The 144,179-nt window shown below is 35.7% G+C and overlaps 2 long non-coding RNA genes across 3 annotated transcripts; one reads left to right on the top strand and one right to left on the bottom strand.

The window, feature by feature from the left end:
* Positions 1-45,076: 45,076 nt before the first annotated feature.
* LOC113963175 lies at positions 45,077-73,796 on the bottom strand. Of its 2 annotated transcripts, none has more exons than XR_003532674.1 (3): positions 73,592-73,796; positions 46,062-46,244; positions 45,077-45,614 (listed from the first exon to the last, which is right to left on the bottom strand). It is a non-coding gene; the product is annotated as an uncharacterized LOC113963175 (long non-coding RNA). The 2 variants fall into 2 exon arrangements; XR_003532672.1 differs by lacking the exon at positions 73,592-73,796 and adding an exon at positions 49,054-49,183.
* A 9,787-nt stretch (positions 73,797-83,583) lies between these two features.
* On the top strand, positions 83,584-121,025 carry LOC113963173. Its single transcript, XR_003532670.1, has 5 exons — positions 83,584-83,683; positions 84,483-84,539; positions 84,848-84,981; positions 114,525-114,639; positions 120,500-121,025. It is a non-coding gene; the product is annotated as an uncharacterized LOC113963173 (long non-coding RNA).
* The last annotated feature ends 23,154 nt before the right edge of the window (positions 121,026-144,179 follow it).

Here is a 144,179-nt window from a genome sequence, read left to right as displayed (position 1 = left end):
TTCTGTGTTGGAGTATCAGACGATAACACTATCAATAAGAGTATATGAACTTAAGGTTGTATTAAAAGTTTTAAAAGCAGTCCAGCTTAAGGAAATTTTCCTCAGGTTGCTCAGAGAATTGGCTTAAGCTGTGGAATCTTTAAGAGTTCCCTTGGAGTCCCTGTACGACAGGGGAGGTGCGATAAGACTGAAGCCTGAGCAAACCTAGTACCATTCATGAGAAAGATTTCTGGGATCATAGGCTAGTTAGATTAACTTCTGTTCCTAAAATAATGGCAGAACTAATGTTAACTTTCTGCCATTAATGATCAACCAAAACATATTCATAAGTCCCATTAAATTTAGAAAAGAAAGATGTTTTGTATACAGTACACTTAAGTATATTTGAACTACATATGATGATATTTTCTTCTGTTGCAATTGTGTGACATCATTATCAAGTGATTTGTCCACGTAATAGGAAAGGCCAAATTCAGGAAATAACTAGCAATGCTCAAAGTGGAAACATGTATCAGATTCACCGTAGCCTTCTGCAGGGGAAACAAAACCTAAAACCTCCCGTTCCCTTTATGATTCAGAAAAGTTGCCAGGTTAAACAACAAGACACAGGTCCTCACTGTATTTTTGATTGCCTGGTTCTGGTATTACTCAGTGTGGCATTTGTGATTAATTTCAGGATAAAAATAGGAAAGGACAAGTTGTAAGCACAGTGAGGGTCAGAATAACAATGTAAATGAATTTTTCTATTATCATGCTTCTAGAGGAACATAATACTTAGTGAATGTCCAATATATGGACAATTGTGTCTGGGCATAAGACTGTATGAGAAGTATATTTTTATGCATCCTGCTGATAAAGATTAATTTAGAACACTTCAATGTTTCATGCTGAAAAACACTGCCATTTCATGACTGTGTATCTTAAAACATTTTCTTTGGATCTTAATTTAGCTTAATTTAAAATACTTCACAGAAGCATCAGGCGATTCAGAAAATTTACCTAGAAAATTTGCAGTCACTTATAGTTACAAAAGGTTGCATCTATTCTTTTTAAGATTCCTACATCCAGGAACACATTCTCTACACATTCTTATTAAATATTTGCAAAATGCTTTAAATCAGAGTTCTGTAAAATATTTTTTCCTGTTAATACAAAAGCTGCTGTACATTACAAATGGAGACCAGATGCCAAAGTGGCACTTTCAAGCTAAATAAGTGTCAGTGTAAGACACTAAGTTTAGTCTTGTCTTTAAAGGAAAGGTTTTAAATTCTTACATATGCCCACTAAACAATATTTAGAAGCAGCCATTATTATGTTTATCCACCTCAATTTTTTTAATGACAGCAGGTAAAATGGTATTCCATCGGTCAACATTAAATGTTCAATCTTGTTTGGCTGAACAACACTTTTGGACAAAATATCTAATTGCAAGCTAGCAAATATTTGTCAGCACTTAAGTTTTTTTGAACTTAAACGCACATTCCTCAACAATTCCAATAGGAGTTTTAATGTTTGATCTGTTCTCATCTTTCATATGACAGTTAGTTATAGCCATCTCCTGTATGGTATAATAGTCTTTCCAAAATATATATGTGATCTCTCCATTCTTGTAAGGAAGAGACCTTTCTCTTTCAGATAACAGAATTACTTAGGATTTTCTCAAATGCAAGACATCCATCTGTCGGTTTCAGGACCTTTATCCCCAGACCCTTTCTACATCCCTTGGAGTTAAAAACAAAGCCTATACTCTTTTTCAAGTGTCTTGTCATAGAGGTCAAGGTAAGTGGCAGAAGAATATTTCTACTTATTATCTTTCATGAATTCTCTGGATTTTCTTCCTGCCTTCATTACTCAGAAGACTATTTTCATGCCATTGAGCCCTTTTACCATAGCTTAAAATCTCAACAGCTCCTCCTGAGACTGCTCCTGATGTAGTCTGTTACCACAGTTTCTTCTAATTGTCTTTGTCACACCAAGGATTGACAATTAGATTTTTCATTAACCTTTTCCAGGTTGCTGCCAGAAGGGTCATACGTGTCATCACAGTGTGCTTTCTGAGATTGTGTTTCTCTTCCCTGCTAGCCACTGTGAAAAATGACAGCTGGAATCAGTTACGCAAAAAGTTGTATGGAGTGAAAAGAGATCACTAAAACAAAAGATAGGAAAGCCTTTGAATCAAGAAGAATTCGAGGCACTAAACTTCAGAGAATTTTAGTCCTTTCCTGTTTCCTCCTTGCTGTGAAAAGGAAGTCGGAATATGCTCCTTCTCACGTGGACAAGTCACTACAGAATTTTCCTACTGAAAAAGGCCACATAACAGACTATGATATTAGAGATATTGAGGAAAAGTAATACTATGTCTCATTCCCAGTATTCTTTACCTGGTCATAGAGCAGTGGTAATCATAGTACCCCAATTTACTTTCCATACCAGATTCAGAAATCTGAGTGGATTCAATGAAGGTATAAAATGTGTAGAGTACAAATAATATGGATTTAAACCTATGTCTATTTTTTTTGGCCCTGTTTTTATATCTAGGGGATGTCTTAGCCCTGACTGTCCGAGAAGCAATGGAGTGGACATAAATGAACCTCCTATCCCTACTCCCATACTTCACAGATATTTCCCCTTACAGCTGAATTCCAGGTTAGATGCCATGACTGAAACACAGTTTTCCACTTCTGGTTGTTCAGTCAGCTCAGATATGGTTTGATCCCTAAAAATCTTATGATACACAGACAGGGAAGGAACCATTGATACAATATGAAAGATTATTGTCTCTGTCAAAGAAAGAGTTACATTTTAGCCCAAAATTTTCAAAGCTGTTCTGAAGCTCGGTGCCTACTGTATCTACTGCAATGAAGAGAACAGCTTTTCAGAAACAGAATGGATTTTCAGAATCACTGAACTCAGTGGGAAAACTGAGCATCTGCTCCTCTAATGATAATGTCACTGATTGCATGGCTTAAGTATAGTGCTGGCTCTAGGGTGTAACTCGTTTCCATTCCTAGAGTGGAAATTACTAGGTTTAGTGACTACAAAAACAGAGAAGAAAACCTCCTTTTGGGGAAAACAAGAAATTATCCTTGAGAATACTTCAAACTTCCATAGCATCTTGAACAAGTGGATAATAGTCTCTAACAATTCTCTTATAGTCTAATAGGTCTTCCTAACAACCTCATTTATCTGTTACAGGCTGAAAGTAATTCTAATTTTTGCACAGTTAACATTAGCAGTATAGCAAATATAACTGTGTTCTTGTGCATATTTATGAACATAATTTTCATTCTGGCTGTATTATTTGACAAATTTTTTATCAGAGGTTCAAGATTTTAAAAATGCTGAATGAAACCACCACAGCAATTTGTATTAACTCATGCTGTGATTTTCTGGTATCATTAAATCATGAAATGATTTTTGTAGATCTCTATGGTTTTCTTTTTTAAGAATGACAGAAACATTTAGAATAATGTTAATTAGGTTGTGTAGCTTTCCCTCACTAGATTCAGCTCCAGTCTGCACTGTATCATATAATAGACTATGACTTATGATACTACTTTGAGAAAATTATATTTGCTACTTTAAACTTGATGTCTCCATGTAATATGTTCTAAGATCTATCTGTCATAACAACATATTAGCTCAGAACCATGGCTGAAGCATAAATGTTTCTGCTGCTGGCTTCTCAGTATAAGATACATTGAATATACATTTCAAAAAATGAAACACATGATCAATGTTGTAATTTGAAATATATGCAGACTGTGAATACCACATTTACACACCACCGAACTTGAGCAGATTGCATTATTCAACACACTCTGAATGAAACTCATGATGCAGCCAACTCTTCTTGATACCCTGCAAAAACTCTTACATGCCAGCTTTCAAACCACCCAGTTAACTGTAGAGAAAGTGACTTTCAATATCCTAAAGTTTCACCTGATAGTAACCTGTGCATCATTTCAACTCACATTATCATTTAACCTTATAGCTTCATTACCTTGACCTAGCAGTGTTCAACAGTTTTAGCTTTTTTATTTTATTTTATTTTATTTTATTTTATTTGATCAGAATGACTGCCCTGTACTATTAGCTGAGTACTTTCTAAGTCTTTCAGTAATAAGAAACAAGATGTTGATCATTGGCAATATTCTTAGCTTCCTACTGACTCCTCAGATTCTATTAAAACACATACACATACGTTGATATGAAGAGGACAAAATGAAAAAAATAAAGTTACATGCAAGTTAAAAAATCCTAAAAAATCAAAACCAAACCAAAGCAGCACTAGTAATCCAAGCAGTTTTTTAGTCTGAATTGTTTCACTAAATTAATTTATCTTTTGAATACCCTTATAATTACAACCTCTCACCTCTCTTGGTTAGAAGCAGCAATCAGCTGGCACAGTATTTCATATGTAGTCCTAAAAAAATTGCTTCTTGATGTAAAATATAGAAGAAATTTTAGTTAAAGGAAATCTTATTACCTTGTCTTGGCCAGTGTGGTGAGTTAGCCTTGAATAAGTGCCAAACTCTCAACCAGCTGCTTGCTCACTCCCACTCCTCGGTGGGACAAGAAAACAGAATAATAAGAAGAGATTGCTTACTAACTACTTTCATGGACAAAATATACTTAGTTCGGGAAAAATTAATTTTTTCCCAATTAAAATAGATTGAGGTAGACATAAATGAAAATAATATTAAAACAATATCTGACCACCCCCTCCTCCAAAGCTCAGTTTCACTCCAGACTCTTATGCCTCTCCCCCAAATGAGTGGTATAGGGTCAGGTGGGTTGTAGTCAGTACACAGAAGTTTCTCTCTCCCGCTCCTTCCACCTTACACTTTTCACCTGCTCCCGTGGATGCCTCTCTTTCTCCTTCTTTTCTCACCTTCTCTCATAAGGTTTTTTGTCACTCTTTTGATTTATTTTTTTCTCCTTGTTGCAAATAAGTGTTTTAGGTTACTCAAAAAATGACCAGCAAAGGTATAAGGAAAACCACGTTTAATATTAAAGTGAAAACTCAACAAAGTTCATTTGCAAGGTTCACTGTACTACTTACCACACATTTAAAGTACAGAGAAAAATCAGACTGAAACCTAAAATCAATCAATCTAAAACTAAAGTCAACCTAAAAGGATCTACATGGAGGATGGGGACGGAAAAAGAGTAAGGATAGGAAAGGGTAAGGATAAAAGTGAATAAGGGAGAACCTCTGTTGAGTCATAAAGTTTAGAGTAGACCCCCTTGCCAAACTTCACCAACAGTTTAGGCCTAAAGGTTTTAGCAGCACTTAAACTTACCAGCACTTAATCAATTGCCTAATTTAGACAGTTTAACAAAAAATTCTATAGAATTTACCATAAGCACAACAGTAACTCACTTGTAGGCCTAACTTACAAATCTAACATACTTAAGAATCTAAGAGAACAACATTCATAGTATATTTGCTGTACCATATTCACTGTGACAAATTCCCCTTGAGTTTGGGGAATGCTGGATGCCTTTGCATCTTCTCAATAAGTGAAGAGCTGAGCTCAAGGAGTGGAGGTATCATCCCAGCTCCATCATCATTGTTTGGTGGCACTCCTCCAAGTAAAGTAAACTTGCGTGTTCTCTGCCTCTGGGAGACCCCACTCAGAGGGACATTGCTGGTCACAGCCTGCTGTGACCCACAAGGGCTCCAAGACTCCCACTTAGGACTGCCGTTTACAGAGTTGCAAGAGAGTGGCTTTAGTCAAAGTAATTTTCCAACCTCGGCACAATTGGGGTGGTAACATTCTTTGAAAGTTCAATTACAAAAATGTTGTTCCACTTGGGTTGTTATTAAGGCAAGAAAAATAAGTTTCCAAGGGTGTTAATGAAAAAACATATAAAAAATATATATGCATAATAAAAGCACATAAAGTATAATTTCCTGGGAGAAGACTGCGTTTCTGATAAGCTCAGGAGGAGCTTAGCCTGTGTGCTGTTCATCAAGGCCAAGGCCTAACAACTATTCCTGAGATCACAGTGCAGCCTTAGGGGGAGGAGGGCGTGTTGTACCAGCACACCCCCTGTACCCCCTCCAGCATTTTCTGCCCTTTCTTGAATAGAATTTTCCCCAGAGGTGCTGCCATGGTGGTTGCTGGGCTCAGTTGTGCCCTGTGGTGGGTCTGTTGGAACCAGTCATGGTGGAACCACCAGGTATGGGGCAGGTGTGGCTTCTCCTCATGGAGAAGCACCCCTGCAACACCCGGTGCCAGCATCTGGAGACCTGCACCTGGCACAGTCAGAAAATCCCCACTTCTTAAAAGCCCCTAACTCTTGAAAAAATGGTTTTGGAGTGGGATTGTGCACAGATAACAGTGTTTCTGTTCTGCATGTCCTCTGAATAGAGGTTATGCTTTATAAGCTATATTTTATGCCTTATAAGCTATATTTTATACCCTATAAGAAAATAAATGACAGGCAGATAAAATAATCAATAAACCCTTTTCTGTTTACTGTTGTAAAGTATCATGCTGGTACTTCTCATTTTATATCAAGAGCATTCTGATATTAATCTTTTGAAATAAACATGTATAATTTAACCACCTTTCCTATCTGCAGCAAAAATCTAATTATTTTTTATTTCACAGTAATGTCTTTCCATGAAGAATAGTATCTTTTTGGCCTGATAATACTCTTAATCTCCATTTTTCATAATAGCAAATGTTGAGAGCCTACTGACAAGTAGATGATGCAATTAAGGTTACATTTCTTTACTACTGTCTGTGGTTTTGTTCATAGTAGGCATGCACATTTTATGTCACTGAAGATTAAGTATTATAGTCTTTTCCAATGACATTTGTAGCTAAGCACCTTAATATTAAAGGTCAATGTCCCTTTAAGTGGATCAATAAGAAGTTGACAATATAATACATAATCATAGTTTCTTATCATAGCAGGTTTTGTACGGTTTGATTATGTTGTCTTCCTTTCTGATTCTTTCTGATTCTTCTCCTGTATAGTAAAGAGAGTAGAAAGCAAGAAGACTATTCGCAGAAGCACAATTAAGAATTGTGGTCATTGTGCTCCATAGAGTGTATACACTGGACTTTCCCAGATTCCAGAGGTATCTGGAACTGTAGAGACAAAATAAATGTATTTCGTTGAATCAGGCATTAAAAATTAGCATCATCAGAAATAAAGAAAGAGGAAATAAGAGAAGTTTTCATTGAGTATTACAATTTTTTTCTAACCATGAGGATACCGAAAGTCGTTGTGGAAACACTATCCTTGGAACTACTCAAAATAGGATTTAAAAAGGCCTTGAGAAATCTGATCTAATTTTAAAGTTAAATCTAACTTTGAAGTTGATCTTGGTTTGACAAGGGGATTGCACCAGAGATTCCTGCCAATATGAATTAATCTGTGAGACTATGATTTTAACAGATTATATCCTGAACATGGTTGTGTTACACAGTTATGTTACTACCATGTAACATAAGAAAAAAGTTGCATACTACCAAAAGCACTTGAATAGTTGTATAAGAAAAATCAAACAGCATAAGCAAAACAGTCCAAAAGCTTCATCTGAAAGCTTTACAGTAGAATGTTTCACTCTGTTGGTCTTATATCGTAGCAATAATAAAATAGTTTTCTAATGTTTTTCTACACCTTTAAATGTCTTCTTCAAAACAGAACATTATTTTGTGTTCATTCTTACTTCCTATGTAATTAAGGATTAAGCAGATGAGTTCAGCTAACCTGAAACTTTTTGTCTTTAGTCTGAGAAATAAAGTTTCTGATAATAACTAGTGCCTCTGTAGTGGGGTAAAATTTCTTGCGCATCATCTCTGGAAGTGCCTATTGTTCTATCAACCCAAAGAAGATCTGAACTGCTTAGTAAGATCATTACCTCAGGTCCAAAAATCTGTCTTGATTCTTCAGAGAATCACACAAACCTGCATTGTAATGAGGTTGCAGAGCACTGGACTCAAAGCCAAAATATAGAGGGTTGCAATCACAGGATCAAGATCTCATCAGAATGGGCGGGGCTGGCAAAAGCCAATCACTCTAAAAGCAATGTCTGCAAGAAGCCTAGGAAGGGGTTGAGGAAGTGGTAGGATCCATCACCTTGCAGGGTCAGGGCTTTGGCAGTGCAGGATTCCTGTCTGCCCAAGAAGCAAGTGGTCTGGAGTGGTGATACATACCTGGTTTAGAGGGAAACTGATCCCCCCTGGAAAAGACTTTCCTGTTGGTTCAAAAGCGGGGAAAGCTATGGTTTGGATTTTGTGAGACAGGCACTGTTTTACAGCTAGCTCGTAGAAGACAACATTCAACTCAAGATCTCTTTTTCAGAGAAACATAAATTATCCTGTAGAAAGATGGATTAATCTCAAAAATTATTGAGCAAACATGGATTGGCCACTACAGTGACAACAGTGAGAAACACAGTTAATCAACTGCTACCTTTAAATCACACCATCAAAATTACTTTTGCTGTGGATGTATAAGTGACAACTAATTTTGATAATTATTTCATCAAACTTTTTTCATTGGCTCTTAGGAATTGCATGAGTGCAAGAATGAAATGAAAGCAATGTAACTGCTGAAAGGCTTATAATGGTAGGAGAACAGAGCTTTACAGATTCAATGTTGCAGGGGAAACTGAAATTAGAATGGATGGTAGAAAGGAATGTGTAAGGATAGTGGTGTCCATCTAGTTTTCATTACTATAACCTATTTCAATGATAAAACTATATCCCATGAACAGGTCTCAGCCTCATTTTTACTGTCTGTTTTTTCCCTCCGCTACAGAAGGAAAACATTACCACTACTAAACCTCGCTCTATTTCAAGAATAGCAAATGAGTCAGATAACCTTCTTTCTTGTTTGCAGTTCTGTTTCTTTTTTTTTTTTTAATTGTGTGCTTTTAAAGGTCACAGAGAGCTTAATAATTTTTGGCTTAAAAACCCATGAAGAACTAGCATCTACAGTATACGCTAATCAAAATAAAGAGTATTTTTAGTATTTTTCAAAGAGGTAAGTTTATTTGACTCTGTTAGTCTCATTCAAGAAGCAGAAATTTAAAGCAATGTTTGTGTTGATTCTCAGTGGATAATTGCTTCCAATGCTCATTAAAGGTGCTCCTCTGCTGATCAGAGAGAGCCCTCAGGAACAATTTCAGAGTTCAGATCGGAGAAAAATATTAGGCACTGAGAGAGTAAGCACCCTCTTATTTTTGATTAAGACAATTTTCAAACATCTTGTACCAATAAAAGTGATATATATAAAAGAAGGAATGCATGAACTTGGCAACTACCAGCTGCTGTTTTAATTCTTTTATCAAGACTTCCAGCTGATTCTTTGAAAATGCTTAAAAAATAATAGGCCTTGTACCGATACATGGCCTCACAAAACACAGAATAGTGGTCTTGGGATGATAAGGACAACCCATAATATGATGGTGATACATATTACCAGCAAATTATATTGAGACATGGAAAGACAGTAACATGTCATAAATTCATTTTAACTTCAGATTAAATTCAAAAAGATAACTCCTTGCTAGTGCTGTTTCTTGGCATCTGTAATTCCCTGATGTGTAAGTGAATGAAGCATTTGTCAGGAGAAAAATTAATTTGACATCAAAAAGAATAATTTATAAGTGAACATAATAATTTTTCAGAACCACGAAGATGACTGATAATGTGTCATTTGTCATCCAATCTTCATTTAATCATGATTTTTTTAAATGTTATTCTCATACTTACATCCAGCCATAATCCATAATTTGTTGATTTCAAAAGTTAGATTTAGTCATTCAAATATTGCAGGGTTTGTTTTTACCACTTTTGAGTAATTTCATTTTGTGATTCCCAAGTTTCACTGACATACTCAAGAACCTTATATTCTTTCTGAATAGTCTGTGGTATTAATAGGCACAAAAATTTATCCACAAACCATGTCCCAGTTGTTAATATGTATCATGTGCTATCACTTTCAAAACTCTACTGCTGACAACTGAAAGATGTGTAGTGCTGCTCTGCCTTTGGTTTAAGGTTGCTTGTAAAAGAATTGAAAACTATTTGTACCAGAAGTTGTGAGATACAAAATAACGTGAGCCTGATGGTAAAAATATTCTAGTTAGTTTATGGTATTATTTTAGAGCTACAAGGTTTGCTTGACTGCTCCTTTTTCTAGTCTGTCAGAGTAGGCAAAACCAACTAGAAGTGTCTACAGGGATTTTTCTGCCACATCATTTTTCATGAATGATATTCTTCTGTCCTGTTATCTGTGGAGCCATCAACTAAAGATTTGAAAAAAAAATCAGGTAAAAATTCCTCACTTTGCAAGAGCTGCATTTTGAAATTAGTACAAAAAAATTATCAAACTATCACCTTTGCATTGCCAATCTGAATAACTTTGAAAATCAGCTAATGCTAACCACTTTTACTTTGCAATTTCCCTTTTTTTCTGTCTTTCAGTCCTTTTTCAGTATGACTTCAATTTTAAACAAAATTGGCAGATTAAATATGCTAACCATTCCTTTGGTGGAAACATCTTTTTTCTTTTCTGAAATAGTGAACAATTATAATATTATTTTAATCTCTTGGGCAACAGATAAAGACTTTTCTCTTTATCTTTAATTTAAAAGTAATTTCTGACTTTCTAGAGGTTCTCTCTTCCCTACTTTAGAAGAAATGTCTTCTCAGCATTTATTAAGATTTAAAGAGATTAACAAATCCAAAGATCCCAATAACAATTTCATTGTACAAAGATCCATAGCTACCCCAAATGCTTTCAGTTTAGAACTTCTCAGCTATAAAAACCGAGCAGTAGGAATGTATTACAATTTCAATATTCCCTGACAGTTCAATAATATTTAGAGTTAAGCATACTAGTATCCTTAATATTGCTATTTAACTTGTATTAAGCTTCTGGAGTTCTCATTTAAGTGAAGGAAAATAAATCACATGAATTTTTTTTTGCCAGATACGCAAGCCAATACTCAAAAATCACATTAACAAGAAAATGCTATTTACAGTAAAGATGAGGAAGTGTGTTCTATTGTCCAACAGACAGTTTTCACAAAAAATTAAATTGGAATGGCATTTTAGATACTTGATCTCCAGAGGTACCTTCTAACATTATCTAAATAACAATTAAAAATGCCACAGCTTTGGCTAATGGAGACTGCATACTAGCAAAACAGTGGCAGAAGCCACTGTGAAAATTTGGAGCAGGAGGAGGCAGGAGGGATAGGAAGAGGAAAGGGAGAGGAGAGGAGAGGAAAGGAAAGGAAGGGAATTGAGAAAATCACAGTTATCACATATTGTCGGTAACCTTGAATTCTGTGCAGACAAAGGTCTCAGCTGGAGAGCGATTACCAAAATCTAGCCTGAAATAACTGTGAATTACTCATCCTTTTGAAGGAAGAAAAAGGAGGGTGAGAAAGATTCAGAGCTGTTGTTTAAGGATTGTGGGGATTTCAGTCCTGATACTTAGCCCAGTAAGCCCTGCTTCTGGGAGTAAGCATTTAATCCATTTACAAAATTTGTTTCTGGATCCAAATTTATCTAGTGCATTAAATAGATAATCCTACCTTAGTCTGCCAAATTCTTTTCTGGCACTAAACAGAACAGCAAGTTCTGCTAGACATTTGTAAGTTAATATTTACCAAGATTTCAGAAAGGCTAGCCATTTAACCATTTTAAAAACATCTTCTGTCACTAAATTACATTTTATTTGGATGTCTAAAATCAGAAATGGTACTTATAATTATCATAAGTGTTAATGATGAACTCAGAGCTCTTTCTAGTTTTATATTGTTTTATTAATAACCTATTTTATTTAAGCAAGGATACTTGAAGGAGCAGGTAATATAAATTATATGATTTTCATGTGAACCACTAATAGGAAAAGGGCAATTATTTCTATGTTATAGAAAACAGTCTTGCTTTTCTTCATTAACAGTTTTATTTCTGACATATTAGATTTCTTTTTATTTGTTCTTAGTCTTAAAACGTATCAAATTTATGAGGTGTACAATGCAACTATGAAGCCTAAGAACATCCAGGAAGGTGATTTTTGGAATTGACAGTGAAAAGGATAACTACATATTAGGAAAAACCAAAAACAACACAAAGTGATAAGAAGTAGGCACAAATAAAAATCAGTATAATACTAGAAATATTTTCTCCTGTCTTTTGAAAATACGAGATAATAAAATGGATTTGTTTAAATAAATGTAACTTTCTACCCTGAGTTCACAATTGAGATTGTGAATTTGAGATTCAAGCATAGAAATTTAAAATACATATATAAGATCTCTATGCACATACACATTTGTTTCTTTGTAACCTTCCTCTTTTGCACAGATATCTACGTGTATTCCAAATCTTCTGATTGCATTCATCTCCAAATGCAAAGCACTGTACTGAAGCTAATGTGCTAAATTCTATAACCTGACATTTGAAAAAATCCCTTAAAATGTATCAGGATGTGTTTAGTTCAAGCACTGCTCAGTACCTTTTTATCCCAAGCTTTATTATCTTTTGTGGAACGTTCAGTTTATAGGAAGCTCCCACTTAGTGAATGTTTAAAGTTTAATTAGGTCGTTATAAAAAAAGTGTTTACTGTAACACATAATTTAAATATTTCTAGTCTTATGTTTTCAGAAGATTTCCGTAGGACAAACCAGGCAGGCAAGAAGACGAAAGAATCATTAATTAAAAAAAGTTAAGGAGGTGAGGAAGGCCCTACTCATTCATATTACCCTGTGTTATCCTCATCACCTAGAACATGTCATAGAGTTAAGTACATAATTAGTTGTGTCAGCTTGGCTGAGGAGAGGCAACATACACAGAAGCTTCATCTGGACTTGCTTACTATCTTTGTGTAGGCAGGCTGGACAACTGTAAGAAGGATAAGGAGAATAGAAGTAAAGAACTCACCAGGGCATGCTGAGGTAGGAAAACTAAATAGCTGGTATCCTAAGTTGATTGCCATCATTTCCAGAAGGAAGAAAGGGAAGGAAGGGAGGAAGAGAGGAAGGAAGGGAGGAAGGAAGGAAGGAAGGAAGAGAAATTACATGTGTCTCCAGTGTAAAACTGCAGTATGCAAACAACATGAAGCACCTTCTAAGGACTTTCCAGTGGTGTCCCCCAGGGGTCAGTGCTGGGCCCAGTCCTTTTTAACATCTTTATCGATGATTTAGATGAGGGGATGGGGACCCCTGGTGGCCTAGTGGTTAGCATGCAGGACTCTCACCTCTGCGACCCAGGTTCGAATCCAGCCAGTCCCCCGGGCAGATGGAGTCCGTTAGGCCTGTGAGGCCATCCATCTATGAGAAGGTCACTCTAAAAACAAACCTACGTCCTGAGGACTTCACTGCCATTGTCCAAGCTTGCTTGGCCCCGGCAGATGAACCTTAGGATTAAAGGGTGGGCTCAGTTCAGCGCAGGCTGTGTCTCACCTAAAAAATCCATTGCGCAGGCTGGAAAGGTAAAAGACCTTTCCCCAAATCTTCGTTCGCGAAGACTGGCCATTATTATTATTATTAGATGAGGGGATTGAGTCCATCATCAGCAAATTTGCAGATGACACCAAGTTGGGAGGGAGTGTCGACCTGCCGGAAGGCAGGAGGGCTCTGCAGAGGGATCTGGATAGACTGGAGAGATGGGCAAACTCCAATGAAATGAAGTTCAACAAGGCCAAGTGCTGGGTCCTGCACTTTGGCCACAACAACCCCCTGCAGCGCTACAGGCTGGGGACAGAGTGGCTGGAGAGCAGCCAGGCAGAAAGGGACTTGGGGGTGCTGATCGACAGGAGGCTGAACATGAGCCAGCAGTGTGCTCAGGTAGCCAAGAAGGCCAATGGCATCCTGGCCTGCATCAGGAACAGTGTGGCCAGCAGGAGCAGGGAAGTGATCCTTCCCCTGTACTCTGCATTGGTGAGGCCACACCTTGAGTATTGTGTTCAGCTCTGGGCCCCTCAGTTCAGGAAGGACATTGAGGTGCTGGAGCGGGTCCAGAAAAGAGCAACGAGGCTGGTGAAGGGACTTGAGCACAAGTCCTATGAGGAGAGGCTGAGGGAGCTGGGGTTGTTTAGTCTGGAGAAGAGAAGGCTTAGAGGCGACCTCATCACTCTCTTCAACTACCTGAAGGGAGGTTATAGCCAGGCGGGGGTTGGTCTCTTCTCCCGGGCAACCAACAATAGGACAAGGGGACATGGGCTCAAGCTCTGCCAGGGGAGGTTTAGGTTAGATGTTAGGAAAAAATTCTTTACAGAGAGGGTTATCAGGCATTGGAACGGCCTACCCAGAGAGGTGGTGGATTCACCATCCCTGGAGGTTTTTAAAAAGAGATTAGACGTGGCCCTTAGTGCCATGATATAGTAATTGGAGTTGGATCAGGGGTTGGACTTGATGATCTTGGAGGTCTCTTCCAACCCTACCTATTCTATGATTCTATGATTCTATGATTCTATGATTCTATGACTTGAGTGGTTGGAAGTATCTTTATTTCACCTGTAAATTGTTTCCCTCCACATTTTCCATCTTTTGTGCTACTAAAGTATAATGCACTTTATGAGTTTTGGGGCATTGCTGGTTTTTTTTGTTTGTTTGTTTTGAAGTTTGAGGGTTTTTTTACAGATATAAATTTCATATTTATTGCTTAATACAGTTGCCATTTTGAGAACAAGAAGTACTGTCAGTTTCAAGAGTCTGAAAAGGGAAAAAGTAATACTTTAATGGAAAAATCTACAGGTTGTCTGACAGCATAGGAAGAAATGTCATACTCTAAAAACGAGGCAGAATTGAGATCAATGTATCAGGTACAAAGACATAGGAAAGTCACACAAAAAAAATTGAAGGGTGGAAGGAGGGAGGAAAGGCAACAGAAATAACTTAACTAGAGAAGGATTCTAAAAGAAAAGTATATTTACAAGATGGGATCTGTTGCATAATGTAATTGCTGCCTCTGATTTCTGTGTGTAACAAAGGAAGAAAGACAACCTAGGAATGAATGCTGGTCCGTTGAGTAGCTGTCCAGACAGTTCATCTAACCTTAAAAATACATGATTAAACAATTATTCCCATGAAATATTAGGCTCCAGGGAAGAGTAAAGATAAGAACAATACAGTCCCATCCAAATTCTTCAAACCTCAGAAAATCCTGACAAGAAGAGAGGGATGAAATAGATTTTTCTATGCTGAAGACTATTTAGCAAAGCAAATTTCTAGTCCTAGGAGTTCTTTTGACTACTGTAGTCCAGAGACTCTGATTAAATGAGTCTTTTTTATTCTTAGACAAATTAATTACTTGTCTCATTACCATTGTAAAAATCCTTGAGGAAAAATAATGTTAACTCTCTTGATGCAGGGTTCCTTTCCAGAACAAATTACTTTTCACAGTGTTTGGGATAAACACTTGCTTTTTGAACAATAGTTGAAAAAATGCTTACCTCTTCAAGCAGTTAAACATGGTAAGAATTTGTTGTAACCAGGACTTTAATTCTTAAAACTTGTTTTGAAATGGATATCTGGAGGTGTCTAATTTCAGGCACAATGGAGATGCTGACAGTCCTTTTGAATATTTTTGTGATTATTGTGTTCTGCCCTCTATTTCTGCCTAGCCAATATTAGGCTGAGATTTCTGTTTTGGTAAAGAAAAGTGTTCAGTGTTGCATGAGGTATTTCTTTCTGTATTGACTGTACCATTAGAGTTAACATTAAAAAATTTAGTAGGTGAAAGTACTGTTGATGCCAATTTGTACCCCAAAGAAGGCGCAGAGAAACTGCACAGAGACAGAACTTTTAGTCTATAAACAGGAGGTGTTTATTTACGGCCGGGGAGCAGCCCAGGTCGCCCTGGACAAACTGCTCCACCCAAGCAACTCACAACTGAGCCTTTTATATACTTTTTGCCAAGCAATTGTATCACATATTATGAATATTCATTATATTGCAACATCTACTTTTAATATTCATAACAGGTGGACTTGAGGCGGAGTTAGAGGCGTGGTCTCCAATTTGGGGAGAATTTCAGGGGTCATTCCTGTTCTTCATCTCGTGAACTCAGTGTCCTTTTCATCATCGTCTTCATAAACTTTTGAACCTTCCCTAATTTGGGTAATTTCCTTATGCCTTTGGCAGGGATTTTCAGTATCTGGCAAGAGCACCTGATTCCTTGGCTCGTTTCTTTTCTTATCTCCCTTTGTTTCTCTTCTATATATCCTTTTCTGTGTATGCTAGCAGTTTTAGCTCTTTCTGTCCATGCTTTATGTTCTTTCATGTCAGAGCGTCCTGTATTCTAGTGAATTTATTATCTCCGCTGTTTCTTAATATTAAGTTCTCTATGTTTTTGCTTAAAGCCTGCATTTTGTATTTAACTCTCTAATTCTTGTATTGCTCTACTAAATTCGTTTTACCTGGCTTCACTGTGCTGGTGAATTAGGTTGTAAGCAATCCGATTTGCCATCTTCTGGTCCTTTTTAAAACAATTTAATTTGCATAAGATAGTGAGTCACTATACCAACAACCTCCTATTGTATTTATCCTAGCAGGGATGCTTTCACATGTCTCTAACCTCTCTGTACTCCACAGGAGACAATTTCTTTTTGTAATGGAAACTAAGCTTCTTCTACATTCTTTGTATGTTAAAGCAGAGTGAATTATGGGACTCCAGACTTTCTTGTCACCTAAATTAGATTTGAGATGGTCACAGGAGGTGACAGACAAATTTTGACAACCCAAAAAGAAGTTCTGAAGGTACAGTGAAAACTAATAATTTTAGCAGGAAAAGATGACAGCTGGCACAAATTGGTTGTCCTTGAAGATCAATAAACTGTTGAGTAAAATAAAGAATCCATTTTCACATAATGCAGTCTCTTGCAACTGTGTAGCTGGTACAAATCTACTGTTTGCACTAGAGCGACAGACCACCTGAAAAAAGTGGTAATTTTTTCTGGTAGAGTAAATGGACAAAGGGATAACTATCTTAAATATGAAGCCCTCTAAAAGCAGAGAAATATTAAACCTTTTCCACAGTTACCATGTGAGAGAAAGAGTGAGAGACAGATAGAAGACATATATAGATAATATGGGAGGCCCACCATCTGGAGGAATGTGAATAAATGAGGTTTTTTTACATCCCTTTTGAGATACATCAGACAGGTTAACACTGCTAATCCAATTTCTTAAACCAGGTTCTCTTCCAAGTCATTAATAATTTTTGAAATTTTGAATTTAACAACGTCTAAGAATTTCAATTGCCCACTCAATCACAAGCTGTAATAAAATTCAAGTAGATATTTCTTTAATAGTCAGAATACAGACATTAAGTAACAGAACAAAATAAGAATGAAAGAAAAAAGGCACAAAAAGAGAAAATATTATAAATTAGACTATGTAAAAATTAAAGGTAACCGAAAAAAAAATTCTGCTTTTACTTTATTGCATTTCTCCCCAAAGAAAATAGAACTATTTTTCTCTTATTAAAATGAGTTTAGTTCACTCAAACCAGATGTATCTATACTTTAGAAGTGTAATAAAGTCCGTACAAGGAAATAAGTATTTCCAATCAACTTATCATCAGAAAGAAAAGAGCAGGCAGACAGGAAGGAGTGAGTGGTGATTTCAGATAAAAGCTCAACTTCTCATCAGTCTTACTTTTGAAAAGTGGCTGTGGGCATATTTATGCCTATGGTTTATCTAAATGAAAATAAGGATTTTAAGCTAACTTCAGAGTATTTGTGTCAAATTTTATAAGCAAATTTATAGATTCATGGCTAGGCTTCGCGAACGAAGATTTGGGAAGGGCTCTACCCACGTTTCTTGCAAGTAAATTTATAGATTAGACCACTACTTTTTACTCTTTAAGGTCACTTATAGTGGTAAATATGGGTAGTACTGTACGAAAATTTTAAATATGAATAATTCTATCTGATATTTCTATGTATACCTTTTGTTATGTGGAGAAAAAATGTTCTAGAAATCAGTATTCTATTCCCTTTAACAGGCAAGCCTTCCTCCTGTTTAATTATGAACAAATAAAATGTTCCTGGACTGTTTCACAATATTCTCTGTATACTCTGATCTGCTGTAAATCTCCTGAGAAAAAGAAAAAGAAGGACTTAATGAAGTAGCCTCTGTATATGACATATGGAAAAAACAGCAAAGGAATATAGTGTACCCATAGCTGTAAATGTGCAATGAACAATACAATTCACGAATACAGCACAAAGTTTAATTGTGGTTTATTCTGTGAGAGTTGGAAGGAAAGAATTTACAGAAGAGAAAGTTTATTCCCTCCTATTTGTGTTCTATATTTGTGGTGGTCCCACCTGGCCAATGGCCAACAGCCAACACCAATACAGCTATTTATTCACTTCTCAACCACGGGACAGGGAAAAATTGGGGGAAGGCAAAAAGACCTGTAAATCAAGACAATGACAGTTTAACAGGGAAAGAAAATTATGCTAATGGAAGCAAAGGAGAAAGAGGAATTTGTTCACCACTTCTCATCAGCACTTAGATGTTTAACTCTTCCTAGAAGGCAGAGCCTCAGCAAAGGTAATGGTTGCTTGGGAAGCTAAATTCCATAACCAAAAGAGTCCCCTCTTCCTCCTCCTTTCCCTGAGATTTTAATTTTTTGTGGTATGGAATTTTCCTTTGTTCATTTTGGATCCGTTGTCCTGTGTTCCATCCCAGCTTCTTACCCATCCCCAGACATTTTGCTGTGGGGAAGGGTGGTGGGGTAGGTTAACCCCAGTAGACAGCTCAGCCACACACAGCTGATCCCCCTCAAGTGGGGTGGAGAAGAAAATAAGAAGGGTAAAAGCAAGAAAATTCTTGTGTTGAGATAAAGGTAGTTTGATAGGTACAGCAAAAGCTGTGCATGCAAGCAAAGCAAAGTAGGGAATTCATTTGCTACTTCTTATGGACAAACAGGTGTTCTGCCTGTCTAGGGAAGTGGGCGTTGTTTTATGTGATAGTTATTTGGGAAGACAAACACTATAGCTTCAAATGTCCTCCCCTTATTCCTTCCCCCAGCTTTTATTTCTGACCATGATGTCATACAAAACCCATACAAGGGGGCAGTGCAGAGAGAAAAGAGAAAATTACTTGATGTTTTGCAAACGCTGTTCAGAAATAATGAAAACATAGATGCATGATACTGCTTTAGTCACAAATATAAACCACAACACCATAAAGGCTGGTATGAAGAAAGTTAACTCCATTCCAACCTGGTGTAGTAAATTTTTTTATGTGAAATTTTAAGATATCACTTTATGGTGATCTGTTATTCTGCCATGAATGTGCTCCTTTCAAATTTTCTCTGTAGTTATTTATAAATCATGAAATCTACTCAATCATAGATACTAATGAAAGGTGGCAACGAGAGTGTGAGATGGAAAAGTATATCCTATTTATGGAAACCTTTGCACTCCTTCATACTTATCCAAGTGTCTTCAGTCAGAAGGAATTACTTTGTGCTCTTAACACTGCAATAACAGTTTCGGTCATGATTGTCCTAAATGATGAACAAAATCACAAAAAAGTCCACAACTGAAACTCGAAGGTTCAGTCAGGTGAATACAGGGATACAGGAGAAAAGATAAGGATGACACAAAACCAGAAGCAACGCATATGAACATAACACTTCTAAGGGGAAAGTAATTATTTCAAGAGGGAAGTTGCATATTGAGAAGCAGATCATGAAATGTAACTGCCAGCAACACCAGTTCAGCCAGTAACCAGAGGCCCTGAAGAAATTTTTCTAGGCAAGTCATTCTTTCTGTTCCTTTGAAAGCTGGAAGTTTAAGGAAGACATGCCACTAACCTGTCGAGCTACAATAAAAATACCATGTAGAACTTTACTGAACAGAAAGACTTTACCATACATTAGGTTTTACTGCATGCAGGTCAGTTTGGAGCATGAGTTCCCATCCCTGCAACATACTGTTGTCTGCTACTGAAGCACAAGATTCCAGATGAGACTACCTCCTAAAGACATGAGGACAACCAATCTGCTTCTCAAAAATAAAAGGGCATTCTGAAAAGTACATTGGATTTGTGTTTGCATGTGCTTGCTTTCTTTATTTTTTTGTCCTATGTCATGGCAATCATTTATAGAAATTATGAAGCTGCATAAGAATACCTGCTGAGCTTGAAATAGAAAAATGAGCATTTATTGGACTGAGATGTTTAAGTGCATGAAAGCCCAGTTCATGGTTCCTTGCCATCAACTTCCAGGAGAACATTCCATAATCATATTTCTCACTCTGAATGAGAAAATGTTTTATATTTTTAATGGTGATATGAAACAGGAGTTCCACATTTCACAGTTTAAAGTACTCATAAAACTCTAAATGATCAGGCAGCACTTACTTTTTCTTAAGTATCCCGCTGGTAGACTTTCAGTTCTGCCTCATCTTTGTCTGGCAGCCAGGCATGTAAAACTCAGAAAGGAAATTACATTTTTAAATACGTTAAGTCACTCACAATGGATACAAAGACCAACTTTCTGAGTAGTTTAATATCTCAGGTATTGTCAGATACTTTTGATTCCATTTCTTCATCAGAATGCAAAATTATGCTGAAGCAATACTGAAGCTTAACATGAAAAGAAACTAAAACAGATGAATAATAAAAGAAGTGTTTGAGGTTAGCATGATCCAGTATAAGAGGTGATCATGAAAGCCCATCAAAGAATTTGAACAACACAAGATCAACGAGGTTAAAGAATGAATGATCAGGAAGGGAATGGGTGGAAAGAATAGCAAAGACAGAGAGCCCAGTAAAACAAAATAGAATAAGATGATAGAATGTAGACAGAACAAAATACAAATAAGGGTTTAAATTAAAAACTTGGGACACTTAAATAAGCTTATTTTCAAATGGTAGCAGCTCTGATTTTCTTATCAAAAAAGTTCAACCCATTTAAGGTCACCATATAGAAGATGAAGAATTAAAAAAATCCCCAAACCCCCCAAATTCAGCATATCTGAGTCACTTCAAAGATCTTGACCTGCACACGTATCTAGTCTTTCATCAGCCAGCTATGCTATGTTATTAAACACCATACCGTAAATCTAAATATTGCATTAAACAGCAATCACCAACTAAAATTTGGGTTATTCTTTTGTTTATTTTCATGAGTTGAGAATGTTTCAACAAGATTCCTTTAAAACTGTTGTAATGGAAGGAACGGAATCTTCAAAAATATTGAGTATGTTACACAGAGAAATAATATTTGAATTCAAAACAAGAAAATAAAAGCAATATATAATTGTAGTGGTCAGTTATGATTAAGTGCAACTACAGTATTCAGGCTGAGGATTCAGAGAGGTTCAAGCATATTTTTTCAAGGACAAATTCATCTATCTTGTCCTTCCTTAACTTATATCTTAAAAGCTAATTTTTATTTTTACCTATTTATTTATTTTGATAGTGGTGGTAGTTTTGGTTTTTGCTGGATTTTTTTGGTAACTAATAAGAACCGTCCACTCCATCCCACCTCCAAAAAGAAAAAAAAAAGATATTTGATCTTACATATTTAGTATCAGTGTGTTTGTAACATTATGTCTTTCAGTTTAACCAGACTGGTATTTCTTTGTCAGCCATTGTCAAAAGCCAATCTCTACTCATTGGCATAGCAATAAGTTATCAATTTAAGACAAGACAGGTCATTATCAAGAGCAAATATCTTCTAAGCTTAACATGAAGTTACACCTGTCATTCTGTCTTATCCAATGAAATTTGTTTTGCTGAAATACAGGGTGAGAGTCTCTGATAAATGAACGGTCCATAGCTTCTTAGAAAATCCTGTGCATATCCAAGAGATTATATTGGACAATTAGCAAATAACTAGGTTTTTTTAGTGATTATATTTCTATAAATAAAACACATTTTAAATAACAATCTGATCCTTGGGGGGAAAAGAAACCTAAAATACAACTCCTGTTTTGAAGTTATGAGTAAAGAGTTCAATTAATTTTATTATAAAGATACATATAAATTGAGAAGTAATCACTTGAAAAAAATATTAATTGAAACTAACATTTCTGTACAGCCAACCTCTATGAAGAAGTGTATAATAATTTCAAAGTATTCCACAGGTAATTTATTTCAACTCAATTATAACAAAGTGGAGATTCTCATAATATGGTCTAAAGCTACATTTCCTGTCTTGTCCATCCATTGTATTCCAACTGTGATATATTATGGACAATTTTCACTCAGTGTAAATAAGTATGTTTGACCTATTGCTTTAAGGCAAGCTGCTTCCATGATTTTTTTCAAGACAAACAGGTAATCCCTGAAAGAATAGAAACGATATTTCCAAAATTACTTTCTATACTTTTAAATTCCAACCCAGTCAATATTTTTTAGTATTAGCTAACTTGCCTTATTAATAACAGCATTATTTCCACAACTAGAATAAAAAATAAATAAAAATAACTGACAAATGCATAAATATATATGGAAATATACAAAATTTCTAATCTGTTAGTGCCTTTTAGAATATCAGTGTAGATGCTACTTTCTTGTATATTTGAACAGAAGCATGATGTACTCAAATCTTACAAACTGGCAAGTTTGTAATTCAAGATTTACAGACAATACACTGTATTTCCAGTACCCTACAAACTAGAGACAGAAGAATGTCTATGCCACGGTTCGAGGGGGGAGGGGAATGGGGCTGTGACACAGCATGGATGGAGAAGGTAGAGGTGCAAAATGGGATCCTTTATTGAGGTGTGTGTGGGTTTTATGAGTTTTAGGTGGGGAAAGGGCTAGGATATGGGGCGGAGCATGAGACAGACAAATGGGGGAACAAATCAGGGTAGGGACACAGGCAAAAGGGGGAGGAACGTGAGAGGAACCGGGGAAGGAAAGGGCAAATGGTAACTGTCTCCTCTCTGCAGCTTCTACAGCCTATCAGAGAAGGGAGCAGGGAAGCAGGGAGCAGGCAAACTCCTGGCAAGCCCGAGCATGCCCAGGCTATGCACTTTGTAGTGTGGATACAATGAAACCACATAATAACAGTAAAGTCCATATAATAACTGTAAGGTCCATATAATAAAGTCCTGTCAATTGCTGTATGTTTTTCTCCACGCCCGGAACTGTTCCCATCCTGAATCTTGCTCCTTCACATGTCTTCTTGGTCATCTAGTCAATTTCAGGTAGACATAATTTTTCAGAATTTAAATAGTCTTCTGTCCAGTCACAATGGATACTGGTATACTGAACAAATCTGAGCAGTTACATATTTCCTCTTCCACAACCCATATCTTCTTCAATTGACAGGCTGTATCCTATCTGCTTTTCTTCAATGTGTTTTGCATACTGTCTTGACTGTAAACTCACTGTTTATGCTCTTAGGAATGGGGCATTCCTCCATAATGTTATCAATGTACTTATAAATGCTATAGAATTCAGAAGTAATTTCTTGTTTGCACTTCCTTTTTGTCCTGACTGTCCTTACATGATTTCTTTTTCCAGTGGAAATTCTTGTTCTCCCATGACTCTCCAGTAAATCTGACAACACTTCATGTGCTCTAGCAGAAGCTTGGAAGCCTTTGAGAAGCTCCACCGTTTTTCAGAAGAGCAATGCAGTGTCATCTCTTGGCTTCTTGGACTTGCACTTCAACATACTAGAAATTAGAAGATTTGTGTCACTTTATCCTGGTAGCCATAAAGTTTATAATAGGTAAATGGATGGAATTCTAAATTCTATGCATGATAGGGCTGAAATATCATCCTTCAATAATTACACCAATGTTCATGTTTTTATTTACTCAGTATAATTTTATTTTAAAGGAAGAGGATGAATATAAATAAGAACAAGCTTTAATGCCCCAGTCACACACTGCTGAGAATCACCTCACATGGAATCATGGAATCATGGAATCATGGAAACATCATGGAATCATGCAATCATTAAGGTTCGAAAAGACCTCCAAGATCATCAAGTCCAACCTTTGATGGAGTACCACTGTGCTCACTAAACCACATCATGAAGTACCAAGTCTACTCATTTTTTGAACACTTCCAGGGATTGTGACTCCACCACTTCCCAGCAAAGCCTGTTCCAATGCTTAACCAGTGAAGAAATTTTTCCTAATATCCAACCTGTATATCCCTTGATGCAACTTGAGGCTGTGTCCCTTGGCCTATCACTAGTTGTCTAGGAGAAGAGGCAACTCCTACCTCCACAATCTCCTTTCAGGTAGCTCTAGGGAGCGATAAGGTCTTTCCTCAGCCTGCTTTTCTCCAGGTAAAACAACTCCTGACAGGATCTATGTTCCAGCCCCTTTCACAGCTCTGTTGCCCTTCTCTGGACATGGTCTAACACCTCAATGTCCTCCTTGTATGGAAGATAGTGTGAAAGAAAATGTTCTCATAATAAAGACATGTATTTTATGTTCCTTACTTTAACTGAAAAAATGTTGATACAAGACTGGTTCCAAAGGTATGTTCCAATTCATAACAATTGTAAAATTTTAGTGTTTGTTGAATCAACACAACTGGCAAATAAATTCAGGCAGGAGAGACTACTTTTTCCAGGAAACAAAGGTTTCAACATCTAATAATCATATTACAAACAATTTGAATTCTTCATCTTCTATGACCTTAATTCACTAAAAGAAAGCCAGGAGTATATATTCAAGATAATGAATATTTATACTATAGTTAATTTTTAGTTGATCAAATTAGAGAGTTACATTGATCATGGTCCTATTTAAAGAATAATAAAACTAGTCTCCTACTCAGGTTTAGTTTATTATTCATGTCAAAATTTACAGATAATAAATTCAACCTTCAGTTATGTCTCTTCTGTACAGAAATATAAATGTCAAAACTTTTATAGGAACGGACTATAAAACTGCCTAACCAAAACTGGCAATAACAGATTCTCACTATAAAATATACTGTAGTTAATCAAGATAATAAAGATCATGTTTAAAGAAACAGGGTAAGCAGCATTAGTGAAAATTAACATTGTAGTAAATATAAATTTAAAAATTAGGGAAACACAATGAAAAGCTCAACATATTCCTCTCCAATTCTTTTCACTAAGAGCAACATTCAGTTACTGTTTCTGTGATTTGTTAAAAAAAAATCAAATTGGGGCATTATAGGGATAGAATTTTTAGACCTACAGATGTTGAAAATGGACAATATTTTCCTCTCATGCATCATCTTGTTGCAAAATTTGCATAATCATGAAAAGTAGCAGAAATTTCTACATTCTCAGCACTCCCTTTTAAAAAATATGAAACCATGGGATGATGATAATTGTGATAATATACCATGCTCCCTTTGCACATTAGTGGATATAGTGTAATGAATAGAAGATACATTTTGAAGTTTTCAAGTGCAGCATGTTGATGGCTAAGGATAGATATGTTGTGACAAAACATAAAGATTGGGGCAAATCATCAAAATAACAGATTCTAACATGGGCATGATATTCTGACTCATGTTGTAAAGTTCAATCAATCCCACTGAGTTCAGTGCTCTTTGGAGTAAGATGTCATTTCTCAGAAGCAAAGCGTCCTAAAATAGCTAATTGTGTGGTGACAAATTGTCAGGTTTCACATTGTACCTCTGTCATAAATTATTGCCCCTATCCCAGACAGAAAATTACTTTACCACCCCAGCAGGGACTGGGCAAGGATTAGACATGTGACATTCTGAGGTTGCTATTAGTATGGTTATTAGCAGGGTAACACCTCCAGGAGCTGTGATGGATAATTTAGCATTACTGGAGAGAAGCACAAGATTTCCTACTGTGGAATCACACGGTCTTGGACAACACTAATAAACTTTTTTTAATAAGGTTTTATAATGATAATTTGCACTTCAAAGTAATATTCAAAGTTCCCTAATGCAAAGCCACTGTTTCTTTATAAGTCTATCTCCCTTCAATAGTGATTACTGTGATTCTCAGTTGCAATGGTCTGGCCATGTCATACAGATGAATAGCTCTTGATTAGATGTTACAGGAAAACATAATTAGTTATGAAGCTTTAGTATTACCATATATATGTTTTTAATTATATGTTCCTGGGTGTATACATTGTCTATCCTTTAACAGACTTTTTTCAGGATTCAAAACTCTTTAATGTTTTTGAAGGTTAAAGTCAATCATCATAATGAATTCTCTAATTGCTTTGAGTTTCCAAATATTTTGTAAGTGGTTTAGAAGTTGAAGAAAGTGTTATTCAGGGGACTTTACCAGTTTAAAAATCCTGAAGTAATTATTTAACAATGTGGAAGAGAAATTATTCTGAGACACTAGCTCATCTTACAAATATAGTCTGAAAAAAGAGTTTGGAAATGGTAAAAGTTTTTTTCTGTCTTTCAAAACTACTGTTTGCACAACAACAGTGGAGCTATGACCTACAAAGGAAGGGAAGATACCCTAGAATTTCACAGTTCACCCTGCATTTTCCACACAAATTTCAAGAGCTGATCAAGAAATTTAGGCATGACACTAGAGGAGATGGAGTTTTCTATATTAATATCATTTAATATCTAAATCCTATATGATTGGAACTGACACAGAGAGGAAGAAATTGGAACATGCCTCATTCTCTATTCCCCACACCACACATAGAAAGCAGAATACAAAACATCTTTTTTTAATTAGCTTCTGCTATTTCCAAATCAAAGTACAGCTAACTACTTTGTGTTATGATTAAGTCCCTGAATAAGATTTTCTAAGAAATTAAAATTCAAATTTCCAGTATACAAATCTAATGAAAAAAAGATAATATGGTGAGGATTCTGCTTGCAAAATTAGGAAAAGTAGGCCTGATTCAACATGGTGTTTTCCAAAATATATTGCACCTTATCCAGTTGTCCTGGTTAGAACGGCTGGGACCAATTCATCACTGGATGGGTATAACCCAAAACTGTGTATTCTATAGCCTTCCATGCCATTTCCCAGAAACTGTTGTAAGTAGAGGCCTGCAAGGTGGGAGGATGTTCCTGTCCTCATACCCTTTTATGGAATTCCCCGCTCTGATACCCTTTTAAGGAATTCCCCCCTCTGAGGGAGGGACTGAGCATCCTCATGCCCTTTTATGGAATTCCCCACTATGAGGGAGGGACTGAGCACTCCCACCTGAACTGGAGAATATATAAACTGGGAGTTTCGGAACCTTTACCACCTCTCGTGGGATCCAGAGGAAGACTGCAGACCACCGCTCTCAACCAGACTGCAGCTCACTGCTCTCAACCAGACCGAGACCACCACCCTCAACTGGACTGCAATCACCACTTTCTGACCAGACTGTAGCAGCTCTCCCACCAGCAGGTTTTTCCCCTCTCCCTTTACTTTGGACTTGGGGGGCCAAGGAACACCACTTTTGTTCATGCCCCTGGGTGCTGGGTTATACATTTGGGTTTTGTGGGTTAAAACCAATTGTCTGTCTGTATAATTGTACTTATTGTATTATTTTAATAAATTGTTATTCTGACTTATAATCTCTTTTTTGAGTTGAGTTCATTTCCCCTGCTGGTTAACTTTTAAACCAGCACACTAGTTCATAGAATCATAGGATTGTTAAGGGTGGAAAAGACCTTTAAGATCATCAAGTCCAATCATCGGTCTAGCACCACTACCATATTCCCCTTTAAACCATGTCTTTAAGTGCCACATCCACATGTTCTTTGAACACCTCTAGGGATGGTGACTCCCCCATTCCCCTGGGCAGTCTGTTCCAATGCTTTACCACCCTTTCCACGAATTTTTTTTCCCTAATATCCAATCTAAACCTCATCTGGCACAATTCGAGGCAATTTCCTCTCATCCTCTCACTTGCTATCTGAGAGAAGAGTCTGACACCCACCCCACTACAACATCTTTCTGGGTAGTTGTGGAGGGTGGTAAGGTGTCCCCTCAGCCTCCTTTTCTCCAGGCTGAGTAACCCCTGATCCCTCAGCTGCTCCTTATCAGACTTGTGCTCCAGACCCCTCACCAGCTCTACTGCCCTTCTCTGGACATGCTTCAGCACCTCAATGTCTCTCTTGTAGTGACGGACCCAAAATTGAATACAGTACTCGAGTTGCGGCCTCACCAGTGCTGAGATCAGGGGGACAATCAGTGCCCTGGTCCCGCTGGCCCCACTATGGCTGATACAAGTCATGATGCCTTCTTGGCCACCCGACCACCCTGCTGTTCTTTAATGTGAAATTCTTTGGCATATTGCGATTCAAAAATATTATTTTTTTTCTCTCGCAGCCTTTGGTCCCTGTGTTCTTTCTCAACCCCTTTTAGAAAAACACTACCTTTTCTCCCCCACACACATTAAATTTGTAATGAAATATTAATGTTCAATGACAAAAAAAAAAGAAATTATACTTAAAATAATATCTGGGCAACTTCTTAAGTAATAGCATTATTTTGCTCTTTACAACAGTAAGTGTTTATTTTCATCTATTAGGTAGTTTTTCATTTGATCACCACATACGAAATCTGAGATTATCCACCTATAAAAACAAAAGAATCAGAAACAACATATTTCATTGGCATATAAATCAAGGGAAGATAAAGATTTTATGTTTAAAAATACTACTAAATTTGTCCAAAACCAGGAGTCTTGTAGAAGATACATCATAGAGGCAAAGTTTGCATTTTGCAGGTAATTTTTTTTTTTGTGAGGTGTTTGTTTGCTGATTTTTGTGTTTTGTTTGTGGTTTTTTTTATTTAATTTCAAATGTTAATAACATGGTGGGAATTGCAGCATTAATTTTGAAGGAAACAATATTAATTAAGAAGATTATGTGGATCACCAAAAATCAAATGCTTCTAAATATCATAAGATTTACAAAGTTTTTGGAAAAGAGCATTATAATGTCTGGATTATTCTTCTCATTAGACTGAGTGTGCTGGTATTGTCTGTGGTAGAGATAACTTTCTTCACAGTACAATTCATTAATTTATTTTTCTTCACTTTTTGAAGAACTGAAGTGACAAAACATCTTTAGCTCTCTGGTAATTTTGTGAAATTATGACAAAGTCTGGATTTTTTTCATAACCATAACTTAAAAATATTGTCTCCTCAAAATCTTACATATTTATACATAGATCATGTATGTTTCCAACCTCAGCAGTAATTTAACTAGCAACCTGTATCAGTTGATTTAATTTATTTCTGATTCATAGGATGGTTAATAGTGAAATCTAAATTTGTGTTTAAGTGTCGAACTGAAGATTTGTTTAATTTTTAACTCTGAAATAAGAAAAATTATTATGTCAGTATTTGGGTTGTGATCCGGTGAAACACAAACTCTTATATACTAAAATTGCATGAGCTCATGGACTGCATAAAAGATGAACCCTGAACATACCTGTAGAATAGAATTGTACTTAGAATATTTTTTATAGCAGACAACAGAACTTAGAATGACTTTTGAATTATTAATTTTTTTTAAACATAATTGAACTAAAACTGCATTGCAGAAGATATTTCAACATCCTTGCTGATTATATGGGAAATACTGGCTATGTTTATTGCTGCTGACATACATTTAGGTACATATTCATTTAAATTTTATATTGCTGTAATAGATATAGATGTGGTCACTTTTTAGCAATAACGATTCTTGAAATAACATGCTTCTCTCTTCTCCCTTGTCACAGCTATCACTGATAAAGTGGCAAACAACCTAGAAGAAATACACAGGCTCCTATTCTCTATCAGATTTGTTTCAACACATACAAGAAACTATGATCAGGGAAGCTCAGTTAAGGTGTCTACAGCCTGCACAAGATCAGAGTCTTTATATTTATGTAAACATCATGAAATACCTCAGTTCTGAGCAGGATATAATGATTGAGAGTAGATAATTTATGAAAAAATCTTCTCATTCAGTGGCTGCTGAGATATACTTTCTGACACCCCAATAGGGTAAGAATTATTTTTTTTTAACAGCATGTTTTTGGAAACCTATTTTTTTATCCAGCTAGGAAAAGAAAAGGACAGGGATCTATTTTTAATGGTCTTCAGGAAAGTAAAACTATTGCTCATGGGAGCTGCCTTCTTTTTAGGAACTACTGACAAAATATATTCAACCTGTGCTATTATTAACACTATTTTGAGTCAGGTACACCATCCGGTATGTCCTAAACTCTAGCTACTTGTTATGTCATGCTATCCAAGCAGACATCAGGGGAGATTTTGATGACTAGAAGTTAATGTGTGGAGCTATCAACATGCCATTTTACAGGGAGAGTACTTGGCCCTAGAACCTATCGACGTGAACAAAGATATGCCTGGATATTGCAAATCTTAAACAGTATCAGTTCTATGCATTACATATTGAACAGTATGCAAACGAAGTGTACTACGTTTGTTACTCCTCTTTTCTGTTGGACTTCCAGGCGACTCAGATACCTGTCAACGGTAGTTCCTCTCAGAAATTATGCACCCAGCAGGTCCTCCTTGGTCTGCTATGCTAAGTGTGACACTTTCAGACCTTCCCCGGTCCACTGTTTTCTCCTTCAAACTCTGCTGACCTGTTCAAGCAAGACAGACCTCCCCAAAAAAATGATTGTATTACAGACACCTAAAAGTATTGCTTAAGCTTCCCAGCACAATCTTCTTCTGTGTCTGCTGAAGAAAAACATGGAGAATCAAGGCTTCTCTTTCCAGCCTTTTTCTGGCTCCTGAATATTGTTAAATGTGAGTTTCCAAAACAGAGTTTCTGAGGGGTCTATGATCCCCCTGCTTTGGCACTATTATCAGGTCCTACCAGCTTGCATCCTAGCAGGAAGGAGACTATTTGGCTGGCCCTTCATGAAAAACCCTATGCTCAATAACCACTTTCCTTTCTTATTGCTTAAAGACATGGGTTTGTTCTTTGGATTTAAAGAACTGCTCCATTTTGGCACATCGTTTAGATTCCAAATGCCTATTACAACATACACAGCTGAAAAACAGCTGGTGCTTCACTGCACAAAGTTTAAGGTAATATGCAAATGCAGTTTCCCAGAACTGTGGGTAACTGCTGTTCATTTCAGTTCACAGTAAGGGTACTATAGGCCAGAAAAAACAGAATCTGTAATTTTTTAAGTATAAATAAATATTTACATGAGATTTTAGTCCCTGGTAACAAGAACACTCAAGGAGGGTGTCTCCAAAGTCTCAGACTTCTGAAGAAGTAAAGATTGATGGTTCCCATGCTAAGGAATGAACTTGCTTACAGGGAATGATAAGAAAATAATTTAGGGCTTGAATTTCAGTTGGGAGATGGTGACATGTAACAGAATTATATAACAAGATACAAATTTACAAATAACATAAATAGAGGCCCCTCTCTCCCCCCAAAAATTCTAATACAGCTAAGGAATGAAGCAGAAAATTTTAGCTATTGAATAAGAAAGATGGACTGAAATAAACTTTCCTTTTATTTGTTTTCTGGGTCAGGGAAATGCAGGAGGTCTCTTTGTTTTCTTATGTCATTATTGGAGCTCTCTTCCTCTCACTCAGAGGGAAATAGCTTCATCAGTTCCCTGCAGCAGAATATGACTAATTCCAGAATTAGATAACAAAAATCATTATTATTCAGGAGTTATCAAGCTCTCTACAGAAGTCAAAGGAGTTTTTCTGATGGTATATCAGTATATATTAACCTCATGTAAGATTGCTTAGTCAATCCTGATGGAGCATAGACACAGTCTCGAAGAAGTCAAGCTTTTTGTTTGCACTGTGTGTGCAAACCTGGTTCTCAAATTCTTAAAGGCTTCGGATACAATTTTCTCCTCCTTTCAGTGATCTATGAACTATTATTTTATTTCTTGAGCAGCAGGGAAAGACTAGCAAGGCATTATGAAGAATTTTAGACAGCAAATTTTTTTTCGGTTAACATATTACAAGGTCTCCAGTAAATGCCTTTGTTATTTTGAAATTAAATTCAAAATATGTAGAGCTCTGTTACCTTAGCTCTTTCTGAAACTGAAATTTTTGTGTTTGAAAATGCATACAGAAAATGCTTGAATACAAGGTCATGCTGAGTCTCAATATAGCATAAATAGATTTTTAGGGGATTTGTATTTTTGCACAGCCACTTCGTAATTTCTGAACACATCAGTCTTACCGTGTAACTATTTATAGAGTAGGCCCATAGGCTGTCAGAGAATTGCAGAGAAGATTCAGGATCTGTAGGAAGCCCATCTATACTGCCCCTCTGCCTATCAGTAAAGGTTTCCAGCTGAGAAACACTAATTGACTGGCTGAGCAGTTCTAGTCTGAAAATAAAATTGAATGTATTAGCTTAAGTTACCAAAAATGGAGGACCTAGAAATGCTAATGTGGTCACTCAAAGTAGGTGGTTTTCACTTTCTAACTAGGCACTAGGTGCATACCAAAAGGATCTCTACTTCATTGCTCTCTTTTTTCTTAATCTCTGTATTATGAGAATTGAAAAACAGTGCTGTTAATTAGGTTGGGAAATGGGTATTAAATGTGTTGGAATATCTTATCAATATTGTCTCTTTATTTCAGGGAAGTGCATCTGAGCTTTAGTTGTGCTTTACTGTCTTCCTAATCTGAAACACTGGCAGAACCTTAAGTATCGATTCTTTTCATTTCTGCTAAATAATTAATGTTAATCACCTGTTTCAGGGCTTCTCTAAAAAGAGAGGAAAAAGGAGATAAAAGAAATGATAAATTGGTCACTTTCCCATCCTTCTTCCTATTTCTCTTCAACTTCCCACAGACAGGCAAACAAAATGAACATGTATGTATGCATTTGAGCAGAGTGAGCACAGACAGACAATTTGAAGAAAAAAAAAGAAAAAAACCCTTAAATAATCAGTAAATACAGAAAAAGATATATACAAAAAATAAATGTAAGAAAATCTTGAAACAGAAGGATCATCATTGAACAAGTTTTATTTTAAAGTTTGCTATGCTGTACTGTAATGCATCTCAACACTTTCAACTTATTTGACATACACAGATTTGTGGAAAAAATGCTAACTGTAAACCAAAATACAAATATTAGACAATCTGAAAATTATACACAGCTACAGTTTCCAAATTATCCTGAAGGCCTACTAATTATATAATTAATTGTGATTTCTTCAATGAATTTCCAGTGTTCGTTACATTTATTTAAATCAGTTTACTGGAGAAAGCAGCTAGGTAAATTAGAAAATGGTTGAGGTGTGGACTAAGGCATCCACCTTCAAAGAAAAATAACATACAGTTCCAGGGTAGAAGAGATGCTTATTTTTGTTAGGATGTCAACCTCTAATCCTGTATTACATGTGCATGACATAAATACGTCAATTCTTAAAAGGAGAAGTATCACTTTTTAAGCCTTACCTTTTTATAAAGGTGTTTACATGGCAAGACAGTCCTCTTTTTTACTGTAGTCAGCTATCTATAAAATACTCATATAGGTCATCCCAGTTCATCCAAATGAAATTCTGTGCTGGAAGGAATAATGTGAACACTTACTAAAGTAGAAGGAAAGAGGGAGAGAGTACGCACACATCTGTAAGAGTCCTTAAAAATCTTTAGTTTTTATACAGATACGCATTAGAACATGTAACACTTCCTTCCCTCTCTTCCCTCTCATGACAGTACTTTTTCTAATATTTTTGTGGTGCTTTATGCATGGAAATTTTTGAAATGTTAGATGGGATGGCACAACACATAGTTAGCAGTCTTTTAGTCTTTGTTACTTTCAACAACCTGAAAAGTAGGCTGTTTTCTGCTTTACATTTTTTTTCTAAGAGAAGATAAAAATGTATTCTAATACAATGATTATATGAAAACTGAAATCCTATAGCTAGCTTTCAGGTTAGATGCAGGAAGCCTTGGGGAAGAAAAAAATCATTCAGAGCTGCATTGATTTCCAGCACCTTAGCCCTCAAGTCTAGTTGACTACTTACATTCTTAAAGTACTTTAGGGATTTGTATAAAATCCCCAAAAGGTTTCACAAATTCAAAGATGCCAAAAATAAAATTAAAAAATAAAATTGTACGTGCCATACTCCCTGAGTGTCTCAGGGAGTGTCTCACTTTGTTGAGAGAACTCTGAATAACCTTAAAAAAGCTCCTAAAGAATTTCTATTGAAATTTCAACTCAAATTGTTCATTATGGCTAAAAAAAAATGTAACCAAATAAATTTCCTTTGTGTTTTTTAATAATTCCTTAGGTAGTTAATAATGTCCTAGAAAAGATAAACTCACTTTCATTTGCTGCTGCTGCAAATAAAGGAAGGAGAAGAGCAAGTTAAACAAAAGAATAGGGAAAAAACCCTTCTGAAAAGACAAAGAAAAAGTAAGTAGATCAAACTAAAGCAGCAATAGTTCCCTATTGCAGGGATTTGGGGGTTTCGCCTGTTTGGTTTTTACGGTTTTGTGGGTTTTCTTAGAGTATTAGCGTTTGAGGCCAATGGAGAATTTCATTTAAGCCTCTCAATTACTCTTTGAGAACAACAATTAAACATGACATCAATGAGAAAACTAACTTATTTATACTCCTTTGGGATAATTTTAAATCAGAAAATGCTGCATAACGTTCTGGCTTGTAGTTTGCAGAAAATGGTTATGACTGCATTTTCCTGTCAGCCACGTGGTGTTTTGCAAGGGTACACAGGGAAATGAGAAGCGGAGATTATGCAGAGCTCTTTTGCATTGTAGTAGGAAAGACCTGACAACAAAAGGTGTAAAGATAGAATAAAAAGAGGAATATAGACAGAGAGTAAATCATGTCCCTGTGGATGACACAAACCCAGCTTTCGCACAGCATTGGACGGACATGATGGATTTTCCCATGGCATGCTGCACACATCCCATCTATGGAAAAGTTCAGCTTCTTTCCCATACTATCATGTTTTTCATCTTGCATAAAACCCCAGATTATCTATCTTCTCTTAACAGGCTTGAATGCTATCTCTGTCATAACATCCAGTGAGGTGCAGCGCAGGTTGAGACAAGACATTTCCTTGTTTCCTTACAGCAGCTTCTCATGCCAACACATGAGTTTTTTAGACCCAACAGAGCCAATATGTTTTGCCCAGGGTCACCAACTGCTTGAATGCGACGTCTTCTCTAAGGCTTCCTGTACATACTATTGAAGTACTGCTTACTTTAAAAGCTGTTGCAAACCCAGAGGTTCAGGTAATCTATGTTGTCCATAGAGCAACTGTATATTAATTTGAAGTATGTAATTTTCTGATCAGCACTAGCAGGTGAAAAAATTAGACCAGCTAAATTATAATTTGGAGGTACAAATGCAATGCTTCTTTAAAGGAAAAGAAAACCTTCAATGTGAAACAGGAACAGAATATTTAGTAGGTACATAAATACAAAAGACAGCCTAAAAGGGCTCTGAAAAAAATGAATGCTGTGTTAAAATGCATAAAAATCCAGAACGTTTATTCATAAAGAATTAGAATTTGAACGCTACTGGCTGATCAAAGCTTCAGCAATGGCTGAAAAAATTTCAGATTAAATTTCAATCAGCAAGACAACAGCTTGAATTCCTGCTGCAACTTTTTGGAGATTAGAAGCCTTTCTGTCTTCATTCTTTTTTTCTTCCCTGTACAATTATTGAATTGGTGTCTGAACAAACATAAGTGCATTCAACTTTATACCTACGTACTTTGTATAAGTGGTCATTTTCCTATTTTATAAATATACTGCAATGACATAACTAGGACCGAATAAAAAAAATACTTTCAAGGTTTTTGAGAAAAAAATTGTCTCTGTGCATTGCACTATTTTGCATCAAATTACCGCTTTTCTGAAAAGTGCTTCTGAAGGTTTGAGTAGGAATCAGAGCTATTGCTCTGGAACTTGTATATCCTAACAATTTTACTTTTTTTTTTTCCTCTACATCTATAGGAAGTCCTATAGACACAGCCACATTTTTCATTTTGGATTTTGAAAGATTCATACACTGTATCTGTTTGGAATATCTTTATCTTGTATTCTATCACTTATAATATTTATAGAAGGAAAATATTTAGAGTAGTTTTATTCTACTTTCTTGCTAAACAAAGATAAAAATACATCTGTTCAACACACCAGTTTAACAAACCGGGTCTTGTAGACTTAAAAGTTACTGTGTTCTAATGTGTCCTTACCTGCATGCAGGTCAGTAGAAACACATCAAGAGACAACATCTCTGTTCAGCAGCTTCACCTGAGAGCAGCCTACAGAAATCAACTTCTCTGTTCTCCAGAATGATCCACTATTTCAACAGCTTTTTGGTCATCAGATGCTTATCCAGGTGGACACTTTGACCTTTCTCTTAGGAAGTTTAATAAATGTCCAGTTTCAAAAAAATGCTATCATTCTTAGTAATCTGCATAAAGAATGGGACAAAAATAGTCATATTTTGTGTCTACCATTTGCTCATTAGCTATAGGAATGTATAGGTCTGATAGACAAGCTCAGACCTTTGATTCTAGTGCCTGCATGTGGAATCACAAGTTTTACTAACACCACTTGTACTCTTTGGTCCCACTCCTGAAAAGAAATAGGCCTTCCTCTAACAATCTTATTTTCCTGCATTTTCAAGCACAAAGTTTTTGAACATCTCCTCCACCCTTTGTCACCTCTACCCTTTTTTTCTTATTTGAGGAATGTTCATTCCCAAACAACACTTTGCAGGCTGGTTCTCCTATTCATGACCAACTGTTTAATGAACTAATTTTTGCTCTGATTGCATAATTTAAGATTGAAATCCTCTCTCTGAGCTTTAATGGCTTACAAAAGCCATTTTCTGATGAATATGCATTGAACTTGGTTTTAGCAAAATGGATACAGAAAGGCACTTCACAAATCAGCAGCATTCCTAAATTAGTTCCATAATGCATTAATCAGAGACAAGAAACAGTCTTATAATCTTCCTGTATTTGTCCAGCAAGTTAACAATTTCCTCAGCAGTGGTCAAAATTGCATATAGATTACTTCTATGATATTTTAGGAGGTTATTTTTTCTTATTTCTGTATATCTTCTCATCCATTTACCTGCCACTAAAGTGCACACTTAAGCTGGCAGCCATTTTAATATAGCTACCCAGACTTTTAGGAATCATATTCAAATGCTTTGAGTATTAATTAATTTCTCTATGCTTCCATATGATTAATGAGTAAATATTTTGATCAATAAAGTCTTCATGAGGAATGTACCAATGCACTATGGGCATTTTTGAAAACAACTGGAAAGTAGGCTTACTTCCAAAAATCAGATTTAGAATTTGATTTCATGCAGAATATTTAATTTCAAATCCTTCTATTCCTCCTAAATAGGAAGCCACCCTCCTCATCAGTATGAAAGTTGCTTTCCTTCAGTGGAGTTCTTTGGAAGAACCACCTCATGATTCTTAAATAACCGGTTGCATCGGTGGAAACTAAATCTCTTCTTCCTCCATTGGTGACTAGTTGGCATTATTTAATGAGGAATGTATGCTTGGAGTGAATGCTGTACATACTCTATGGACTACAATTTGCACAAACAGGTACATGGGAACTCTGTGAGTACAGTAACTAGATCATAAGTATAAGCCTACAAGCTGAAATATTCCACCACTCTTTAAACACATAAAGGCATAAAACTCACATATCTGGATTATTATGTACTTCTATTTCCATTAGTATTCTACAAGTTGCTGAAAAGGTAAGCAATTCTCTTACTGTTATATGATGCATTTTATAAATTGCTCTTTGTAAATCTTACTTTGAACAAGATTAAAAATTATTATTTGTCATACTTTGCCATGTTTTTAAGGAAAACCTTGATTCGTATAAAATAGAGAACAAGTATTCTGACAATCAGTAGAAATTGCCGTGACTTACTTTCTGCTGAATCTTTAAGTATCCTTTAATAATCTGTTGTACTGCATGCCTTTACGTTAAAGCTCTTGAAAGTCTTTGCCTTGAGTGAGCTACATTTCAAACTTTGCTTACTCTTGCCTTTATGAGAAATAAGTCAAGTGCAGAATTTTGCTAATATGAGAACTGAATCTACTTTCTTCATTTGCTGCAGTCCGGTGGGAAGGGGAGTGGGACCACAACACTGCACAAAGGAGTCCGACAAGGTAGAAGGTCTGGGTGCAATGGCCGTTTATTAAGGTAGGGGTCCAGGAGGCTTGGTAACAGGGGAGAAGCATGAGATTGGCATCTCAGGGTACAACAGGATAGGGGAACACAGGAAAGGAGGAGGAACTTGGGAGAAGTCAGGCATTAGAAACCAGTGGGGATCCACCCCGCACTGCGGCACTCTTCGGCCAATCAGTGCAGGATGAGTGGGAAAGTGAAGGGGTAAACAACTTTTAGCAGGAAAACAACCTTGGGCAAGCCCGGGCAAGTCTGGGGCCATACAAACAAATGGGATCAATACAACCAAGTGAGGAAAGTACATTAAACAATGCTCAAGGCTAGGTATAAACAAGCAAGTCTGTAACATGAGGTTTCTTCAGGTGCTGTAAATGTCTTTCCACGCCTTGAAGTGCTCCCATTCAGATTCAGGTACCTCAACATTCATTTTCATATTCCATCTGGATTCACTTACCCAGAGTATATTCCCAAGCCTTACTGGTATAAATGATCCCAGCAAGAAATAATATCAAAGGAAATAAGCTTCTTCTCAACTTCTTTTCTTCCTTAATGATGACCTTCACGATGGCCTTACTGTTATCATCATCTTCTTGTTCTTTCCTCATTTTTATGATGTGGCTTCTATTTTGGAAAAATTCCCTTCAAAACATTAGCTTACCTCAACAACATTTGGATATTTTTTATTCATAATTGAGGCTTATAAAGATTCTACATATAGTTCAGTCAAGGGATATTGATATTGAACAGCGATGCAGAACTATCCAGGCTACAGCTAAAGTGATTTGGTAAATGCTCATAACAGAATGTGGAACTGGGGAATGCGCCAGAACACATTGGGAAAGAATACGGCTTATGGGATTCTGTGTCCAGGCCAATAAACTGCACAACAGAGTTTCATTGCATTTTCCTGAATTTTCAGTTCTGAAAATAGCCATCATGGAGCCAGTTGCTCTGCTGGTACAGACATGAACTAAATTATCTCATAACAAATCAAATAGCAGATTAGTTTGAGAGAACTCCATTTTTTTTTTCCAGGTAATTTGCAGGGAGACTGCACTTCTTGAAAAAGATAATAATCATAAAACATATGGTCAGATTCTATTATAAAGGTCCAGAGTCCAATAATATTATGCTAACTACGCTTCACTTTTTTAAGCATCTGATTGATTTCAGTAGGAACAAAGGGATATAAATTTGTGTATTTTTTCAAAAGTTTAAAGATGACACTAATCAATAATTGTTCTCATTCATTTTTAAGGCACCAGGTATATTTTTTAAACCCCAGATACTTAGTTTTACAGTAGTTATTTCTAACATGAATGACAACTACAGCCAGGAAGAGAAATGCCATCAGAGACAAGCTCCAACTTTAACCTTCAAAATTTTCATAATTAACCAAATTCACCCTCTTGACAGTAAAGTTGAAGTAGACTGGCAATTATTTTAAATGATAATAAAGTAAATCTTGCTGTCAGGTCATTTACTTTCCTTTTTTCCACCTGCAGATAGTGTGAGGTTTATAAAGTAATGTGGTTTTGGCCAAATCTGTACAGATTAATTTCTGTCTAGACTGTTTTCTGTCTAGTAGCTTATGTCACTTACTCAAGAAGTTTTTTCAGTTCATACAACTAAGCTGAATTTACAGGAAAAACTATTATGCTAAATGTATTTTGTTTCTATCAATTTCACAGAAGACATTAAAATACAGAACTGATAATGATGAGAGAAAGTATTTTTGATGCAAGCGCTGGCAAAGTCAGTGAGAAACAAAATAATAATTTTCCATTTTTCTCCCAATACAGTATTTAAATAAGCACATTTTATTTTGGACCTGAGAGAATCAGAGAATAACAGCTTAATGTCAAAGGGTAGACATGCTTGAGAAAGAATACTGAGATAGAAAGGTAACAGATGGATACCATCAAAAACATTTCATACTGAAAAATCTGTAACTCAGAGATTTTTTTATTCAAATAATCAACAAAAATACCTGTCATGGTTTGAGATTGGCCCCCCCTCGAAAAGAGGAGGACTCAGAGGTGATTGGGTGCCAGGGCAGTGTTCCCTGAAGAGCCAATCACCACTCATGTTGTTCGCTTCTGCTCAAAATCATATATACACAGCCCACCGGAAACTGTTGGCAAGAGTTCTGCTGTTGGTGTCTGCTGCGTGTAGGTGTGGAAGGCCAGGGGGTGGCTGGGCTCCCTCTCTCCCCTCCGGGGGGGAGAGGGGAGCCCTGCTGCCCCCCCAGCTCTGCCTAGCCCAGAGCAGAGTTAGAGGCAGCATTTTGAGTGTGTGCAGTGAGGGAAGAGACTCACAAGCACCTGAACCTGACCTGAGGTAAGAGGAGAGAGCCAGGCTTTTGCAGCTAAGCCTTCTCCCCCCTCCTTTTCTACAGCTAAGCTGTGGAGGGGGGCTTTTCTGTCCCTCCACTGTAAGTGGACGGGCCGTGGAGGCCATGACAATACCATAATTGCTAACTAGTTAAAAAGCCGTCACCATTTTGGAGGATTATTATAAATTTCTATGCCTTACCTCCCCTTCTAAGATTAAGAAATTAGCTTTAAGAGTTACTTAAAAGTTTGATGAGAAGGAATCATATCAAGCAATATTAGACTTTTCAAGGCAATAGTGATGGCAGGGAGCTACTAGAATGAATTTCAAAAGCTTTTATGTTAACTTTGTCTAAATTTAATTCTCTTAGATTTTGAAAGTGAATTTAAGGAATCAACCACCATTATTTGTCATATAAAGTTTTTCTTAAGGTCCATTATACAATGGGGGTTTTTGTGATTTCATGTAAGTGGCTTATATGTGAATTTAGTGATCAGTGCCCTTTAATGTCCAGATTATGGACCAGATGGTTTCTTCTCAGTGGAAACTTAGACCTGTTATGCGTGGCAGCAAGCATCCTGGCATATGCTTGGACAAATTTCTCAAGATGGAGATAGCATGAGGCTGAGATGTTCCTTGAACCTCTGAACTCAGAAACTCTCCTTGATGTCCCACGGACAAGGAATTCACAGTAGTGTTTAGCACATGGCATCAATCACTTCTTGTTTTCAGGCACAAAGTCTATACTTTCTGGAGTATATTTAAGGAAGGTACGACCTAATGGCAGAACAGTGATCTGTTGAGTTTTTTAGTTTGATTTCATTTTACGTTGTTATTCAAGCTTCTCTGAGCAAAGTCTAATCCTCCACAGTGAAGAAATAATAGCTTTATAAGGAGCTTTCAGATACCTAAAGCAGCAGAGCACAAATTTCACAGGAATGAAGCATTACACATTGGAGAAAATAATTAATCCCAAATCACTTTAGAATTTGTCTTAGCTAAATTTCTTCTCCGGGCTACAATATCTCATTTTTGTAGGCAGAAGGCTAATACTGAGAAACAAAAAGAAATCAATTACAAAAAGATATTCATGAAGAAATATTCCTTAAGGTCTCCCAGCAGCAACTCTTTTAACAACACAGATTTGGCCTTGTGTCTTTAATTTAATTCTCAATATTCCATCTGTGTTTTCTTCCATTACAAATCCTTTCTGCTAGTAAACAATTCCTGTTAAGAAGTGACACCTTAGCTACAACAAGCAGTTTCCTCATTTTTAAGATGGTCTTATTTTCCTATCTCAAGACCTTCAGAAAATTGAGGGGGATTTTCTGACAACTTACTCCCAGTAAAAGGAATAGTCAGCTTTGGAAATTTCTTTGGGAGGTAGGGGATTTGGGATGTATTGACTGGAAGAGAAAAGAGTGGTATAGTATGCTGTAAAATACTTCCAATATTACAGCTTGGTTTGCCATATTCTATTCAGAATACTGGATTTTTTAAGACCCGCTCTTTCTTAAAAACATATTAAAGAAAAAATGCAACTTCAACAAGAAAAAATTGTTGAAGTTCATAAAATGCTACTAATCTCATTACTTTTGGTAGTAACATAAAATTTTAAAGAAGTGGACATTATTCAAAATACTTCTATGTGATTGCAAGATGAAAGCCCCATTTATAAATGGATTCAGAAATAGAAGGTATGGCCAAAAAATGAGTCATCCTGAGGTGACAGTTTTACACTTAAACTTGGGCATGATCATTAGTCCCATGATAAACGTAACTCCAGCTGCTTTGATATAGGAGATGAATTATCCAGTTACAACACTAACACTACTGGGTATCTGCACAAGTTATAGACAAGCAGATGACATAATTTGTGTTCTAGGTTATCCTATGGTAACTAATTGAATCAAATTGACTGTTGAATTCATTTCAGTCTCACAAACAAGGCAGAAAATAACACTTAAATACTTTAAAGCAAACAAAGAAACAAACACCAGGCTTGATGACTGAGGATTGAATGGGATGCAACCCATTGCTTAAAGTCCTTACCTCCTTTTCTGGTAAGCAATTTTCACATCAAAGTTGTTTAGGTTTTTGTTGTTGTTGTTTTAGTTTTGGTCTTAGCTGGTTTGGTTTCTTTTTCTATTTGCGCACACATAAACACCTCCAGTGTTAGTTTTTTAGTTAGTCACTTGTCAACACTAATCTAAGACACACTGAGAGAGCATGAGGTATGAAAATATGCTTAACTGAAATATGACATGATCTACAATTTGCTGAATATCTTCCTCAGGTTTATTGTGATAAGAAGACTGTCTTACTGTTTAGCCCATCAAATTTAAAATGCAATCAAGAAATGCACTTCTCTGCCACTAACATATGTTCAGAGTTAGCTCCCACTCACTTTTTGTTTTTCCTTTTTAATATCAGGAAAATACCTCCCCAACATAATAAGCACAAAATCAGCTTGTATTGTTATCTCGTTGTGTCAATTCATTCTAATACTGCCACAGTTTTTTTTCCCTGTATTCTTTGTTTCACAGTATTTATCAGCAATTTTTAAATGACTATTCAAACCAAACAAACAAACCATAATTAAAAAGATTCTTCAACTGGCAATAATATAAACTAATATCACTACTGAACACACTAAACTTTCATTCAATCTCTGCAGTCCAGAACAGAATCATGAAGAATCTTCCACTGAAGCCTTCCTTATATCTGCATTTTTATTTTTACTGAAATTCTTGCTCAACAAAACTGACTACAGTTCTTAATTCAATTTGTGAATGTCTGAGCTCTTCAATGTTTGGTTGAAGCCAGTGACAGTTACGCATAGTGTAGTTTCAATAATGTTGTTTCTTTTTTATGATTTTTACACCACCTCTAATACCAAAGATTTCAAACTCTTAGCTGATTGAATGTGTTATATTTGGGGGTTGTTTTTTTCTTCCTGAGTTATTCGAATTATGCCAGTTGTCCCATGATCACCATGATAAATGAGTAAATTGAAAATAAAGAATCAAGTAACAAACTAAATTTCATAATGGAAAGAATTTATTCAGATTTTAATATTTATGGCACTAGACGGTTGTCTTGACTTCAAAGTCAAGTAATATATCACAGAGAAATTAAATAATCAATTGTTGCTAGTTCTCTCAAAATACAATGTTACAAAGAAGAAATGTTCCCAACTATGTGAATTAATATTTCACTAATCTGTTAAAGAACTGTTTCACTTTAAAACCCTACTAATTCAAAGGGTAGATCAGAATTTTGAAAATTTTATGCAGAACATTTGATATGCTTCAAAGCTCATGAAATAAAATTATTATGTGTTTTTATCAAGCCTTATGTCTCCTGAAAAAAAATAAACAAAACCAAAATTAACGAACCAACCAAAAAAAAAACCAAAAAAAACCCCCAAACCGAAAACCTGGCTCACATGAGAAGCTGAAGATGCAAAGCTAGCCATAGATGCTGTTGTGATCAATAGAACCATTTTTAGTGCCAAAAGTAACATTTGATAAAGTCCTGAAAATCATGTCATGACACCAATAGCCTAACATGAAGGAACAAGTTAAATTTCAGAAAAATGTGTGCTGTTGCAAAGGTCGATGGCTACCAGCTCCACTATATGCAGAAATATGTGAGTCATTAGACTTGCTGTGAAAAATATAGACTAGTTCTCATCTCTTTAGAAATAGACTAATATCATCACAATTATATCCTCTCAGTTTTGGTTTTATCAGGATTGAAGCCTTGACAATCGGAAAAAATCTTGATCCCATAGGACTGTTGAATTTGGACTATGAGGAATTTGATGTCAGCCCAGAAATATAGCGTATAATGTTGGCATGACCAGCAGCATTGCACTGCTTGCACACAGAAGAGATTAGAGTTCTTGGTTGATCTTGCATTCAAAACTGGGAACTCACACACTTCAATTAATAACAGTGTCTGTCTGTCCTGTAAGGATCTGATAAGTTATTACTGAACTGACAGGAATTCCAGGCTTGTACTTTTGTCCTGCCTCCTATTCCCCAAGACAGTATCTTCTTGAATACCCTATTTTTGTCTCAATATATCTGGGAATTCAGAAAACAACAACAGTTTTTTTGGTCTCATCAATCACACCTGCTCAGCAAGTAGAAGGAGGTGATTCTCCCCCTCTACACTGCCCTTATGAGACATCACCTAGAGTACTGCATCCAGCTCTGGGGTCCTCAGAACAAGAGAGACATCGATCTGTTGAACTGAGTCCAGAGCAGGGCCACAAAGATGATTAGAGGGTTGGAGCACCTCTCCTATGCAGAAAGGCTGAGCTAGTGGAATTGTCCAGCTTGGGGAAGGCTCCAGGGAGACATTAATGTGGTCTTTCAATACTTAAAGGAGGCTTAAAAGACAGATGGAGAAATACTTTTCAGTACAGCCTGTTGCAATAGGAAAGGGGCAATGGTTTTAAACCAAAAAAAAGGTAGGTTTAGACTGGACATAAGGAAGATATTTTTTACTATGAGGATGGTGATACATAGGAACTGATTGCCGAGAGATGTTGTGGACGCCTCATCTTCGAAAGTGTTCAAGGCCAACTTGGATGGGTCTTTGAGCAACCTGATCTAGTGAAGGATGTCTCTGCCCATGGCAGGGGGATTACACTAGATGATCTTTAGATTCCTTTCCAACTCAAACCATTTATGATTATATGACAACTATGCTCGGTTTTGTATGAGGCACTAATTCTGCTGAACACACCTCCTTTTCACTTCAACCCACATGCTCTTCCACAAAAACAATTCCATAGGAGGAGGTGTGAGTGTTGCATATGAAGACATTTCTTTTCATAGCTCTTTCTATCTAGTTTCACCCATTAAATTTTCTTCTCTTCAGCTAACTGAAAAATGGTAGGGAGATTTAGTTTCGCATCTTTTAAGCAGGGCTTTCTCAGACTTATTGCTTGCTAACAATCTGTCAACTAGGTGGACTTGGCAATGCAGGTTCAGTCCTGACAGCTGCTTCTTGTGACAAGGTGACTGTACTGTTGTACATCACCACTCTGCAGATGAGAGTATCTTCCAGCAGAAAGGAAGGCACTAGAAAGGTTGTTGTGTTCCCAGGTTTTATTTTGGCATGTGTCGCAAGTCATGTCCAGAGCACATAATCCAATCTAGGAGGTGAAAATTCCCTCTGATCCTTCAGTGAACCTGTAGTCATACCAAATCACTGGCATTTGTCAGTTTATTGTGTTTTAGAGAAAAGTGAACACTTCTAATGGGAAAGCTTTTTTTTGTTATATCCAGAACAGAGAAAAGGGTTGAAAAATAAATGTAAGGATATCCACCCTCAATGAGGGAAAAATTACTTCAGAATTAACTTTAGGATGGATTCTAAAGTTGGGAAGTGTTTCCCAAAGGGAAGTAGGAAAGAGAAAGAAGTAATAGAGAAAGACACAATTTTCATTGGAGTAATTTCCTGCAGACTAGTGAAGCAGCTCAAAACAAACTCTTTTCTTCTCTCTCCACCAAACTATTATTGGCCTGTGTGAGGTAGGAAGCTGTTATCTTTCTTGGCAAGTTCTCCCATAGCTCATGTGACTTCCTTGCTGTTCACAGTAAGACCAGTAACAGTGAAAGCCTCCTATCATCATGTACCTAGTGAAGAAAGACTGGAATTTTGGCCGCCTCCACTTCAAATGTTGTGCATTGATGGTATGGCATTCTGACATTTCCTTGAAGTTTGTAAATCTGCAGACTTTATGGAACTGCTAAATATGGTGCAGCACTGCCACCTGGAAAGCAGTGAGGGATCTCAAGCCAAGAACCCATTGCCATTCTCTAGAAAGGACAACATGAAGATAAAATGTGATGTTTCTGTATCCATATGGGAGACCAGCAAAGATATTCACATTCCCACAAGATGTATTTTGTTTACATGGTTTGACAAATTAAAAATACATAATAATAAAAATACATACAAATGGCTGGATAAACAAAACATGTGCTATTTTTCTGTAATTTACTTGAAGTTTCAGCACATATACAGAAGGAAAATGGATCATGATCATCTAGCGTGAACATCTGCATCTTATTGCTGCCAACAGTAAAGGGCTGCCAGTCCAAATAGGTATAATAGCCAACTCCAGAATACAAAAATGGCTCTTGCCTTCTAACCTCTGAGCTTCTTCACTACCAAACAGTAGGAAGCCAACTTGAACAAGTGATGCCCTGCTGCTGCCCCAGATATCCCCATCTCCTGTGCCCTGAAATTGCTCCGGCTTGGCAAAATAGTGAAGCTACACTTACTCTCTTCCGTCTGTCCCCCTAGAAAATAGGCCATCTCTCTGTTCTCTTACTGTTGGAGATCTGTAAAATTACTGGTCATCTCAACAGCATTCTTCAAGTAGAGGAACAAAACTGGAAGACTGACCATTTAGAGTACTCCAATTATGACCTAATTTTTCAATGGAGAAAATCCTTTTTCAAAAACAAAAAGAGACAAAAAATTTATACTTTGTGTGGAAACCAAAAAAAGGAAGACTCACACATGTAAAAGGCTGTTACAGGTTGTATCTAGAAGCAACACAAATATAGGTACAAGGTAGCTATTTATGGAAGTGTATATATACATACTCATGTATGGCTACATGTATCTATATTTCAAGCTAATTAATCTGTTTTGCTGTGATAATGTCCTTTGTTTTTCCATATTTGTAAACACTGTTATACAATCCTCTCTATCTGCCTGGGAAAACAAGTTCTGCTGCTTAGAATTTCTCTTCTCTTTTTCTACTTTCTATTTAATACATCCTTTCAGAAGATAGAGTATTCTAACACAGAAAACTTTCAAGATAAGTGTAAATGAATATTTTCAAACATTTAACATATTCCTAAAATAAATATACACACATGGCACATTGACACCAAAGAAGAAACTCTTTAGAAAAATTCACTGCAGGCAAAACTGAATAGACAAGTGACACATTAAAAAAACACAGAAAATGAAAATAATGCACACATTGAAATGAAAGCCATACCCATGCCATAGCATGAAAACTTAAAAAAATAAAATGAAAGTAATAGGAAAGTGAATGCCATTTGGAAACAGAGACACTGCTCTGATAAAAACAAACAAACAAACAAAAAAACCCCAAAACAAAACCAAAACCAAAAAAAAGATCACAAACAAAGAACAAAATCAATTTATAGTAAGCTTTTAAAACCATGATTTATTCAATGAAATTGTGTAATGATACACAAGAATTATGATAATCAAAATCAGTTGAAGTTTAAATAAATATCACTGGGATTGTCCTAAATTGTCAACTGCCCTGAACATCAATGTGGATTATTTTCAAATATGCCACAAGTCCAATTTTTTCCACATTTCCAGAAAGAGACAAATCTATAGAATACATGTATAAACACAAAAAGTTTTCAAGGGTAAAACCACAGTAAATGAAGACAGTGTGTTCTTAGTCACCTGCACTCCTGCCACTGTAGGTCTTGCCCTAAGAAGTTTCTGATGGGCCTGCTTTTTTATATCTAAATTAAAAATGTTTTCAGGAGCCCAACTCTTCATGAAAAGCAAGATTTGAACATGCTGACATATTAAATAAATATGATAACAAATTTTGCTACCTGGTCTTGGTTCTGCAAACACAAGTGAATTCCAACAAGCATTCAAATTTTGACTGATATTTTTTCATAGATGCTTTTTACCCCCAGATTGGTCTCTATCCGTTTCATATTTCATGGTTCCCATTAGAAACATTTCAGTCTCCCTTGTTCTTTTTCTCTCTCACAGCTCATTAATGCGTTTCACATCTGCCTACCATTACAAAAAGTTTAGTGCAGATGGAAGAGCTGAAAAATAAAAGAGAAGTCGCTAGGGAAAAGAAAAAGTTTCTAATGGCTACATTGCATGTATGTGGCTCTTTTAGTTACCTAGGAAATGGCTGTAAAGCATAATATGATTGTCAGATTAATTCCCAGGACAACAGGTACAATTGAGTGTAACTGATGTAGACATATAATACACTAAAAATAAATTATTGCCAGCTTTTTATTTTTAAATAGAAAGAAAACCAGTAAAATTAACTGTTGAGATGCATTTTTCAGAGGTTTGTTGTGAAATAAATTCTTGATTATCAGACTTACTTTGCTAGAATGACAAAAATCAATTCAATTGCTATAAAGGCAAATTTATGAAGTGGCTCAGATGGCAATCTGCAAAGTGTGGAAAATCACAGCATAAAAATATCATGACAAACAGCAAAAGAGTTGAAGAGATTTGCTAAGTCATCAGCTCCAAACTCTTACTATAAAAAGAAGCTGTCATATGATCCTTCCCATAAATGCATCAAGCTTCAGCTTTAAAGCAAGTTATACTTTTTTCTTCCCTGCTTCTTCTAGAAAACCATTCCAGAAGCTTACTCTTCTCTAGGATAGGTATTGTAGAATCACAGAATGACTTAGATTGGATGGGATCTTAAAGATCACCTTGTTCCAATCCCCCTGTCATGGGAAGGGACGTCTTTCACTAGACCAGGTTTCTCAGAGCTCCATCCAGCCTGGCCTTCAACACGTTCTCTGCTGAATTACTATCTGTTCAGCTTACACTCATCAGTTCTTGTACCAACATTACCTTTTTGCTTAAATATTGATTCTCCAACATTTACTCCCTATAATATTTGTAGGTAATAGTTGTATTTCTTCCAAGGTTTACTTTTCCAAAATCTTTCCTTTTTCTTTTGCCAAGTAGGTTATCCATTGTGCTCATTCACCTGTTTGCATTTGAATTCCATGCCCTATGATATTAAGAAAAAAGTGTATTGATTTAAAAACTGACAACGAAGATAGTAAGAAACAGAAGAGGCCTTTTCTGGTTGTTGTTGCCTTTCCTATCATATTATACACTTCCACATGTCATAAAACTGAACAATTAATATGCTCTGGCCACAACTGCTTATAAGTAGACTTCAGTTCTGAATGCATCTATTCATATAGCCATACATTTTGCTTATAGACACACATTTTCCAGATAATTAGATTCATTTTATAATAGATCAGACGGCAGAGCTTCTAAAAATCTATTGGCTTTTTCTCCGCTGCCTTGTTTTCCAACTTATTTCTGTTATAAATTGCAAGGAAACAATTATCTTGATTTATATGTGACCGTATATACATATGTGACTGTTGAGGGAAAATAACCACAGTTAGAACATTGCATACAATCACTACTATTAAAAACTGCTTTGTTCCAGAGAAATCTGAGGAAGTACATTGTCTGATATTTGTGAAGGAAAGAAATTATAAATATGTTGTTGGGAGACAGCACTCAAATGCTTTGTAAATGCAAAGTTATCACCTAGAGTATGGGTCCTCTGAGGTCAATAATGCACATATAGTGAAAAGAACCCAAACACAATAACAGAAGCTCTTGGCATATATACTCAATTCTCCCTTTTTGTGTGTGCGTACAGACATTCTTTCAATCACAGAATGCAGATGACATTTAAACGCAGCAAACTGCAATTGTAAACCATGCATGTTGAAAAGCTATTGATGGCTAATGTACATCAGGAAACAAGCTTATGGATTGTTCTCCCTTGAAACAACAGAGAGACACCACTTCTCTGAGTTGAGTGCTGAAGAGGAACAAAATGTCGTTACTAGGGAATCACAGGCGTTATATTTTATGCTCATCCATAGGGTGACATATTAAGGAAGACATGTTAAACCAACGCAGTCTGGAGGTAGAGATTATATGACTTATTAGACATCCCCATATTCAGCTGAATCAGGCTAGTTATTTTCATTTCCTTATCCTCAAGAATACCATCAGTCCATATTTCAGGTAAAAAAACCTCTAACGATATGTATATTTTGTTCAGGAAAAGCTATATAAATTCATTTTGCCACTTTATATCTCCAGGTGCTATTTTAATGCTCAGTGAATAGGCAAAGTTCAGTGAAAATGGGAAACAAACAAACTGACAGCAAAAAGCTGTTTTGGCTTATAAATCAGCTCAATAATTAAAAAAAAAAAAAAAAAGGATGGAAAGATCAGTAAACCAGAACCAGTCAGTGACCTGGAATAAAACTGCTGGCCCTAACTGCAAGTGCCTGAAATTACCTGGAGCTCTGAGCTCTCATACATAGCCAAGCACTAATCACAGAAACATTTAAACAGGGGTTTTTCTGCTAATCTCTGTTGTGGAAACCTCATGTTCTCCTCATGTCAAATGGAGAGTATTTGATATACAGGGACTGGTACAATGGCTACAGATTTACATCTGTCTTTACGTCCTTAAATAAAGAGGAAAACTCTGACAGTGGGGAAAAAAACCCTTAAGCAACAAGTGGGAAACAACCTCCAAATCCCAGAACAAGTGACCATGATGTCTGATGGAGAGAATGTCCACTCAACAGCTGTGAAAAGGCAATGCACTTAGGGTATCTATGTGGATTGGAAATCTTTCCCACATTTCAGGTGATTTGAGCTAAATTCACTTTTGACCCTTGAAATGTCAAACGTAACATTAAACTTTTTTCAGTTTGAATCCTAAGCACCAAAGGCTTGTCCTTTTTTTATTTAATGAACTAAGAAAAAACATTGATATTGCAATTCCTCTGAGACAGAAATTCTTAAATAAAAAAGATTTGTCTTCATGAAGAAATGGATGCTCTAAGAGACAAAAGATTACCAAAATTAAGTTTTTGGTTATATATTCATGTTTTTTTCATAGTTAAATTTGACAGTACTGCTCTGATGTCCTGTTCCAAGTAGCATTTAAACTACCAGATGACTTTCCTACCTTGCTGTCATTTATTTGTCAAGTAGGCCAGGAGTAAACAAGTATATGACACACTACAAGATGAAGACTCAAGATGCCTTTTTTTTAAAGTTATTGTCAAAACAGACTAATAATATTCATCTTTTGTCTAAAATGTATGTCACTTTTTTCCTTCTTTATTTTTTTTTAAGAGAAGAAAAAATGTTGGTGTCTATTATCAAACTAATTTCACTTTAATTTCCTGTCATCACATTATTTTTTATTTTACTACACAAAAGAGTGCCAATCTGACGGATAGATCTCCATTTAACTCTGAATAAATCAGCATGTAAATACCTATTTTTGTCAAATGTGGCTTCTGTGAGCTCTTACATATTCAAATGTTTTGAGCTAGTATTAATTATTTTAGCCTACCCATTTTTCCTTCCTCTTTTGTTCTTTGCAAAAATAGCTGAGTGCTTTCCTCAACTTTATAAAGGACAAGACAAAGCTTACCATTAAAAAAAAAACAACAACTATGGTATTAGAACAAGTTCTTTGTCTTGAAGGCATAATGACTTGTAGCATGCAGAGTCTTTCTGGTAAGAAAGAAATAACAATTAAAAAAAGAGCTTTCAGATGCTAAATTAGCTGCTCAAGAGAGCTCATGTTGTTTCAGGAAAAAACAGAAACGCACACAATTTTGGCAATCTTCAACAGATTGGTTACTGCAACATTGCAAAGCTGTTCTTTGAGACAAATAAAAACGGTAGGCAACTTCAGAAAATGGCTTATAACACCAACAGGTAAGAATTAGGGTCCTAACAAGATGACAGGAAACTTCATCTAAAGGATCTATTGGTAAAATTAAAGATGAGACTTTATTTTCTTTGAATACCAGGACTTGGCTAAGCAGCCTGACACATGTCCTGTCTCATGCCACTCCAGTTAATTACATGGCTAGAGTACACATTTGGATTAGGCAAAACAGAATTGATCCAGCTTTCCTCATAGTTCAGGAAAAGTACAATTTGCTCTTCTACAAGGACTCACCCTGCCCTTGTGACCATTTGCAGGGACCAAGCTTTTGGATTCTGTGCTGGTTTTGGTTGGGGTAGAGTTAATTTTCTTCACATTAGCTAGTATGGGGCTACGTTTTGGATTTGTGCTGAACACAGGATTGATAATGTAGAGGTGTTTTTGTTATTGCTGAGCAGTGTTCACACTGAGCCAAGGCCTTTTCTACTTTTCATACTGCCACACTGGCAAGGAAGTTGGGGGTGCATGGGAAGTTGAGAGGAGACACAGCCAGGACAGGTGACCCAAACCGACCAAAGGGATATTCTATACCAGATGACATCACACTCAGTATATAAAGTGGGGGGAAGAAGGACAAAGGTGGCATCATTCATTTGGAATGATGGTGTTTGTCTTCCCAAGTAACTGTTACGTGTGAAGGGGCCCTGCTCTCCTGGAGATGGCTGAACACCTGCCCGCCCATGGCAAGCAGTGAATTAATTCCTTCTTGTGCTTTGCTTGTGTGCAAGGCTTTTGCTTTCCTTACTGAACTGTCTTTTTCTCAACCTATGAGTTTTCTAGTTTTTGCTCTTCTGATTCTCTCCCAGTCCTACTGGTGGAGGAGTGAGTATGTGGCTATCTGGTGCCTAATTGCTGGCTGGGGTTGAACCACAACAGGTTCCTACATCAGACCACAGCTTCCAGGATGGAGTAGATCAGCATAACATTTCAGAATTTTTCAAGTGTCTTTCCTTAGTTTATATAGACACAATTCAGAATCACTCCCATTTGCTCCACATCTGTCATGACACCAGGAATTTCTCCATGGTTACTAACATTTTAAAATAGTTTAAAAGCACTTAAGAGAAAATGGGTGTTACTGAAAAGACTCACAGTCAAGAGAGCTGCAGAAATTTATAACAACTTAATACCTGGGATTTTATTCACATGAAAATGAAGGCACTGTCTATTACTTGTAGATATGATACTAGAAGAGGAAGGAAACAAAAAGTAGACTTCTCTATTTTTCTCCATAGGGTAAGATGTCAGATTCTTTTGGTCTATCTTGTCATTTCAATGTAATATACCACACTGAAGACATACTTTTCTCCTTTCTTAGATTCCAACTCCTCCTTTAATACACTAAAAGCTATGTTTGCTATATCTTGAATTCCTTAATTGGAAATTTTTTTACATAAATTATCTGAACATTTTTGGTAGCAGTATGCTACACAAATCAGGTCTTGGTGTAAATTAATTTTTAATGTCCATAATTTTACTTTTATGAAGACATTTTTAAAAAAATGTATTTCAGTGTTTCCTTCTTTAGAAAGAATGCATTTTCAAAAGTGAACTACTCTGTTCTGATAACAGTTTGAGTTTTATTGTGATCTTTATAGAACCTTTTAATGTTTAAAAGAAAAAATTATAATGAGGGTCCTTTGGACTTTTTTTGAAGTCTCCAGACAAAGGATAAATTAAGCTCTCAGGTTCTCTTACATATTTCCAAATGAGAAGTGTCCCAGAAAATTCCAAAACTTTAATTTGATCTTTTGGAACTTACTAAGTTGGTTAAGTTTTATTGTACTTGTAAAGACTTCAGCATAACAGAAAATATTATCTGACTTTGAATGGAGATCTTGTTTTGGACACAATACATCAAAAAGAAATATACAGGACAATCACTAGAGAAACTGCAAGATATTTGCATGGAAAATGTACTGAGTACTGTACTTGTCCTGAATAAAACTAAGCAATGCTGATGCTACCAGGCTAAAAGGAAGACAGACCTTGGCAATCAAACCAGACTACATTTGAAGCTATAACTGATTATATGAATAAGATGGAATGGTTTCACACAAAGACAAGAACTTATGCATGAACAAATAAACATTTCTGTAGTGCAATTATTACTGTGCATACATACAAAATATCTACATAAGATCTGTAGCCAACTAGCAAATGTGTAGTATAAAGTGTGAATTCATATTGAATACAAAGGAGGTTGAGGCCAAGAATCTGAATTCAAGTTGCTAAATGGATGGAATATGCTGGCTTTTTTTAACCAGCTGTATACCGGTGTTTTGCTTCCTGTCAGACTACATGAATGAAAACCCCACACTGGCACTTCTGATACCACAGCAGGTGCCAGCTAGACAGTTCAGCAAATTTTGAGTATAGGAGGTGTGAACCCAGAAAGAAAAGCCAAGATTTCAGTGGTATGATTTGGAGTGGGGTTCTTGGAATTTTTCCCTTTGCATATTTCTTTCTCTGATAGGTCATGAAGGACTTGGAATGAGTATTCCATTAAAGGACTGAATTGTGTCAAGAACAATGTTTCCCTAGAGGAATGGTAAGCCAAGGGACTCCTAGGGCTCAATGCAAAACTCAGTAAGTGGAACAAAAATTATAAGCAATAGGTTTCAGTAAAAATTAAGAAAAGGAAAAACAATTCCATGTTGTAGGGGCTGATATTAGGAAAGAAAGTAGAATGTAAAAAGGACAAAAAAGAAATTATGTATAGTGAATTTCATTCTCAATGAGACATTTAAAAAAACAAGTGGAAATACCAGAAAACATACAGAAAGAAGATGAAAGCACTTGTCATTCAGTCACATAAAAGATTTTTAAAACATCCCAAACGCAAAATAGAAAAAAAGTCAGAACATTGGTGTGCCTTGAAGGGACAATAAAATTTGAAAGGCATCGTAGACAACAAAGATACTCAATTCCTGTTCCTGTTCAGTCATCATTAGCTTAGTACCCAAACTGGAAAACCCAGAGGATAGTCCATTGTAACCATCACAAGAGTGTGGACAGAGTATAACATCTTATTAAACCCAGAGAGCGCCATGTGGCCATAGGGAAGCAATGGATGCTCTAAAACAACAGTAATGCAAAAATCACAAGAGTGACCAGGATTGATTTGGTCATTCTTTGGTAAGAAGAAAGACAAAAGAAACACTGAAAAAATTTTATATAGAGTTTTGAGATAATCATTAAGTGGAGTAGACTGAAGTGTAGTGAAAGCAGTTAAAAGTTTAACATTATAACAATAAAGGCATAGGTAGGATTGCATAATATGACTATAAAATTTTGATTACTGTAAGCAAAAGGTGCTACTTTGAGGTTAAAAAAAGGAGAAAGACCAGAAATTCAGCAGAATTTACAGAAATTGAAAGCTGTTCCTTTGTCACTAAAATTCTTTAAGGCCATTTTAATGGAAATCAATCTTTTCATAAGATCAAAATAAGAATTTATGCTGGATGTTCCAGGCTTAATAAAAATAGAATTTGAAATGTTAGAGCCTGAGGAAAAGCTGGTGACAATTGGAAAGGCAGGGACTGAAAAAAAAAATCAGTATACATGAGATTAGTTCACAGGAACAGGTTAGATGCAAGTACAATTATGTTTTCTTAAATAATTGGTTATTAAAAAGTTGAGGAAATGGCTTGAGGTAGCTAGCCCTGAAAAAAAAATCACCCTGTTGTAAAATAAAAGAAGTGTCCATGTTGCAGGAGAAAAAGAGTGAAACTATCTTTTTCTACTACTTGCAACCCTTATTTGAATTAGTTAAATCATTCATGAAATTGCACCCTAAAGGAGGAAAATGGAATAAAAATTTTGGAAGGAACATGCTCTGGTAATTTGCTTTAAATAACTGATTTGTTCTAAAGTGTACAGAGGTGATTTTTCTCCAACACCCTGTCTCACCCTTGTTAAGAAATTGGTTATGAAAGTTGTCAGGTAAGCAATTAAGCCTGCTTCAGTCTGTCACTGTGCTGCAGAAAAAAAAAAAGGCAAGTGAAACTGAAGATCATCTCTGTGCAGCAGCTTTTAAACTGGCACAGAATTAAATGCTTGTTATCTCCAAGGAGCAATAAAATGACTGCTTCACAAGATAAAAAAGACCCTAGTTATGTACGAAAAGTTTAGTGACTGTATATTTAGTATATACATATTACTCTAAATTCTCAACCTGAGACCAGATTACATGCTGAACACATTCACTAAATTAATGATAAGGAAACAGAGTTATTGTCAGCATGGAGTACAAATCTAATAGCTGAATTCACATCAAAATTATCTTTGCCTTTATTTGTCTATATACTCTCTCTACATATGTATATACATATATAGTAGTGGCTATTACTTTGTGGACAGTGGGGTCTATACCCACAAGAGCTTCATAAGAGCTGCCTCTTGTCTGAACAATGGCATACAGCACTAACACAGCTCCGAAGATTTTAAAAAGAATAATGTCATAGAAAGCAAGGATGGTGTAGGTTATTCATTAGTAAGTCACTATTAGCAAAAAAAGACACTTAATTGTTACATGTTGGATAATAGGAAAAATGGTGATCCTCTTTTACTGGATCTTATGATTTCCCCATTTTTTAAGCCATAAGCTGCATTTTGTGCTTAACCTAAGTTGCCATGTGCCTGCCTCTGTGATAACAAGAGTAGCTTCCAAAACACCCAGTGAGGGCTACTGTACAGGAGCATTTCTGTATACTTGAGAAACAGATGTGAAGCAACTAGCTGAAACCCTTCTCTCAAAATCAAGCAACATATATAAATTAAATACTTTAACAAACACATTGAAGTGTTTCACTAAAATTTAAAACTATGAATAAAAATTGTGAGGCCTATTATAAATTACTGTGGGACCAAGATGCGTAACTACAAATCTATAAATTAGTGTGCTATTCAAAACACCTAGTTTTAATATGCATTTGCCGCATATTGTATACAATTAGTCTGGTTAAAACAGATGACAAGAGTAAAGGTATTTGGCTTCTCAAGACTTGAAGCAACAGAATGAGAAAACAGGGAAATTACTTGAGATTTTTCAGAAGTATATTGCAGGGAAAAATGTGGACTGTTTCCGGTCTTTATTGAAAATGTAAACCAAAAAAGCTCGAAGAGGACATTCAGTTTAACAACCAAACAAAAACCAAAACTAAACAAAACACAGAAAAAAAAAAACAAACCAAACCCCCCCACCAAAATATTTAAAAAAAAAAAAAGAAAAGTAGGTTCTGAAATTGAATAAAAGGCTTGCAGAATCCAGTTTCTGGTCAACTAACTCCTACCAGCTTGGTTATCAGTATGATGAGGTCTCACTGCTTGTTATAATCCCTAACAAATGAAATAAAAATGTCACTTCTGATATCTAGTTAAATTGCCTGATGGAAAGAATCTTGGGTAGCAGAAAAGCAGACTTTTGAAGAAAAACCAACCAAATGAGCGGACATGCCTTAAGAAAGGAACTGAAGAACAGGATTTCCCACTGGGTTTTTACTAAGAGCTTCAAACGTCACAAAAAAATATTTTTAGAGCAATGAAATGAACTTTCTTTGGAATTTTAGCTGTCACACAAGATGACTGTATAAACCTTGTTTTTGTTCCTATGTTGTCTAATGACAGTTCTTTTTATAAGTCCTGATCTTCATGTAGTTAATTTTGAATCAGAAAATCATTCTCCTACTAACCCACTCCCATCATTTTGCATCTTTCATAGAACTTATGTCAAAAAACAAATGCAAAGTGTTTATTTAAGCTACATAATTAAAAAAAAAAGTTAGTTGCAAAATCCAGCACTCATAAATTAGGAAATTCAAAATTAATATGAAGCTTATAGGGATGTTATGCCTAGTATTACACTCAATTCATTTATCCAAGTTTCCTGTCACTAATTAAATACCTTGTATTTTGTAAGGCATGTAGAAAATGATATTGAGCTTAAGTTGTATGGGCTACAATGACTCATGACAAAGTCAAAGATAAATTCTATGCAACGCAGCAACCTGTCACCACCACTTAACAGCAATAATATTCTGTGAGCACTTCTGCCCACAGTGAAGTCAGATTAGGCGAATAACACCCACTCTTTGTCAGTAAGAGATGTTTCTTTCTGAAGCAGAAGAAATTAGATGGGTTCAGATGAATGGCCAAAAAACAAGGAAAGTTATCCCAGTCTTCTTGAATGGAGTTCCCCGCCCCCAAACATTTCTTTCTTCAGAAAATCTGTTTCAGTTATGTGGTACTTCAGTGTTTGTGATGAGTTTATAGTGCTGTGGTGTTGGACACACAGTACTTTCAGAGGGTTGTGGATGAAATTCATTCTTTTGTTTTTGATGTAAAGAGGCAGAAGTTCCTGATGCAGTGGGCTACTCATGACTTCCCTTCTGTCATTCCTTAGTTAGTCCCCACTACATTGCACTGCTGATAGGACCATTGGATTTGTCTTAAAATATGTATGCTCATTAATTATTTTGTCAAGTTGCTGAAATTTCCTGACAACAAACAAACAAAAGCAATTTTTATATTATCTTTGTTTTGGTAAAATTTGAATAGAACCTCTTGCAATAAAATTAGGTTCTCCTCTGGCCTAAGGGCCCTCCTCAGTAATGTGTGTGTGATTTGCTGCAAAAAAACCAGCTTGGAAAGCTTATACCATTAATAAATCTTTCATAAATATCTTTATTTTAAGAAAATATTCCCCTTTCAGAAAAAAAAAATCTTTTTAAAGCAGTATGTTGTGAAATGTTTCTCTATGTTCTGTATCTCTAGTTTAAGAAAAGCCTTGAGGTAGACATTTTTGTATAGACCACAATCAGCAACTTGAAGAAGTGCTTTATGCTACTAAAAACATGTTAAGCCTAGCAAAAAAAAAAGTCCACTAATGAAGCCAAGCAATGTTGTATCTGTAACAGTCTGGTGCAGACAAGATTCTTCAAGATTAAACTGTAGATAAATGGCTTTACAGACAGAGAGAAGCAGCCTTTTGTGATTGCAATTTATTACTCTTGTCTCAAAAATTAAGGGACAGATGTTAATTAGCCTGTACATCATCTGTAGTTTAGAAAACAGTTTTTTTACAGAATATTCCTCCAACTGCACCTGTGACTATATAGAGCCTCTAAAAGTACATCTGGTATATAAAAAATAAAGCATGTTCTGCCAACAATAAAAAAAACCTAAAAAACCCAAGGAATAATGCCGGATCCTTCTGGTGTTCTTCTGATGACCTAGTTATAAACAAATTGTAATTTATATCGCTCATGCACAGTGGTTTCCCTTCACAATTTTTCTGGTGAAGAAGAAAGATTAGGTTAACAAAATAAACGTATATTTGTGATATCGGTCTTTCATGTACCGTATACATATATACGCAACTATAAAGTGAACTTCACTGAAAATGTTGTATTTTAACTGTGGATTTATTCAGGCAAGAGAAAAGAACTGAAGTTGTCATTTGAATCTGCAAAAGATAGAAGAGATGAGAAGACAATCTTCTGATGGCATAATGTGATTCACTTAATCATTATTCTTTAATAATTAATTTTTCTATAAATTTTCTCCTTACAGCATACTCATAAGATTAGAAAATATTATTTCCCACCTGAAAGCATGAATATTAAGACCCAAAATTGGTTTACCCAGGATTCCACAGTTTGAGATCAGTGTCTTAGCTGCTGAGCCATCCTTTCCACTCAGGTCCAACATGTCTTCTGTAGAATTCTTAAAAACAGAAGTAGCTAAGCAAAACTGAACTGTCAGAGACATCAGAGATAACATACATTTAGTCCACCCCCTTGTCAATGAAAGCTCAAGGAAAAAATCCCATCATATATGTCCTTCTGTTTTCAGTTCTAACATAGTAAAAACATGCCATGTAAGCAGCATTAATGCCTACTAAAGAGGTTTAAGTATTCAGCAGTCATTGCCATGAGAAAAAGTAAGGAGTAATATGATAGAGTGAAGGGAAATTAGAGTTAAACTCCAGATAATCATGAATGTGTAAATTCATGAAACTAAAGCAGAGGTCTGCTGAAGTGTGATTAAGACACATTGAGCAGTAATCCCAAATGTTAAGCAAATGTTTTTGAAGACGTCTTAAGAGCTTTTTTAATAATTATTTGATTTTTAAATTATTATTTGGATGGCTGAAAGACCTTTGTGAGGAAAGGTAACAGTTGTATTAATCTGAGAGATAAATTAAATCCCTATTAAAAATAACAGACATTAAAAAAAAAAAAGAAAATAGAAGAAAAGAGTTATTTGCCACCTTTACATCTTTAAATTTGAAACTCCCAATGAAAAAAACAGTAATACACTCAGCATTGTTAACTGCTAACTGTAACTGCTCATGGTCACGAGCTGTAGTTTCCAAAAAGATCATCCAGAGCAAACACTGAGTGAATAACCAAAGGAAGACAGAGAAAAGTGTGGCTCAGTGTGGTTAAAGAAAATAAAGGCATCAATTTTTCTGAGCAGTGGAAGTAAATAGCAGCAAAACTCATTTAAATTGCAATTCTCTGATGTCCTTGTTCAGGTGACATTTCTCCAAGAAATGAAACATATAGTAACTGCAGAAATCAGTGTTAAGAACAAAAGGAGTTATCACAAGGTACACATTTCCAAGACATCAAAAATTCTTCTCAGTACTTTCTGTTGTTTTCCTCGCACTTCAACCCTTCATAAATGAGTTAGATGCAGTATCTCTTGGAAGGGATACTCAGCAAATTTGCAGATGACACAAAACTCAGATGAGGGAGCTGTTAACTCCCTCAAAGGCAGTGAGGCCCTGCAGGGAGACCTCAACAAATTAGAGGACTTGGAAATCATCAACCTTATTAAGTTCAACAGGGGGAAGTGCCAGATTCTGCACCTGGGAAGGGATAACCCTGGATATTTGCACAGACTGGGGAAGGAGATGCCGGAAAGCAGTGCCACAGAAAAGGACCTGGAGGTCCTTGTTGATGGCAAGTTGAATATCAGTCAGCAGTGTCCTGGCAGCCAGGAGGGCCAACCATGTCCTGGGGTCATCAGGCAAAGCATCACCAGCTGGTCGAAGGAGGGGATTGTCCTGCTCTGCTCTGCACTAGTGTGGCCTCACCTTGAATATTGTGTGCAGTTTTGGGCACCACAATATAAGAAAGATATTGAGCTTTTAGAGAGTTTCCAAAGGAGGGCAAAGAAGATGGCGAAGGGCTTTGAGGGGAAGCCATATGAGGAGCAGCTGAGGTCACTTGGTCTGTTCAGCCTGGAGAAGAGAAGACAGAGGGGAGACCTCATTGCAGTCTACAACTTCCCCGTGAGGGGAAGAGGAGGGGCAGGCACTGATCTCTTCTCTGTGATGACCAGGGACAGGACCTGAGGGAATGGCCTGAAGTTTTGTCAGGGAAGGTTTAGGTTGGATATTAGAAAGAGGTTCTTTACCCAGACACTCTTTGGGTGCTGGAACAGGCTCACCAGGGAAGTGGTCACAGCACCAAGTCTGACGTAGTTCAAGAAGTGTTTGGACGATACTCTTGGGAACATGGTGTGACCCTTGGGGATGGCTAGGAGTTCGACTCAATGATCCTTGTGGGTCTCTTCCAACTCAGCATATTCTGAGGTTCTGGGATTCACCACCAAGGTCAATAGTCCATGTAATCTTTATTGTCATTGCTGTTGTTCATGTCAGGAGCTGTTGATGTACCTGGGATGACGTCCTGAGCAGTGTGACAACAGTAAAGCTGCATGTAGAAGACTATTGCATTCAGGTTTGACCACAAGCTGTGGTTGCAGTTGTTGCTGGGTTAGATGGTTGGTTGGTTGATTGGGTGGTTTCATTCCTGCTTCTATTCTTTGTTGTGTTAGAGTTTTTTGGGGGTTTCTCTGGGGGGGTAGAGGGTGGCATGTTGGAAATATTCAGCCTGTCCTATTGCATAATGGGAATAAATTTAAGACATTTAATGTCTACACCGTCATCAATCAGGAGTTAAGGTACTTGTATATATGGCGGTACAGTCAATATGAAAAAAAACCCTATAAAACAGTCTGGTTTTATTATTATTATTCCATTGTCCTGTGATCAAAATAAGACGACTTCTTTATGATATCTGTATCTCTGATTTCTGGGTGTCATTTCCTATGTGTTATCACTCTGGGATTTTTCTACACTTCCTATGACTTTCCCTTCTGTCTAACTTGAGAAGATGGTATATTGCAGAAATCACCAAGAAATATCTTCTGTAAACGGAGCTCTAAACTTTTATGTCATATGTTGAAAGAAGTTCATTTGAAGACCAGTTTCAACACTATTTTTAGATGAAACACAGTACTAAAATCTCTGATACTACCTCATAAATTATTTAAAAAGTTAATTTCTGCTGAAAGCTCTTTAGTAAACCATTGTTTATTAATTGCTGCTGTTCATTCTCTCTTTAATAATAAAGTAAGCACCATTAATGAATGTGTCAGTTCTGCCTTAGGTATTATATCTCCCTCTAGAGCATGCCAAAACCCTTATACAAATAAGCCAATAATCTTAATCAATACTCCTCTACAATGTACATTCGTTAAGATTTGGCCTAGCATGTGTTTCTCTTGCTTTTGAGAATTCCAGAACAAAATTATTTCCCTCAATCAAGTAAATCTCTTTGTATGCCATATGTGTCATCTGTTTTACGTGAAATAGACCAGACTTATAACACACTGCACTAAGAAGTACATTGTATGCACCTGAGCTTCTTTGATTAACCCTATTATTTAAATCTGCTACTCCAGTATAATGTACACAGCTTTGATTCAGTGAAGTGCAATTATTGTATTGCACTACTGGCAAAATTGTTGCCAGAATAGAGATTTTTGATCTGATTAAATTCAAGTAATAAAAAATGAAAATTCACAGAACAGATATGAATCTCAAATAATTTTAAACCAGAATTACAGACTAGCTGAAAGATAACATTCCAATAAAATGTACGCAAAACAGCACACCCTTTTTTTATTCCCTAATTTTTTTTCTGATGGTTCACTAAATTATGTACTTGAAATCATACAATAATAGAATACTAGTTTGGAAGGGAATCTCGAGAATTTTCTGGTGCAACGTCTCTTGTCAAAAGCATGGTCTAGATGGCCCAGTACCCTGTCCTGATGAATCTTCAAAGTATACAATATGAGGAATCCACCACTTTTCTGGGCAGATTATTCCAATGGCTGATTTCATTCTGAAAAATTTGCCCCTCGTGTCTAAATGAAATCTCTCCGGGAGTGACTTGTACCCATTACCCATTGTCTTTTCCATGCGAGTCCTTGTAAAAAGGGAGTCTCCCATCTTCTTTATAGTGACTCCTTAAATACTGTATCATGGTGATAAGGTCTAACCTAAGTCTTCTTTTCTCAAGGCTGAATAAACCCACTTCCTCCCACTTCTTTGATTATCTTTGTAGTCCTTCCTTGGACCCTCTTCAGCCTGTCCACATGTTTTTGTGCAGTCAAGACTAAAACCAAACATGCTATTCCAGCTGTGGCCTGACAACTGGTGGGTAGAGCCCATCTCTGCTGATGATGCTCTTGTTGGTGTCAGCATCCTATTGGCTTTCTTTCTGTGCTGCAGCAGCACACTGCTCATTCATATTGAGCTTGTTGTGCACCTGGACCCTAAGGTCCCTTTCTACAGAGCTGGTCCCCAACCATGTGGATCCCAGACTGTGCTGCATTCCTGAACTATATTTCTCATCGGCAAGACCTTACACTTGTCCTTGTTGAACTCCATGAGGTTCTTGTTGTCTCACTCTTTTTGCATTCATGTCCTATGTCCTTCCACTATTCACATCTTCCTACAGGGTGGCTCTCCCTTCTGAAGTGTCCACTTCTGAAGTGTTTGATATCATCAGCAAGCTTCATCAGGGTACAGTTAATTCCATCATCCAGATCACTTATCAAGATATTAAACAGCATTTGGCCCCAGTTATGATAGGTTGCCAGTTTGAAAAGGACGTGTTTACCACCACCCTCTGGGTGCAGCCTCTCAGCCAGTTCACCACTCACTGCACAGACCACTTGTCCAGATTGTAATGCATCAGTTTCTCCAGAAGAAGGCTGTAGGAAACTCTATCAAAAGCCTTGGAGAAATCCAGGTAAACAATGTCCACATCTCACCCCACATCAACTGAGCATGTTCCTTTGTCATACAAGGCAATGAGGTTTGTCAAGTACAATTTGCTCTTGAATCTGTGCTGGTTTTATTTCCCAATCATGTGCTTCATCTGACTTTTGCCTGCCCCAGATGGATTCATTCCATAACTTTCCCAGGGACTAAAGTAAGACTGATGGGCCTGTAATTTCTTGGATCCTCCTTTAAACCAAATAAAACAAAGATATTGATGTGTTTCTCAGATAATTAAAATCTGTCTCTCTAGTCAAGTTGCAGAAGCCATTATTTCCTGCTCTACATTTGAGATTTAGCCACTTTGAGCTAGGTTGGATTCCCTGCAAGTAGGAAGACTCTAAAAGCATTAACACCCATAATTTTCTCGTGGTCAATTTTGTTGTTAAATACTGTGAAATATTGGTGGAAGACATGCTATATTAAGATTTAGTATGGACATAATATCTAAGAGTGTTTATTTTTATGAAGTATATCTGAGCTTTATAGATATCTTGCATTACACTAATTACTCAAAGATCTTTCTTAACACATAGTGTATTCCTGCAAAACTGACAATGGACTAAATTAAAAAGGATGCCTTGAAAAAAAGAACTTCAAGACAAAAGACTGGTGTTAGTGGCACTGATATACCTTTTGGTAAATGAACAGTAGTTCCAGAAAAAAAAGTTGCTTTCAAATAGAACTGGAATTCATTTCAGGATTAAGAACAGATTTACCTTGATTTAAAGACCCTATATATATTGGATGCCTCCTGCACCCTCTTCCCCTTTAAGAATTTTACTGAGAAACTATTTTTGCATAACCATGGTCTTTTTTTTTTTTTATTATCTAAATCTGTTAGAGCATTACAATATACACACAGAGATTATAGAATGTGGTAATCACTTTGAAGGGAGAACACTTTGGAAACTTTCAGCTACGAACTAAAATACAATATCAGTTATGTTTTTAATGTTCAATTTTTGCTCCAAAAAGCCCACTATCACAGTGCATCATAATGGAAAAAAAAAAGTAAAAAAGCAGAAACAGAATTAAACATTTTTGCATAATTTTTATACTGAAACAGAATAAAATTCCTAAACACCCTAAATATAATGTCTGCATAACTTTATGGTTATGGAAGACAAGAGCCAGTGGCATAAAATTTCTATATGCATAAAAAGTATAAGGTATTTGTCTCTTTATGTGGTATGCTAAAAAGGCACCTTTGATGTCTCAAAATTAGATATTCGGCTGATCTATTCTCTTAGGTAAACTTTCATGCCAGTATCACTGTGCTCTTTCAGGTGTTTTTTTCATAATAAATTGTGGATGTGCATGGGTCAACATGAATAAATAACAGGAATGTGTTTAATTACATATCGACAATTAAAGACTTAAACATATTTTTTTTTCTTTTTCTCTGTAAGAGATTTCCCTTTAACTCTTTTCACAAAATTCTTTGTTTTACTGAGTAATGATTAGGGAAGAAAGGACATTTTAATTCGTTTTAAGTATACATCAAATATAAAACTTTAGTCATCAAACTGAGACTAACAGAGGGTTCAATACTTGTGAATATAACAATATTCATTAGCTCTGTGAATGAAGAGAAGTTATTACTTCTTCCTTTCACTATGCAGCAAATTACTCTGGTAACGGAGGTCTGAGGAAACGCATAACAGACTTCGAAGGTAAAATATGTTTTTATTCTCAGAAGGTTTGTCTTGTGTGATTTGAAATCTCTGCTAGTAAGCTACTTTACCACCTACATTAACAATTGCAGCATAGAAGCAAAGGTCATGCTTTAAATAGCACAATAAAAAGTTCAGACCCCTTTCCTTCCTATGCAAATACCTTGACATTCGCTTTATATCAGATGGAATTTTCTTTTCCCTTGTTATTCAGACCAAGAAAATGAGCTCACTTTTTCATGTAGTTAGCTTTTTTGTACTGGAGTCTCCAGATATTGTTGTCAACAGTGAACAGGTAAAATTTTGTGCAGTTATTTTCATTATATATTTAGATATCTTAATGCTTTGTTCAAATTTATTTAGTTTACTTTTCTTTGCATTTATTTCTAACAGAACTTTTCTCTTTATGAGGTTGATATATCACTAATATTTAGAAGAATCTTCCTATACTAAGATCTTGCAAATAAAGTGCATTAAATATGTTCAGCTATAATAATAAAGTATGAATCATAATTTCAATGTAATATGGCTTCTTAGGCTCAGAATCAAAACTGTCCAAAAACAACTGTACAACTAATCCCATAAAGTACATTGTTTTAAGATTTCTAAGGCAACTATCTAGATGACATAAAAGTCAACTAAAAGAAACTCTACTGGACATAAAAGGGTGAGAGGAGAGGGGTGAATTGTTTGTATTGTTCTCTACTGACTGTTATAAAGTTTACGTAAGAATTAGGATTTAAGCTCTTCCTCTGTGGTTCATCTATTTCCATAAACAAATACTTAAAACATGCAAAATAAATGATGTCTGCAAACAAACATTCAGTCACAGGGCAATGTAAAATTCACTTTTCTTCTTCATGTTTCCACAAGCCCAATTAACTAAGATGTTAACTGGCAAAGATGTTTATTACTTTGCTCTTCTTATTTTTCTTTTTTTTTTTCTTTTTCCTCTTATTTTTTTCTTTTCCTTTTTCTTTTAGTTATTCTTTTTCTTTCTTCTTTTTTTTCCCTTTCCCTTGGATCTATTAATGAATTCTGTTAAACACATTCACAACAGAAGACAAATCATAGTTATGTAATATTTGTTGTGTCATGCTTTTCAGTTGTTCATCCTTTCCTCTCCTGTATATATTTATTACGTGACTGAAATACATGTATTTCCAGGGCATAAACTGAGACTGAGATATAACTGTAAAACAGAGGGTGTAAAGCTGAATGACATAATGGTTCTATCACGAAAAATACCAAATTTGTTTTAACACTGTGTAGGCAGAGTTCAAAATAATTTCATCCTTGCAAAGTTGTTCCAACAAGAATTCTGCTGGTTTCTTGAAGTGTTAGTTACATCTGCAAACAAACATTAGATTCAGTAGAGTTATCAAACATTTGGCAGAACTCTAAATTTTTCTTTCTTCTCTTTGTTCTAGATGAAGCCTCTCTGCAACATAATGACATATCACAGTGGCATCATGGTCCACATTAGGGTTAAAAAAAATCCCGAACTGATACATATTGCTTTTGGTAGCTCAGATCATAGGCTTGATCTATGTCTTAGTCCTGCAGAGATCAGTTTTACAGTTACATCTTCCTAAGCCAAACAAACTGGAAGAAAGGTGTTTTAAAAAGCATATTCTGTTATTGTGGAATTCTTTCACTAACCAAAATAAATTTCTCTTCAGCACCTCAGGACCTCAATGACTTCTTGAAAATGAGTGGTCCTACAATAAAAAGGAGAATAAATACAAGAATGGAAGGACAAACTAATCAAAACCCTGCTCCGGAATTAACTTGAAAAAATGTATGATGACATGACTAGATTTATGCCTCCTTAGAAGTCTTAGAAGCCAAGAAGACTTGAATAGAAATGCCTACTTAGAAATCTATAAATGAAAGGACAGACAATCAGCAGGAAGACTTATTTCTCACAGTAACAGGTTCTAAAGCAATGATTGTACAAACTCATTGCAATTAATTTATTCACTTCAGTAAGGAAGCTGCATTATGCCCCTACTCTCCACATCTTCTATCTGTTGTCAGCTGTGGGGCAGCCACAGGCTAATTGAGATTATATTAGGGCTAAAATAACCCATCTGTAGTGAATATTTATTTCTGAAAACATGGTTCCTAACTCATAATCTCTTTTAAGAGACTGTTGGCTGGTAGAGAAGGTCATGACTGCTGTATTTAATAGCTCTTAGTCATCTTTGGCAGTAAGAATTATGTATATAACATTTCATATGTATATGAAGCTGATTAGATGTACTTTTTGAAAAAACGTGAACGAATTAATTTTGTGAAAATATGGGACTAGTAGATCAGAGGAGTAATCTTGGAACACACCTGCCTGCATGATAACAGACCACCTAGTAGACAAAATCAATACAAACCCCAAACTCCTGCAAATTCAAAATTAACTTTGAAAAAGGAAAAGAATTTGTACAGTAATGAGCCATGGGAAAATAGAAAGAGTTCTTGTCCTGTAAGAGAAATTGGGAACTTACTGAGGGTTCAGGACTCACAGTGAACTGCAGAATAAAGAATGTTACAGAGTCCAGAATAACAGGTAGAGTTTTGTCAAGGTATGTTAATATTTCTTGTTAAGGAATATTGCTGCAAAGCTTTGTCTCAGAGGGCTGCTTTGGTATTAGAAACCTTGCCTTTGAGTTACACAGGGAAAAAAATTCATCAGAATAAAGTATTTTGTTGTTCAGAAACTGTGGAAAGTGTCAACTGATAATGAAAATCTTTTATAATGCCTAGGATTTAGAATGATAACTGAACAGGATGTATACTTGTTCAGATGCATATACTGAACAATTCCAATAAATGAAATAGATCCACTCATATAGAAAAAGTATAAGCTTCATTCTTGGTTAAATCTAAACCTAGGAAGATAAAGCAAGAATAGGTGAGCATGCATGAAACTGAATAATAGGAATGAAGATACACAGCAATCCTGAATCTGAAAAAAAAACCCCCACTTTATTTAAGGTGTGTTTTTTTACAATTCCACATTTGACCAAAAAAGTCTTTGAATGAAGAACTTTACAGAGACAACTTATAATTCTGTTCAATGTAAGCAAATTTGCTTAACATCTGAATTAATAGCTTTACGTAGTTTGTCCATTCCTTATGTACTTTGACTTCTACAGGTGAGTTAGAATGAATGTATGCCTAGAATGGTGCATAAAATGTTTGCTGGTCAAGTATTTAAAGTTAGCAATATGTTTCCTCAAAGTGAAGACTCAATCATACTCAAAGACATATTCGTATTCTAAACTTGCTTTTTGTATGTATTGTGCTTTCTGGGATCAGTCTAAATCAGCAGACATGAAAAAATTTCCCACTGTTTGCTATACTTTTGGGTAAAGATGTAGTGGAGGGTCTGTTAGGAAGAAGCTAATGGTTTGCATTGAGAGAAATATTCAGATTATGTTTAAAACATTTTGGGTTTCTAGTATAATTAAATTAAAATGCTTACTTTATTTATCAGATCTCTCTTGAAATGTTTCATTAATTAAATATATAGGCCTTTACGTTCATGACTGCACTGAGCATTTTCTTTATTTCAACCCAACATTTTTTTCTTTTATTCTTACCTTCAAGTTTTAATGAAAATAACTTAATTCTGCCAGTAATTTAAGTTTCGGGATACCCTAGAATATTTTCAGATGGTGAAAAAAATATTAGTTTTGTAGAGTATGACAGTAAAAATTCCCTTTTTTTTTTTTTTTTTACTAGGGATAATTTAAAGCACCTGTACCTGAAGAAGCAGAAGAAATGTGTTTAACTGTGGGAGCAGAGTGGGGGAAATCCTCCTATCACCACGGTAGCAAGTGGTCTTTGTCAGTGCGTGTGCTTATGTTTTGCATAAGAAGAGAATATGGTCATTTAAACTGCAGAGCTGTAATGTCATTTTGAAAATGCACTGGGACCAGACATAATGCACTGTTCCATGAATTCTGAAAGTGCAATTAAAAACAGACCAGTGATGACAGCAAGGTCTTAACTTGCTTACACTGAGGGCCATGAACATCAAATTTTTCAGCCAAGGGTGAAATAGCATCCTCATAATTAACCGGTCTTAGAAACTACAACATGCCAACTGCACCTAGTATCCCCAAGAAATTTTAGAATGGCACATTTCCCATAAAAATAATCTTTTTTTAAGATCACAAAAATTCACATCACTTGAGGGAACAATGTAGACATAGTAGAATGGCGAGACAAAACTTCCAGAAATGTGATGGAGAAGTACTCCTAAGATTTATCAGGTTGTAGTACCTGATATATATAGAAGCTCAACCCAAAATTCACCACCTGCATTTCAGAAAATATTGTCTCATGAGGCCAAAGCATCAACTACAAAATAAAATTAATAAATCTTGAAAGGTAAAGACCATTTGTATGGTGCAAAATTGAAGTCTAGTTATGGTCAATCTAATCCATTAATGCAGTTATTTACATGAATACAGAATCAATGACATTACTAGAACCACAGTGCAGTAAAGGCCCAGGTTATAATGACACTGAATGAATTTTATGTGAAGGTAAAATACCAGAATAAAGTCTTCTCTTGCAGACCACAGCTGTCACCACAAATTTTAAAAATAAAATCTGATTGTGAGTGTGGTGGATGGGTGCATAAATGTCACAGTTTTATTAGAACAAAACCCAAAGAAGTCTTTCCTCTCCTCGTCATTGCCTTATTCTGCCATACAAGAGAAGCAGTAATAAAAATAGATCCTCCAGTTTCAGGGCTTAGATATCTTCCTCTATATCTGTTTCACTCTTAATAATTCTTGAAGACTGGGTGATGACATCTGACTAAAATAGTTTCTTTCAGGTGGAATTACGTCAACCTTCCATAAATAGATTTTTGGTTTTTTCTTTATCTTTTCTGGATGTATCTTGCCTGACTTAAAACAATTGCCTTTTTTCATAGCCATGTGTTTTTCAAAGCCAACAGTTACTCCATAAGCAGTTAACCAAGTAAGTCTAATTCCTATTCAACTGCTTACATGCAGTGAGCTCCTAGCCTATATCAAAAAGTCTTGGTTTTAAAAATCATCTCTTTTACTTCATATTGATTATTGATCACTCTGTTATTAATATTATATGTTATATTCCTAGGGCATAGGAAGAAGGATATGGAATCCAAGTCGTTTTAGTTTTAAGGAGAGCACAGTTGTGCCATTAATATATTTCATCAGGAAATTAGCATTTTTCTACCACAGTCATTGACAAAAAGAATATAAAAAATATATCCCCCCAAATGTACAAATATTCTGATTTTTTTCCCATTATATTATCAGCACAAACTATGTTTATTTTTCTTTATATTTCTCATAGTTCTTATAATGCCCAGAAGAAAATGATTTGTCATGCGACAACACTAATAAATCCTATGTATTTTATCTGTATAAAGAAACAGATATTTTATCAAGGAATAAAACCAGAGTGTGTCAAAGTCTACCTTTGAGAGGTTTAATGACATTTGATCTAATTTGTAATTTTGATCTATAGTTTTATTTCTTCTCAGTTCCTCAGGTCAGCATTAGACCATCTCCCAACTTTTTTCCCCTCAGATAAAAATTTCTGTGTGGTTCTGAAAGTAAGTTAAGCTTCTATACTGTAACACAGAACAGAGTGTTCAATTAGTTCTGATTTTCACCTATCTTAGGCCTCTGAGATTAGCTGTATCACAAACGTAATTGCTTTCCTGAGCCCAGGAAAACAGAAAATTGTAGATTTTTTGGTGAAAAATCTGAGATAAAAACATGGTAGGTTTTACGTGTACACACCATGGATCCAGTCTAAAACCTAGATTTTCAAGCTTAAGCAATTTTTTAAAAAGTAGGGAAAAGGTGGGAAAAGACAGCAATTATTTTCCTGTAGGACCTTTTTTCACTTGGAAAATTTGAACTGAGTGGCCTCAGTAGGAGATACTTCCTTCAGCCATCTTTTTCTAGTAGACAAATCTACGACCAAAAATCCTCAGGCCTTTTTCTTTATGAAAAGAGCTGAGGAGGCATATATGCTGAAGATCATGTTCTACCAGAAATCATAGTCCACATATGCAGACTGTAGTTAACTAAATTCATCAGATTTAATTCATAATGTCGTATATGAAGAAAAAGTGAATTAAATTATGCAAGTAATTGAAAAAATGGTAAAAAATGTACTGAAACAAATATGAGCATCTAAATTGCATGTTTTTTCCAACCCAAGAACTGCTTTCATGAAAATCCAACCAAATTTCTTTTGAATGATGCAAAATGAACACTTTTTCTAAATTTTGTTTTGAGAACTGTTTATTTAAATATTTATAGTTAACAATACCTTCCACATTCAGACATTAAAAAGAACATGTAAAAAAAGATATTTTTTTCTCCATTATATTGTTTCAGAGAAGTCCCCATGGAGTTTGCTTTCCACTTATTAGCAGTTTTTGCAATCTGAAAATAGAAGGCAAATACAAAAAAAAAATATTTCCCACTTGGAAAATACTTTCCCAATCATGAAAATTCCAAAGAGAGGAAAATCTTGAATATATTTGAAAGCTCTTCCTTTTGAGGGGATCATTAGTCACAAAGAGTATTTTATTAATGATGAAATCTGTTCATCAGCCTCACTCTACTAAGCCACTTGGGCATTCCACACCATTGTGAAAGCTAAAGGCTAAAACCTGAAGCCAAAGAATGCTAAAAAACACAGGACAAAAATATAGCAAATATTTGGGAAGATTATTCTCTTCCTTCTGTTCCTAGTCTCTGCTTATTCTTCCCTTTTTTCTCTTTAACAAAAAGACTTTAAAATGGACTGCGACAAAATTATTTGGCTCTATGTTTCAAATCTCTTTTCACAAGTATTGTTTTCTTTTTCTTTCCTTTCTGTTTCAAAGACATTAAACCCATATATAGATGTATTATTAGTTTTTCTTTGCAACTTATTACACTCCACTTTCATCTGTTAGTTGTAACCCTGAGTTATTTATATCTCTTGTCATTTAAATAAGCTTTTTTATTATGTAAAAGCACTTTAAAAAAATTTCTTTTTGATTGCAGAGTCATTCTGTCTTCGATCTAATTTTTTAGAAAGTGTCACCTAATGTAAACAAAAGCATTTTGTGGGTTTTTTCATTGTCAGCATCACTTTTAAATCTTCCTACCAAGCTATGCCAATATTCAACCAGCAAGTCTTTACAAGCTGGTAAGTAGCAGCCTAATCTGCCAGACAAGATCCATCCAAATCCAATTCTCTGCTTAAGGTCATGGGTATTAAGAGATCTCCAGCATGACTTGCCTTTTTGTCTCTAGAATTCATTAAATATGAGATTTTCAAGACGTGATGCAGTCTGAATTTCCTTTCCTAAACTTCCTTTAGTTTTTCAAATTCTAAAATGGATCTACTTTTTATGTTGTTTTCATTTCTGCTTCCATATAAATCCAAAAGAGGTGCAATTCCCAGACATTGTTCAGGCTAACCTCCCACTTTTTTGAGCAGAATATCTCCTTGTGTTCTGAGCATGGGTCACAGAAATTGTAGGCAAAACAACCTTTCTCTGCACCCATCAGCCAAGCTTATTTATCTAAGCCTAATGAGGACAGAGATCACTGAGCTTCAGCACTGACTCCCATCATGATCTACCTGTTTAAACAGTGAAGGTTGCCCCTATCAGCCTCAAACTCTGCCTCTTAGGCCATCTCAGGTGATGAGAATCTTCCAGTGCGGTTAGTATCAGAGTACTAATTTGCTGGATACCTTTTCATATTATAGAGATGAAAAGGCTTAGGGAGACTTCCTCATTTTGAGACTTCAAACCTTGAAGAAGCTTGCAGAGCTCTGTTATGTAATGGTCTTTTTATTAATCCAAACAATGGCATTCGTCTTGTGACGCAGAAACCACCAAGCGACCTTCTCAGAGAAAGGATTTCTCCAGTGTTAGGAGATCTCCTGGCTGTACCTGTACTGATGGAAGTTGTCACTATGACTTAAAATTTATCAATGTCCATTTATCCAAGAAGAAGTTACAGTGTCCAAGACTTGCACATGCACACCTTATCTTAGCACAAACCATCTCTTTTTCTTTACAGATGTTGTTTCTTAGATCATGTATGCTCTCAATTTAAGGATTAGTTGACTGAATACTGTCTGTCATTTGCACTTCTCACCAGCTGATCAGCAAACACAGCAGCAAAATAGCCCCAGCTTATCTATCAGCCCTGTCAGTAACAAGCAATGAGCACAGAATTAAATAAATGGCTCTTGGCTGTGGCAGTTTTTGTAACAGTTCAGTTGTAAGGAAAACATAGCAATTCCTGACCTGTGTACTCTCCTTTAAAGTCTGTTTTACTGAGGTGAGAGTTCAAAGGAATTGCCAGATACAGAGAACCTTTGCTCTTCTCCTACTTTTTGTTCTGCACTTTGATCACCACTTTTGGACTCTGTTTTGAACTATTCCCAGTGCATCATAGCTTTGTGTCACTTTCATGGCTTTTACCTTCTCTGTTTCCCAAAACCATTAGGAACCAGGCACTAGGAAGAAAGTAGGTGATTAGGATAGATGCTGGTGTGTCTCTTCTAATCGGTGAAGATCATAGCAAACTAAACATGAGTAACAAGAGGACTACATTGCCCCCAGTAATTGACTAGAAGAGATGTGATTTAATTCTCTTTTTCTTAACTGATACAGTGTATTGCCGCAGTTAGATTTAAACCTAGAGGCAGTCACTTTCAGCTAAATCAAAGCAGAGTGAGAACAAGTACAGATACAAGCAGTGGTGCAGTTCAACATATTAAATAAACTTAGCTAAGGTAATCTGGTGCAACTTTCATGTGTAGTCATGTCAGTAGAATTTTCTATGGTAATTTTAGTTTCAAAGAATTCATTTTAAATTCTTAGTTTTGAAAGGCAGAAGTAAAAGTCATGACATCGTAGGTTGGTGTTCTGATTAAAAGTAGACAATTGAGCCAAAGCTCAGTAAAGTATATAATGGGGTCTGCGTTCAGGGTTTACAGATTTTGTATTTTACTTTGCAGTAGAGGAGAGGAGGTGAAGGTGAAAAGCTAACTGAAACAGTATGCAGATTAACCTGAAAGATAGAAAGGTAATGGCATCCAGAAGCCCTGGAATACTTTTTCTGTTCGGATTCACATATATCTAGGCACACAAGGGATACTATTTCTACCCAAAGTGTCATTTGATACCATCTCCAGAAATGAAGGCTTGAGAATGAGAAGTGTAGTCTTGCCAGAGGCAGATGGAGGTCAGACTGGGATTTGAGGACAAGGTTCAGTTGTCAAATTCCATGCTCCCTTCTAGGACCTTTCAACATAGCTCATTGGAGGTGCCAGGCATAACAGCACAGCTGAACAGAGGCGCTTGCCCCTTTGTAAACCTTGGTCACAGTGCAAAATAGAAGAAGGATATACCAGGGCTACAGGGATCACAACAGCGAAGGAAAAAGGGATTGGAAGTATGAAGGATCAAGATCATTAAGCTGTTTCTTTTTTAGTTTGAGTGCAAGTCATGCTTTTAAGCTCTTTCAAAAATTAGTTAGTTTTGCGATATGGATATCCAATCAGAATGGACTAATCAAGAGATTTTCACTAATAATCTGGCTGTCACCAACTGAAAATGACTAAGCAAAAAGATCACAATATTTTCTTGATTCTAAGCCAAGGATAAAATACAGATGCACTTGTATATTTTATCAGACAAATATTTTTCACAAAGGTCAATATGTTTGTAAAAGACGGCCCTAAACATCCCTTCCCCCACTCCAAAAAAAAAAAATCCAAAAGACCCAAACAAATCAAACAATAAAAACAACTTGGTGATCTTATGGGTATTTTTAGAATGCAGAAAAAATGTAAAGACAATTATGCAATAACTTTAAACTAAGAGAGCCTATTTTAACAGGAGAGATTATAAGAGCTCAGAGGCATGAGGATTTAGCCTAGTAAAACAAAGACTGAGAGGATATATAATTGTTTTCTATAGATACATTAGTATGGGCAAATTGCAGAGAGGGAGAAAATCTATTCAAGATAAGAACAATGCTGGCAGGAGAGCAAATGCATATTCAGCAGCCGTGAACACACTTGGGTTGAACTATCAGAGAAATGAGGATTTGGAAAGTTTCCTGTAAGGAACTTTGTGGGCCAAAATGAAGCTTATTTTATATGAAACTTGCAAAGTTTATGAAAAATAAAAGCCTTCAAATGTGGAATATTGGACTAGATGATCCCTGAAATTCCTTTCAGTCTTTATTCCTGTGTACATTAAACGTAGTAATAATTTGATAATTTGGGATTACTAAAACATAAAAGTAATGTGACAATTTGGCAGCTTACCGTAGACATTGAGTTTGAATAACAGAATAAGCTAGAGGAAAACCTTTTCTTGTCAAAGTGAATGAAACAAAATGAAAAGTATGAACTGCATAAAGATTTTTTTCATCTAAGCAACATTCAAATTGTAAATTCTTAAATTATGTTATTTTGTTAAGTGCGTCTTATTTCTGTAACAAATTTGCATAAAAAATTTGAATCCTCACTTACCTTGTGATTTTTAGCTGTTAATTTGGTGGGACACACACCCAAGTCCCATGTCATGAAAACAAGTAGCACATTAACACAAAGTGCAGATAACTGAAAAATGTAGGTGATCTTCAACATAAAACAAAATTATATATTCTGGTTCTGATTCTGTATTTGAGATTAAGGTATGGTGCATCTGAATTGTGGCCATGATGGCTGAAGTTTAGTCCCTGGCAGCCTTAATTCTTATGATAAGAGTCAGGTTTTAAAATTATTATCTCCACTGTCACATATAAGCACTTCCCAGCAAATTCCTCCACAGGTTACTAGAGAGTTAGCTATTATGTTTCCATCACCCCACAAAAGCCAAGCTGTGCTTCACAAAGTCTGAATCTTTCTTATATACACATCCCATGCAAAATAAGTCATAGACTCAGTTTTTTGTTACCTGAAATGCCACTGAACACCGGACGAACCACTGAAACTGTGCGCATGCTCTTAGATGCTCTAGCAACAGCGAGATTATTTGAACCACGTTTTAATCCCTGCATCACATTCTCACTTGTACCGTGGGCTGGTACATAGCATTAAAGAAGCGCATACGTACATTAATTTGTTTGACATTGCAATCATGACAGCTTTTGTAAGCCATAGGGGCAAGGCAGGGCCATTGCTGGAGAATGCAGGTTCTGGATACAACCAGGTGCTGGGGAAAGGAACATGCCACGTCAGGTAGCACTGAAAGAGAGAGACCATACAGCTCAGTTAGAGCTTCTTACTTGATTAAGTGTCTGAATCTTGCTAGCTATTTTTTAAATATATGTATATATAAAAAAGAGAAAGGCAACAGAAAACAAGGATTATAGCACAGCATTTTCTCAAGGGCAGTAGATCTCTTCCTCACTTCAAATGAAAGCTTTATTTTTGTCTTTGTGATAGCTGTATTGGACATAAATCATATCAAAACTAGGGACCAGCCATTTTCTCTCCCAAGAGAACCATTATCCTTACTTGAAACAAATCTTGTTCTGCACATAGCATCAACCTGAACACAGCCAAGGAAGTTGTGCAACACTCTTAAATAACCCTTTCATGTAAGGTCACAAGGAGAAACTCTTAAGGTAGCTAGGGACTTTGAAATCTCTTAACTAAATTCCATGCCGTGTCTTCAAATTAGGAGTGTGAATTAAATGAATTTCAAGTGAAATGAGATTAAAGCTTACCATAATTTCAGTTTGTCTGAAGGGCTGAGCCAAAATTTTTTTGGCATATACATATCAACATTGCTGGATGGAATCTCACAGCCAACAAAACAATAATTGGTATTGATGCTTAAAATGAATGAAAAAATTCTCCAAACAACGTTAATATAGATAAGATATAGAGCAGCTCTTTAATGAAGGCCTTCAGGTGCACACAATACATAGGTGCACACCTACATACAGAATTCTTACACTTTTATATCTTTAACTAATTATCATATCTAGTGGGTACATCCAAACCTAAAACCTCTTTTACACTAGTACCACCCTCAGAACTGCCCCACTGGAGCCCTTACAAGGGTCCTAGGCCTTCTATCCTGTTTTGTCTACTATATATCTTATTATTCTGGTCCAGGTGCACGTCTCAACAGAATGTCCCTGCTAAAGTCTATTGCCTTGAAAAGATGGTTAAAAGATAGTTAAACCAAAGCTCAGGAATGTGACACACAAACCATGTGAAAGTAACTGTCCAAAGTGAAAGAAAACTACACAATTAAATTAACATTTAGAAAAAGCTAAAAATCTTTAGGCATCATTATAAAAAAATAAAGCCAGGCAGAGCACAGACATTTCTGACATGAGTTTATTCTACATTATCCATTTTAAAAAAAATCATAGAGAAACAACAGCAATTGAAACATAACATGACCAGTTTTAAAAGAAATCCTAAGCTAAAAATCATACTAAAAAGCAGAGTGGAATCATGGAAACAGGACTATTATGCAATGATACGAAGAAATCTATCATTGTTTTTCTTTCTGCTGTTTTCATTCATTCAGATAATATTCAGAATGCTGCTATGATTTTTATTAAATTTCACAGAAATTTGGAAGAATATAAGACTATTTTAAGAAGGCTAAAAGTCTCCTCTTTGTTTCAAGAGTGCCTCTTTCTCATTTGCCACCACTGGTGAAATACCGTGAAAGAAGACATAGAAGTATCATAGACTCATAGAATTGTTTAAGTTTGAAAAGACTTCTAAGATCATGGAGTCCAACTAGAACTACCATATTTACTACTAAACCACAAGTGCCACTTCTACACATTTCTTGAACACATCCAGGGATGGTGATTCCATTTTTTTTCCCCTTCATTTATGGACATTGAAATACTTAAAGCAAGATATCTCAACATTACATTATCTTGGTTTGGGCAGTTCATGCACGATCTTATTGCTGTTTCATTATCATTTTCTGTTGTTACTCTGTTATTCAGTTGTTTGAGAGGTGACAAGCCAATTTTTCAAGTTATGTTAAAAATCAAAGGAAGTAAAGATTGCTTTCTTCAAATGCCACTTGTGCAGTATTGAAAAAATGATTAACTGGTGTCTTAATTTTCCTGGTGGTTTAGTCATAGTAATGGTAAATTGATGAGGAAATGAACTCAGTGCAAACACTCCATTCAGTTGAAAGATGCTTATTTGAGTGTTAAAAACTTTTACATCAATGTTACTTTGAACACACTACACAGAGCACTGTTAAATTACAATTTAGCCTTTTTTTTGTGTGTGTGTGTGTGTGTGTGTGTTTCTCTTAGCCCAGAATAAACTGATGACAATTTGAAGATGTTAGTTTCTGTCATGAAGGGACGTGCTATCATGCATGTCTGACAGAGCTGGATCATGCACAGGGCAGTTACCACAGAGCAGATGTCACACAAAAAACTCACAACAATGCTTATATGATGCCAATAAATCATACTGTATTTGTGTGAACTTCTAGTATCTTTCACAATGAGCACAATTCTTCTATAATATTTTTTTTTTCACCATTGGAGGACAAAATCTAGAAATAGTCATCTACAAAAAAGCTTTGAAAGAGCAAATAATAAAAATTGTTAATATTGTCTTTCTATGCGTGGGTTTGAACCAAATTGTTAGATGGATTTAAATTTAAAAAATAAAACTAACATCCATTCATCTTTACCATATCTAGAGTTATGAAACCAAAAGAATAATTTAAAATATTTAATTAAGTGTCCTGGAAAAACAATTTTTCAGTAAACATGGAAGCAGAGCTGTAATTCAAATGAACTAATTCAAACTAAAAACCAGCACCTCCTTCCCTCCAAAATATCTAATTGGAAATATAAATGAACATAGCAAAGACAAAAGTTTAACAAGCTATTCATACAAGCTTTAAGAGCTTCTTGCCATGATGTCTTCTCAGGTTGAGTCTTAGAAATTTGCATTACTGGGGGATTTAGATGATTACTACTGTAGGATAAAAGACAGGAGTAAGTGTCTTCTGTATTTGGGTTCAACATCCAAACAGGATGTGAATGCTTGCCTTATTGAAAGAAAAGAATAACCCTTCTGACAGTAATCTTCAACGTGACTTTGAAAAGATTATTTACTAATCCAAATGAGTTTAGTTTTCTGACTGACAGCTATTTAAAAAGATTAAGCAAAGTGTATCTGATCACAGCTTTTCATGGTAAAACATATGGATTGTAAGACATCATGCAATTATTTACTAGAGTTAAGTACACTGGTATTGAGGAGATACAACACCTGAGCTTCATGCTGCCCCTTCCTTAATCCCTTCACTGATTTGCCCGATCAATAGCCAACTCTTTCAAAGCTGACTTCAAAGCTCAACTCTCCTAAGTGCTTATTAATGCTATCTGACATGACTGCTGTCTTCACTACCTCCCTCCATCCTAGTCTACATGATTAGTACACTACAGTTTCCCACAGCCTGTAGTGTACCCTTATCCTTTTGGAAAGGCAAAGTATGTTGGAGCCTTCTAGGAATTACTGCAGCAAAATGATAAAGCAATATTACAAGGTTATTTTAAAAAGGCCAGTAACCTACTTTGGAGGCTTTTTGGGAACATCTGTGTGGAAAAGCGAAGAGAGTAGATGTGCATCACTTATGCACAGCATCCTGACCAGGCTATAGCTCCAGTCCAGAAGCTTCCTAGTGTAAATGGAGCAGCTTCACCAAGATGAATGAAGAAACCCATTGTCTGTGGATGCTGAAAACACCCAGTGTTGACCTGAGGGAATGGCCTAAAGCTGTGTCAGAGGGGGTTTAGGTTGAATGTCAGGTTCTTCACCCAGAGGGTGACTGGATGCTGGAACGGCTCCCCAGGGAGCAGCACCAAGCCTGACAGAGTTCAATAAGTATTTGGATGGTACTCTCGGGCACATGGTGTGACTCTTGGGGATAGTCCTGTGCGGGTCCAGAAGTTGGACTTGGTGATCCCTGTGGGTCCCCTCCTATTCTTTGATTCTGTGATTCTTTGTTTTTTCACATTGCACACTTCTAAGCTGATGAACATCTATTGACATCAATGGTAAAACATCAGTTAGATTTCAGTTATTTCTTCCAGGTATATTGTCAAGCTCATACTCAATAAAGACTGATAGAAATCAGCTGTTCAGAAAAGGGCAACAGGCTCATGAAGGGTCTAGAAAACTTCTTATGAGGAATGGCTGAGGGAGCTGGGTTTGTTTGTCCTAGACAAGAGGATGCTCAGGTGGGAACTCATCCCTCTCTAAAACTACCTGAAAGGAGGTTGTAGTGAGGTGGGGCCAATCTCTTCTGCTATGCCTGCGGTGAGAAGATAAGAGGAAATGGCCTTAAGCTGAGACAGAGAAATTTCAGTTTAGATATTATAAAAAATTTTCATTGTTAGAGTGATCAGGCATAGGAATAGGTTGCCCAGGGAGGTGGTGGAGTCACCATCCCTGGAGGTGTTCAAGAGGCATCTGGATCTGGCATTGGGTGATATGATTTAGTGGTTCAGAGGTTAAAGGGTTAATGCTGGGTGGACAGTTGGACTGGATGATCTTGTAGGTCTTTTCCAACATTGATGATTCTATGATTCTAAAAGTAGTTTAACTACAACAAAAAACTAAGTACAATTCTTCTTTTGTATACAGAGGATCTAATTTATGATGTCAAATATTTGTCAAAAGTACTTATAGCTTCTGCTCCCAAAGCATTAAATAATCCTCACAATATTGGCCTCAATTAACAGCAGCAGCGACAAACCCACTAACTAGAGTAATAGTTTGGGAATATGAGCTCCTATTTCAAAAGAATAGACTATCTTTCTTCTTGTTCTCATTGTGGTCTGCATTTTCATTCCACATTGCTCTAAGCTGTAACTCTGTGTCAGCATTAAAAACAGATTTCAGCAGCAGAAAGGCCAACCTTGGTGCTTTTAAAAGTGCATAAATTATTTTCCCTAAAAATATAGAAAAAGGATGCTTGCTATCTGTGACCTTGTGAACCAGCTTGTCTACTTCTGAAATTTTATAGCTGAGTTTTAAAACTTTGCAGAGTTGTGATGGAAAGGATAGTAGGTTCTTAAACTTACTTATAATGAAAGGTTTTATATGGTAATGAACCCTGGTAACAGGAATACTTTGCAAGCTCACTGAAAGCTGAGAAAGATACCAGATTTATTTTATTGCTTAAAACTATTATATATTTGAGAGTACTGAACTTTCATTATATGCATTTCTTAATATGGATTGTCGTTAAATATGCCAGTGAGGTTTGCTTCTACTCCCTACATTCATCCACTCTATGGGAAAAATATGAAGAAAGATTTCTTATAAAGTATTTTTTACACTTCACAGTGCAAAGGCAAGGGGAACCAAATTAAGGACATAATAAGGAGGATCTCAGCTTTGCCTGGCAAAACCAAAAGAAATAGGTAGATTGGCTCTTAAATGAAGGAGAGACACAATAAGCCAAAATTCAGGGATACTAGCATTTGCCTAGGGTGTATTTCAATATTTTTCCTATTTTCAGTCAACACAGGAAAGTGTTTAACTGTTATCATTTAGGATGTGGAGGCAGGGCTAGTGGCCTGATATTGATTTGAATCATCTAGTCTGAGTGGCAAGGTACAGTTTGCAATGCCTTGAAGAAGGAAACTGATACTCTCTGTACTTCTCAGAAGTGGGTGATTGTGAATGTCGGTCTCAAAACCAAAGATAAAGGTACTTCACATCAGGAATAGATATTGCAGGACAATTATCCAAGATTTTAGGGAAGGGAAAATTTATTGAAATACCACAAGATTGCAAACTCACATTTTATATATATTTATAGCTTGGCCATTACAGTAGTAATGATAGCACAGTAGGGGCAGGACAGGACACTTTGAATTCCTGCATGGAATATGGTCACAGCTTTGCCTTCAAATGGATGAGTGTAGGCAGCAGATGGAAGCTACAAGTAGCTAGCATAGGGATAAAGTTGAAAAAATCCTTTAAGTCCTGCTTCTGAGCCTGTGCTTCTTCTGTAGACTATCATTAAGCTGAACACAAGTCAGGGTCACAGCCTAAGTGCTGAGGTTCAGCGAGCAGATCTCATGGGAAGGAGCCATTAAGGTTTGCTATCATGAATATTCAATGTTAACACTTAATTTGTAAGTCACAGACTTTCTTTCAGCTGCTCTACTTAGCAGAACATCTACAGCCTAATGCCTCCAGGTGAAGAGTGTTATTTGTTTATTGGAAAACATTCTTAAAATAGCACATTGGAGTACAGCACTTCAGGTTAAGGGTCATTCTTCAAAATTTCCAAATACATGTAAGCTGTGTGCGAAGGTAGGACCCAGTGCACACCAGTGACACTTTACAGCCCCAGGACATGCAGCTATGACATACTGATGTGTCACAGATACCACAGAGGTCACACGAGGGCTCTTATTGTATATGGTGCTCCTCAAAAAGAGGCCAACAATGTAAGACTGTTTCAAGCCTACGTAACTTCTCCCTCTGAGCTTTAGGGCAGAAGCACTTCACTGAACACTGATTGCTTAGGGCTCCACGGGAATTTGTATGTTTGAAGAACAACCCTTTTCTGCCACAGGGAATCCAATCATATCAATACAGGGAAAAAAAAAAGGGAAAAACAAAGAAAGAAAAAAAAGGAAAAAGAAGTAATTCTGCTTATTTTCAGGTATTTCAAATTTTTTTCTTCTACAGTAAACAATTCCCAGCAAATCAAGAGGCACCTGATAAAAATTATCCAAAATCCTTGAAAGAACCATTCCAGTATAGGAAATGCATAGTGTTTTAAAGGTACATACGGGTATCTGTATGTAAGTCAGTGGTGCATGTTGAAATTGCTTGTTTCCTTATTACTCTCCTGTTGCAATATTAGCAGTGCCTTTGTGAAAGTCATGTTTTTCCTCGAGTTCAATAGCTTCCTGTTGTTGATTGAAACAGTGAAATTGTACAGCCATCCATGACATTACAATTTTGTACTAAGTTGTATTGACTATTATAACTGAAAACACGGAGCATGAAAACCCTCAGCTGTTAGTGAGCAGTGGAAGTAGGAAACTTGCTCCAGAGAATAAACTTAGGCACCTCAAAATCTTTTTTAATAGCATTTGAATAAGAAAATATTTGATACAAATCCAAACAACAGTGGCTATCTCAGCTCGATTTCCTTTTGCACGTTAGATCAACAGCAGATAGCAGTAAGGAGCAGACAAGGTGAATTATTCATATATTCCTTTCTAAGCTGAAGTACACTTCTTCTGCAGATAAACCAAGCTGATTAACAATCACCACAGCACTTTTGGATGCTTCAAAGTCTGCTGAACTACTTATTACGTTTTTTTTTTCTGTGAGAGTGGAATATAGATAAATTCTGTTGCCTTTCATGACATCTTAGTTAGTGATTTTTTTTTTAATAAAGAAATATATAGAGAGGGTAATTTGAAGCATTTTTTTCCTGACAACAGTTACTTGAAGAGACAGATACATAAAATAAGCAGATATTTTGAAATTAGAGTATGTGCACATGGAAGAAGTTATATTTTCATTATTCCCTTTCCTTCCCCGTTTTTTCACAATTGACTTATCATTTCAGAAGGAAGAAAGTGAAATTATGGACTCAAAAGCCAGGAGATGCATGTAGAAAATGCAGGTGAGACCCTGGTGAGCAGCAAGAAAACACACCTCACTTGCTGTGGGCCAGTGACTGGGTGAGCACCTGCACAATTTTGGCAAGTACTGTCCTGCTATAAAAAAAATCCATGCTGAGGAAGCATAGTGTTAAGGAAGAACTGCAGATGAGAATATTTGTGCAGAAGACAGAGGTAGTTATTTTGTAAGACTAAATGGTGCAAAAAAATAGGGCATTAGACTCATGACCTGGAGTCCTTACATCATTACCAGAAAGAAAATTTTTTCTTTTTTCCTTTTCTTTTTTGAAAAAGGTTTTGCTCTTTTTAGCAGTGGGAGAGAATATACACCAAATGATGGACATTAAAAAGTAACCTGTAAAAAGTCAATGCGTCTTTGCCTTGGTGATGCTACCAGAGCTAGCTCTAACTGAATATACTTCTTTTATTTCCAGAATATGAAATGTAAATTGCTTTTAATGCTTTTGGTTTATCAGGCTCACATTTGAATCGTTTGGCAATATTGTCTGATTTTTCATTATTTTTTCCATAAATACTGTATGATGCATTCCATGTATATCATATACCATATATATTAATTTGTTTTTATGTACTACACTTGCTAGAGGACGATAAGAATTTTATATTCCCATTTAAAAAAAATGTGCCTCAGGTCTAATAATAGCATATCTTAGAGTCAATGTTCCCAGTTCTTTACTGCAGCTTGTGTGACAGCTTTATCTACTTATTAGTAGTATACCTACCTGAGAAATTACTCTCAAAATGGAACATTTCATTGTGTATTTTCACCTTCAGGAAACTAATTTAGAGCTGCAGAGAGAAGTTACTAAAGCCTGAGGGAAAAATACTTAATACCATTTTGCTGCAAAAGATATGAATTTGAATTTTAACCGAGACCTTAGAAAGATCATATTGCCACCTGTTCACCCACTGCCCTTTCACTCCCTCTCCCCTGCCCCCATTGACATTAAACTTTTACATTCAGACAGTTGCAGCATTGTGCTGCTAACTACTATGGTTTTTCAATTTAAGGAAGTAAATTTCCCAGCTTTAAACCTCCAGATGATCAGTCTTTTTTTTCTCAAGCTATGCAGTATCAGACCTGGGCTTGACTTAGCTACTGGCTCTCACTAAACCCAGGAACTGTAGTGCCATTTCTAATTCAGAAAACCCAATAAGTCAAAACTCCAAGAGTGATTAAGTACCCACTACAGACCAAACCCACAAAGATTTGCTCAAGGTACCATTTTTTAAGAAAGGAATAAAAGTGTGGTTTCAGGGGGACACTTATATGTTTCTCTCTCTTTTTCTTTTTAATTATTTGTTTTCCATTTCTAGTTGGGAGTGATTCAATCAGTTTATATTATTAATCCAAAAATATCAAAAATTACTGCAACCATTCAACTTTAAACAATACAGAGCACAGAATGGGGCTTTCAATAGCAGATTGTGACCAAAGTAATATTCTGAAACACTGACATCTCGTGGCATGCTGTAGAAATAACAACATTCTCCAGAGAGGTGATGTCCTTTTTCAAATGAAGGTCAAGCAGAGCACATGATGCAAAAGATTCAAAATGCATGAATATTTTCAATCTCATTTAAAAAACAAAAGTGATAGATCTACTTTCTAGCTATATCATTATCAAAAACAACATTAAATCAGCTTTACAAAATACTAGGGTGAATGCTACATTAAACAGCACTAAGATAAAATAGTTAAGAGCATTTTGCAATTACTTAGGAATCTTTTTTCCATTAACACTGTTAATAAATTGGACAGCCTTTTAGGTAAGCACGATGGAATGTGTAATGCCAATAAAGCACTTTAGTAACAGGTCACATAATTAAAGGGCAAATAATCACCCTGGAAATGAAGATGATGATTTTGAAGTGGTTTCATTATTGGGGTACATCACAAGGTGATTGTCATTAAGCTAAAACCACAGTGTATTCTTGAACTAGAGGAAAATAAGTGCCATACTGCCTACACCAAGAGAACTGGTGTTCCATTCCCACCTCTTCTGAATCAGCCCTAGAGAAAAGTCCACCATGTCTGGCTACTCCAGAGAGTCAAGCAAATGACCTCTTCTAATAATAGTAGCAAAGTCTCCTTTTTTTGTAATTGGTACTGCTGAAATACCTCTTAAAAATATCTGTTCTCAATTCTCAAAATATAGTAGAATTGACATTGACCAAAAAAAACCCAAAAAAATTACTTCCAGTCACAATCAGCTTTTTTTGATTTTACAACTGGACTACCTGCACTTGCATTAGCTACATTTAATTATATCTCTAGTGATGGCCTTTAGAAAATGCTGTTAAAAGATCACAAAGTCTTCATTCTAGACAATTCAAACATCTTATCACCATTTAATTTTAATGTTGTTCATATGAATTTCCTCTCTGTTCTCTGTTTCACTGACCTTGTCTTTGCCAACAGCTGCCTAGGGTAGCATTTCCTGCTTGGCTAAGTTCATTCTAATTGTGGTGCAACCTTGTCAACTGCAAGAAATTAGTCTAATTTAATACCCTAACCTCAATGTTAGCAGAAGAACAAAAAAGCAGGCTGTAGGGCAGAACCAGAAGAACAGACAGGTTTTATTAGCTTTATCAGTTCTAGTCCAAATTCTAAACTTGGTACTGTAATATTAGTTTTGACAATAGCAAACAACCTTTTTTTTCTCAATTCTGGAATTTTCTCTGGCATTTGATGGAGAAATGAAAGATCATCAGTATTAATGACATGACCAACAGGAGTGAGCAGCTAAGGCAAAAAGTTTGAAGTAAAACTGGCTAGGATCCTTCAAATCCTCACGAGAGGAAGGGAATGCTTGAGGTGGAACCAGTGCTACCAACAGCAAAGAAACCTAATTTTCTTCAGCACTTCACATTATAAACTAGAAGACCCCTGAATTGTCACTGTCACCAGAAAATAGAGAAACTATGGTTATTGATGTCACTTTGTTTTATCTATCTATGGTGGTCAGGGAGTTTGGGAATTCTGCTATCATAGAAGAACTTCCTCTCTATGATTCTTGGAAGCTGTCTGCTGACTGTCAGGGTTTCCAAAGACTGCACTAGTGAACTACCACCCTAGAAAAGATGTGTACAGGAACAATGTTTGCAAACTCTGTTAATACAGTAGAACATGAAATATAGTTTTGCTTAGCATAGACACAACTGAGAAAATTATAGCAGCTGAAAATCAAGCAGAAGTATATGTTAATATGCTAGAAAGAAATAAGAATACTTTAAAAAAATAATTATAAATACAATTAATGAGAACAGAAATGGGAGATAATCACAAACTGGATCACATGAAGAATGAGATCAGGAAAAATAAATGTCTTTTTTTAAGTGCTTACATAGTACAAGTGTTGAAAGAAGGAATATATTTGTTGCTTTGTTGGAAATTCTTGATACCTGCAAATTTTATCTTTGTGTCCTGCAAACTTCCAGATGTCTTGACTGGCAAAGTGTATGTTGTTTTAGGTACTTTTTCATTTAGATTTCTATTATGCAGAATATGCTTCTACTTCTGTCGTTCACAGTAGATTGTCAACTGTTCAAGCTGGGAAAAAGAGCAGTAGTGTAATGAAAAACTGAAAATAAATCCACTTGTCTCAGATTTTTGCGTCTACTTCTTTTCTGTGTATCTATACATAGAGAAAGAATATATACATACTGTTGAGAAAGAGGCATACTGATTTGTGCCAGTGAATGGTATGCTGATATCACTGCTGGAATAAACATACCAAGGGAAGAAAAATACATTTGCATTTCACACTAGCAAGCTTAGTATTACAATTTTCCTCTTTTCACAAAGTGGTTTTCAATTTTAACCCTATATTTTTCTTTGGTAAATGCTGAAAATATGAGTTAAATGTTGCTGTTTGGAAGACAAAATAATAACTAAAGAAGGCAATAAAAATTGATGTCAAACAAAACCCAGGTACGAGATGACTTTTTTACTCTGAGAAAACAATGAGAAAAATCCCCATAAATCTAAGTGAAGGTATTTAGTTCTTTCTATAGTTGCTCCTTCTGAACAATCCTGATCACTAAAGCAAGTTAAGCAACAACCTACAAGGAAGGTCTCTCACTTACTTCCAGGTGAACTCAGAATGTGATAAACTCAACAGTTTTTTATGTGAATTTTCGTATGAGGTGCACTGGAAGGGCCCATCTTCTCATCACAGGAGCCCAGTGTGATTGGCTTAGTTAGACATATACATACACAATGTAGCCTATTTAAAGCTTTTCCCAACTGTACTGATATCAATAGAAACTTACATGCATAAATGCTACTGTGATACAGCCCTCATAAGATTCAAAGATTCAGAAGGAAGGTCTGATTGTACAAATTGCTGACACTCAGGTCCCCAGGGCATATAGGCACCTATCTCCTGATGAAGGGAATTAGACAGAAGGCATCAGAGGGTGATGCCGAAACTCCTGCAGGCTTCATTAACATAAATGCTGAGGTTCATTTCAAGTCAGTGTAGCTTTTGTCTTCAGCAAGTCCTTTTCTCAGAACTTTAACTTCTAAATGAGTTTTATAACTCTTTCTTTCTCCATAGTTAAACATGAAATCTCTTAATAAATAATTTTCATCCTTATTTGTCTTCAGGCAGGAGACAATCACTTAGTACACACTTTTTATGACATGAAATTTAGATTCTACTTTTTTGTTAAAGCAATTTACTATTAATTATGTCCTAAAAAAGTAAAGCACACTTCCAATATAAAGCATTAAAAAATTACTACAAGCTGGAGAAAGTATAATTAAATACCACTATTAAAATTGAAAACAGGCAGACATGTATACACAACAGCATGGTTTTTAGTAAGACCTGAGCTACTTGTTTCTACATTTACTTTCCTAAGACAGTAGCAGGAGTGTGTATGTGCATGTTATATCCTCTCCTCAGCTTCATTTTGGCAGTATTTGGAAGTTAATTACTAATCTTGTTCTCTCCCTTCTTTCTCCTCCTCACCACAAATTCCAATCATAAGACACTTATGGTGCTATTACAGGCTGGTAGAAAGCTCACACCCTTCCAGCCATGCACAGCTGTCTTCCATCATGGCTTGTCTTTTCAAATAGGGCATCCCTGGAAAGAAAGAATAATCTCCTTAACAAATTTGGACTTTAAGCAGGAGTTGTGTGAAGAAGATTTCTCTTCTTTTAAAGTCTTTGTGAGACTTTTCATCCAAATTATTTATATGGATATGTGTTTATAAGTCTCTAATTATGGATTTGATGAAAATATTCCTTACTAGAGGAGCTGTTGAATATCAGGAAGATGCTTAATTATGAAGTTTTGTTTAAAATGCAGAGGATTGGGTAAGTGCATAATTTAGGAGCTATCATTCCCGACACAGTAGGGAAAAAATGGCTCTGAATTCCATTAAGTAATCAAGGATTTGTTAAATATGTGTCATATAGTACTTGGCCTATGAAGATTATTGTTACAGAATTTTATGAGTCATTCATATGTTTGGGCCATAAGATTTGGTTCTAGGAAGAACTGTGGGTTTGGCTGGGAAACACAAACATTTTATAGTTTGAATCCTTTAGTATTATTCTCAACAGCTATAATGAATGCTAGCTAGTGGCTGCTGCAGGTCCCAAAGATACCTGTAACACTTGATTGTGCAAAAAAAAATTACAAGAAAATAATTAATATCCTTGGGTTTGAACAGGTAATTTCAAAGTAAAATTGGAAATCAGATAGGATATTTAACACTGGATAAACTCGTTTGAATAATGCAACAGTTCAGAGATAACTCTAATTTCCTTTCAGAAAGAACCAATAAACCAGAGAAGATTCTTGTAAAATACACTTAAAGAATGGAGAAAACAGGAAATTAAGATTTTTCTTAAATCTTAAAATACTAAAGGACAATATTTTTCTACAGTTCAAACCCAGTTCTTTGTACAACTGGTTATATTTCCTAGCATAATAATAATAATGAATTTTTCAAACAAAATTTTATTGCTGATGCTTTAAAAACTTGTACCATCTGACCTATTCTGAGCACATACTGAAAAATTTGGTGTTGGTGACTTTTATCTTATACAAGATATCTGATCTCTATTAAATATTATCTAGTAATACTTTAATAGCATAAATTAGCTAGTTAAAGTAAGCACAAGCCTACTATCTCCAGGACTATATAAAGAAAAGAAAAATTACCTGGGGGTAATTCTAACAAGTTTGGATGTCACTGTACTTTTTTTTTTCTCTGAAAGAGAATGGAAACAAAAGGCTTTTTTTGTTTGTTGGTTTTCTGAAGAAAAAGACAGTCAATCTTGAGTGCTAATAGATTATTCCACCCTAAACCCAAGTCCAGAAATCAGTTGACCCAGACGCTGGGAAGAAAACACACCAGCAAGGAATCAAAGGGTATCTGCTGAGTAGGGGCTGTTTGCCTGTGCTAGCTGTCAAGGTTACTCTCCCTATTGTTCCCTCTACCCTCCACACATGGATGCCTGAACTGTTTGCTAATCACCTTCTAAACTGCCACAGTTGAAAGCAAAACAATTTGCAGTTTACCAAAACTATGGATGGTTATCTTAAAATTTTATATTGTAATTAATGTTCCTGTACCTGTTCATGGGAAATAGGGCAGAAAGCCCTTCCCGACCATTAGAGTGTGACTACCTGAAGTTCTGAAACATGAGATTTTACTTTAATCACTATCTTAACAGATTAGCAAGCACTATAAGAGCAATACCAAAGCTCTTATTTTAAAGGAAGGGCATGCCTAGAATTTCCTGATTTTAGGAAAAATATTTTTTGAACTATATAGAGTGTTTACAGTGGACATATCAAATCGAAGTAGTTGAGTAATGTAGGCTAAGGTTCAACAGCAACAAAAAGAAGTGCCCAAGAATGTCTAGCCTCTGTAATCATAAGAGAAGATATAGAATTCCTCATAGAAGCCATTTATCTCCAGTTCTTAGATAATTCAGGCTGTTCTTAGAGGTGGTAAAGGGAAAAACTCTCCCACCAACTTTCCCAAACTGCTCTAGTATTAATTACTTTCATTAATAGGGTACTTTGACCTTGTTCCAAGTTTTAGTTGCCTAATTTCAGTTTATATCTCTCGGATTAAAACCCACTTTCTCCTATTCTGTAATATAATTCCCTTGTGTAATCAACTACAAGAAGTTAGCTCTCAATCTCTTTGTTAATTAGAAAAAACAACTGAACTGCATAAACCTTGACTATAAGACTTATTTGCGAGTGCTTGCATTATTTTTGGATTTGAAACTTTCATGAAATGGGGTTAATAACGTTGTACTCCTTGCTCTGGCAGCAGTTTTACCAGTGCTGTGCTCAGTGGGAAGATCATTTCTCAACTTCTGCTTGTATTAGGACACATGATGTTTTATTACAGTCATTTAATCAGGCAATTAAATTCTTCCAAGTATTGCATTATTCAGAGTCTCTGCTTCACCAATATGTGTATCACCCACAGCCTCCAGAAACACAGAAACTCGCTGTATAATCTATTGATCTGGGATAGAAAAGGCACTCCTTAAGAGTTGGGACTAGCCCATTTTACAGCTCCATTAACAACTTTAATAAAACTGTCAGCAAGCTATTTAGTAATTCATTCAGTCTCCTGTCTTAGCATTATTAATTGTGATTTAATAAGACATCTTGTTCAATATCTCAGACATATCCACTCATTTCACTCCCTGTTGGCTTTATGAAGCAAACTTACAACTTTGGGTTTATTTGACAACACTTACTTTAATTATTTCTTTCACCTGCCTTTTCAAAAGCCACAGCTGAATTATGACACAGAACAAACTTGTAAAATAGGTATATGTATTTGCAAGTATCGGTGTTCTTAAAGGTGTATTTTTCTTAATTTCAGCTTGTCAATTTTGGTGTATATATGTATGGAAGAAAGATGATATACTGAGAGCGAAAAGAGAGGAAGGAAATTTGTTGAAGGTAAAAACAAGTGAAACACAATTAGATCAAGTATCCTTTCAAGATCACCAAATGACTTGTTAATAGGAAAGAGGTAGTTTCACAGAGCAAACAGAAAACCTGTACAGATGGGTCACAGTGTGAAAAGTGACAGAATAACTGCTAGAATGTAATGCTTTTTCTGCTGAAGTACTTCAGGAGTTGGTTGTAGGCTCTACAGGAAAGAAGTCTTCTTCACCGAGTAGGATTTAAATAGATCACTGTTTATAAAAAACAAAGTTCCTTTATCATTCTTATTCTGGTAGTCTTCAAGTGCATCTCAGGAGATGTGTGTCACCTCTATAAAACTGAAGACTTTACAACATAATCCCTTAGAACAAAAAAAACAATAACCAAATTTCACTAGTCTGCATTGCTTCAGCTTCCATCTGTGACCATCCAAAGTCAACCAATCACAACCTTGTCAGGAAATGGTAAAACGGTTTTCCCATCAACTCCATTGTTCTGGTGCCCCTTCCCAGAGGAGCATCCTTGTACTTCATCTGAATTTCTAGGTTATCAGTTTATAGCTTCTCTTATTTCCTTTATAGGTTAATGTTGGTCAGATTCTGTTTCTAATATCCACTCTGGAGATACATCTTGTCTCTTCTGTCAATAGCTGAAGGCCCAACAAGCCACCTTTGTAAGAGCTTAGGTTTATCCACTTTTCCCCTTCCCAGGAGAAGCTGGGGAAGCTGGGGAAAGCCAGGTGGGTCAGGAAATGCGAGTCTCTTGAATGTCTAAAGAGCAAGAGGTTGTGGCTGAACTCATGCATTTGCTCTTATTCTTCTGTACCACAGCTTTGAACCTTGGGCAATATACATGACCAAGTTGTTCTTTCTACTTCTTGTCCCTATTTTCCAAAGCTGCCTTGATGTCTATGAGTATTGGCTTCGTTTCTGTAGTTCACCTTTGCTTCTGCAGTCTGTGTCTGTCGTTCATCTTATGTTCTGTCTCCAGCCCTGAGAAGACTATGTTTTTTCTATTAAAATGCATCAAAATAGTCTTCTGAAAATCTCCCCCCTCCTCATTCCCAAATAAGAATATTAGGTCTCTTATTTCAATTACTGCAGTCTCCTCTCCTCTGGCAGCTTTATTGCTCAGATCCATTAGCTACTAAGAAAAAAATCCTGAACTTTTATTGTCGGTCACACCACACTTTTTCAATCTAAATACATACCTACCATTTCTGTTTTCCTTGTATAACAAATTCAAGCTTATTTCCTTCCCTTTCAGATCACTGTAGTAGTTATATTCTCTGCATTAAAACTCTTCATTTATACAGTAGCACAAGGCTAGGAGTCTGGTTTCCTACTCCACAAATCATGGCTAGGCTTCGCGAACGAAGATTTGGGAAGGGCTCTACCCATGTTTCTTGCAAGCAAGCTGGTGGCTAAAAAGGCCAATATGAGATAGGCCTGTCCGGTTGCAAAAGGCACAGCAGAAAGACTCCTTAGATGGTATATTCTGCAAGGCACGATTCTTTCTGCATTGTCTTTTCTCCTCAAGGGTGATCCTGCGTGCTTTCTCAAAAGCATCAGCAGCATTATAGATGGTGTGTCTCCAGACCTCCCGATTGGAGGCCAGAGCAGACCAGTTATGGTGGTCAATATGGCCAAGGCTGAGATGTTGTTTCAGGGAGTCCTTGTATCTTTTCTTCGAGACTCCTCTCTTGCGGCAGCCAGTGGCAAGTTCACCATAAAGCAGGATCTTAGGGAGGCGGTGGTCCTTCATCCTGGAGACGTGCCCTGCCCATCGCAGCTGCGTTCTCAGTAGCATGGCCTCAATACTTGTGACTTCTGCTTGTTCAAGAACAGATGTATTGGTCACATAATCTGACTAGTAGATGTTTAGGATTGTACGGAGGCAGCGTTGATGGAAGCGTTCTAGGAGACACAGGCGGTGGCACTAAATGACCCATGATTCAGATCCGTATAAGAGAGTAGACAGCACTGTGGTTCTGTAAACACTGATCTTGGTACTTTTCTTCAGGTGTTTATTTCGCCAAACTCTTTTATGAAGCTTTCCGAAAGCACTATATGCCTTTGCTAACCTCTTGTCTGTCTCTCCGTCAATCTTGCCATCCGAGGAGATGAGGCTGCCTAGGTAATTAAACTGCTGGACTGATTTGAGTTCTGATTGGCCAATGGTGATGTGGGGATGATGGAAGACTTCCTGAGGTGCAGGTTGATGGAGAACTTCTGTCTTCTTTAAGCTGACTTCCAGCCCAAAGAGCTCAGCAGCGTCTGCAAAGCAGGATGTTAAACGCTGCAGGGCTGCTTCTGTGTGGGCAACAAGGGCGGCGTCATCAGCATAAAGCAGCTCCCGGACAAGATGGTTTAGGGTCTTAGTGTGGGCCTTCAGTCGCCTTAGGTTGAATAGGCTTCCATCAGTACGATATCGAATGTAGATACCGTCCTGATCATCGAGGTCTGCCGTGACCCTTTGGAGCATCATGCTGAAAAAGACTGTGAATAGGGTAGGAGCGAGAACGCAGCCTTTTTTCACACCATTCTTTCTTAGAAAGGGCTCAGAAGGTGTGTTGCCATATCTGACTTGGCCGTGCTGATCCTTGTGGAGTGAGATGGAATTTTAAGGAACTTGGGGGGACAACCTAAACGTTCCAAAATACTCCACAAATACTTATTCTATTATCGGTCATGGTATCAACTGAGTATTGAATTAATGCCTTTCACAAACAATTTCCTGAGGCTCTCCTACCATTTTCATTTAAATATTATTTCAAGAATCATTTTGCAAAAGATTTCCAACCACACTATATGTGTGTTTTATCTGAACTTTACTGAATATGACTATAGGTATAGCATATGTGGATATATGCATATATACATATGTATGTATTATGTTCACATGTACGTGCATACATGAATGCACACTGGACTGTATATGTATGACATATGCATATAGAAGATTACATAGTTATCTTATTTGTGTCTTCCCATACTTTTCATAGTGTTGCTTTCCATGGAGCCAGGAGAAAAAGGAAGTTTAACGTCAGTCTTCAATTTCCCTCGTCTGCTCCTTGTCTTTTCAGCCCTCAGTACTTCAGAACACGGATCATGTCGTACTACATACCTTGACACTGTCCAACACTGTGGCAGTGACCTCTGGGTGTTTCAACAATATAAATAGTAATAGCAATGCCAATAGCAACTTAGGGAAAATAATTTCAAAATTTCTGATCCAAGCAACATGAAATGCTGCTCACAGAGAAAAGGTTATGAGCTTTGAAGTTTTCAAAACAAATGCATTAGTTTAGACCTACTGTGAAGATGATTGTGATTTGATTTCCATTAAAGGAATTCACTGGAAAGAAGTCAAATTTCAACCAAAATGAGATTTCAGAATCAAACTATAATTTTACTTTCACAAATATAGACATGGAGATACTTGCATTGAATACCCTTCCTTGGAGACATATCTGATACATTTGGCATTTTGCAGTACATAGTTATTTCATGACAAAATATACCTAGACACTAATACTTAGTATAATAATGAATTATCTTAATTGTCTTTTTTTAGCTGCAAAACACAGCAGATACAGTGCTGACAGTTTCTTCTGATAAAAAGGGTTAAAGAGAACTAAAGCCTTGATATAAAATGTCTTAGAAATACTCTTTGTCCAAAATCTTTTTAACATATAGATAGAAGTTAAGCTAGTCACATACAAGATCCTATCAAACAAAAATTATGTTTGGACACACAAGAGGGAATCAGCTGCCTGACCCTCAGCTGTCCTTTTAAGCAAATCCACCACGAGAGAATATCCAAGAGCTAAGCATGCCAAGAAAATAGCCAGAAAAAAAGCTAAAATTATAAGGATCCAGATGGTACTATAGGAAAAAATACATAGATATTTTGTATCGAGGTCACACTGTTGCCAAGGAATTCTATTGGCATTAGCTTCTTGCCAAAGTAGAAGAGCAGGGTAATGACATCATATTAAAACCGAAATATATAATATGGTTCTTTCTCACATTGTAGATCTCTTGAAAACAGATTGATATCTATGAGATTCACATGCCAAATTAGGGAATGAGCATATTTCCTACTCTCATTGGGATCGTAACACAAAAATTTGAGTATTAAAGTAGCAACTATTTGCAAGCAAACCAAGTAGAGCCTTTTGTACAGATCTTATAGACACCAGTGAGAGCAACATATTGGTGATAATGCCAATAATTAATTGCAAAAAATATTTTTGTGCAAACAATGCTTCTATATAAACTGTGCTCAACATTCAAATTGGAAGAAAGATTATCTGCAATAAATGGATGAGCCCCTAGTGAACTTGCTAAGAATTCAAAATTAAATTTTCAAGTTTATGGTAATTCAAATAAACACTACAATTCTTTTCTACTGCTAAAAGGAGAAATAATTACAAAAAAAAAAAGTTTATTTTCTTACTGAAAATTCTTTTTCCAAGACACTCTATCATATGTAATTGATGGTTCCTGCTCTCAAAAAAAAATATTTTTCTCACAAGAGTAACACATCTTACTTCCATCCTAGTCATTTCTGAATATGTGAAATGGCAAAAGTTCATTTCTGACTTCTACAATCTCCTTCATACTTCCAGAGTGACAGAAACCATCTGACACTAAATACGTATTGCCCCAAGCCATTGTTTTTAACACAGTTTGAAAATTAAATTGAAAACATTGGTTTCAGATTTTTCAACTGAAAAAGAGATGGATAGTGATGTTATTGCCAATGTATTTATTAAAAAGAAGTCATCTATAAACAGCAGCATACCCTACTGGCTGAAAGAAAATAGTAAAGATATATTCTTTTATGTTATTGTATTCAGTTAAAAAATCAAAATTCTGAAGTTTCAAAAAATACTTTTGTCGTGCATATTACTTTCAAGAGGAAGCTGTCTTAATAGGGTTTTGTTATTATGCCTGATTGCTTTCCTAGGAAGAAAGGTGTTGATTGTCCTACTTTTCAGATGAAATAAAAAACATTTTGAGATGAATATTTTACAAATTATTCAAGAGTCAGGTTCTCTAGGAGTGAGAACCCATATTTTCATCATGCCAATATTATTTTAAAAGAAAATTTATTCATTATTGTATTTGCTCCTTATTGTGCATCTGAATAATTTCCTTTCTGGAGATATGCATGAGTAGAATTTCAAGTTTATACTTGTGTCCTTCAAAACTTGTGTAGAACTAGGGAAAAACCTTAAAATTATCAAGTGTTTGAAACCTTATGTAATATATTGCAAATAAAATTAATAAATGCCTCTACTATGAATCCTTTAGTTTTTAAAAATATTGCAGAAATAAATGGAATCATGTCAGATTTTACTTTATTTGCAATAAGATTTTTCATGATGCATCTACTGATTTTGTCCTAGTTAAATAACATGAGGTGTAAGATGTTGTAATAATCTATTACAAAGTGTGTTAATACTCTTATTTGTTACCAAAGTTATTTGATAACATTTGTTTAACCTTCAAAAACAGCAAAAAATTATTTTTACCAGCTTCAAACTTACATGCAATAAGAGCTAAACAACAGAAAATGCTTTTTCCTAATTCTAAATTTTAAATGGAAATCCTGATTTTCAATTGACCTGCAAGATGAGCACCACTATACTAGCAAATACAGCTTTTAGCTGTATGGGCACCTGGTTAAAGTAAAGGTAGTCTCTTAAATTGTTTTTATTAAGAAATTGAAGAATTTCTTAACCAGTCATCTGATGAAGTTGAATTTTCAGCATACTACTATGAATAAACATTGCTGTTCTCTATTTCTTTAGCAGTGATAGTTTTTTTTCTGTGAGTATATTTATGTTACAGACTGTTAAAAAAGAAAAGTATAGTAATGTACATATTGTGCAGTGTTTCAACTAGTGTACGCAATAGAGAAATTTTGCAAAAACATTCATAGGTTTTGACTATAAAATCCTGCAAAATTCATTCAAGCTTTGTCACAGATTTAAAAAAAGAACCAAAATATCACCAAACTTGGACAGATTTTGTGCAAGGATGTAGAAATTTGTCAGAAATCAACAGCAATGCAGAGAGACTAAATACATTACTCAAATCTTTAGTGCAAAGATGGTTTACAAGTTTAACTTAATCAGTTTCAAAACTAAGCAGAGCTCTTTCACAGGATACAAGTAGCATAAGTGTTCGTATTTAGCATGCAAGTAGGAATCTGTCTTATCGTTTGCATGTAGGCAGAGAAATAGAAGCAAGGCGGAGGGAGAGCTCCATATATAAGTATCTAGATGTAGACACATGGCAGAAAACCAGTCTTTAAGAAGGGTTATCTTGCTGGTAGATCTCAAATCATACAAGACATTTCCCTGTCTAAGTAGAGGAACTAATCCGTTGTGTTAGTTTGCTGTTATGTCAGGCTATCTTAGTAACAAACAAAATGTACCTTCAAAGTACTCATGGTGTACAACTACATTTGAGGTATAGTCTGGAAGGTCAGTTAATACCTATGCGTGAGAGATGGCTGAAAATCTCATTCTCACGATAAAGTGTAGTGGGGAAGATGTGTAGATACATTTTTCTACATAAGTAAGTCAGTGTTTTATACATATATCATGTACAAGGTCTCATCCTAAAATAAATAAATAACTAAAATAAAAGGCAAGTACTGTGAGACATTTGGAATAAAAAGTGTTCTTGGAAATGGCTTAACTACACTGTGAAAAAAAAATATTAGTCCTGCTTTTACAAAATGATACTTTTGGATCTTATCCTGGATCCATGAGTGGCCAGGATGAAAATCTTCAAGACATTTTCCCAAAAGTAATGTTTTCTCAGGCATTTCTCAGAATTGTTTTTGAGAAATTTGTCCTAGAAGTTACCTAACTTCACTGTATTTTTTCCATATTGAGTACCCTCAACCAACAAACACACCCTCACATCATTAATCTGTCGTGACTCTTTCAATAGCATCAGTTTTTCAATTTTATGGCAGTAACAAGACACATTTGATTTAAGACATTGCTAGTTAAAAGAAGATCAAAAAAATGCTTCTATCCGGTGGAAAAAGCGGTGAACTGACAAGAGCACAATCACTTTGAAATACATTTCAAAGCTGCTAGCAAAATGTTTGTAGTGTTCTTCATCTGTATTATTTTTTGATTCCCCAAAGGACTGCTTTAGGAGATATTCTTTGACTATCAGACTATTCAATAATTTGGCTTCACAGATTTGGCTTACCAGCATTCTTTGTAGATTTTTCTGGTCTGATGGGAAAACAAAGAACAGCTACTAACATCCACCAGTTATTATAGCTGCCTCTTTAGATTTCTCATAAGTAGGTACTGGAATATGACAGTAAAGATGAACATGAATCTCTCATGATTCAATAAGCAGAGGAATAAGAACAGTGGGTTTTATCAGTAATGGGAGTAAACTGCAGTAAAACATTTTGCAAAGATTACAGACACTAAGTCAAGATTTTAAAACATTGTATTTAAAGAGGGTTGAGAGCTCTTCCCCTTTTTCCTCTGTATCAAACACTCCAGAGATTGGACTGATCTATACATTAAATGAATAGTACAGCATTTAAAATTAATAATGTTTTTAATACAAGGTGGTTTTAACAAAACTTTTTACTCTAACAAAATTTTTTGTTCTAACCAAATAAAATACAGTTGCCCATTTAGGTATCTGGTTAATATTTCAATAGTAGATAACAGGTAAGGATTAATTAGTGGTTGAGACAAACATTATTGTCATGACTCAAACAAAAATGAGTTGCAAAAATACTGCATGAATTTTCCTACAGTCATATCCTCTTTCAGTGTAATTGCCTTTTCATGGAAGATAAAAGATGTGTAAAAATATTGGAAAGTTATCTCGTCGTTTGTGAAAACAAACAAAACAAAATCAGATAAATAAGGTGCCACTAAGTTGGACAAAGGCTTAATTATGGCTTTAAGATTCTAATTATCACAGAAGTCAAAACACAGTAGAGCTTCAAATCAACAGTCAGTTACAGGATGTATTTGATAAAAATAGAAAGACTACATGGGAAAAATCTAAAAATACATAAACTAAACTGAAAAATATTTTAAAAGAAAAGAAAGTATCAAATTAATTGAATATATCAATAGTTGCTTTACAGTGGGTTTTTCCACACTTAGAATGTAAAAACCAGTCACTAAAACAGAACATTGAGGCATATCTACTTCTTTATCTACTATTCCTGCAACTACTACAGCTAGTGTTAGAATTTATCCTTCAAATAATATTAAAAATCATCTTTCTTTACAGTTCTATAATGCCTTTTTCATTATCTGAGAAAACAGGCTTCCCAGAAAAAAAACCAGGAAATTTTGCATTTGCATTAATAAATGCAAATCAACCAAATCTCTTTTTATTTATAGGCATTGTGGTTTCACTGGTATTACTGATAGGATTCCATTGTCCTAGTGTCAAGAAGTTTAATTCAAGAGGCATGTAAAAGACTATATGAAACCATAGCATTTATCAAAATGTGGACAATGTTTCCTGACTATAAGAACAATATTCTCAATTTTAGAGCATATAAATATGATCAATTATTGCTGGATTCTTTGTTAATTATTATTTAAAATGAAATTACTGGTATTTTTCTGGATTAGGTGACAAAAATCAAACTTATTATTTTTTCAGAGTAAATCATCTACAAAGAACTATAAATGCATTCAAAAATAATATAACTTGGATGATACAGATGTATAGATGTGGCACTTGGGGACAAGGTTTAGTGGTGAACATGGCAGTATTAGGCTAACAGTTCAACTTGAGCTCAGCGGTCTTTTCCAACTCTAACAATTCTATGATTCTATGATATTTTTCACCTATGGATTTTTGATATTGTTTTCAGCTTCTTAAAACCTCTTAAAAATGACATCTGGGCCAGACATAGGTCTGGTATCAAATTTCAACTAACAACGCTGTTTCAGATTCATAGATATGCTGATATTTATTTAAATACTTATGAATTTGCAACATACTGTTCATTATTTATAAAAATGTTTTAAGGAATGACATTGTAGATTTTCCTTGTTCTTTGTCAAGTGATCAATAATGTGATAACATGTGATGTTTCAAGTGTCCAAGCCATTACTTGTAGAAGAGAAGACAGGAATTACAAAGCTAGTAGTTTCCAGTAACCCAATATCATTGGTAGCATCTGCTTGATCTATGATGAACTGCCTAGTGAAAGGCATTTTATGTTCACATAGTTCCAGGAAGTATTCCAGGATTTAATACTAGCAGAGAATGTTAATGAGCAATTACCATGTCATTAAACTTTCATTTTGCATAGCCACTGGATTACTTTATGTCCTGTTCCTGCCCCTAGCCTTGCACAACTACATGGATCCTGCTATGAGAGGAAGGTAAAGAACATTGTCCAAGCGGGAAACTGAGACTGGGCACCTCCTCATCTATGTTACTGGCTCTATTATTCAGTTTCTGTGTGGTATTGATTATGAATTTAACTTGCTGCATTCTGTTTCCCCATGACTAAAATTAAGATAATAATTTGATACCTATTTTACCGAGATAACCTAAAGATTAGTAAATGCTTGCAGAATTCTTTTAGAATATAAAGTCGTATATAAATGCTAATGATTCTTATTACGTTAACTTGGTCCTGGGCTGGATGTGCTAAACACACATTGGGAAAAAAAACTTTCAGTAGTCATAGGAAGAGTAAAGGAAACACTACTCATAAAGGAAGATCATCAGTACAAACAGTCACAGCTGTCATTTTCTTCTCAGTGGTCAGTTTCTGTGAAGATTTATTCTGTTGATTAATGAGATTAAACAATTTTTTTTTTAATGGTGATTGCAAGCACTTTACTAAAAGAAAATTAGCTTCTCATGAGAAAGGCAGCACTGATAGTGCATTGTCATTCACAGTATTCTTGTTGTGTTCTCTAATGTTTCACTGTTGCAGTTTTCTCTGTGCTCTGATCCCCACTTCCACCTTCTGTGCACTTCCTTTTGCTTTTGAAATCCACCCGGAGCCCTTGGTTCATCCTCACTGGTCCTCTGCCATGCTGTTTGATGTCCTGTGCATTGGAGTGGGGTGCTCTTGTGCTTTGAGGAGGACATCCTTGAAAACCATGCAACTCTCCGAGATCCTTTGCCCTTTAGGGCAGTCTCTGATGGAACCTTGCCAAGAAGAGCACTGAACAAGCTGAAATATGTTCTCTTGAAGTCCAGGGTTGTACATTTGTCTTTGTCTAGCTCATTTCCCACAGCAACTGATGACTGAACAGAGAGTTCAACACATGGAGAACAAATAAATTAGTCTAGAGTAGGGAAGCATGTTAGTGCTGTTGTGTAAATTAGTAACACATAACTGAAGAAAGAAAGGGAAAAAAACTGCAGAAGAGTAAAAGAAAATAGGATTGGACAGTGTTAGATGAATTGATGAATTTTCTCCATATGTTCACATTTACTGAGTTCTAACTGCACTGGTGAAGAAGAATGATTTAATTATACAACTTTATAGTTTAAGACATAACTTTACTAAAGCCAGCATTGTAATGAATTACTTTAGTTTCTCTAGACATCCAGCTATGATTATTTTCTCTCTCTGCATTTATGTAGAAACAGAAGAATAATATATACATCAATGAATGAAGCTATTATTTTAATCTCTCAAGTTATCAGAAATAAAACACTATCAAAAGATGCTATGACATTTTTACCCTGGGCTCTTGCTCTACAAGCTGTGCTTTGTACTACCTGTTTAATCGGAGTCACTGAAGAAATTTTTTTAAGGCTAATACATAGATAATACACATAGAGAATAACTAGTTAAACTTTGATCTTTTGTATTTTTCTCACCTAAATGCTGATTTTTTAAAACGTGTTCTCTAATTCAAACCACTATAAGAGCCTGTAAATCAGCTTCAGAGTATCTGTATCTCTGTTGCTTCCTTTGTAACACAAAGTGTTACCATCTACTTTGTGCTACCATCTAGACACATTTTTACAAGCAAACCCCATCTCTTTTGTCTAAATCAAATTCTGTATATCACAACTATCTCTGAAAATTTTTCTGTCTGTTTTTAGCAATAGTATAGTTTCATATAAGTGTTACTGATAAAAATATAAGCAGCACTATATAGACATTTCTGCCCTTTATTTGCTCATTGGAAGCTTCTTCATGTGATCCCTATATGCAATATTATGAATTGGTGTGATCATATTTTAAGAATGACAGTGAGGTACCATGTATGCTATCAGGACATTGACATTTTTGGGATGTTCTTTTACCTGTGCAAGTGAGAAAAAAGGAAAAATATTATCCCTCTTTAACAATAACATTTTGCTAGTGGATGCTCCAAAGCTAAAAGTAAAAATCTTTAAAAGTTTGAATAAAAGAAGCAGGCTTCTCCACTGGGTTTGCTAACAATCACATAAATTTTTAACTGGACATGCAACACACGTCAGCCAATAAGCTATACATCAGCACTTTCTGATAATGTTTTCAGTGCTGTTTACAGGAATTACTAAGAAGGATACACGTAAATGTTCTGTAGTTACATTTGGCCTGGTAGTATCTTCCATTGGCACATATACATATATTCACTAGAAGCATGTGAATCATTTGTAGTTACAAATGAAAGATTTACAGTGTAAATATTGACACATTTTTATGACCTTGAAATTAAATTTTGTTAAATTCTTTACAAGGAATTCTGTTTTTCCCACAAATTTCAATAAAATACCTTACTTCTTGGAAATATAAAATGACGCTAAATGAAATTATGGAGATATTTTATCATAAAAGTGATTTGGACAAGCCTTTCTCCCTAAGTCAATTAGAGATAGAACATCTAACAAACATCATGAACAAACACTACCATTGGCTTCAGCAGTTTCCCAAAGGAAGAAAAGTTATTTGCATTTCCAGATTTTCACTTCATTAACAATTTAAACACAAATTAAACCTTAGCAAAGATTATGGTACCTTAACAACCTTCCCTGACTTTGAAAAAAAGCCATAAATTTTCTTCATATTACTGAAAGTCATGAGTAAAATCTTCCATTGATCATAAAATGTCAAACCCTTGCTGAAGCTTTCAAGAAAGTTTTACTTTGGTGGGCTTTAAAATAAAAATAGACATGCCTTTCCTCAGAAATATGTGTGCTCTGTTATCTGGCTGATAGCGAGAACTATGAGACATGGATCTCACAAAGATACTTATTTTGTGGAGAGATGCTTAAAAAATGGGCTACCTTCCTGTTAAGAGACACGAGCTGAACAGTTTTGGATTTGGGACCAAAATATCATTGCATTCTACTAATAATCATAGTGTGATTTTAATCCTGGCTTAGAGATAGATGCATTCTAGATAATTTGCAATTATGTCACTTCCAACCTTGTTCAAAATCCGTAAAAGTTAATGGCAATTTTGGCATTCACACCATGGTCACTAGATTGAGTTTTGAATGTTCTGGGAAAGTTCCAGCTAACATGGCAGTGGAATTTCAAATTGTCCCTGATCATCCTACCATTTTCTTAACCTGTTGAAATACTCTACCTGACTGAAAAAGTGGTTGAAGTCTCTCATTCCTCATTCAGATCTTATGACCTTGACAGAGAGTAAAATGTATTATATGCTATCATATTTGCTGATTCTTTTTTTTAATGTGAAACATTAGCAATAATTCTGGTATGAGAATTTCCCTCTTTTACTTAAAACATAAGACTTTAATTTTAAGCTTTGACAATAGAGGATAGAGTTTCTTTTACCTTATAAAGTTTTTGAGACCCTGTTTTTTTAACTACCAATTCATCTCTGAAATCAGAGCTGTAAATTCATTATGTATTAATTTACATAATGCTGATGTAATTTATGCATATGCTTCAATAGCTGACACAATTAAAAATAAGAATAAAGAATTCAAAACCTGTTTTGGGAATGTCAAAAATTTAATATTCTGTCAACTGTCTTCCAGAGTTAGTCCTAATACCTCCCTGGTTTGGGTTACTTCCTTCAAGTTGTAATGGCTTTATTTCATTTCTAGTTATTAGAAGATACATTTTGTATTTCATAGGAAACCTGAAGAGACACAAATCTTTAGTACAGGAATTAAAGACATGACAGAATAAGTACAGGTGACCTTTGTCTAAAGCGTAGAAACAGAAGCAACATTTAAGGAAAGAAATAGTTAAAAACGAATGCAAACAGTTCACATCTTTTGCTTTCTGTAATGTGTAGAGAAGCATCAACCTGAAGGCTTTTGCCCTCCATGCACTGCTACAGGCAAAACTGAGATCTACGTTCTGCTGTTTCACAGAGGTGTTTACAGCCTCTGTGGCTCTAATGTTTGCTTAAAGCTGAGCCAGGTAAGACAAACCAGTTTGGTGGTGCATTTTTGCTTGAAAACATGTCTCAATCAGAAAGATTTGAGAGAAAGATACTTTTGAAAAGTCTCTGTCGGTGTCTTGAATTGAAAATAGACACAATTCTGGAAGGTGGGTGGTCATTTTAATTATCATTTCTTTTTGTCATCTTTGTGGTTTCATGGCTGAGTGTTATTGTAGGTGTGAATCTCTCAAGACAAAGCTTAAAAAAAAAATCTTACAGGGATTAATAAATTCTGTACTATAAATTTTATAGTACCTTTGGACCTTTGGGGTGGAGGAAGTGAAATACCAGGACACAAAGCATTGCACAGCACAGCCCCTGCAGGCCCTGGCTGTGACTGAGCAGTGCTGGCAGCACACCAGAATTCGGGCTTTCCTGAGCAGTGTTTGCACAGCACAATGTCTTTCTCTTATTCTCACTCTAGCCCCACCCTCCCACAGCAAGTAAGCTGAAGTTGAACATGAAACTGGGGTGGGACAGAGATGGGACAGCTGATGTGAATTGCCTTAAGGGGTATTCCATACCAGATGGTGTTGTGCTCAGTGAGAAGAGATGGGAGAAAGGAGAAAAGTGAGGATGTTCGTAGTGATGGTGTTTGTCTTTCCAAGTCGCCGTTACATTATGAAGCCATGCTTTCTAGGAAGTGGCTGGATGGTAAGTACCTGCCAATGGTAAGTAGTAAATGAATGTTTTTCTTTGCTTGTGTGCACACCTTTTTCTTTCCCCACTAAACCAGCATTCTTTCACTCCACAAGTGGTTTTACCTTCCTTTCGTTTTCTCCCCGTCCTGCGGGAGTGGGAATCAAGGGAGCAGCTGTGTGGGTGCTTTGCTGTTGACCACAGTCAATCCACCACAGTAAAAATCTGGTCAGGCTGAAGACTCACTATAGATCTTCCTAGCATTGCTCTGCTGAACGAAAGCCAATCTAGAATGTTGCTGAAGGCAGAGGGGGGAAAAATCCCGTCCTACTCAGGAAGTCTCTATTGAAAGAAAGCTTTCTCAACTAAGTAATAGGAAAAGTTGAGATTTCGGAAGGATTTGTAATGGAAAGGTAGAACTTGTTTTGCCGAGGAAGACCACAAAATGCCTTCTCGAAAGGGTTAGGTGTTTTGGTTTTTTTTCCTTTCTGCACTCAAAGGGAGTTGCAGAGAGAGAGCTGTGTTATCCCTCTCTGCTATGCCGGAGAGAGATAACCCTCACAAACATGTACAGGGCCCCAGCAGCCGAGAGAAGGTGAGAAGACAAAAAACACTGGAGAGGGCAGGGCCATGCCTTTTCCCTCTTAGGCCCAATACTGCCTGGTAGAGCTGAGAAGTTGTAACTTTTAATGTTTTTGCCTCTGAAACAAAACCTTTTTGAACCCTTTCCACTGCCTTGGCATTCTTGGGGAAGATACCTGCGTATGTTTACCTTACAATGAATCCATGAGTGTGAATACAAGACAGGAAAATGAAATATATTCTTGTGCATACTTTAAACACTTGTTTCAGGTGTTTTACAGGTTATTTTTAGAGTTAGTTTTCTTGGTATTTTTTTTTTTGGTCAAAGTACACAACAGATTTACAAAGCTTTCCTACAGAAAATTGATTGCCTAGATGTACCCTGAGAGCATGTAAACAGAAAGAGGGGGGTTACTAAGACTGTGACCTGCACAGAGAAGAAATTGGACTTACTCCTGCTAGCAGATAGGAAGCTAAATCCCAGACACTAAGCAGAATCAGAGCCTTTTTAACTCAGAAAAGAGTCACCAAAGATGGCTAGGAGTATTTACTTTTAAAAAAACAGTGCTAAATAGAAGTTCAGAGACTTCAAAACTAAGTTTAGAAACTAAGGACACCATAGAGAAGATATGACACAGCAACGCCTGGTTCTGATTGTCACAAAAAGTCACCAAGTAATCAAGAGTTCTTGTGTTGTGTTTGTTGGAAAGGAGAATGTGAACTGCCAAATAATCACAAAAGGATGGAGAGAAATTCAGGTTAACTGAATGCAGTTGGTATCAAATTTAAGTGCAGTCCAAAAGCCCAATCATCTGTCATAATGCTTTGACCTGAAAAAAAAAAGATATTAATTGTAAATTGCTTATAAAATATAAATTAAAAAAAAAAGCCAAATTGAGGTCAAGAACTTCAGACCTCACAATTTGGTGTTTTCAGCATAGTTTGGATGACAATTCAAATCTGTATTTTTCAGATTTAGCCCATCTCAAAACTTTTTATACTTTTTCCCTTTTATTTACAGAGTAAAAGATAGATACATTGTTCATATAAAAAGCCTAAAAAGCTTTGTTTATGAAGCATTTCCCTCAAACTGGGATCCATACTGCTCAAACCAGAAAGAATGTAAAGTTTCTTTAGTTGTCTTATCCAATTTCTGACATACACTGATTTCCCTCTGACTTGTATTTTATAGATGTTTTCTTCTGAAGCTGCTAAGGATATAGGGTGAGATTTCCAAAATTGTATTTTCATATAAATTTGCAAATAAAATCTAAGACATACTTGACAGCCATGATATTTGAAAAGTAAATTGCCTGGTAAGTGCAAAATACTTTCTACTATTCTGTAATCTGGTATTAATTTCTGTTTCTGAAAGTACTGAAACTATGTACAGTACTTTCTGTTAAGTGTGGCAGTTTGCAGCAGAGTAATTATGCTCTTCTCATAAAAGTACAATAGTAAGAATGGAAAGAGTCTAAGGGGAATACCTCTAGAATGAAGCTTTTCTCTCAGTGTTAATTAGGGGAAGAAATTAGAGGGATATGCATTTCTATTACAAGAACTGCCAGTAAAATCCTTTTCTGTAAAGCTCTTATAGCCAAGAAGATATAAAGAATTCATTATTATGTTTCTTAACCTGTAGGTCACTACATTTATTCTACTATATTGCATTGAATCCAGTGGATTATAATCGACAGTTTTATAGTAACAAATTGCATAGTCTTAAAAATATAAGCAGAACATTCACCTGCTGCAGCAATATTCGTTGAATTTCACTGAATTTATGAGAGCCATAGAGGAGATAAAAGCTCCTTCCAAGTATTTTCACTAACATATTTTCCCTTGGTTATAAAAAACAGAAAATCAGAAAAGCATTTCTCTCACCAGATAAAATCTCCTGACACTCTAAGGCTTTGCTCGGAGACCACAAGCCACCAAAATTCCAGCTCATAATTTCTTAAGTGTCAATATGGGAATACCTGAATAAGAAACACAGAACTAAGCTAAGCAAGTAGTGGAGAATTCTCTTGTTATATCACAGAACATTCAAATCATATACTATAGGTATCAATTATGGAGACAAGACAGAATGCTGCAAGGCAATGTTCTGCTCAATATTAGAAACAGCATGCTTACAACTACATAGTTTTTACTTACTGAAGGAATTGAAAAGACAAAAGTAATCCCTAGGGCAAGTTAGGGCCACTTTTATCTTGCCTAAGCAGGATGAAAAGCAGATCACATTTAAATGCTTAGGTCAGGCAAAAGCCACAATAAGAAAAAAGCTTTCACTTTCCAGACTCTTCCCTGTACTCCAACACAGTTAGAAGATATCTCAAGAACCCTTAAGTTTTTAAAAACACAAACACTGTAGCAAAGTACACATAGTACATATCAAATCTCTTTGATGCACAGCAAATGTCCGTGGGTTTTAGAATCCACACAAGTGCACAATATAGCAAAGTGGTTTGATCCTTGGGTTATTAACTCTTTTAACACCTGGACTTCAAGAGAACAAACTCAGCACACAGTGGATTTCAGCAGAACAAAGCCCATTGCTTTGTGTCTGTCCCTCCTGCTCTCCATATCCAGAAGCAAAGCATGGAGAAGAAGGGTTCCATCCAATCAGCTCAAACCTACTGCTTTTTCCCCTCTGTACCAGCAGTCTTTTGTGCAGGCATATGCAATGAAGGAGATCTGTCTGCTACAAAGAACTAGTGTTATAAATGTAGCTAATTTTTTGTCTATGAGTTTGAGTATAATGACCAACAATGCACTGAATTAAAAAGAATCTTTTTCTTTTTTTTAATTTCTAAGATTTGGACATCTGTCCATTATTTAAACTTCATATAAAGCCTTTATTTTAAATGGAAAACAACAGGAAGAATATGGGGGAACATTAAAACAAGAAAAATCTACAAAACCCAGAACATTATTAGAAAGTGTAAGTTTTGCATAAACATCCAGAAACACAAACATCTAAATCTAACATCTGTTTCACTTGAAGCAGAATGTGAAAAGAATGGTGAGGGACTGAGGGGACAATTGAAATCGTTAGGGAACTCTAATGTTAGCTGTTCTGCAGGCCTAAAGTGTATTTCCCCAAAATAATGCCAAACAGACTTGCTTAGAAAACAGACACAGATGTTGCGTTATTTTTATTTCTTAAAATATAATACACTTTATAGCATATAATGAATTTTTAAATACTTACTGATTTAGAATTCTGAGCAGCATTGAAATAGTCTTTAAACGAGGATTAAAAAAAGAAAGAGTATTTATGGGCAGGCCAAGATTCTTCCTGCAGTGGGAATCCTGGGGAGAATCCCCTGCCTGAGAAAAAATGACAAGAGAAAAGTTTCTGTCCCTACACTGTATGGTAGTAGCACAGCACCATTAGCAATGAGGAAATAGTCTCCTTCCCACTGACTTCAGGGGCAAGTACCTTTGGTGGGACCAGGACCAGATCCTGGACATCGTTTATTCTTAGACTGACCACCTAAACAAATAAATGAAAAGGACTTTATACCTGTGCATTTATTTGAACAGCTACTGGAACTGAGAAACCTCAGAGTGAGACAGAAAGGAAACAAGAGGGGATTCCCAGCTGCAGACCATGGTGTGTCTCTGAAGAGGCGGTCTTGCTTTTCCTCCAGTATTGTTGTCAGCCCAACAACACTCATATGCGTAGTTAGGTAGTAGTAAATTTGTATCAGTTGCCTCAACCTATATGTGTGTACATATTTTTTTTCTTTTTTTTTTTTTGTTTTGTTTTTTGTTGGTTTCCCCACCCCCACCCTACTCCCCCGCCCAGTCTTCTTTCCTGATTCTCTGCCTTTCCTGCCAGACACCAGTCTTCTTCCTGTGTCTGAGCCACAACCTATGGCCATCCTGGTCAAAACTTTTACACATCAAGAATGCTCAGTCACTGCCAGCCTAAACTAAATTTTCTCCCTGTTCCAAGGTTTCAGTCAGGTGTAAGAGAACAGGTAACTTAACTTTCTACTGAGCAGCTTCAGAGGAACATAACCCATGAAAAAACAATATAAATGAAGCACAGCTTATACTGCCCAATTAATTTTCCCTGGAAACTGTTTATCAGGAAATCATGACCCTTGATCTTTAGTCTTGGTTAACTTTCATGCGATATTTCCCCACATCTCTATCTTAAGTCAGTGGAAGCAACTCCTTCGTGTAGTACTATACAACAACTGTAGAGAACACTGCAAAGTTATGCTGACTTTCATACTACATCTCCATCTTATTGAAAGAGATGTTTGGTTAAGTTGCAAAAATTTCTTGTCATCCTTTGGAAATGAAAAACGATGGTATTACTTACTGCTCAAGGTTTTATAGACTTTTAAATTTTTTTTAATTAATTTGCAGTAAGTTTAACTAAAATAAAACCAGAATGCAGTTCTAGGGGTTCTAGCAGCTTCAATTATTTTGGTTCCACTTTAAATTATAAAATCATTTAGGTTGGAAAAGACCTTTAATATCATTGAGTCCAACCCAGCACTGCCAAGTCCACCACTAAACCATATCCCTAAGTGCCACACTTACATCTTCTAAATACCTCCAGGGTAGGTTTTTCAAAGACTGCCCTGGGCAACCTGTCCCAATGCTTGATAACCCTTTTAGGAACTTCAATCTCTCTCTCAGAACTAGCCCAGAGGGCTGGCTCCAGTTTATTCTTTGCTGTCTGCTCTAGTGTACTAAAGGAGTGTGAACGAACAAGACAAAAGAAAGCTATTGTGTTGCCTTGTCCTGCTGAGGCGTTCCATGTCAGGTGGAGTCCTCCAGAAGAAGGGGAGGTTTGTGTGTCTCCCCAACACTGATGAAGACTAGCTCCTCCAATCAGAAACTCTAGAACATAAAATGAAACAAGTTTGAACAGCTTTAGAAAGAAGGGAGCTACCACCAGAAAGGAGGCTGGTGGAGTTCTGACGGGTTTCAGTAAAACCTCTGAGATAACAGAAAGAGTGAGATTTTTTCTAAGAAGGACCTAAGAGGGACTATGTGGGAGAACTGTAAAATGATCAAACTTATATATTAAAAAAAAAAAATCTCAAATCATTAAACTAAATAGGTATTTAAAAATTTTTAGATGCAAGAATAATTATAGTAAAAATATCATTTATTATAAACAAATACATAATATGTCTTCCTTGTTGCTGTTAAGAATCTGATTTCAAATGAGGCCACTACTTTCACCAAACAGATGGACAATTGCACACACACAGATATATAGGGACATCTAGTTCTTAATATTACCTTTATCTTCAGCTAATCATCAGAGAAAGACCCAATTTGTTGGCAGAGATAAAAAAGGAGTCAGCCAATCTGTGCAAAGAAGCATCATCATTATCATTTAAGAAGATCAAACATCATTACTGATGGTAACCATGGCTTAAGTTACTGTAGTCTTATGACTGGCCACCATGCTAGCAAACACTAAATTAGATCCTCTTTACTGTGTCTCTGGATAAGTCAGAGTGAATTATTAAAAACCCAAATTCAGAACTGTTACCTAAACTTCCAATTTTGTGCACAGTTGAACAGCATGTTTCCTATATACTTTGAAATAGGTAACCACTTCTGACCTCTGAAATTATTTGCATAATAAGCAAAATGTAATGCAATGTTACAGTTATTAATGGTCCATGTTTTAAGCTATAATTGCATTTGCCTGAAACTCTTAATTAATGAACATGTAATTAAAGATTAAAATAATGAACATGATAATTGGGAATGAATCTTTACCTACCTTGTCTGAGTTGAAGTGAGACTTCCACAGTTTGCAATGAATGTAACAGCCTAACTACAATTGAATTAATTTATTATACTCCTTAAAGGATGTCCAGGCCCACTACATGAATCAAGATTCAGAAAAGTCATGCAACTTCAGAATGTCACTTTGGGAGCTGTATTGTAATTAGGAAAGAAAATGGAGAAATACGGCTCTAGAAATCTGCCTATGAGTTAGCAAAACAACAACAGAAAAAATCATGTTGTTCTGAAAGCTCAAAAATAGTTGATGCAGAGTGATAAATTAACCACTTTAGATAGTATTCATCAATGTTACGCAAAATAAACTTGGTCTAAGACCTTCAACCGCTATTTTGTTAATCCTGTTTAAATCAGTATTACAAAAAAATAGCTAGTGAAAATAACAAGGGGATGAGGTCTCTTCTGACTTGAATTATCCTATGATCCCATTTGAGATTATAATACATACATACATACAATTTCTGCAACAAAATATCAGTAAACAATAAACGTTTACTAAAAGGCTCAGAAAGAAGGATAGCAATGGGTTATCTGTTCTAATTTTTAATAAATCCCTGCCTTGCAGATGAGAATTAAAAAAACAAAACAAGTCCCAGAAAGCCTGATAAAACAACATGGAAAAGATATTAGTTTTCTAACACATGCACACTTCTACAACCCTAGAACATACAGCACAGAATAAAATTCAGTCAAGAAATTTGTCTCTTTGATAGATGTGTACTTTCAACAGTTTAACAAATCAAAACCAACAAGTATGCAGTGAGTCGAGACTTTATGCTAGAGAAACTGCAGTCCTGTGACTGTTTCTGGTTTTTCTAATCTTTAGTCTCTTTAGCATCTCTTTGCTCTTTAGCATTTTACTGCAAGATTTTTTGTTGCTCTGTCCCACCCCTATTTGCATTTTAAAGCTATCTGTGCTTTAATATTTCCCATTTTGCACTCTTCCTTGTATACTTTTGCACTCTTCCTTGTATATTGAAGACAAATAAAACTTTTTTTTTGCATACATCTCTTACAGGATTTCCTGGGTTCATTAAACATACTGTGTTTCCACTGCTGAAAATAACAAGGATTAAGTAATGCACTTCAAATTTTATTCCTATTTGATTATGATATTCCCAGTCTCTGCAAAAGAAGCTCACACAATGTAGATTTAAAGAACAATTAAGTGTCTGTTGTCTGAACTTTTAAGTTTTCCTTTCTACAGAGTTGAGTATTTGCTTTGGTTTTAAAAGCTCTTCACAGAATTTTCAGAGTGGTGTAGAAGTACATTGCTGTGAGTTATTAGAAAAAGCTTTAGAAAACTCTTCAGTTATGGCCAGCCATCTCATGATCACTTCTGCTGCTCATTCCAAGCACAGTTTCTCTCTGTACAAGTGAGACTGGCTGAAAATTCAGAAATATCCCTGAAATTTGAAGATCTGTCTGTAAATTGACACTTGTGCAGCACTTGATCATTGTACTCTCCTTTCTTTCACACCTTTTATATTTTTCTTTAAGTTCATCAGTCTGATTCTCTCTCACACTCATGAACAGATCTGCAAACATCATCTGTATCATTTCTATCAAGGCACTATCCAATTCACAAAATTTTTCTTTAGTTTTACAGGCATTATGAGCTCCTGACACCTCTCTGCCAAGTCTGAACTTTCTTGAATGCATCATGGGCAGGTACTGGAAGCAGAGAATGTGGCTTTGTCTCTATATTAAAGCAAGGTACAATGCTTTCATATACACTGTTGATACAAGCATTGTTGCCTTAATGTAGCAATATTTAAAAATTCTAACAATTTTGCTCTTTGTCTCATATTCAAAGTTTTAATGTCAAAGTTTATGGGTGGCTAGTACTATGCGACAGATTACCTATAAGGTTGCAAACCATGTCTGTTCCTGGCCTGTCCTCCCATGACAATTTCTGCCATTGCTTCCAAGCACGGTGCTCCTTGCTTCTTGTTGGCTATATCTTCCAGGTCAATTCATGAAAAAAGTATTTTTCAACATATTTTTTTAGAAACATATAATTGATTTTTATTTTATTCATATAACAAAACCAGACATACTTGCTTCTGAAGGGAGAGATGTCACCAGTGATGGGACTTACTCTCTCTTCTGAAATAGGTAGTGAGATAAACTCAGTATGCATGTATCAGGGACCTGCTTTCTTTAGCAAGAGGATTTTGGGAAAATGTTAAAAAAGTCTCCAAACACTACACGAATAAAAACTTCTATGTGCCTTTCTAGTGGAGCAATGATGTGCTCTATTGGCACATCTATGGATTATTCTGAGCCCAAAAGAGAGTGCATTAATTTTGGGACTGATACATTGGTCTCCTATGCTTATACAGGTTCTGTGATATTGTCCCTCTTCAGTGAATACACAGAAGACTTGATTCTTCTGAACTTCATTCAAGCACCACTTGCAAGATTGTTTTGCATTAAAATTATATGTTAGGGAGAAGATGAGCTCTGTAATCAGTGCCTCTATGTGATACTGACATTATATCAGGCCTCTTTCTTCATCACAACATACACAAATCACAGCAGTTTCTTAAAAAAAATGAAAACAAGGGGAAAAAAAGGCAATCTAACAGGTTCTAACCCCCTTCCTTTAGGAACCTGTGCCTTTGCCACAGGCCAGCTCTGGGGTGGCCCAGGCGTGGAACCTGAGATCACTGAGAGTGTTGCTGTGTTAAAGAAAACAAGGAGCAGCCCTGTGGGCTGGGGGTGATCCTAATGATTGTCATTGGACTTGCTCTGGAATTCTTGTTCAGATACTGTAGGATTTTCCCTCTGTCCTAAAAGGACACTGCCTCAGCCTGCCTTGCTGGCAAGCTGTCTCCCCTTGCAAAGCAGCCTACTCTTATGTCTCCATATACCAGCTTTTTCCAGAGGTGCTGACTCAGAAACATTTATCATTTCAGGCCAGAAAACCTTTTAAGTAAGCAGAAGAGGAGGCATGCATTGTCAATTAAGCTCTAAATTTCTTTTTCTAGAGAAGAATATTGGTTTTTAAAAAAGACCTCTTCAAAGCTTTTCCATTATACTTGATGATTCAGCTCAGGAGCACTGAGTAATGCACACTATATTGTGCATCTCAGAAACTGTTTAGAAACAGATTGCATATATGAAATATGGGGGTTTTATTCCACCTGTATTGATATAATTGCCTCTGGTCCATTGATTTAATTTTAAAAATCCATTAGAATTGATTTTATAGTTATATAAGCCATGAATACAGAAGAATATCTACCTTAATTTGTTTGCTTATGAAAGTGATACCACTGGTATTGCTATTGATGATCATCAAGCTATCAGTATTATGAGATATCAGAATCAGCACATCCTCTTAAACAACTAGAGAGCTGTCTGTATGACTCCTTTTACAAGAAAATGACATGTAGAGATGAGTTTAAAATGTGTTTCTTACTTCACTTGCCTAGAGCAACACCTTTGCTTGTTTATCTTGCATGACCTTTTTCCACATGTAATTGCATGATTTCCATAAAGTCAATGACAATTATTAACATCAAAATATGTCACTGTACACTAACCCAAAGGAATACGGAGCAATACCTGAAGTGCTGAGTTATATTCTCTGATGTTACATATACCTATGTAATAGGAAGTTTGATAGGACCCACAGAAGACCTATTCATTTAACTTCTATTTGTGACAAGATACTTTTGACAGACTATAACAAATTTCTGCAATGAAAGACCATATAGCATTATGGTCTGAGAGGGAGAGATCAGGGATATCCTCAGTATCATTAGGTGACTTGCACAATTAATACATGAAATGTGTTCTATTTTATTAATAATTTTTTGTGCCCTCACACTATCACTAGTGTCAGAATACAAGCATAAATTGCCTCGTTTTGCATGCATACTTCGGAATTAGCTTAGATCAGTTTGTGGAACTGAACTAAGGAGTGATTTGAAGGTCTCTTGACAAGGGCTAATGATAAATGGTAATGCACTCAGTTTTGAGAAGCTGAAAGGGGGTATATTTCCAGTATTCATGTTAAATTTAGTTTTGACATCTTCATTTACATTCTGCAAAGGGGAATAGAAAACACGTTAATGAAACTGTCACATAAACTGGGAAATGTTGCAATAAAGACAGAGAAATGGCACAAAGAGAAAAAAGGATTTGAAACAGAAAATAAAATGTGTTCAGAAATTTGCAGACCAGAACAAATAGGAATTTAATATTCCCTTCAATGCATCCAAGGAAAACTTCAGCAGAAGAAAACAAAAAACACCAATTGCCAAGAGAGCTTTAGATACTGAGTTATATAATACTAATGATGATTGACTTTTTTTTTGCTTAGGGAAATATGGAAATATCTATTCATCTGTGGCCATTCATCACTGTGTGTTTGGATCACACAGTGATCCTGTCCTCACATAGCAGGAAAACAATATTTTTGTCTTAGAGTCATCATTAAATGTGACCAATTTCTCAAACATATTGTTATATCCAAGAAAGACATTGACATAGTAAATTGTGATGATTGACTGATGAGGAATACTAAAATAATCAAAGGTCTTTAGTTTAGGTAATTAATTTTATGGGAGGTCATCAGAGAAGTCTGAAAATGTCCACTGAGGAATTTTAAGGAAGAAGGATGTTCCAGTTTCTGCAAGTAGGCAAACACAACAGGGAGTAAAAACAATAAAATTGTGAAAAAGAAAATTCAGAACCAACACAGTTCTTTCCAAAAGTGAGGACTATTGAACTTTGGGAATTGTCTCTCAATGAAAAGTAATGAAGTTTCCATTACTCTGGCCAACTTGCATTAGTCGAGCCAGTCCGATTTTACAATAGGGAATAATTCCAATGGCAGGGAGATGGACTAGATGACTCTAAACACTTTTTCTATCCCTAGTTTTTACAGCACAAAGGATATAATCTTGAAATACAAATTGCAATGGGAAATGTGTTCTTCCTAATGATTACAGATAAAGGCAATTTTCAGACAGCATCCTCTCCCTTTTATGTCTCTGCTCTAACTGCACATTATCACATAGGTTTTTAAGATAAACTATTAACATACACTTTAAAGGAAAAAATAATGCAGGGAAAAGGGCACTAAAAAGAGTCACACTTTGCCTAAAACTACAAAATAATTTTGCATTGGCAAAACCAACATATTTCTTTTCATTTAAAACAGTTATAGACGGTGCAAGTGAAAATTGCATATATCCTATGCAAATTCAAAGGAGCATACAGAAAATGAAAGAAGCGGGGAAAAAAAAAAGGAAGAAAAAAGAAAAAAATAATGCACTCAATCATAAATTTAATTTGGTTAGTGATACAATACACCTAAAATCTCTATATTTTGAAGTTTTTAATTCAACTTTTTTTTTTCACTAACAAGTATTACACCATACTGGGAGAGCATTGAATACATTTTGGGTTGTGAGGAGATAAATACATTTATTTCACTTTTGCAAAGCTGTGTTTCTTTCTTTCTTTCTAATGCACAGACTTGCTACAACACAGGGCAATGAGAAAGGTACATTGCCTTTAAGTCTGGGACTGAAAATAATGCCTATATTTTGTGACTAGGAGCCACGTTGAGGTCACATTAGATCACAAATAATCTGCAGTGAAATCCAGTAGGTTTTTCAGTCTACTTTGATGCACCTTTTGTATCCTTATGCTTGTCTGCATATATATATGTATAAAGTGCACATATGTGTGTATGAATAATAATTCAACCATAATATGTAGAAAATGTATTTAATCACATATAATAAATGTGTATGTCATATATATGGCTGAAATCTACTAATAGTTTGACACAAATTAACTAATTTGGTATCACTGTATATTAATGCAGAATCTCTGCCAATATTATCACCGATTTCCATAATAAATTCCTTTCTTTTCATTAGCTCAGTTATTGAAGAATAGGCTTGGAAATATGATTGCACATACAAAACCATGACAGCAAAGGCATCCAGATAGAAAGCATTCCACATGATGGGTCTTACCATGTCAAACACATTCCTCAGCCATGTTTTATGACTTTGTTCTGATCTGTTACAAAAACATTTCTTGTTTTTTGAGCTTGTTGAAAAGGGGGGCTCACATGCAAGTCTAGGTGCAAATGCTGGTTTTATATTTAAGTAGTGCAATAAAGAAGTAAGATTTGGCATTAGTCCTTTAAGCTCCAACAGTCAAAAGGCACATCAACATATGGCAAGTACAGCTATATTCCCATTAAAATATGCATTTATGACCATTCACTTTGGCTATGATGATAAATATGGAAAAAAATGCGCAAACATAAAGAAGCTGCTCAGCTTGCAGAAGGTGACAATGAGTTTTGTACTCTCATTGGCTGTTTCACAGGTTATTCTTTTATCTGAAGAAGACAAAAGGATATCAGGTCAATGGAAGAATGATAAATAAGGAACAATTAATCCACCTTAATGCAAAAGGTTTAACTTGCAGCCTTTTCAAGTTCCTTTATCTTTTAAGCTTTTCTGAAGCTTCATCAGATCTTCCATCCATATAAGGATATGATTCAGCTTACTGCTCTTACCATCAGTTTCTTGATCCCTCTTGGACTAATCTTTGGAAAATGTCTGCTGACATTATCGAACAGAATGTGTGACATTGAAGAGATAAACAGAAAAAAGTAGTAGTGACTAAAGTAATTAAAAAAATTGGAGGCACACCCCCTGTTAAAATCATGTTAAGAAAAAAAAATTGATGAGGCAATGAGAAAACCACAGACCACCATGCACGGTGTCATTGTTACTTCTAGACAGCTTGAGTCATAAGTTATTAAAATGTCTGTAACTATCCTTTACAACTGTAATGAAACAGAAATATGCTGCAGTAGGTAGCTTCTGGCACAAACTCTCTGCTCAGAACACCTATAAATCTACATGCTTCACTCATGCATAAGGATGCAGAGGCCTAACAAATAAGTAAAAAGAGCATTACGGAAAGCATTTCCATCCTCAGGATTATGCAATATTTATTTATTATTATTTATGAAGACTACAATGTAAGCCATTATGAAAAAGACAAGTAGATTATTTTTGCTAAAGGCACAATGTGCAAAAGCATCTCAAGTTCTTCAGCTTGCCAAGGTGTAATCTACTTGCCAAGTAGATGATCTATCTATATATAAGAAAGCAAGTATTTGATCATTACTCAAGTCTCACTAGGCTATCTACAAAATTATGGTTTTGTAACAGATTTGTCTAAAACCACACAAATACTATCAGAATTAATAACTTCAAACTGACCAAAGCCAGGAATATTAAGTTGGATTCACCGTGGTGAAGATGATTGATCACAATTTTTGCTGTATTAATGCTGAATGATCAGAGACAAAATTTAGCAACAATACAGAATATATACAACTGTCCGAGTTCCATTTTAATTTGTAGTCTCCTGTTTTAGAGAAGAGATTTCTGTTAGCTAATACAGGTCTAGAAAAAGTAGCCCCTTATTGTGCAGACAATGAACTATAGCAGTTAAAAACTAAGTCCTTTGTACACAAGACTGTATTAATCATATTAAAATATTTCCTTTTTATTTTTTCTTGTAGACATTCTCTGTAAAAACAACTTTCTGTAACGATTTGAAATTGACTGGTCTGTAGAGATCATGCACTGGTGGAGTTCACAGTCCTGAGGGATATGGGTCAGGCAAAGAGTAAAGTCAGGACCCTGAATTTTGGGAAAACAAACTTCCAGCTCTTCAAGGAGTTAGTCAATAGACTAATAGGTAAACTGCCCTCAGAGACAAGGGAGAAGAACAAAATTTTAAGGATATGTTCTACGGAGCACTAGCAATCCCAAGATGTAATGAATCGGGAAGGGAAGGCAAGAGACCAGCATGACTGAGTGGAGACCTGCTGTTAAAACTAAAAGGCAAGAAGGAAATGCACAGGCAGTGGCGGCAGGCACAGGTATCCTGGGAAGACTGTAGGGATTCTATCTAGTTTTGTAGGGATGAGGAAATAAGGCCAAGGCATGAACGGAGCTGAATTTGACAAGGAATGCAAAAAATACTAAAGGCTTCTACAGGTATGTCAGGCAAAAAAAGGAAGACTAAAGAAAGCGTACCCTCCTTGATAAACAAGTTTGGCAAACTAGTAACAAGGGACAAGAAGGCTGAGGTACTCTGCAATGGTTTTGCCTAATTCTTCACTGACAACCTCTCTTCCCACAACCCTCGGGTGGAGGAACAAATTCTCTCCCGCTGTGAGAGAAAATCAGGTTTGTGAGCACTTGAGGAACCTGAATATATATAAAGATATTGGACCAGATGAGGTGCATTACAGAGTCCTGAAGGAATTGGATGATGTTGTTGTCAAGCAACTCTCCATGATATTTGAAAAGTCATGGCAGTCAGATGAATGTGACCTGCCAGCCTCACCTCTGTGCCTGGGAAGATCATAGGACAGATCCTCCTGGAGGCTATGCTAAGGCACATGAAGGATGAGGACATAATTCAAGATAACCTGCATGGTTTCACCAAGAGAGAGTCCTGCCTGACCTATCTATTGGCCTTCTACGGCAGAGTGACTACATTGGTGCACAAGGGAAAAGCTATGGATGTCGTCAACCATTCTGATTGTATTCTGATTTTCGTGGGATTTCCACCAGCTTCGTCAAATGAGAAAGGAGATGTGACATGTTCTTCCAGGTCCAGACCATAGAGCTGCAGAACTTAATGAATATACATATGAAACTTAAAGCCCTTTAACCTAGCTTAGATAAACCAGTCTACTTTTATCGTAAGAGAACAATACTGAGGATCAAAGCTGCAATGCACAGTGTGGATCTGCTTCTCTTCTTCATTAATACTAATTCAGTTTTGAGTTCCTGCCAATTCCTCTTTGAACTCTTACCTTTACTATGATGTCTGCAGACAGGAGTCAGAACAGAGGCAAGAGCAGATCTGCTGGAGTTTCTTTCAGCATGAAAACCACCCTTAATTTTATTTACTGTAATTTCAAAGGCACAATTTAACATTCTAGAGGTTAGCACAATCCATCTATACAGAACTTTCATTCAAAGTTGTCATATTATAATGATAATATTACTAACCTATAATTAATAAAATGACAATCACTCAGCAGTATACTAGCTGATGTTTTCTCTTGCGTATATATTCCTTGCTTGCTCATTGCTTTCTAGAGCTTTCTTGGAACTACCCTTTCATTACCAATTTTTCTCTGATTTTGCATATCATTTTAGTCAAGCAAGTAGAAAAATGTAATTTAGAAAAAAATCCTGGTAAATATTCAGTGGAGGAAGATATGATCACTGTCAGCAGAATCAATTCATATCTATAAAATATCTAATGTCATTTTCATTTAATTTGAATTTTCTATTATTTTTAAGTTGTAAATAAAGAATCTCACTGCATTAAAAAATAATTTTGAAATTACAGCGTAACTTTTTCATTAAAAAAGGCTGGGTTTTCTTTTCTGCCTGAAATAGATTTTGTAAAAAGCGCTACAATCCTGTAGAAGATATAATTTCAAAGACTCAGAATTTGTAAAATTTTTAACACTCAGTTCTTTAATGTTTTAATCACTTCTTCTCTTGACTCCTTTCCTCAGTAACTGATCCAGACAAAATTTTCCTCTCACTGAGCTGCTTGACCATTCAGATACAACCCAAACCAAAAGGAATCTACCCAGTTGTTCTGCTCAACTAACACATACACTGTTGTGATAAGAGCAGACCTGACAATGTTTTGCCTGGCCAGATCTTGCCATTTCACTGAGTTTCATTTCCTATTAAGGCTTCATTAAGCTTCTTTCTTACAGTCGCGTGGTTCATCTTTCCAGTAGTCCTAACCAGAAAACCTCTAAGAATATCATATGCCTCATCACCCATGCAACAAATGAGGATGTTTACTTTCTCCTCATAAGAGAGTGCCTCTGATTATTTCTGCAATGAAAATCTCCAGTGCTGTAGTGACTTAGTGAAATGAAAGGATGATGTTTAAAAACACTTAATATTACATTTCCACTGCAAGAAGATCTTTATTTTGTCAGTATAAAAACAGTCATAAAAGTATATAGCTGAACATATTATTTAAGAGAATAAATTTCTCATTTTGATTTCATATAATGATTCTACATAATCTGACAGCAAGTCAGCCTTCTACCAAAACCAGACAAGATAAGCCAGCCAGCTGACAATCTCCATGCTGACTCCTTTTCAGCCTGCAGTCTGAAGCCTATCCTTGGACTTGATAGACAAAACACTATTACATTTTCTGTGGATTGCTTTTTTGCCTGTAAGGTACTTAAGAGGAATGTTGCACTGAATTGTTCAGATGGCTGCAGTAATCGTCGAAAGACAGTAGCATTTGAAAGTACAGCTAAGAGAGAAAACATTAATCTCAAATCAGGTGAAAGACTTGAGATTGCCTGGTTTAACACTTGAACTGGCTATTCTCTCCAGAACATTTCAGGTTTGCATCAAATTATGTTTGCAGTTAGTAGTCCTGCTGAAGTAGAAAAATATACCCAGAATGGTAAGAAGTTAGATGTAATGACAGTATAGAAAAAAGTAAATATTAAGTCTTGCAGAAATCTAGCCTGTTGAAAAATAAATACAAATTAATCTACAGGGTGTTAGTGTGGTTGTGAACATAAAAGCACATTAGTGCTTAATTAAACTGGTTTGCATCTTTTTTGTGCAAGTTTGGAGCTGGCTTCCCACCAAGTCTCTGAAACTTGACAACAGAGCCTGCTTCCCAAAGAGGGAAGGGAAAAAAAACCAAACAGCCAAAGCTGTTGGTTTACGTATATAAAACAGATATATACAGTGAGAATACTATATACATATAACCCCAGAAACCCCAAATAGCTTCCTAAAAGGGAAGAGGGGAAGGGAGAATGGGAAAAGGACAAAAAAAGGATGCAAAGGGACAGAAACAAAACAGGTCTACACAATCTAAAAACCCAGTAACCAGCAAACTAAAGAACGGGCAAAATCTCACCACTTCCCTTGAGAGAACCAGGACGGCTGAACGCAGTCCAGCACTCTCCCCTCACACGTGGCAGACAACAGCAGTCACTGTAGGCCTCAGCTCCACATAAGTAAGATCGAGACAGGGACCCACCGTTCTCAAACCTCACCAGAAAGGGAGTGAGCTCTCTTATCTACGCCTTATTTATACCCCAGGTTATGTAAAGGAATAGCATGGAATACTTCCTTTGTCACTTTTCTAGTTCCTTCCTGGTCACAGGCTGGTCTCCAGGAAGGCCTAGGGTGAAAACTATCACATAGGTGCACTGACAGGGTGCACTGTGTACACCACTTCTGTGGCAAGGGAAGTAATTTGCCCAAGGAAAGTGATCATCAGTTCTGCACAGACACTGAAAGGGACATTTCTCAATAATGGTCTGAAGTGTCAGAAACTATCCTAATTTTGTGTATTGATTTAACCCTTATATCTACCATATTGCTTTGCTGTGATGTTCTTAACAAGTATTTATATACTAATAATACTCCCTTCTGTATTTTCTCCTTATATAAGAAGTTGAGAAAGCCAAATAATATTTTGAAAGTTTCTCAGGTCTTCCAATAGGGTTCCAAGAAACTCTATTGGCATAAGCATGTTAGCTTGAGAAAACAAGACTGTGAAATGTCTGTGTATAAAATTGTCATTGAATTTTCCCAGTGTATGTTAACCTTTCAGAAAACAGGTATATAATTTCATTTGTAGATTGAGCCTTTGTTATGCCAAACTGTAAAAATAGTTGTAACTCTATTATAAATAATGTGTTTGTGTTTGGTAGTTATTTTCAAGAGATCTCACCAAGCCATTATTTCAGAATCATATATTAAAAAAACCCAGCTTAATTAGAGTAATGCACTTCAATACAAGCCAGTGAATTGTATTTGGCACACAGTCTAAACTTCAACACTGATTAAGATGCTTGTTTGATGACATGCAACTGATCTTCTGTATTAAACTACAGTACCTTTACTGTGAGTATCGGACAATGAATTGGTAAATTTTTTTCTTATTTCAAATACTAGATGGTTATCCAATTTTAAAAGATTTTAAAAGAAAACCTTGTTTTGCTTATTGTGATTGCTGTGTTGTGCAGTGGCAGCGAATTCCTACTATACTTAAAGAAAATCTGTGTCCCAAAGCAAAATTGTTACTCAAATCTATTAATTGCAATGGTTTAGAGTGAACTGATGGCTGTAATACATTCAACTAGAATTCAGCAGAGCCCTTGAATTGATGATTTTTAACCTCATTCATGTTCTTTGCAATACGTTGTCGATGTACAAGTTCCATGGTTAAATGGCCATGATTAAATCTTTTTTTGGTTAGTAGTATGTATTTAACATGTATTTTCTTTAAAATTCCTCATCTTTTTCATGAGAAAGAGGATACAATACCCAGGTTCCTCTCATCTGTGCAATCACAAATTTCACTGGGATGAAAGGTAGGTTTCAGAAGACACAATTTATTGCAAAGAGCAGTTAACCAGATAAATAACTTCTTTTTCACTTGTGCAACAGTTCATAGAAACCTTCATTTTAAGGGCACTTTTCAGTGCACTGACAATTCTAGTGTCCAATATTCAAGAAATCAGTGGTTGAAAACTACTTAAGTGGTTGCAGTGTTTAGACTAGAAACTGTAGAAACTGTGTTCAAACTTATAGATCTATTTAGTGAACTCCAACTGGCTGCGGTACAGATACTGGAGACAGATGGATTTTTGCATCAGTATTGTCACCCTGGCTCTGGCTGACACTGCTTTAGTATTTACACTAAATTTATTTTGGCTTTCCTATGGTGTTTGTATTGTCAGGAATTAAATTGGATTTTTTTTTTACATAAATCATCTCTTGCATAAAGACCACCAAGCACTGAAAATATATTCTTGCAAATTTTATCATTCTTAAATAGTTATTAAAATCTGTTTGGGATCTCAGACTGTAGAGGGGTGCCTTTATCCTGAAAATTTTAGGAATGTAAAAATAGAAACTCATATATAAAGTTAGGAACTCATTAATCTCTCTGATTCTTCATTTTCCTGCAATTCTTTGAATACTTCTTTCAGTATTATAATGCTTGCAAGTGAAAATATTTGCATACTTATATAAAAAATCTAAACATGTCCTTTTACAGATTTGCTCTGTTAACAAAAATCCTTCATAAATGAGAAAAACAAAGTCATCTTCTAAAATATCTAGGGTTATTCTTTTCCACACATATGGCTTAAAATAACTTGAACTTTGACTGTCCATATGTAGACGTTATTGCTATTTTCTTTCCAGGACACAATGAATCAGTCATATGAATAAAAGTACTTTTATGAGAAATATTATCTCTATCCAACCTATGAACATTATTTACATAATTCAGAATAGGTGATACATGTACTGATGCAGGAACTCAACATGTTATTATTTTCTCACTATAAATTAAGAATTATAGTGGTAGGTGGCCTATAGTAATATAGATTAACTTCCTCAACATATTCCTTATAATATTTATATATATATGTATTGAAAAAATAAACTGCACAGTAAAAACTCACTTGGATTTGTTATTGGTTTTAGGACTAATAATTAAAAAGGACATTATGATACTTGGGATTCAAGTTTTCTTTCTCCATTGAAAGAGTATTACATGGATATTAGAAAAATTTACTCAATTAACTAATCTTTGGGAAAATCCTGTTTTTACGAATAAGAATAGCTCTCAATGTGTATCACCATTTCTTATCAATGCCTTGGATACTGAATCCCTGCCAGCTAGCTGCATCTGTGAAGAAAGTTTTGAATTTTACACTTAACCTTTGATTTCTGGAGAAAAACAGAATTCATTTCCCAAATTTTGAACCTTCATGTCAAAGTGATTTCTTAAGTTCATAAGTCACCTGAATGGAAAGCTCCCAGCTACCTATGCTGAAGGTATACTAGTAGCTTTCTTCCTGTTATTTCATCTTGGACTGTACTATCTCTAAGGTCTTTTCTGATTCTTCCCTGGAGATGTAAATGCAGTCCTTTGGGAAATGATTCTATTCTTAAGGAAATAAATTCAGGCTTCTGAAGCTCCTATGCTATAGGAGGAGGATAGATCCAATCATCCCATTATAAATACAACAAAAATAATGCTTACTAGGTGTTACATTCTGTCCTTGATATGTGTTTCCTGTTAGAAAAACATACACAAGTTGGGGCTCTAATCCTTATATTTCAATGTGAATAGTTCTGAGGACCTTTTAAAAGTATTTTCTGCAAAGAAAAGGACAGAATCAAGTAGGTTTTTTGTCTTATGTGCATGATCTTTTGTTCCAAAATAATTCTGACAACAACTATATTTAGTAAAGTACTTTTCTGTGTGGTTAAATGTGTGTACTTATTTAAATCCAGTGAATTTCAGGAAAGTATGATTTTTCCTCCTACACAATTTAACAACAATGCATTTTAGTTTATGAAGGCATATACATTCATACTTAATACTGAATTTTCATCCTGTCCCCCACTATCCTTAGTTCCCTTGTGACTAGTCAAACTATAAAAAACTAAATTATACCTCTGATTTCCCATAGCCATACACAAACACCTGTTTTTTTATGTTTTCTGAGCTTCAATTTTATAGCTATAGCTAATTCTCCTTAACTATCCCAAACATCTATATGTAGACACACCCCAAGAGATTGCCTTTCCATAAAAAACATGCTGCAGCCAGCTGCAGGATGCGTGTGTTTTTTCTGCAGTGGACTGTTAATGATTGTCACTGCAACATTTTCTGTCTGTCTTCCCACCTAATAAAAACAGAAATGTAGCCCCAGGGAGAACTTTCTTTGTAAGCAATTAATCATTTTCCTAGTATAAATCCAGTAATATTTTGTTGGGCACTTCTTTGTAATCCCCCTCTTCAATATTCCCTTGAGACATTGGACTAAAGGTCCATTCCAGTCCGAACCATTGTGATTTTGTGATTTCAAAAGCCACATTTGTCAATAAAAATGCTGTATTTGAAGATGCTTCTTTTAATTCAAATAATCCCTGAATAGTGAGCTTTGATGAAGAAACTGATGCAAAATATAAAGTAGGTAATTTTTTTTAAAAAACAGCAATACTATAAGAAGTATAGTAACTCTGAAGAACTCTGTTTTTTTCTTTTATAATTTCATTATACAAGGGAAATACAGGATTTATACTTTGGACCAAAAAAAATTTGTAAATAAATTTGTTGTGTAGAAGTACACTTGTAATAAGCATTTTGATGGACACAGCACTGAAGGAACATTTTGTCAAATTTTGTCAAATAACATTTAAGTATAAAGCTACAACAATTCTGCTACTATGCTTTGCGTAATCATGCTTGGATTACTTTATATTTCCAAATTTACATAAATGGTCTTTCTATTTGTCATCCTTTTTGACAACAATTCTTCCAATGTTTTTTAAGAGATTGGCAGTTTCAAATACAAGTGTTATCCTGCTATCAGGGCAACCAAGCAGTTGTCTCAAGGCAATGTCTAAATTTCATCTGGATGAACATGCACAAATATGTACAGCTGTCCACAGTGGTACTGCTAATGAGAAAATTATACTTAGGTACTGATTCCCCACATTTTTTTTCTTGAGTTGTCTTTTTTTTTTTTTTTTTAAGTTTCTCTATTACTTTTATCCAACTACTTTTCAAATTGTGGTAATAATTTTCCACTGATTTAATTTAAGTTAGTTTTGATTTAGCCATGTGTGAAATCTAAATCAATAGACACCTTGATAAAACACTATATTATGAAACAGAAGTTAAATGTAGAAACACACAAATGAAACCTTTTAATGTTCTTCAGTCTCAGTATTAGACTTCTTTAAAGTTACAACAGAGTAATCATAAGTTTTTTAATGCTTCTAATTTAAAATTAAATGCTTAAAGTAAAAGTAGAAAATGTTTTGGGAAAAATAATTTTATAGATATATAATGCAGACTATGGCATAATATTTCAAGTATAACTTTTGAACCACTTATCTATACATAATTAAGCCAGTTTTGCTTATTCATAAGCCGTACCTCCTACCTGATTTTTACTACGGTTCTTTGGAGATCTTGCATTTAAGAGCTGAATTTTCACACTTAGATTAATAAAGAACTATACATGGGTTGCAGTGACAGAGACTGAGTCATGAACCAAAGTTTATTTGAAACTACATGACAAAATGTTTTATTTCGTAATCATGGTAGGAGCATTGATAGGGTAAAATGCTTTTTTGTGACTATTTTATTCTTGCTTGTCCCTAAAAATATATCATGTTAAAGTGTTTGGAATATTATTTGAACACACCAGACTGCTGAAATCATACTGAATATTGAATTCTGAAGTTTGTTGCAGGTGTTAATATATCAGTTTAATTCAATATATAAATTACATGTTATCATTAGTGAGTATTTGACATACATTAATGAGTCATGTTGCATATTAATTTGAAATATTTTCATGATATCTATCAATTTGTTCAGGTTATTGTTACTTTACTACATAGCAACTGAGTGCTTTTATAAGACTAACTTTATTTTCTATCAATTGTGCATCTGCAAACAATTGTTAATTTCAATTTCACTAATAATGGTTATTTTGAACTCTCATCATAGTGCAGAAAAATGACAGAATTTGATCCAACTTCCTTTACAGAAATTATTTGTTTTATTTTCCTTTTTTTAAAAAATAACATACACACAAAACCAGTCAAAGGTATGCATATAATTTATGTTCCACTCATAGTAGGCTTTATTCAGAAGAATTCTACGTTCAGTTAAAAATTCTTATAATTACAAAAGGGGACGTCCATAAACAAAGTTTATACTTCTTTTGGCTCAACTAAAAAATACAACTAACAGACATTCCAAAACCCTCAAAAAATGCTCAAAACATCTACATGATTCATTATACTTCTTACGAAAATAATTGATAGAGATATACTGCATTTCTCCTATTCCATAGTAGGTGGGATTTGAGATTACTAAATATATACTGTAATATGTTTAAGGTGTCATACCTATGAAACCCCCACCAACTATTTACATTGCTATGTTAGTTTTGTGTAAGTACAGATTTTTATGCACCAGATTTCTGATTATCTCCTAGTCCTGAATAACAAGTGGATTTTTTGTGAATGAGTATACCTTTTGCAAATATTTTGTGAATGTGGTTTAATGATCTGGCATTTGTCCATGTGCATGAATATTTATGTTCATTAGGTTATATACGTTAATTGTACCATTACAAAGTAGTCTAGTCTAGAAATCAAATGGTGATAAAAGTTTAGAAAGTAAATTAAGAAGGAAAGCACTGTAGGTTTTATCACTTCAAGAGCATCAAGTCTAGCTCGATAGTTTTTCACATCCTTTTAAGAGGTTTTGGACCAGTGAAGCTCTGTAAAAAGTGTACTTGGGCAAACAGATATGAATGTGTAAATTCTGCTGACACATTCTCACTTGCGAAATAAAGCTAATTTGCAATAAATTTCACATAATATAGGAATTGTGTACTATGGTTATAATAAAACCACTGCTGTCATAGAAGTAATACGTTAGACCAACTGATATTGTGGGAAAACAGGAAAGAACTTGAGTGCAGAGACCCTTCCTTTAAGTCAAATAAACAGTCTTCAATACTAGACCTTCAAGGTTGAGAATAACTGCTTCAATGTTAGCTACCGTCAGCGGGTTAATAGGGGTTAGTACTTTAGGGAATGCAATATATTGAATTTCAAAGTTGTAGCTTTTCCAGATTTTTGAAAGCACACCACAACCTTTAAAATTGCATATCTTTCATAACATACCATCATGTCCTTTACAGAAATAAAGGACACAGTGCTGTTAGATTGTCTCAGCTAACCCTGACCACCGTACATAAACTTCGTAAAGGTACTAAAAATCCCATCTTGTAGAAAGTTCATTAGTACCTCTGTTGGAAGGCTGTTTCAGAATCTGGTATGTAGACAGTCACAATAGCATAGAAGATGTTTGTTAAGGGCTCTGCTTCAATGCTGTGAATATGGAATGGACAGACAAATTTTTGCTGTGTGTGAACAACATGTGCACATATATATGAAGGGAAAAAACCTGCTTATGTCAGTGCATAATTTTCATGCAAGATATGCCTACTTATGCACTCTCTATCCTCTTTTGAATACACATGCAGAAAGGAGATCTCTGAGATGAACTTCCTATGTCTCACTATTACTTCTCAAGGAACTTTGCTGCTCTGCTATTTTGATTCTCAAAGAAATAAAAAAATCAGTGTTTTGCAGTATTAAATCAAACTACTTTTCATAATAACAAAGTAAAAAAAAAAGAAAATAAAAAAGTGCAGTCACATACATACTTCTTTTCTAAACCTCTTGTTTAGAACAGAGCAACTGAAAGAAAACCCTCCTAAAACGTGTTTGAATTTCAAAAATAACTTTAAATTGCTGCTTGGACACTGAAGTTCAAAGTTGTACCACACCTCTGTCTTTTCTTCTTGGTTTCTTGACCAGCATGAGACAGTTGAAAGAAAATTCACAGCTTAATTTATTAAACCAATATATAAGGTGTTCTAATATCAGATTGGAAGATATATTGAATTGTAAAGGGCTTTTAGGCACTTTCTTTCATTATATTTCTCACCTATCCATAATTCTTAGCTGAATCAAAAGATAATTATGTAGCAGATCCCCATCATCATGAAAACATTTAGACAGTACATATATTTAAATTAAATATTTTAGTGCTTATTTCACAATCAGCAGTACTTTTATATGCTTAGCAGATACATAAATTGGAAACTATATCCTCCATTAGATAGCTGCAGATATTGCTAATTTCAAGAAGTGTAATATTCAACTTAGCTGGCGTTTCTACATTTTCACCTTTGCAGACTGGACAGAATTCACATTCCAGATTTGTGGAAACTGTATGATTTGCTAGTTTTCCACACTACAGATGATTTGGCCATTCTGGAAGGAAACATTAGAACATTAGCATTTTTTCACTTAAAAAAGAACACCCAAATGAAGGTGACTGGTATTTTTTAAATGCAGCTTTTTCAGACCTTCAAATCACAGAAATACAAGTCAAAACAACAAAGAAGACATGTGACTTAAAGCCTTATTAAGGAAGAAAAAAAATATTTTAAACAAATAAGCAATCATTTTAAGAGATGCCAAATAAATTTAAAGTTTTCTGAGGTTAACTCAAACTCCAGCAGACATATGTTTTCAGATGTTCAAATTCATACCAGTGTTTTCTAATCTGCCCTTTTTGGTGATGAAATAGGCAGAGGTTCAGTTTACTCTATACACTGTGCTACATCAATGGAGCTTCCAGGCAGAACAGAGCAGACGTTTCCAAAATGAAACACAACTTGATGAAAAAGTTCTTGCCACAAGTAGATTCTGTTGCGTACATGTCTAGCATTTTTCTTTTCACATTAACTGCCAGTCAAACAGACATAATACTAGGGAGTTTGTTGGGGTTTTAGTTTTGTATTCTTGGGTTGCCTACTTGTTTGGTTTTTTTCTAATATTTGATTTTGACAGCCAATTTTTTAAAAAAGACACTTTTCTAATATGGCAAGAAGATCACATGATAGAGAAAGGCAAACCTCTGAGTAACAAAATGAAAAATGATGTGTCTATGTCTCATTGTAGTGAAATTTAACTAAACCGGAATTGTAGCTGGAGATCCAACAAGAAACATAGTTATTACTCAGATAATTTTTAAATGCAGTAAAACAAGACAGACAATTTCTCTTAAGTAGAAATAACTCTGAATCCTAAACAAAGAGTCCCTTCTCAGCAAATTGAATGCAGGCAATTCTGAGGAGATACACATATAAAGAAAACAGGAACAATTGAAACCTGTGATCTTGAAGACATTTCATACAAGTAATCTGTGGGAGCTGATGTTTTTTGATGTATAAAGATGCATGGAGAATTCAAAACCCATTTAATTCCTAAGGCTTGCATATAGGACACATAGAAGTGTTTTATAGTGCCTTATGCATAATTTAAGGAAAACAAATAAAACTTAAGAGGTATAGAGATGTTGATTTTTGGGTTTTTTTATACTGTGTGTGTTTCATGTCAAATACAACATATTAAGGCTTTGTACTTTAGAATAGAATTTTTTTTTTATTCTTGTGACTAGCTAAATACTCAGGGGCAAGGATGCAGTCAGTAACTCTCTGAGATCCCTGATGCCAAAACTGACTCCATAAGAAGACACAATAGAGAGCATATATGTGTGGGGAATAAAACGTGTAGTTACTGGACCATATCAAAAAGAGCATCGATTAGTAGCAGTCTTTTATTTTTCAATATTATAATCCCATGGAGAAGACTGAAAATGGCAGGAGCCTGATGATATTACAATAAGCTAACTTTTGCAATAAAAAACAAGGAGAGTCATCAAAAATAGGCACAACAGCATTGAAATGGGAATTATAGTAAAAGTGAAATAAATTCAAGCTTCACTTCTTTTCTATTTGTTTATTCATGAGTATGGTAAATCTTCACAGACTTTTTCCAACAGATTCATGTTCCCTACTGCCCTTCTACCATAGAATGTTGCAAGAAAACCTCCTCAATCCCTTATTGCAAGTAATTTGCGTTATAACAGAGCAAAGAGAAAAAGAAACTAGAAAGAACTTTCAGCAGCATGTACCTTATGGGCTTACCTTAGTTACATGCTAATGTAGTCTTCTTTCCTCCAGTGTTCATTTTCTTCCCATAGAATCACATTACCATGCCTAAGGTCAGCCTCCAGCTTATTTATATCAGAAAGTGGATGGAAGCAGGGTAGGAAAGATAAAAACTGAGATGAGGAACATCACAACTTTGTAAATCACTGTTCTTAGTAAGATAGGAAAACAAAGTTAAAACCTTAAAATAATTTTAAACCACAAAGCCCAGACTGTGAGCCCATATTGGGTTTGCATGGCCAGGTTTTGGTAGGGGGCGGGGCCACAGGGGTGGCTTCTGCAAGAAGTTGCCAGAAGCTTCCCGTGTCCGACAGAACCAATGCCAGAGGCTTCAAGTTAGACCTGCCACTGGGCCAAGTCCAATCCCATCATTTATGGTGGTAGCACACATGGGATAAATTAGGAAGGGGAGAGAAAAACCCTGTAATCCCTCTGCAATTCCAGCAGCAGACATGAGTGAGAATATGTGAGAGGAACAACTCTGCAGTCTCCCAAGTGAGAAGGAGTTGCAGAAGGATGGGGAGGATGTGTTCCAGTCACTGGAGCAGAGATTCCCCTGCAGCAAGTGGTGAAGACCATGATGAAACAGGTTGTCCCCCTGTGGACATGGAGGTCCACAGGGATATCTGAAGGCTGACTTGTCTTGAAACATCCTGCTGATCTTTCTAGAAGGCCATACTGGGGTCTGTCTGACACATACACTTCATCCCATGTTTCTGTACAGCATCAAGACTGTGCATGAGAGAGAGAGCAGGTTGACTCCGGTTAAAATAGAGCATGGTCTCAAATGTACTATGAATAGAAGATGACTTTTGAAACATTTAGTATGTTGTTCTCAGAGCTAACATACAATGTAGACCCTGCTATCCAGGGATTATTTGCAAAGCAACACCAGACATCTCTGATGTGAGGACTAACGATGCAGGCACATGTCCCAAAAATTCCAACCTTTCCTCACTGGGACTTCTGATCATACTAGGTGAAATATAAACAGCAGCTCTTCCAAGATAATCACTTCATCAAAAAAAGTGGAAAGTTTTCACTCTGTATATGACTACTTCATTATAGATGATAAGGAGCATGGCATGATCTCATCCCTTTCAGGAAATTTTAGAGAAATATCTCTGAAGCTGAAATGCTAATGCAAAAGAAAAGGCATAAAGAATAAATATGATCATAAGAGACTTGTAACTCCACTCATTTCTGTTGTAAACAGGCATGTTTAGGGTCCAAAGTTGCAAGTCAGTCAAACGATTTTTTCTTGACACAGATAACCTTCAGGAAATCTCACAAGATATATGAAATATTGCCTTCCTTTAATAATTTAAGCCATTCCAAAAAGCATCATATATTTAAGGTGTTCTTTCTTCTCAGACAATTCACTTTTGAGAAAAGGATGTTGACCTTAACAGAAAAATTGAAACTTGACCCAATAAAATAATTGATTTAAAGTAATTAACAGCTCTACATTTGTAAGATGGTCCTGTGCCGAAAGTTAAGAACTTTACCTCAAATAAAAAAATCTACTAAAAATAGGCAAAAATATATGTGATCGTAAGTTCAGGTGGTGGAAAGGATTGCTAGTCATTTTATATCAGTAAAGTGCCACAACATATCTAACGAGAGGCAGCTCATTAATCTGAGCTGGTGAGGCTCCAGTGCCCAATCAAATACAAGGCAAATACATTTAGACAAGTCACTCTGTTTCCCACATGTAGGTAAGAAAGAACCCTCGTGGGCTTCGAAGACATATACTATTTTCTGAGATGTCAGACTTAATTAAAACCTAGTCTGAAGTGAATAAATAAAATTCTCTTCAGAAAAGGAACATTATCTTTTTAATACAAAGAGCAGTGCAATACAAGTCAGTGCAGCTGGAGACTCTGCTCACATACTATGCTGTTAATACTTCAAAGGTAGATTTGCACTAAAGACAGTTTCCAGATGGAAGTTTTAATTTGACAGAGCACTGTGGCTCAGAGACACAAGCCTTTTTTTCCTTAAATGAAAGCCTGAAATGGGAATTCCCACTCTCTTTCACAGACTATAAAATACATATTACTGAAAGAATGCATGTTAGTGAAGACTGTTCATAGCTCTAAGGCTCACAGAAGTTCTTATAATGATTTTGCCTTGGTGGAATATACCTGAATATAAATAGTGACAAGTGAGTCCACCCAACAGTAATACCCATTTACTATGCTACATGGTATACAGGATTATCTTGCAGACTTTACTGTTCTTAACAGCAAAATCAAGCTAGTTTATGCTTCAAAATCTTCCACCACAGTACTACTTAGAATTAGAAGTAGTATACGGTTTATATGCTAACTACAGATCTAACTTTATATATAATAAAGTCTTTTCATGGCTTAAATGAGAACAAACTCATTGAACATTGTTTTGGTTCATTTAAAATGTATTTCTGCACCATTGCAATCATTCAAATACTCAACTGTTACATCACTGCCTGCCAGTTGCATACTGAATGAAGAGAAAGCTGAAAAAGTGTGAGTACATTAAGGGACAAAAAATAAAAATCATAGTGAATCAATACACTGTTTGTGATTGGTGGAGATTTTTGTTATGCTTGCAAGTGTATATTTTATTTATAATGAATTTACATTTTTTCTATTACTGAATGCATTTAGAAATTACTTCTTCATGTGTCAATCTTTTATTTTTACTGACCACAAAGTATCAAGATTCATATATATGACAAATAAAGGAGGGACATATTTCTCTTCTCCCTTTCAGCAAATCAAGCAAAGCATTTCACAATATGTTAATATTCAGAGTAACATATAATGCTTACTTTTGGAAATGCTTATTACTGCACCACATGGGTTCTATAATTTAATGTTTTCTAAGTATGTGTAGTTTAGCCCTTTACATGCATAATATTTCAAAAGACATAGATTCTGAAACAAACTTCACTCCAAATATGAAAGTTTAAATTTTTTGTTCTACATTCCCTGAAACATTTCTGGTTTTCTCATATTTTTATCTCCATTTTTGTTACCACAAAGATTGGTGTGTAACCTAAATTCTCCTAATGTTTTATTCTTGTTGAAATTTTGCTGATAAGTTGTAGAGAGGAAAGGATTCTATTAGCTTTATTCCATTCAACGTCACAGGGGCTTGTGTCTCTGAGCTGTATCTCAACATAATCTCTTTTTTTTTCCAACAAGATCTATGCTTCTGCTGTTGATAATCATCAAGAGGCTGCACTATATGTTTCCACGCATGGTTCTACAAGTCTACCAGTACATGTCTAATGACAAATGTATTTTGACAGTGCTAAGTGTTTGAACAGATGCATGAGACTGTACACAAAGAGCAACTATTGTATGAATATATCAGCAATCAGAACAATGAAACACCTTTCTTCTTTTTATGGTTAAATAATTTCTTCCTCTTCATATAGTATTCATCTGAGGACTTTCCCCTGGTGTGCTGTTTCCTAAACTTCAACCTACACTCTCATTTAAGAGCTGTAAATTGCATGTCACCTGTCTTAGTGTTTTGTTCTTTTCATAATCCTGTATTATATAACTTACCCAAATTTGCAACTTCAAATTCTCTGTGTTGATATACTTCTGAGAAGAGTTTGTTGTAAAGCAAGAGTATTAGGAAAAAAATAAGACAGAAAATAAGAGGAGAAAAAAAATTATCTTTTAGTGCCTTCAGTCAAATGAAATTAATATTCCCTCATCTGCTTCAGACTCTGGAAAAATCTCATTAAATTGCAAATCAGTGTGTTTTCAGTGTTGATGTACTATTTAATCCTCCCTTTCCTTCAGTAGAAATTTGACCAATAAATATTTTTTTTTCAAATTTGGAAATAAATGGCAGAAGGAAATGTGGAAATTCATTTGGTTCTTACTTCAAATAATTGTAAGCCCTAGAGAGGAACTGGGTATATTTGTAGTTAACTCAGTTCCTTAGCTTCAAGTTCTTTTAAAGTCTGTGAAAGCCATGAACTGCAGCAATTCATATAGTTCTTCAATAGATGTTTGTCAGGAAAAGAAGTTCCACATCCACAGTGGAATAAGAGAGATGCCTCCCATGGGCTTTGATTTATTAAAAAATGAAAGGAATTCCAGACTTTTTCCTAGATGTGAAAGCACACACTGTCTCCAGCTCAGTGGAGACAGTTTGAGTTTTGAGGAAACTTAAATTTAAGCATGTAGTTCCCTATTAAGACTTCTTGTGCATAGGTACATGTAGAATTGGGACAAGTGCTTCCACTTTTTCCTCAGAAACTTTCTCTTCTGATTGTTTATTCACCCCTTTAATTTAAACTAGATAATGTCTGAAGAATTTCAGAAGTAAGCAAATGGCTGTGGGTTGGAGAGATTCCCTCAGACAAGTTTCCATTCGAGCAAATTTGAATGCAGAAATCTGCTCCATAAAGACATCCCACTTTGTACTGACGATTCACTTCATTCCTCTTAGAGTACTCCCCCAGAAGCAATAGTGAAGGAGAAATATTTTCTCCATTATTATAGAGCAGAGATTAAACTCTACTCTTCTTGAAATTACTCAGGAACTACCCTCAACTTCCTTGTAAAAGGCAACAGGTAACTCATGGACATAAGAATGACCAATTGGTCTAAAGAGGAAGAGGTATTTTCCTGGTTACTTGCTGAGAGGATTGACCTTTTTGGTCCCTAAGAGGACCTCTCGTAATAGCCTTCTGCAAACTTCTTTTATACAAGTGATTGTAGTCTTTCAGGATTATTTACAGAGAGTCCTGGGAGGCAAAGAGGATGGGATGTAAAAGACAGTGGAACCTGAGCTTTGGAGACATTTATATAGAAAGAACCGAGGATGAGAAGCAACCCTGCCCTGAAAAAAAAAATAAAAAATTAAAAAAAAATTTTGATGCTTCTGCTGTTTAGGAGGTTATCTGAGAAGCACTGTATAGGTTTTTTGAAAGCAAAGCGCAGACTAGAACACAGCCTTTCATTAGCAGGTGTGAGATATGAGCTCATACATACTCAGCCACAGTTATTCTGAAAATGCATTCTACAAGCTTGTGCCTCTCTATTCTGCAATAACTGTCTTGTAGTAACTTAATCTAAATTCACTAGTAATGAACAAACTTCATAATTCATAACTCCATTGTTCTCCTGTTGTCTTTCATCCAGTCGGAAAACCACTAGTTATTTCATAGAATTGTAGAATGGTTTGGATTGGAAGGGACTTTAAAGATCAGGTACTTCCAACCTCTTGCCATCGGCAGGCTGCCACCTGCCACTAGATCAGGTTTCTCAAAGCCTCATCCAGCCTGACCTTGAATATTTCCAGGGCTGGGGCATTCATAACTCTGGGTAACCTGTTCCAGAGTCTCACCAACATCAGAGTAAAGATTTTTTTTTTAATGTCTAATTTAAACCTACTCACTCTCAGTCTAATTTTTCCCAGGAAAAGCTGCTTCTTTCAGAGGATACTGGTTAATCCTTGTAAGTCAGGTGCTAGAGAGCGGTACCAGAAATGTGAAAAAAATATTATTACTTTTATTGATGCTGTTAGAGTCTATTTCCCCTTATTAAAGCTATTATTTCCAATTTATTTATTGAAGAAACAGTGTTGCAATATCCATAACATTATGACAAAATTCAGGAAAACGAGAGAGGTTTTGATACTATGATCATTTGCTTTGTGTTAAGTAATAAGTACAACAGTGTAAGAACTTTAAACAAAGCATGAAATCAAGAGATCAATAGAGTATAAAAGCCTAAAAGCTGATGCTCTAAAGAACTCTTACAAATACTAAACAAAAACCTCATAAATTTAAATATATTATTGCAAACAACTGTTCGAACAAATGTGGAAAATTTCTACTACTGAATCCTTCTCTGTTTACAAAGAACTAAGAAAAAAAGTACAGGTGTGTCAAAGAAAATCTGGAGAAGGGAGAATTCCTCAGACTATTAAAAAGAAATAGTTGATTTTCTCTACTCATTGTTTACTTCATTATTCTTTGAAATTCTGGGTATTCCAGTAAGCTTCTATCTGACAGCAACATGATGTTAGAAGAGGTCAGACACATATAAAGACATATATAAATTTTATTGTCACTAGCTCACATAATAACATATCCCTTTTCAAATTTCTGTTATATATATGGCCAGTAGTGCAGTGATATAAGATGTTCTTTCAAAAGCCGAAGTATGTGAAACATCCCTTGTTAGTCTGTGTCTGTCTATCTATCCATCCAGGCATCATATGACACTTTCAAAATGCAGGCAACAGCCACCAAATAGTAGCTTCCCATTTATTTTGTCTGACAGATGATCTTTCATATCAAAGTAGGGGTGTCTCTCAAAGACTGACCGATTAGATCTAGTTTAGACACTGAGTTTTGCAAAAATGAGAAGGGGAAAATATTAGCTGAAAAAGACATTGTTCTTAATCATTCAAAGATAATGGTAAAATTATGATGATGATGATGATAGGGAACATAACCTAAATGAATGAATAATTTACAAACTCTCTCTAAATTATGCTGTCCGTGTCCAAAGTAAAGTGACTGGTACATTGTCTGTACACCTGTCTTCCTGCTATTGAAGGCTAATTCTTTTGGCATATCCTTTCCTCCAATAAAATATTTATTAAGAAGGTACCAGAAATAATTCTCACAATTACAGGCAGATTTGAAATTCACTGAATATTGTAGAAAACAGAAAAATTATTCCCTTTAGATATGCAGTGGGACCAATGGCACTGTGGAAGTTGTGAGGGAAAACCTGGCTTTTGATGCAAGAATGTATGTTTGTCATTCAAGAAATTTGCCATTCAGTTCTGCTCACCTGCATAGTTCCTAACCACTGCATTATCAGCTCCCTAAAAGCCACGTCCTCATGCGTGTTTTAACTATCAAAGAGAGTGCATTAAGCACTTTATAGTGTTTAGACAAGATTCATGGTACAACGTATGCAGGGTACAGCACTACCCTATTCTCTGCCAACTGCTTATCAACTGGCAAGTTAAAAAAAAGAAAATTAAAAATATTCACCCACATTACTGTTCCAATGTTCATATTCAGGCATAAAAAAATTAGAGATTTCATTAGGAATATTGTTCCATATTTCACTCACAGGTAATTTCCCTATATACATTCAATATAATATGAATTTCAATTGCAATAATAGAAAAATTCTATATGAAAACCTATTCTGTGCAAACTCCATTTGACTCATAACTCAGAAGATGTGTAGTTGCTGTGATCCTAACTGCTGTTGCAATAGATCATAGAATCATAGAATGGTTTGGGTTAGAAGGGACCTTAAAGATCATCTAGTTTTAATGCCCCTGCCATGGGCAGGGAATTTTCCATTAGACAAGGTTACTTAGACCTCCACCCAGCCTGGCCTTAAACACCCTAAGGGATGGGGCATCCATACAGTAAAGAATTTCTTCCTAATATCTAATCTAAACCTACCTTTCTTCATCTTAAAGCCATTCTCTGTTGTTCTATCACTACATGCCCTTGTGAAAAAGTCCCTCTACAGTCTTCTTGTGGGTCCTTTTTAGGTATTGGAAGGCTGCTATAAGGTCTCCCTGGAGCCTTCTCCAGGCTGAACAACTCCAGCTCTCAGCCTGTCTTCATGGAGAGGTGCTCCTGTCCTGTGATCAGCTTAGTGCCTCTCCTTTGGACTCATTCCAACAGATCCACGTCTTTCATGTGTTGGTGGCCCCAGACCCGGACACAGTACTCCAGGTAGGGCCTCACAGGGGCAGAGTGTTGGGCGAGAATCACACCCCTCAACCTGTTGGTCACGCTTCTTTTCACGCAACCGAGGGTTCAGTTGGCTTTCTGGGCTGCAAGCGTGCATTGCCAAGTCATATTGATCTTTTCATCCACAAACAGCCCTAAGTCTTTCTCTCCAGGGCTAGTCTCAATCCATTCTCCTCCCAGCTTGTATTGTGCTTGGAATTACCACAATATATTTTCTTCATATACAACCAAAAAAATTTGACCTTGCAGAATTCAAATCATTTTGTTATGTGTTGTTGACCTGTGTATACACAACATTGTCATTTCAGGAGTGGTTTCTATTTACCTCAGTAGCCTGCATGGAACCTAGAAATGTCTGTTAGACAAAGGTTGGCTGGAAGATCGAAGATCTTAAAGCCATTTACTTCCTCTGTTCACTCCCACAAATTGAGCTTCATGGATGTGCGTGAGGAGCCTATCTCACTTCTCACAGACTCAATACAATTTCTGAATCTGGTGTTCTTTTAATGAAGATTAAAGTTTGTTTAGTCAGCCCTACTTGGAGATTACGCAAAATGTTACACCCAAATTAATTTCAGTCTTGGCAGAATTTGGAAATGCAACGTTTTTACCAACATTCTCAAACAAACAAAAAATTAAGTTATGCATATATGTGAACTAGTTCACGATGAAATGACAATATCATCAGGATAGCAACAGGAAAAAAGTACAGTAATAATCACATTTTCTTTTACAATGCTTTGAACCAAGCACTTTCTAAAGGATCATCTGTGCTCCGTTGCCAAGAAAATTAATTAAAACACAGGAAAGATATTTAAAAATATTATAACAGGAATCTCCAGAGAATTACGAAGCATAAGCAATTATTGTCTACAGAAAGAGCTGTAAAAGTGCAAAATGAGCCAAGAAGGAAGAGTGTCAGATGACATTGTTCATTTATGTCTAATTAAACACATACTATGTATTAGTGCACAATTTCAGGTAAGTACTCTCACAGCTAATTCTTGCAAAAGATAACTTGTGTAGTGCCACATACGGACCGGAAAATAACTGAATTTTTTCTTAATTTCAGCAGACTAGGTATCATTTCCTCTAAAAGTATATTTCATTAAATTTATAGGAATGAGCTTATGCTTATTGTAAGTAAAAGTAAGGAAAATTATGTTTTCAACATGCTTTATAAACATCTTTTCTAAAAATTCAATTGTACAAAAGGTAACTGTTTAGACTGGTCTTTCAGCTGGTGGTAGCAGCAGCAGCAAATACAAATGGGCAGTTCACATAAAATATTGAAAGAATCAGATCTAATTTACTTATTTTCACCAAGTACTCTAAGTTAGTAATTAGAGTACTCTAAGGGTACTCATAGACACTTCTAGAAGAAAATTATGATGGTGTAATTAGAAATCATAATTTTTCGAAGGGTGATGGGTCAATTTGAAAGTCTGTTTTATGGTGAAAAGAAAAACCTATTCCTTCACAGATGTGATGATCTTCACTTCAGCAGCAAACTGAAAAGTCTTAGACACCACTAAGCTTACCACCAGTTAGACACACACTTTTTCCCTCAGCTACGTTTTTATGCTGATTTTTTTTTTATCTGAAATAGAAATAAATACTGGAAAAAGGAAAATTGCATCTAAATGACAAGTTTCACAAGAACATTAAGCATTTTATGGATAAAACTAAGCTAAAAATGGAGAAAATTCAAAACAGCATTCATCTGTTTAGGGGTTTTTTGCATGAGATGAAAACTCTTTGAAACTTCAAAGGAATGTCATGCAATTCTAATACATTAGAGTTATCGTTAATATATTGTTGAGATTCTAGAAGCAGGATCCTTTCCTGGCAAGTTTTTTCTGCTATTTTGCATGCCGAGACACTTTGCCATGACAAAACAAATGTCACATTTTATGCAACATAAAGCTAAGAGAGTTTCTATTTTTCAAGAAAACAATAGTACTGTCCTTAGCTGAAAAGAAAACAAAAAATGCCTCATGACTAAAGCGAAGCAAACACAAGAAACGAAATGTACTGAATAAAGCAAAGTAAAGCAAAGAAATTAAAACAAAACCAAACCAGCAAAGCTAAAGCAGGCTCATAGTCCAGTTAACTTTTCCAGAGAAATCAAGAGGTAATATTAATTTTCGTTCTTACTAAACGTTCCCATATACAGCTTTAAAGGTGAGTGTTCTTTATGTCAATCTTCCTTCCCTCTCCCCTCACCTTAATCTTTAAGCATTTTCTAAGCTTTTCTTCAGTAAATATTATATGATATATTCTAATGACTTTTTTTTCATTAAACGCCTTTGTCAAATCGAAGCTTTCAAAATATCATCCCTTTTAACCAACACTTACATGGTTATAGAATTGTTACAGTATAATCTGAATTATTGGCAAAAATAATCAAAAATATGCTAACATTCGCAACGTCATAGTCAATGTATAAATTTCCTAAAACAAAGACTTATTCTATTTAAAATAAACTTCTTTTTTTGTATCAGTTGTTTGGGTGTCTTATGTTAAGGAAGAACTTATCAGATAAATCTTGTCTACTTGGAGCTCCAACTTATTTTTCCAAGGTGTTTCAAATCCTTCAGAGCCTCCTAGTGAAATTACTGAGAAGGAAAGATCCTAGGATAAATATGTAATTAGGAGGTAAGTCAAAGAGAGTAGGAAAATTCTCTTTTTTTGAGGTAGATGAGGGTCTTTGTTATTCACTGTGTTAAGCCTTCTATTGTTCAATATCTTCCTAAAAAAATTGAGAAATTAATGAAAAGTGAG

The sequence above is a fragment of the Neopelma chrysocephalum genome, unplaced genomic scaffold (assembly GCF_003984885.1).
Source record: "Neopelma chrysocephalum unplaced genomic scaffold, ASM398488v2 Primary Assembly neopelma1_22, whole genome shotgun sequence".
In the NCBI taxonomy this organism is placed as follows: Eukaryota; Metazoa; Chordata; class Aves; order Passeriformes; family Pipridae; genus Neopelma; species Neopelma chrysocephalum.
Note: the sequence above shows the minus strand (reverse complement) of the source record. Positions and strands in the feature narration are given on the sequence as shown.